This window comes from Dama dama, chromosome 17 (genome assembly GCF_033118175.1).
Source record: "Dama dama isolate Ldn47 chromosome 17, ASM3311817v1, whole genome shotgun sequence".
NCBI lineage: Eukaryota > Metazoa > Chordata > Mammalia > Artiodactyla > Cervidae > Dama > Dama dama.
Window position 1 is genome coordinate 27,889,701 of NC_083697.1, and position 121,896 is coordinate 28,011,596.

Below are 121,896 nucleotides of genomic sequence, written 5' to 3' on the forward strand. Positions count from 1 at the left end.
GTAGTACTAGCAGCAAAAACTAACACAACATTGTAAAGCAACTCTCCCCAGTTTTCTAAAAATATGATTACAACCATGAATTGATTATATTCTTAGGGGAAAGAATGGAGGTAAATTATTATTTTTAAAGAGATTTTTTCCTAAAGACTGTCCTAAGAATAACCAGTGTTTACATTTTATCATCAGTGTTAGAGACCAAATATGCTTATTAAAATGTACATTCCTTATATTTCCTGTGCTTATAAATAGACGCAGATGAACTTAAGTGCTAAAACTCCATCTTTGATGGAATAATTCAGCCCATTGATCCCATTATTAGTTGAGTACTCCTACTTCTCTGCATGAATGAGTGGTAGTATATCCATACACTATTCAGGCTATCTATATTTAAGGCGAGGACACCTGCTATCAAGCACATGACATTACTTAAAATTACATAAGCTAAATAATTTACATAAAATTAAAATTACATAAACTAGTATTAATTTGGTTGGATAACAAGTTTCTGACATATAAAAAGTATATCAGTAGTCTTTACAATTTAGATTCCATCTAAACAGACAGCAGTATTGGCATTAAGAGAATGGAATCCTCTGGATCTTGCTATCTATCCTCCATGTCTTTTGGGCTAATTCTACACTATAACAGGAAAGTGAAAGAAAAGCCACAGAAATCCATGAGAGAGAAACGGAACAGCTGTGTAGACAGCAACAAGTCGTTGAAAGAGAAAATGTGCCCAAACCTAAGATTCAATCTAGAACAGATTGTTCTTTTTTTTTTTTTTTTCTTTTGACACTTTCTCATCTCTTAACCCTATGTTAAGTCAGAACGTGCTCAGTCGCTTCAGTCATGACCGACTCTTTGTGACCCCATGGATTGTAGCCCACTAGGCTCTTCTGTCCATGGAATTCTCTAGGCAAGAATACTGAGCACGACACAACAAGTAAATAAGAATATCAAAATATAACTGATGAAGATTATATCAGACATTGCACATCTAAACTACTGTGGAAAAATTGCTTCTGCATTTGTCTTCTCAATAATTTTTTAATCTGTCCCCTACACACTGTCTCCAACATTCTCTATCTACTGATATTTCCTGAGTTCAGGGGCCATCACTTTCATCCAGATTTACAACAGCCTGTCATGACCTTCCTCACTCACTATAGTCTCCTTAAACTAAATATTCACATTTATAAATATGATAAAAATGCTTGTATAAAAATTTTTATTTTTGATCTATCAAATGTAATGTACATCAAAATTTATTTCATTAGAACAGTAATTATTTAAAGAATAAATTATAACTTTCAATTTTTTAAAAACTTAATGTTCAGATAGCTTGGTTACTAGCTCACGTATTCAAAAATCTAGTGAGTTCATATGGTGCAAAAGGGACCCCAAGCTAGTTGACTAATGATTATATTACTTACGTGAACATTTGTTCTATTAAAATCTCTATCTTTTTTCTGTCTTATGAATTACAGCTCTGTCTGAGGCTTCTTTTTGAAAGAAATAAGTGCAGTAGAAGATAATATCATTGTCATATTTCATTAGGCAATCTGGCAGTAATCATTCTCTGTGGATTTTTTTTTTTTTTTACTTTTGTTGAATATAGTTACTGTCATGGTTTATCAAGTCTCCAAAAAGTACAGAATGATCATTGACTATACCTCCCTCAATTCATGTAGCCCCCAAGGAATTAATTTTATGATACAGTAAATTGAAAATGGTCTGAATGTAAGAAATACTAAAAGAATATGTACATGTTAATAAAAGCATTAAACATTATGTAAATTTTCCTTTTTGTGAGCATTTGAGCATCAAGTGACAATGGCTGCCTGAATTAAATGTTACACTCTGATTACAAAATGATGATTTTTTTCTAATTGTATGACTCCTCATATGGGGGTTAGTGGCATTTTTCTGTAAAGTCTCATATCTTTCATAATTTTTTTAGTATTACACAGGACACATGATTTCCTTGTATTCAATATGCTATGTATTATTATACCATCATTATTATTTTCTGATGCTGATTTGACCCAGTTTGACCAATGGATGCCCATTAATCTGGCTCTCTGTCATTTTGATCTGATTGTATCAATCTTTAAATACCTCCTTGTTTTCACCAAAATACAACAGATCAGTTTTCTCTTGTACTTTCCCTGCCCCAGTTCTGAAAGCTGTTAATCCTCTAACAATGCTTGGTTTCTTTTAGTGGAGAACAGTATTTAGAACCAAGCTCTAACCTCTAGTTGCATGTGTTGATAGCGGGATATAATGGTTTCTAGGCTCCCTCAGTGAACAGAGCTAAGAATTTAAGTCATGAGTTTACACAGATACCACCAATGCAAATCCAACATTCTGAGTCTTCCCTAACTCTCTAGCATTCAATATCTGTACCACCCTTCTTAAATTATTGGAGAAGGAAATGGCAACCCACTCCAGTATTCTTGCCTGGAGAATCCCATGGATGGAGGAGCCTGGTAGGCTACAGTCCACGGGGTCACAAAGAGTCGGACATGACTGAGCGTCTTCACTTTCTTAAATTATAATAACCCTCACTCCAAATATATTTAACACTTGTTTTTCTACATCTGACAGTTATTTTAAAGTACAGTTCCATGTGTGCATCTGTGCATAATTACACACTAATACACTAACACCATACTACAACCAAATCTACTACACAAAATTCAAATTTTCTTTGCAGCTATTTTTGTCCTTATAGTTTATCTCACTAAGGGTTCATAGTTAGAGACAAATACTTTGAATCTTTATTGATATTGTTTCAAAGTTATTGGAGTTATGCAAGGAAAAAATCAAGAGTACATTAATAATTGCAGCAAAATCTGGAACATCTAGAGCAGCTCTGATATTGTTCATTTCTGACTTTCTTTCTCAAGCATTTCTATTAATGTTGTGAACAAACCAATATCATTCCAAAGAGTAAAACAAAACAACATCATTGCTTAAGCTAGCAAGAATTGATTTTGTTGCAACCAAGGAATCCGAGTTCATATTCTCGTGATACACATGCACTTTTTTGTTTTCCTACTCTCTCATGCTGTCCCCTCCCTCATAAATTTCTTTCTCCTAATATACAGAGAGTTAAACATTTGGCTGCTTTAGCCAGGCTGCTGAATTTGAATTCTTCCTCATCCATCTAAATAGCTATGAATTGTCCCTTAATCTTTTAGCCTGAATTTTCTCATCTATGAAATGATGATAATAAAAGTATCTAATTCATAAAACTGCATAATGATAATAACAAGTAAATATAAAACTTTAGACTAATACCCAACACATAGTAATACCCGACACATGTGAAATAAATACTTCATGAATGCCACAAAGTATATTTTAAGTAATAGAAATGTGACTTTCCACTGCTCTAATTTCTATTGTGACCTCTTTTGGTCTGCAATACATTTGGCCTTTTAATATTATATTTCCAAAAGCAATGCCACAAATATTATAGGTGCTCCAAAAATATATTTATTGCAGAAATGAATTAATTGTGCATTTATTGAGATGTTACCTAATTTCACTTCCTCTAAGGACATATGCAATATGCCTAATCATATTCAATAAAATTTCTTCAATTTAATTTATTTAATGAGAAACACAAAAGTGTTATATACTGCTCTGGTGTTAGTACTAAAACTTTGACCCCTTGTAAACAGGAAACAGTCTCATTTGACCAAAATCTGGCAGTAAATTGCTCACATCATTTACTTCATTGTGGGCCTAAAAATTTTTGTTCTAATAACCAGGTAATTTTCACCCAACTCAATATCTAAAAGACTCATTTTACAGAGAGGATTAAAAATAACAAAATATTTATTGAGAGTGACTGAACCAAATTCTAGCACTTGAGTTACATGTAGTTTCTTATGTGCCATATAAAATAATCATCAATATGTTCTTCTGTACTCTTTTTCTAACCTTGCAAAGACACAAATAATAATCCTTTACCAATATGTCCTTATTGCTTCTATGTGTAATCAATATACAGTTATTAATGAGATATTTTACTTTATTCTCTCATAGTAAGTGTTTGAAGTCAGTCTGATGTGTATTTTATACTTCATACCCACCTCCACTTAGACAGACCACATTTCCAGGGCTCACTAGCCACGTGTGACTAGTGGCCACTATGTTTGATAGCATAGACTTAAGTGTCTATCTGCTTATGTTCTTGCTCAAAACAAAGCCTTTAAGTATTGTTGTTTGTTTCCTTGTTCTGCCACTGATATCTACTGAAGTTTTGCTTTAGACTAAGAAACTCTCCAATTCAAGACAGTTAACTGCTTTGCAGTTAATGAAATCATTCTTGTTTGTTGAAAGCCCTCTGCCTTTCTATATCTGAGAGCTACATCTTATATTTGTGCTACTCATTAGTGGATGTGGCATTCTCTGTACTTTGGTTTTTTTTAGTCTACATAATTTGGAAATGAATGACTTAATTTTTAGTGGAAAAACTAATGACCAATGTTGTAATAATCCTATGAAACACTTCTAAATAACACTTTCAAACATCCTCCTGCAAGAAAGAGTTAATTGGTTTTATTTTGGAATCACTTCCCAGGAAGAATAAATTTGATCTAATTTGAGCTCATTTAACTCTTCAAAATGCAAATTAATAATTTAGCTTTCTAATATATTCAAAGCAATTAATGTGTACTTATGACCAGTAGGTTTTATACTTACTCAACTCAATCTGAACAGTCTCTTACTGGAATTGGTCACCATGACCTCTCTCATTTGAGATAACCAGGCCCTACTGAGCAGTGTTTTTAAACTTTTTAATGATGGATATTTTTTTCCTTTAAATAAAATCTTTAAATATAAAATCTAATTTTACTGAAGAGAGAAAACAGTACCTCAACCACTTTGTCATTTTTTCCCCCTCTGAGGCTTTAGAGAAATTCTCTATGGCATCCCTATGACGGCAAAAAACACAGTTATAAAACAGTTTAGAGCAATTAAGAATAATAAGAATTAATATAATTAAGAATATAGTCACACTCAAATTCTGAATTATTTTCTCTCCTACCTCTTCAACCTTAGAAATTCACACACACAAAGAGAAAATCTTTATCTTACTCCACATCCTGTAATAGCCATTGTAACTACCTACGCTATCCAAAGTCAGATCGTAGTTGATTAAATGTAGGTATAATCTGTAGAGCTATTTTTATGTTTCATTAGGTTATGCTTCCACATAAATTGATACTGAAAACCCTGATTATTTGTAGAAATAAAGTTCACACAGCATTATCACAGTTTCTTTCTTCTTGCTATCTTGCCTTTTGTAGTATAGTTCTTGACATATTGCTTTTCTATGGAAGGGGATATGTTTGGAGACCAGTTTAAAAGAGATACTACACTGCAAAGCTACAAATTCACTATCTGGAAATAAATTTATTCTAAGAGACCTGCAGGTGCCATTGGGAATAGAATAGTATTGGCAGCTTGACTATGCCTAGTTTCTCTGGCCCAGGAAGGCAATCAAAAGTCTGAAGGAGTTATTCTCTTGTTTCTGCTTCCTAAGATGGAAAAGAAGAAGGAAACAGGCTTTCTTCTAGTACCTCAGAAAGATCGAGTTGCCTAAGGAGAGAAAGATGAGTTAAACAGAAGGATATCCAGCAAAACAGAGTTGATGGAAGAGGCTCTTGAACTCAAGAGAAACTTGAACTGAAAAATGATGATGATGCAAATTAAGAAAACTGTGCTGTGGCATGAAAAAAATTTTTTAAGTCTAAAACAAAAAACAAACCAAAAAAACATGATTTACCAGCTTAAAAAGTCAATAGATTAATTGAATGAAACAGAAATAGTTGTAACATAAGATAATGGCTTGAAACACCAAGTTGAAGAAATATCTAAATCACAGAGCAAAACTGGAATAGATGTAATGAAAAGAAAGATGAGGAGACTGGAGGATATATTAATGAACATGAAGTATAAATAATAGTAGCTAATTGTTTTAAATGAAGGCATAGATGCAGAGAAATAAAAATTCAGCTATGAATAGGCAAAAAAGTCCTCAAGATGAAGAGAAACAAAGCTGGAAGACTGACAAAAATTCACAGCTGGTCATATCATTTCTGAATTTTAAAAAAATCTGAACTTTAGGAATGCAAAAATAACCACACAAGTTTACAAATGGAAGTCAAATGTTTATCTACAGAAATAAAAAAATAAAATTTATATTGGAATTCTTTATTTATAATTTGTTGTTGTTTGTCGCTTAGTCATGTCCAACTCTTGCAATCCCAAGGACTGTAGCCTATCAGGCTCCTCCGGCCATGGGATTTCCCAGGCAAGAACATTGGAGTGGGTTGCCATTTCCTTCTCTAGGAGATCTTCCAGGCCCAGGGTTCAAACTCATGTCTACTGCATTGGCAGGCAGATTCTCCCCTGCTGAGCCACTGAGGAAACCCATACTGGTACCTAAAAAATAGAATAGTATCTATAAACTACTATGAAAGTGGAATGCAATCCATGAAACTTCTTGAAGATGGAGAAAACAAAGAAAAAATTGCAAAAAATAAATTTTACAATATATATAAAATGAGATTTAAAAATATTCACCAAAAGACAAATAATGTGTATTAAAATTGAGAATTAGTTTAATTATCAATTAGCTCAACTGTGCAAAATCACATTTGGGCTCCTCAGGTGGCACAGTGGTAAAGAATCCACCTGACAAGCAGGGGAATGCAAGAGATGAAGTTTCAATCTCTGGGTCAGGAAGATCCCCTGGAGGAGGAAATGACAACCCACTCCAATATTCTTGCTTGGGAAATCCCATGGACAGAGGAGGCTGTCAGGCCACACTTGATGGGGTCACTAAGCATCAGACATGACCGAGCAGCTGAGCACATGGACACACATACTTCAAGGGATATTAAAATAAAATTAAAGATCAAAATTATGAAACTACCTGTCAAACAAAGAAATTGGAGCAATGCTGAAGAGGGATGAGAATAGAAGAAAGTGATGACAAAGAGACTGCAACATCTATCAACCTTGCTTGACAGCCTGCCAGCTGTCCCATAGCCTCCTAGATGATGGACAAATGATAGGAGATGCATGAATAAGCAAGTTTTCCCCTTCAACATTCATAATATTTTCTATAACAGCACTACTGACAGTCTTTTTATCTAAGGTTCATTTTTAATAAATATGTTGCTGATTCATTGACCATTGTCCTATAAATGTTAAATATTTATTCTATTAATATCTTATTATTGACCAGTCACGGTATAGATGCTTTCCAGATTAAGGGTCAACCCTCCTCTTTTGTGGCTCAGCTGGTAAAGAATCCGCCTGTAATGCAGGAGACCTGGGTTTGACCCCTGGGTTGGGAAGATCCCCTGGAGAAGGGAAAGGCTACCGACTCCAGTATTCTGGCCTGGAGAATTCCATGGACTGTATAGTCCATGGGGTCGCAAAGAGTCAGACATGACAGAGAGACTTTCAGTTTCACTTTCTCCTCTCTTGAGACTTCTGTAAACTGCATTGCATTCTTAGCGTCTTCAGGAAACTGATTATTGAGAAATTCCCATTTAGCCAGAATGTTAGATACTTCCTCAGGAAAATTTAGTGAGAGACCCAAAGAATAACAGTCACGTGTTCCCAGGTGGCACGAGTGGTAAAGAACCTACCTGCTAATACAGGAGATGTAAGAGATGCTTGTTCGATCCCTGGTGGGGAAGATCCCCCTGGAGAAGGAAATGGCAAACCACTCCAGTATTCTTGCCTAGAGAATCCCACAGACAGAGGAGCCTGCCAGGCTATAGTCCATGAGGTTGCAAAGAGTCAGACAGGACTGAAGTGACTTAGCACGCATGTTCATTGATTTGGTTGGTTGGTACCCACGGTGCTTGCCCCCATTGCATGTTCTTGCAGATACCATTTCCACTTTCTGGGGAAAGACTCCTTGCACTTCCCACTCTGTTGGGATGATGATCTGCTACAACACAAGCTGCAATAGGTACTGCGGGTCTCATAATAACTGCATTATTCAATAGAAGTTCTAATTAAACCCAAAGAATTAGTTCAATTCAGTTCAGTTGCTCAGTCCTGCATGACTCTCTGTGACCCCCTGGACTGCAGCACCCCAGGCTTCCCTGTCCATCACCAACACCCAGACCTCGCTCAAACTCATGTCCATCGAGTTGGTGATGCCATCCAACCATCTCATCCTCTGTCATCCCCTTCTCTTACTGCCTTCAATCTTTCCCAGCATCAGAGGCTTTTCAAATGAGTCGGCTCTTCACATCAGGTGGCCAAAGTATTGGAGTTTCAGCTTCAGCATCAGTCCTTCCAATGAATATTCAGGACAGGTTTCCTTTAGGATTGACAGGCTTGATCTCCTTGCAGTCCAAGGGACTCTCAAGAGTCTTCTCCAACACCACAGTTCAAAAGCATCAATTCTTCAGCACTCAGCTTTCTTTATAGCCCAACTCTCACATCCACACATAACTACTGGAAAAACCATAGCTTTGACTAGACGGACCTTTGTCGGCAAAGCAATGTCTCTGCTTTTTAATAGGCTGTCTAAGTTGGTCATAGTTTTTCTTCCAAGGAGCAAGTGTCTTTTAATTTCATGGCTGCAATCACCGTCTGCAGTGATTTTGGAGCCCAAGAAAATAAAGTCTGTCACTGTTTCCATTGTATCCCCATCTGTTCGCCATGAAGTGAAAGGACTGTATGCCATCATCTTCATTTTTTGAATGTTGAATTTTAAGCCAGTTTTTTCGCTCTTCTCTTTCACTTTCATCAAGAGGTCCTTTAGTTCCTCTTTGCTTTCTGCCAAATAAGGGTGGTGTCATCTGCATATCTGAGGTTATTGATGTTTCTCCCAGAAATTTTGATTCCAGCAATTGCTAACTAGGTATGACAGTACACTGAGCACCAGTGTCCAGCAATCTTAGTGAAGTCTCTGCACCACCACTAACTCATTTTATCTGTACAGACACAAATGACTTGTCAACTCCTGGTGACTCAATTGCTTCTTGTCTAAGAGATTTGGATTAAGTGATTACAACAGTCCCTCTAAAATAAGAGACTTCTGAATACTTTTGAGTTAATCTTTCTCTCCCTTGATTTTATTTATTCAGCCATCCAAGGAAATTATTTATGGAGATAACCAATCCGTTTCTTTTAAGCCCAGGGAGAACAATTGTCTGAAGAGTTATAAATGCCTGTCTGAAGAGACACTTCTATAAATAGTTGCATCTTTTAATAAGTTCACTCTCTAAGGTTTCAAAGACACAGTCTTATTTATAGCTCAGTGGATATTTTTTGTTGTCAAATAACAAATTGTAGCAACCAAAAAAATAAAGTGGTAATAATAACAAAAGGCTAAGATCACAATTTTCCCATTTTAAGAATAGTTTACTAAGACTTTTCCCTCTCACTACACTTGATCTATCCTAACATGTGTGTGTGCTCAGTCACTTCAGTCAGGTCTGACTCTTTGTGACCCCATGGACTATAGCCTGCCAGGCTCCTTTGCCCATGGTATTCTCAAGGCAAGAATACTGCAGTGGATTGTCATGTCCTCCTCCAGTGGCTCTTCCTGGCCCAGGGATCAAAGCCATATTTCCTGTGTTGCAAGTGGACTCTTTACCTGCTGAGCCATCGGGAAAACCCCTACCCTAACATAACAATAAACTAGGAACAGTCTCAATAAGTCTATTAGTCTAATATTCTTGGACAAACAATTTAAACTATCTGGATAAAGGATTAACACTTGAATAGAATGCAAAACATCAGGGTTGGATTAAACTTCTGTCAGGCAGAAGAGCAATTATGAGTATAAGCTCCTAAAGGTAAAAAAAAAGCTGTTATATAATCCAAATTTTCATAAATTGAAGAAAGTAGAGAAAACCACTAGACATTCAGGTATGACCTAAATCAAACGAGTTACGATTATACAGTGTAAGTGAGAAATAGATTCAAGGGATTACATCTGATAGACAGAGTGCCTGAAGAACTACGCACAGAGGTTGATGACATTGTACAGGAGGCGGGGATCGGCCATTCCCAAGAAAAAGAAGTGTAAAAAGGCAAAACAGTTGTCTGAGGAGACCTTACAAATAGCTGAGAAAAAAAGAGAGAAGTTAAAAAGAGACAAAGGAGAAAAGGAAAGATATACCCATCTGAATGCAGAGTTCCAAAGAATAGCCAGGAGAGATAAGAAAGCTTTCCTCAGTAATCAATGTAAAGAAATAGAGGGAAACAATAGAATGGGAAAGACTAGAGATCGCTTCAAGAAAATTAGAGATATCAAGGGAACATTTCATGCAAAGATGGGCTCAATAAAGGACAGAAATGGTATGGACCTAACAGAAGCAGAAGATATTAAGAAAAGGTGGCAAGAAAAAACAGAATTATACAAAAAAGATCTTCATGACCCAGATAATCATGATGGTGTGATCACTCACCTGGAGCCAGACATCCTGCAGTCTGAAGTCAAGTGGCCTTAGGAAGCATCACTACAAGCAAAGCTAGTGGAGGTGATGAAATTCCAGTTGAGCTATTTCAAATCCTGGAAGATGATGCTGTGAAAGTGCTGCACTCAATATGCCAGCAAATTAGGAAAACTCGGCAGTGGCCACAGGACTGGAAAAGGTCAGTTTTCATTCCAATCCCAAAGAAAGGCAATGCCAAAGAATGCTCAAACTACCGCACAATTGCACTCATCTCACATGCTAGTAAAGTAATGCTCAAAATTCTCCAAGCCAGGCTTCAACAGTACATGAACCGTGAACTTCCAGATGTTCAAACTGGATTTAGAAAAGGCAGAAGAACCAGAGATCAAATTGCCAACATCTGTTGGGTCATTGATAAAACAAGAGAGTTCCAGAAAAACATCTATTTCTGCTTTATTGACTATGCCAAAGTCTTTGGCTGTGTGGATCACAACAAACTGTGGAAAAGTCTTAAGGAGATAGGAATACCAGACCATCTGATCTGCCTCTTGATAAATCTGTATGCAGGTCAGGAAGCAACAGTTAGAACTGGACATGGAACAACAGACTGGTTCCACATAGGGAAAGAAGAAAGTCAAGGCTGTATATTATCATCCTGCTTATTTAACTTATATCCAGAGTACATTGTGAGAAACGCTGGACTGGATGAAGCACAAGCTGGAATCAAGATCACCAGGAGAAATATCAATAACCTCAGATATGCAGATGACACCACCCTTATGGCAGATAGTGAAAAAGAACTAAAGAGCCTCTTGATGAAAGTGAAAGAGGAGAGTGAAAAAGGCTTAAAGCTCAACATTCAGAAAACTAAGATCATGGCATCTCGTCCAATCACTTCATGGCACATAGATGGAGAAAGAGTTGAAACAGTGATAGATTTTATTGTCTTAGGCTCCAAAATCACAGCAGATGGTGACTGCAGCCATGAAATTAAAAAATGCTTGCTCCTTGGAAGAAAAGTTATGACCAACCTAGACAGCCTATTAAAAAGCAGAGACATTACTTTTCCAACAAAGATCTATCTAGTCAAGCCATGGTTTTTACAGTAGTCTTGTATGGATGCGAGAGTTGAGAAAGAAAAGAAAGCTGAGTGCTGAAGAATTGATGCTTTTGAACTGTGGTGTTGGAGAAGACTCTTGAGAGTCCCTTGGACTGCAAGGAGATCAAACCAGTCCATCCTAAAGGAAATGAGTCCTGAATATTCTTTTTAGGACTGATGCTGAAGCTGAAACTCCAATACTTTGGCCACCTGATGAGAAGAACTGATTCATTTGAAAAGACCCTGATGCTGGGAAAGATTGAAGGTGGGAGGAGAAGGGGACGACAGAGGAGGAGATGGTTGGATGGCATTACCAAGTCAATGGACATGAATTTGAGTAAACTCCAGGTGTAGGTGATGGACAGGGAGGCCTGGCGTGCTGCAGTCCATTGGGTCACAAAGAGCCGGACACAACTGAGTGACTGAACTGAACTGAATTGTCACACCACCACTGAGACTCAGGATGATGGCACAAACAAGAGGGTAGATGTGGTCTTCTGTTACTCCAGCATCCTCACAGTGCTGCTACATTAAACCAACAGAGATATCTGTCAGGGGCAGAAAGCAAGGCACCTTCTCTCTGGCTGGGGAATGAGGTGTCAGTGGGAGAAATTGAATAGGGAAAGGAAGGACAGCATAAAGATTTTTTATAACAGATCTCCACCAATTGAAACATTAATGCATGCAATGAACGCGCACACACACACACACACACACACACACAGTCGTCAATGTACAATTTATGTCTTTGTTCTACTTTACTAATACGTAAATTTTAAAACATACTAACGACATAAAACCTTTAAAGGACAAGATAAATTATAAAATAATAAAAGTTCAAATAGGTCTTCTCATTTCCTAATGAATCATCTCTAGCACTGCAGGTGGTATACATGTACCTCCCTTGTAGACCAATGATCAATGAGAGAGATTCTAGAGTTAGAACCATTCATATTCATTTAGATGGAATAGTGCCTCCCATTTCATCACTTTATGAATATTGTTATGCCTAGAGATTTTTAAATGTTAATCTTCTCAGCATTTTCAGATTTTCATACTGGTTTATTTCATATAAACTTAGTACATTTTTCAAAACCCTATGAGAATTTTGAATCTAGAGATTCAGCCACTCTGAGAATTTTGCTTTGCCATAGAAAACACAAAAATAATGAGACCATGAGAGTTGTTTCAAAATTAATGTAATTCTCCCATATTTAAGCATCAAATTAAGATCTGTTTACTTCACAGATGAGGAAGCATGTTTTTCTTAAAATCTACCTATAAAATTAAGATTGGTATTCCTGTTAAGAATAAAGAGAGAGAAAAAAATATTTTATGCCTTTGACCACAGAACTTTATAATTCCTAGCTTCTACCACCATTAGATATTTGGCCTGTTTCCTAGATATCCCTGATCTTTTTCTGTTAAGCAACTTGATTATATCAGGAATTTGACTTTTCAGATTAATAATGAAACTCTCAAGTAAAATATCCTCATAGGTGTTTTGTTTTTGTGGGAAATTGATAAGAACGTATTTCCATTAAAAGTATCTAACTGGTATGTGCCTGTGTGTGTCTATGTGCTCAGTCGCTCAGTCGTGTCTGACTCTTTGTGACCCCATGGACTGTAGCCCACCAGGCTCCTCTGTCCATAATTTTCCAGGCAAGAATACTGGAGTGGGTTGCCATTTCTCACCCAGGGATCAAACCTCCAAAGTGAAGTGAAGAGGTGTCGACAGTATTTCCCCCTGCCATTGTTTTTTAAAATGTAACTTTTAAGAATGCCATAATTGTTATTAACATCTCTATGAGTGGAGAAAGTGAGAGAGGTAATTTGAAACTGAACTAGCAGGACCAAAATTGAAATCCAGATGTTTCAACAGGAAAATCTATAGTCTTAATCACCTACTCTCTGGCCTCAGTTTAATTGGGAAGTCACTGGAAGAGGCTAATCTAGTTTTACATCACACAAAAGGTGGAAAATAAGGTGAGACAAAAAAAAAAAAAAAAAAAATGCACCGATATCTCTTAAAAGCTAACAGAATGAAAAAGAAAATAAAGGGGAACATATTTTAAAATTATTTACAATTAACTTGTACTTAATTTATATTCCCAAACCAATTAGGTGCGGCTTTCCAGGTGTTGCACAGGTAAAGAATCTGCCTGCCAATGCAGGAGATACAGGTTCATCCCGTCATCTGGGAATTACCACATGCAGAGCAGCTAAGCCTATGTGCCACAGCTATTGAGCCTGTGCTCTGGAGCCTGGGAACCAAAACCTCTGAACCCATGTACATCAACTATCGCAGCCCCTGCAATGAGGAGCCCACACACCACAACTGGAAAGTAGCCCCCGCTCTTCCGGAACTAGAGAAAGTCCACGAAGCAACGAAGACCCAGCACAACCAGAAATAAATAATTTTTTTAAAGAATATAATTTATATCTGAGAGAATGTTATATATGCATTTTTAATCTAAACCATCTAAACCATGTTTAGATTAAACCATGTCAAATGTTGATTTCTTTGTAGATTACATTCTTAGAAATCTTCTTAGACCACTAAGAACATTTTAGAATAAATGTGTATCCAGAAAATTTCATGCACTACTATGAGTAAATTTGACCTATTTTCTCTTTAATATACTTCCATTTTGTGGAGCTTATGCAGTGATCATAATTCAAATGAAAAATTATGCCAACCATATGTGAATAAAGATATCATCACCTCCTGTACCTAATGATTTGTGATTCTTCCTTTAAATGATAGTAAATGAATGCGTGGCACAGAAATTATATACCAATCACACAATCCTATAATTGTACTGATTAACTCTGATTCAATTACCAGATAGGAAGGAGCTCTCCAAGGAGCTCTCATTTTGAGGATTAAAAAGAAGCTGAGTTGTTCAATTGAAAGTGAAAGTGAAAGTCACTCAGTCACGTCCCACTCTTTGCGACCCCACGGACTATACAGTCCTTGGAATTCTCCAGGCCAGAATACTAGAGTGAGTAGCCTTTCCCTTCTCCAGGGGATCTTCCCAACCCAGGTCTCCCACATTGCAGGTGGATTCTTTACCAGCTGAGCTCAAGAGAAGTCCAAGAATACTGGAGTGGGGATCTTCCTGACCCAGGAATTGAACCAGGGTCTCCTGCGTTGCAGGTGGATTCTTTACTAACTGAGCTATCAGGGAAGCTCAACTAACTACTCCCCCTCAAATTCAGCAGTTCTTAAATTTAGAAAAATATGTACTTTAATGGTTTTGAAAGATTAATTTTTTTCTTAATTATGTCACCTGTATCTCTTGAATCAATACGGGAAATTTCAGCATCTGCAGATAATCAGCAGATGTCTAACTTATCACCCTATACTTACTTGATAGAACAATTTCTCTCCTTACACAAAAATAAACAAATTCCAATGTTACTACAATTGTTTTGTAATTCATTTGTATGAAAATGTTCTTTATTTCTTTGGGAAATTGTCTCCAAATTACTTGAGAGTAAAAATGCAGGTGGCAAAATTATCATCACTATATAATTCTATGGAATTATATTATATATGCATTTAATTTTCTAAAACTGTAATAGATATACTTGGAAAATAAAGAATATAAAAATGGGAATGAGAGGTAAGGAGAAAAGAAAGGAAGGAAAGAAATAATTTGCATTATTCATATAATACACTTCTCATTTCTTTCATTTAGCATAATCCCAGGGAGAAGAGGGACAGGAGACATGAATCTTTTATTCAGTCATTCTCAACTCTCTGTATAAAGATTTTGTACAAATGATTCTAGTGTTTAAATGTGTATTTTATACCATCTGGACTCTAAATACAATTTAACACTTTATCATGTGCTAAACTGAAGAAGCAGCAATATATTTCAGCCTGAAGACCATGTATATTAACCCTTAGGAAATATGGTATGTGTACATATTATACTATATAGGTGATATAGAAGATTCTCAAGGGTGACTTCAACAATATAACTTTCTTTTCAAACTGTGAGAGCTAATCCTCATGTAATCTGTGATTATGTTGTGCATGTGGATGGTTAAAAACATTGGTAATGAGGATATCAATCACTTCTGAGTCATCACTATGGCTCATATCCATATGCTCTTGTCCATGGCCCCAGTCTTTAAACCTTAGCTACTCCAAAAATGAGAGCTATGCTTCCAAAGTACTTTCCAATGTTGCAAAATCTCACTATTCTTTTTACCTAAGCTATATGGGTCATTGTTTTTTATATAAAAGTAGCAGAAAAAGAAGTAACTCTATGCATGATTCATTCATTATGTTCATATCATGTGGAAATTCACTCCACATAATATGAACATAGAACTGAATCATAATACAAAATGACAAAAATAAGCAAAAAAAGAAAGATTAAGTTTCTCTTTTATGAAAATAGTACATTTTCAAAGAAAGTTAACTATAATGTAAAATTAACATAGTTCTCTGATTCATGTATCATGAACTATTACTGTCTCTTCTCCATAAGTGATTCATTTGTAGATTCTGGGAAACCAACTGGACTTCCAAGTAACTTAATTTCTTACATTCCCAATCAGTATAGTGGAACCGTATACTTTTTCCTTATTGAGATTTTACAAAACTTTCTCAGTTGTCTCAATATGCAAAGCCAAAGTCTTCTCAAATTTATTCCTTGAAATGTAAACTATACATATCTGTATTGCATTTCTTTGACTGAAATTTGACAGGGTAAATATACATAAGAATTGGTGATGTTACCAGTAACAATGATAAATTGAATCAGTAATTTTAGTCACATATTATTTATTTTTATTAATATGCTATTAGAGGATATTTCCAGAGAAGGCAATGGCACCCCACTCCAGTACTCTTGCCTGGAAAATCCCATGGGTGGAGGAGCCTGGTGGGCTACCGTCAATAAGAGTTGGTCACTAAGAGTTGGACACTACTGAGTGACTTCACTTTCACTTTTCACTTTCATGCATTGGAGAAGGAAATGGCAACCCACTCCAGTGTTCTTGCCTGGAGAATCCCAGGGACGGCAGAGCCTGTTGGGCTGACATCTCTGGGGTCACACAGGGTCAGACATGACTGAAGTGACTTAGCAGCAGCAGCGGCAGACAATATTTCAGTATTTTATATATAATCAAATATTTCAATGTTTCTAGTGAACTTACTCAGAAGAAAATTCTCATTTTCAATATATTTTATATGAAAAGGGGACAAAAGCTACAATTTTGTGGATATGATATTTTGTTACAAGGAATGAATGTCGTATTTGAATACCGTGTGTGTGTGCATGTAAACTGAATGAATTCATAAAACTATGCCATTTGATTAAGCACACATGACTATATATCTTGAGACAATTATGAACTTATTATAAAAACAAAATCTAATAATATCTTCTATAAATATACTAATAATGGCAGACAGTATTAACCTCAAGGTCTCTGGGATAAGGGGAAAAGGCCAGTGTATCATTTCTTATGTAAAATGTCACAGTGTATCTTCCTGAATAAACAATTATTTCTTCCTAACATCATTTACTACACAAATTAACTTCTAAAATTACCAGTTTCAATACAAAATAAATTTCATCTTAACAAACCCAATAAAATAAAACTTTATTTCTGAAAGGTCACATTTTTAGAAGTCAAATGTGCTCTTAAATAATTCAATGTCCAATTTAGGGTTGTTACTTTCATATTATATATAGAAAGAACTGGCCTGTTCAGCATTGGTATTCCATTCACATATACTTGTTATAGGTTCTAAGCTAGCCTGCTGAATAAAGTTCATACTTGGCTCTTGAATGTCTCATAGTTTAGTTGGGAAGACATCCAGGTAAATCAGTAATTACAGGATACTGTGAAAAAAGGCAAGCTAATGACATAAACAAGGATAATATGGTAGACTGCCTCTATCATAGGCAGTCTTATTTTGAAGGAAGCCTCTTCAAAATAATCAAAATGAAATCTAAAGAATAGGTGACAAAGTACAGAAATGGAGGAAATATTTCAAGGGGAGAGACCAGGACTAGGAAAACATGATGTGTAAAAGAATAAGATACGTTGGAAGAATTGCCAGTACTTTTAGATAAAGAGAAGAACCGTGCAAGGGAGAAGTAAAAGGTGAAGGTGAAGAAGCAAACAGGATCCCAATAATAAAGAGTCTTGTTGCTTTCCACTGAAAGATTTTTGGCAGGGAAATGATTGATCTACTTTATGTTTAGAAAGATCTCTCTAAACCATTGTAAAAAATAGTTGACAGGAAGAGTGTTAACTAAAATCAGCAGTGATCCATTCACTAGAGTTATCCATTATGAGTCTGTCACAGAATCCACAGAAGAAATAATAAGATTGAAAGTAGGAATCCACCAGTGGATACATTCAGTCTTTCAATCTCTATTATTCCATGGATGTAAGAACTCCTAAGAATGCTGAATCTATTATACTGGAGTCAGTAAGTGATTGGATTTGTGGAATAAGGGGAGAAAGACAAATGCAAAGAAATCTAGAATAATTTCCTAGTTTGTACTTTGAAAAATTAAATTCAGCCAGATTCATTTCCTTATCAACATGGGAAAAATGGAAAGAACAGGTTTAAAGCCTTAAAGGTGAGTTCAATTTGGGTACTGAAGAGTCTGAAGTGATTGTAGAACATCTGAAAGGAAATGTCCAGTAGGTAGCTGAGTATACGAGCATGGAAAAGTAGATTTGGTAGACACCCTGACTAATGACAGCAAAGACTTGTATTTGCATAAGTTAGATATCTCAGGGAGAGTATACAGAGAAAGGATATACAAGCAAAGGATAAAACCAGTAATCTTTGAAAACACCAAAAATAAATGGTAGTCAGAGGAAGTAAAGCCTTTAAATATTGTTTGGATGTAGGGAGGAAGGAGAAAGCAGCAGATAGCTGTTCCACAGCCTCATAGAGGGAGAGGAAGTTAAGAATGAACTTATTAATGAGCAAATTAATAATAATGCTTTAGGTTACATTGTGAGAAAGTGGGGTGCAGCTGTAAAAAATATTTTTTACAATGTGAAATTTAAAATATTTTTTAAATATTTTATTTTTTTCCCAATTATTTTTATTAGTTGGAGGCTAATTACTTTACAATATTGTAGTGGTTTTTGCCATACATTGACATGAATCAGCCATGGATTTACATGTGTTCCCCATCCTGAAGTCCCCTCCCACCTCCCTCCCCATCCCATCCTCTGGGTCATCCCAATGCACCAGCCCCAAGCACTTGTCTCATGCATCCAACCTGGACTGGTGCTTTGAAATTGGGTGATAGATAGAGGCTGGAAGAATTTTGAGGGATGTGTGTGTGTGTGTTAGTCGTTCAGTCAGGTCTTCGACTCTATGAACTGTAGCCCGCCAGGCTCCTCTGTCCATGGAATTCTCTAGGCAAGAATACTGGAGTGGGCTGCCATTCCCTTCTTCAGGAAATGTTGAGGTATATGGTAGTAAAAACCTACATTGCTTTGAAGAGACTGCTAGAAATACGGTTGAAGAGACTTCCTTGAAGGTCCCGTAGTTACCACTTTACCTTCCAATATAGGGGGCATTTCAATCCCTGGTCTGGAAGCTAAGATCCCACATGCCTCTTGGCCAAAAAAACATAAACACAAAAATAGAAGCAATATTGTAACAAATTCAGTAAAGACTTTAAAAACGGTTAAAAAAAAAAAAGAAGAAGAAAAGAAATATGATTGCACAAGGTGATTCTGATGAGATCTCAGAAGAAAATAAGGAATAGGTTCCTGGAAACTGGAAGAAAGTTTCCAGTTTGTTATGTTTTTTATAAACTTGGCTGAATGGAGATTTGCTTTTGAGTGGAGAGTAGAACTTGTAACTGACAAACTTGGGTATTTATCGGAGGAGATTTCCAAGCAAAGCATGGAAGTTCAGGCTTGGTTTCTACTTGCTACCTGTAATAAAATGCAAGTGTGAACTTGGAGAAGGCACTGCTAATCAACAAGGAGCTAGGAAACTTGAGAAAGTTTATAAAATCCTCAGCCTGTCCATGTGGTAAAAGATGAGAATGCCGTGCTCTGGAGAAAACACCAAGAGCGCACTGGACAAACTTTTGGAAAGATTAGGCATGTGACGGATCCAAACAATCATCTTAGCAGAAACACTGCCATCTTGGACTGAAGCAGAGACAGACAGAATGAAATGAAGAAGGGCATTTGGACTTTTGGAATTCTGGTGGTAGAAAACAAGAAATAAACTAGTAGAGATACTAGACTGTAAGTGTGTGTTGTCTTTCCAGAAAAGGAAAGAAACATCAACTCAACCATCCTGCTGGTTGAGTGGTCAGCAGAATCACACCTCCTCATTTCTAGAGGATAGGGCTACCCCCTCCTTGGGCCAGCAGGATGGGACAACCTCAAGCTAAAATGGCAGGACTACCACTAAGAGCCCAAGGCAGGAACAAATAGGGTCTTGGTTGACCCAGAAGCAAGGACTGATGGAATCTGCAGACCCAGAGGACAGAGAATCAAGCAACAGAAAGTAATTTTCATGCCTTATATCTAATGGATTTTGCCTTGCTTGATTGTCAGTTTTCTTTAAAACTGTGATTCCTCAATTTCCTCCATTATCTCCCTTTTTGGAGGGGAACGCCTGTTGCATGCCTGCCATTGTGTTTTTTGAATAATTATTTATTTGGGACCGTACTGGTCTTCATTCTGCATGAGTTGTTTCTAACTGTGGTAACTAGGACTGCTCTGTAATGGTGGTGCACAGGCTTCTCGTTGCAGTGGCTTCTCTCTTGTTGCAGGGCACAGGCTCTAGGCACATGGGCTTCAGTAGTTGTGGCACGTGGGCTCAGTAGTTGCGACTCTTGGGCTCGACAGCACAGACTTAGTAGTTGTGGCACAGTGGCAACTGATTCCTAGCTTGTGGATTCTTCCCAGACCAGAGATCAAACCCATCTCATTGGCAGGCAGACTCTTGACCACTGAGCCACTATGGAAACCCCCACCACCATATCTTAAAAACAGATAACTTACTTTCTAGTTTCAAAGATCCATAAATGGAGAGGAATTTTGCTGCATGACAGACTATACGCAGAATCTTATGCATTTCTGATAATAATAAGATTTGGAGCTTTTTGAGTTAATATTTAATAAGATTTTGGACTTGACATTGGAATAGGTAAAACTTTGGGGCATGTTGGGTTAAAATGAATATATTTATACAGGTGAAGACATTGTTTAGAAATAGGGTCTTTGCAGATGTAAGCAAGTTAAGATGAGGTATGCTGGCTTGGGGTTGCCCTTAAGCCAATGAATAATGTCTTTATAAGAAAAGAATAATTTGGATACAGAACAACATATAGGGATGTGATGTAAAGACACACAAGTTTATCATGTGATGACAGGGAGATATTGGAGTAATACATCTACAAACCCAGAAACACTGAAGATTGACAGCAACCAACAGATACTAGGAGAGAGACATGGAACATATTCTCCCTCAGAGCTTCCAGAAGAAAAAAAAGACCTTGTTCACATCCTGATTGCAGATTTCTAACCTCCCCAACTGTGAGAAAATAAGTGCTGTCATAGGCCATTCTGCTTGTGGTAATGTGTTATGACAGCCCTAAGAAACTAACGCAAATGGCAAGTGCTAATGCTACAGAGAGATCAAGAAAGTTAAGGATGGAAAGTGAAAACTTGCTTAATGTGCAGGTAACTGATAGGACTAAACACCGACACAACAGTATTAAGTATTTTCATACCTAAAGATACTGTAAGTGGGGAAGTGGAAATATTAAATTTAGATATTTTGTTTAAAAATTTCATCTAGAAACAAAAGAAGAGAGAGAACAGTGGTAACCAAAATGGAATGTAGTCAGGAAAAGGGCTGTTTAATATAGATTTTTAGACATGCCTCAGTCTTAGAGAAAAGTAAGTGTTCGAGAGAAAGAGGATAGGAATTGTTGAAAGAACACACAGCATAGATGAAAGAAGATAAACCACTTTCACAGAGACAAGAAGAAATTCCTAAAAGATGGATGGAACACACAGAGATGTGAAATTCTTTTGTCAGATACTTTGGAAACAACATAATTTGTTAAACAAAAAGAGGAAGATGGAGAAGAAAGAGAATTGAAGAGTGGCTGGGAACTGATCACAGAGCTACATGGAAAGGGTGACTGGTAGACAGCAAATATTGCTGAGTAGCTGTCTACACAATTAACTGGAGATGATCTATTATTGATTAACTGGTGGGTTGCCAGCAATACTGAGCAGTCTGATTTTAGCAGCCCAAAACTCAGAGGGTGGAAATGACCAAGTGTAACTGCAAAGCAGGTACAATGAAATAATAATGGGAAACCAATAAAGTGGGAGTCAAAGAGTAGACTTATCAGGAAATGATGCTGGTGAAAAAGAATATCTCAACATAATGGGGAATAATGAACATATTGAAACTAAAAGTTCTGGAGAACTGTCAAACAGATTATTGTCAGAGACAGAAATCTGGAAATTTGACAACCTTTCCTTTCTGAAAATAACTCCTTCATTAGCAAGCAACAGTACCTGAAATTCTATCCTGAAAAGTTTATTTTGGGGAGGCCTGTTGAAAATAAAAATATAAGCATGAAATATGCCATATTTTTTCCTTGAGTTGTAAGAGAGGAAAAAAATAATACATGGCCAGGATCCATTCTATTAATATAAATTGTTAGCAAATTAATGGGGCACATCACCAGTATGTATTATAAGTAAAAATATGGAGAGTAAATAAAATTTGGAAAAATGTAATCTATTATGCACAGTAAAATAGGCAAACATTTCTTGGTTATTAGGAACAAATTATAAGCACTCACATAAATGATCATAATTTGTATTACATTTATTCCATCAAACCAAGATTTACACACTAAATCTAAAACCTATTAATGTCTCCTAGGGTACCAGGCTTGGCTTACTTGCCAGGATCCTCAGATATTTGCATAGGTGCATACTCAAACATACTTCCAGGTTCTAGCCGTGGGAGTATTGAATACCTCTCTAAGTCACCTTCTAGTGTGTTAGAAGGTGTATCTTGGCCTCTTTGCCTCTTTCCTTGGTAGTTCAAGGCTAAGACATTTGGAGTTCTTAAGGTAAGAGAAAGAGGATGAGGAAGAATTAGGAAATCAGCAGAGTGGGCTCAGATAAGAGCAGGATTTAGATTCTGGAGCTATGATGGCCATATTATTCAACAAACTCTCTTAGTCAGAAAACCTCCTCCTTAATTTTTCAAGGCATAAGCTTACGCTAAGTCTATCTTTATTTTAGCACTTCACTTTATCCTCACAAAGAAAAGTTTTAAGCGAAGTTAAAAGAATCCGATGGGTACAACATCCACCTACTTAGTAACATAGTTCCATTTTTCTCTGTGCCTTCCTATTCTATTACTCATAATTCTCACTGCAATGTCAAAAATACTGCTAGACTGCAGGTTCTGGGAAGACTGGGTTCGTATTTAGTTGTTTACTTCTATATCCCTAGTATTTGGTATAGCTTATGGAAAGAAGTACACTCAATACTCATTGAAGGAATGATTGAAGCAATGCATGAACAATAACTACTCTACTGGGACACAAAGTCTTTCTATGTAAGGCAGATCCAAAAGGAAAGCTATGACCTGGATCCCTCTCTTCTTCTGAAAGAAAACAACTTTTAGGATAAGGAAGCTGTGGTACATATACACCATGGAATATTACTCAGCCGTTAAAAAGAATTCATTTGAACCAGTTCTAATGAGATGGATGAAACTGGAGCCCATTATACAGAGTGAAGTAAGCCAGAAAGATAAAGAACATTACAGCATACTAACACATATATATGGAATTTAGAAAGATGGTAACGACAACCCTATATGCAAAACAGAAAAAGAGACACAGAAATACAGAACAGACTTTTGAACTCTGTGGGAGAAGGTGAGGGTGGGATGTTGCGAAAGAACAGCATGTATATTATCTATGGTGAAACAGGTCACCAGCCCAGGTGGGATGCATGAGACAAGTGCTCGGGCCTGGTGCACTGGGAAGACCCAGAGGAATCGGGTGGAGAGGGAGGTGGGAGGGGGGATCGGGATGGGGAATACGTGTAAATCTATTGCTGATTCATGTCAATGTATGACAAAACCCACTGAAAAAATAAATAAATAAATTTTTAAAAAATGCCTTTTATTGTATGTTCTCCTAATTCCACTGCCAATCATTTTCTATCACTTCTACTAATGTGTAAGTACAATGAGGACAAAATTACAGACTTATGATCTGTATGGATAAGTAACTGGAGAAGGAAATGGTAACCCAATCCAGTATTCTTGCCTGGGAAAGCCCATGGACAGAGAAGCCTGACAGGCTACAGTCCATGGGATCGCAAAGATTTGGACATGACTGAAGCAACTAACACTTATAGAAAAGTAAAACAGTAGTGCAAACTGAATAGATTTTTACACAAATAAGTAAATTTTTATGCATATTTTGATCAAATATTTAAAGTTATAATTACCAAACCACAACGTGGCCCATTTCATAATCTTGATAAATGGTGTGCGTCATACAAAAGAACTTAAAAAAAATTCTTCCTTAATTTCGTTAGAGAAGGAAGACTTTCATTTTAACTTAAGTAATTCCAAGATGGCAAATTGACAGAAAGAAGTAATTTGCCTTTCAAAACAAAACAATTTAATTTAGAATTAATTAGCAGGAAGTGTGGTATCTGTTAACTTATGATTTATCACATGTTTTTCAGGTCTTTCTGGGAAGAAATAGAAAATAATAACCTTTGATAATTATCTTTTTCAGCATGCATTTATTTTTAAGCAGGGTTGTGTCCATAGACTTATTATCAGGGTGCCTCACATTTATTTCTATGCACTAACTTTTTGTCATAAAAACTGTAAGAAAGAAAATATTATGCATCACCCTAAGTCCACATATGCAATAATTAGGGTTTTTAAGGAATAGGTACTTACACTAAAGAATAGTGTTCACAAATTACAAGCTATGTTCTCTTGAAGCAAATCAAACTTGCTCTCCAATACATCTTACCTGAAAATGTTTGGATGTAATGCATATTGTAACAAGAGAGACGGGCACTACCATTTATTTAGGTCTCTCTCCTGCTTGGTGTTATTGAAAGGCTGTTATCATCCCCATGTTCACCCTGAAATTTAGATTTAAAAAAAAAAAAATCTTCACTTTCAAGTGAGGAAATCAAGACACAAAGAGCTCAAGTAGGGGGAGGGGAAAGAGCTCAAGTTGGGGGGGAGGGAAGATTTCAAGTGTTTTGGGGAGATTGCTAAAATACGTGTAGCCCTAAATCTCTTCTACCAGAAGAGACTAATAAAAGAGACTAATAAAAGGCTCTGGAACATCCTGATAAATGGCTGGTGAGATCCACCTAAGCACAGACTCCAGCTCACCTGCTCTCAACCAAAGCTCAGGAGTCAGGCCTGCCCGTGATATTAAGGTTACTGTCTTATTTTCATTAGCATGTCAACATGATCAGGCCCTGAAAGCCAAGGCTCCAAATGTTCAAAACTCTATAGCCCTGTGTACTTACGTAGACTGTTCGTAGGCTACATTCATCCCAGAGAAATGACGAAAGTTAAGTCTTGCCCTTGTGTTTCAAGAAAACCTACATCTCGATATTTCTGATTTACCCTCGGCATGTTACGGCATTCCAACCTGAGAAGAACCCTCTGGGAAAGACCAAAGTCTCCTTCTGCCTGGGGGTTAGGAGAGAGGAGGGGACAAATTTCTGGTGATAGAGATTACAGGGAGAGAGGGAATGGGTAGATTTGGGAAGGCGGAAAAGCAACGGGATCTGAGAAGGGAGAACAGAAACACACAAGCAGAAATTCGAGTGAAATTCCAAAAACCAGTGGAACAAAGCGACCGGTTCTTGGGGCTCACATTCCTCAGCTAACTGCACCCACAGGCGATCTTGCCAGAAAATCTTCTGGGACCTTGACTATGCCTTAGGGGTGAATGGTTTAATTGGTTTAGAAAATAAGAGTCCACAATACAACTGAAAGCAGGGACCTCAGCAAAATATCTTGAAGTTAAAAGACGAAAGACAATCTTGTGGAGATTTTAATTACAGATGAGAAAGTGCAGCCCTTGCTTGAGCCTGTCAACCCGCCAAGCTCCAGCGAGTAGCGAATGAATGAAACCCAGAGGGCGGGGGTGGAGGAAAGGAGCGCAGTCGTCTTCCTAGAAGGAAGGGGTTGTCAGCTCCGCGGCCCCCACAACGTCACCGAAGCAGAGCCCTGTAAGAGACTATAAAGCTCGCAGCGGCTCCTGAGCCTCAGCGCTTCAGCTGGTGCCCGGGAAACTCCCGCAGGAGTGATTCCCGGAGGGTCTCCGCTGGCGCCAGTCCCTAACATCACTTTTTTCAGACTGTCTCATCCTTCCTGCTCGATAGATGCTCAAAGTCGCTTCTGGAGAAAGCGCCTGCTTTCTCCCCATCATCTGCAGGGTCAAAGCATCCCTTAACCAGCAAGGGCTGTGGTACCTTCTCCGTCTCGATTCGGGGCGGGGCTGAGGTCCGCTCAGCAGCGAAGCGACAGGGAGGCAGAGAAGAACTTCGCGGGAGACGGGCCGGGCTGACGGTGGGTGAGCGAGGGGACTCGGGTCGCACACCCATCGCTATGGCCTCGCTCCCCGTAGCCGCGAACTGGACGGACCGGGGAATGGCCGGCGCGGACACCGGGAACCTGAGTGCCGCGCTCGAGACTGGGGCAGCCGCGGGAGAAGCTGAGACTGAGTGGCTGCAACTGCTCGTCCGAGCCGGCAACCTTTCCGCGTCCTTCTCCCCGCTGGGTCTGGCGGCGGCCTCCCCCGCGCCTTCGCAGCCCCGGTCTAACATCACCAACCAGTTCGTGCAGCCGTCCTGGCGCATCGCGCTCTGGTCCCTAGCCTACGGCGTGGTGGTGGCCGTGGCCGTCTTCGGGAATCTCATCGTCATCTGGATCATCCTGGCCCACAAGCGCATGAGGACCGTCACCAACTGCTTCCTCGTGAACCTGGCTTTCTCCGACGCCTCCACGGCCGCCTTCAACACCTTGGTCAACTTCATCTATGCGCTGCACAGCGAGTGGTACTTCGGCGCCAACTACTGTCGCTTCCAGAACTTCTTTCCTATCACAGCGGTGTTCGCCAGCATCTACTCTATGACAGCCATTTCGGTGGACAGGTGAGGAGAATACCGGGAGGAAGGGGGAGGAGGAGGCAAACAGAGCAGCCGGGCAGTGGGATAAGGTTAAAAGGAAATGGTGACAAAAGGGATCTGATGAAACGAAAGGGACTAGGTGAAAGTTCTTAAAGGAGGTCACTAACCTGGGTGGCTCAGAAAATAAATAATCTGCCTGCAATGCAGGAGACCCAGGTTCGATTCCGGGGTTGGGAAGATCCCCAGGAGAAGGAAATGGCAACCCATTCCCATATTCTTGCCTGGAAAATTCCATTGACAGAGGAGCCTGGAGGGCTACAGTCCATGGGGTCACAGAGTCAGACACGATTGAGTGACTAACACTGATGATGATGAACCCATTTACAAATGGGTCCATCAGTGGCTGAACTTGTTCTGTTCTTAGGGCCTCCCCACTCCCACCCTAAACCCCTAATCCCCTTTGAGGTCATCTAGAGGGAACGAAGAAGGTGAATGAAAGAGATGGGGAAACCTGTCATTCCAAGTAGGACAAACTCAACTAAAGACACTTAACGCTAGTACATTTTCTCAAATGGCTTCAAACAATTGCCACAAAAATTGTTACCTTTAAATTGTACTTTTGGGGCTTCGTCCTCTCTGTCAGTCACTATTCCGTCGGAAAAATGAATGCTACCCACCTCCTCTCTCTGGTTTGCTGATTCTCATGCCATCCATTCTATACCCGATCCTTGCCCCAGGGCCAACACTGCTTTGGTCTCCCAGTTAATGGAGGATCCATCAGAGGCAACAAGCTCCCTCAAAATGATTGCTATCAGCCAGCAGTTTCTCCAGTTCTTCAGGTTATCTTTCACTTCCAATAATCTGTGGAGACCATGAGCTAGGTAAACTCTGTGCCTGGAAGATGGTACCTGATTCATTCAGATGATAGGCAAGAAAAAGCCCAAAGACTAAGTGGTTAGGAAATGAGGCATGACACTTAATAACTGTTTAAAGATAATCTTTTAGAATGTTCCCCCATCTACTCTGGGAATCCCGGGACTCTTAAGCAATTATAAGAAGCTGGAGAGACATCCAATATTTGTTCTTATAATCCATTTTATGAAATTTCAGTGTGTGTTTGCTTCCCCATATGGAATATTATGGACAATGCAGACTGTGTTAAGACAATGGTAAATATCTACCTGTTACTAATGAAAGCAAAAGTGAAAGTCACTTAATCAGGTCCAACTCTTAAAGACCCCATGGGCTACACAGTCTATGGAATTCTCCAGGCCAGAACACTGGAGTGGGTAGCCTTTCCCTTCTCTAGGGGTCTTCCCAACCCAGGGATTGAACCCAGGTCTTCTGCATTGCAAGCAGATTCTTTACCAGCTGAGCCACAAGGGAAGCCCAAGAATACTGGAGTGGGTAGCGTATCCCTTCTCCAGCAGATCTTCCCCACCCAGGAACTGAACCAGGGTCTCCTGCTTTGCAGGCAGATTCTCTACCAACCGAGCTATCAGGGAAGCCCTGTTATTGATGGTTACACTTTAATTCAATATTATGCTAAAAATGAACCACAACAGTCAGTTTTAGTCTCCATTTTGTGATTGGCAGTTTCCATGGGGTTGATGGGGATGGGGGAGGTGAAGTGATTTTAATTTCAAGTATCAATGTTCTCATCCATGAAAAGGAAAGAATACTTTTTTCTATATTAACAAACGTGTTTGAAAATAACATGGAGCTTAATATTAATTCTTACTACATTAAGTCACCATTATGAGAAAAAATAAGAAAAAAGAATTGCTTTTTTCCATCAGTCCATCATCTGTGTTTATTGTTTTGAAATTGAAGGTATTGAAGGCATAAAGCTTTAGAAACAATTTTCAAATGCCAGGCCCATGGGGTTAAATTGAAGGAGCAGTGGTTAGTTACCACTGACTAGAATATGTAAGCACAAAACCACATTTTTTAAAGCCTCTGAAACTGCCAGTCTTCTCTTCCCCTCTATCTCTAGTTTTCGAATATCTCACTCCTTCATTTTTGTAGGCACAAAAGTGAGTACAAAGAAGAAACAAAGTCAGTTCCAAGTTGGAAAACAAGTGGAACCACCTCTAATCTTGCTCCATTGAGATAGAAAGGAATGTTTCTTTGGTTTGGGCATCTGTCTTTAGTTTTGTATGGTTTGATTTATTCTTTGCTCTAATCTGGAGGAGAGGCATTAGCATATCAGGTTATAAGATTCTCACAATGTTCTTAAAATGTTAATGATACGTTATGAAATTTGATGAAAATTTAGTGTGTAAAGTCTGTGAGGGGAAAAAAATTTAGTGTTTCAAGTATGTGAGGGGAGAAAAAGGTCATTTTCCGAGTTACTTTCTACCAATATTTATGCAAAATCTGAAATAACATTGGAGTTATTCTAATTGATAATGTAATGCTATTTCATCACATTCACTGGTTTGAAATCAATGAATGCTTTACTACTTATACTTTACTCTTTCCTTACTAGAAAACATTATTCAATTACCAAAACTACTCAAAATTTAGGATCATACAATTTGCAACAAAATCTGAGGCATATTCAGTTCAGATATTGAAAATCTTTTCAGAATCGTTAAGTTAAAAATTGCTTTCATTTGAGCACATAGTTGGATAAAAAAAATTACAGAGATAATTTTTACAAACCTGAGGGTATACAAATATAACATTTATTAGAATTCTCAATAGTTTACCAGTCAACAGAATCTATCTGCATTGGTGTCTTACCAAACATGAACTGAGTATACTAGTCCTGTGGCATTTGCATTTTATTGATTGAAGTTGGCAAGCTCAACCCCTCCTAGAAAGTTCAGGCAAGTCATGTGTCTTTGGTTATGGCTGTATGGACTCCCTGTCCCATATAGAAAAGTGAACAGTATATGCTTGAAGAAATTTTAGTTCCCAATATAATTACTGCTTTATTGAAATAACCATAAAATTACAAAAGCCCTAATTAGGTCTTAATTGATAAAGGATTACATCATTTAGATTGTGATAGCAACACTTGGCTTATTGAATTGTGAGTGTTTTCTATTCCCATTTTTATCTTAGGTTACATTCCATTATAGGTTATTACAAGATATTGAGTATAATTTCCCATGTACTGTGTTGTGCTAATTTGCTTCAGTCCTGTCTGACTCTTTGTGACTCCATGGACTGTAGCCCACCAGGCTCCTCAGTCCATGGGATTCTCCAGGCAAGAAAACTGGAGTGGGTTGCCATGCTCTCCTCCAGGGGATCTTTCCAACCCAGGGATCGAACCCATGTCTCTTATGTCTCCTGCATGGGCAGGTGTGTTCTTTACCACTACTGCTACCTGGGAAGCCCCTCTATTCCCATTTAATATAAACTGAATTGTGCCCTCCCAGCCTAAATGAAAAGTGTATTGAACTCACTGTGTCCCTCTCCATGTGTGTGTGCTCAGTCGTGTCTGACACTTTGTGACCCCATGGACTGTAGCCTGAACGCTCCTCTGTCCATGGGATTTTCCAGTCAAGAATACTGGAGTGGGCTTCCGTTTCCTACTCCAGGGGATCTTCCCAATCTGGGGATCCAACCTGCATCTCTGTGTCTCTGCATTGGCAGATGGATTCTTTACCACTAGTGTCACCTGGGAAGCCCTTGTGTCCCTCGGCCTAAAATCAAAAAGATCTTCTGAGGTTTAAAACTACTTCAGCTTTGACCCAGGCATTTATGGCTTTGCTTCAGCTGTAGCAAAATGCTTAGAACCTCCTCTGACCTCAGAAATCTTAGACCTGAAAAGGATTGCAGATCCTCCCTAATGAACATTTGTATTTTACACATGGAAAACCTCAAACCAACAGTCACATATTTTGAATAAAAACACTGTGTTTTCCTTTACATGTTTTGCACTCATTCTGCACTGGAAGAATTGCTTGATTTCTAACTTCACATTTTTAATGTAATTAATAATTCTACTAAAGATTTGAATGTGAGCTCACAGGTTCTGATCTTATCCTGAAACATCCTATTCATTTGCTTTGTTAGAAATTCTTGCAAATCTTATATATGTTCTATAGACCAAAACATCATCTTTAAGTTCTACACAGTTCCTTCTTGTCTATAAGGCTACTTCACCATCTTTACACACACACACATACACACACACACACACACACACACACACACACACAGTGGAATTAGTGCCAACGAAGAGTCACTGTTTCTCTCCACTATCCTTCCCAAGTTTGCCATTTTGAAATGTAACATTTGAACACAACATTTATCTGAAAGATGTTCAGCTCTCACAGGATCACGCAGTAGCGCTTCAAACCACTGCAGTCCACTCCAGGACCCCTACTGTTCTTAACCTCTACACTTTCTTATGACTCCTAAGTAGTTGTGATAACTGCAGGTTAATATTAAAACTTAGCACTTCTCTATGCTATCTATCAGGGAAGGCAACGGCAACCCACTCCAGTGCTCTTGCCTGGAAAATCCCATGGACGGAGGAGCCTGGTAGGCTGCAGTCCATGGGGTCGCTGGGAGTTGGACACGACTGAGCGACTTCACTTCCGCTTTGCACTTTCATGCACGGGAGAAGGACATGGCAACCCACTCCAGTGTCCTTGCCTGGAGAATCCCAGGGACGGGAGCCTGGTGGGCTGCCATCTGTGGGGTCGTACAGAGTCGGACACGACTGACGTGACTTAGCAGCAGCAGCAGCATGCTATATATGTTATATGTATATATAAAACATCTCACATATATTTACCTATGTTTTAATTGAGAATGCAGATGTTAGAGAATTATTAATAGAACAGTTAATATAATAGAAATATTATCTCTTTAATTATATGGTATATACCACTTGATATATAGGGACATTAGAAAATATTTTCTTCCATTTTCTAAGCACATTTTTAAGTTAAGTTAGAAACTCTAGGGAGGCTTATTAATATATGTGGTTTAGTCGCTAAGTCATGTCCGACTCTTATGACCCCATGGACTTTAGCCTGCTAGGCTCCTCTGTCCATGGGATTCTCCAGGCAAGAATACTGAAGTGGGTTGCCATTTCCTTCTCCAGGGGATCTTCCTGACCCAGGGATTGAAACTGGGTCTCCTACTTTGCAGGCAGATTCTTTACCAACTGAGCTGTGAGGGAAGCCCTTATTAATATACAGTAAAGGAAAATTTCAGAGCATAGAGTCCAGTATTAATTAAAATATTTAAAGATTTTTTTCTTTAGGTAGATATACTCCTAAGTATTTTATTCTTTTTGTTGCAATGGTGAATGGTATTGTTTCCTTAATTTCTCTTTCTGTTTTCTCATTGTTAGTGTATAGGAATACAAGGGATTTCTGTGGTTAATTTTATATCCTGCAACTTTACTATATTCATTGATTAGCTCTAGTAATTTTCTGGAAGAGTCTTTAGGGTTTTCTATGTAGAGGATCACGTCATCTGCAAACAGTGAGAGTTTCACTTCTTCTTTTCCTATCTGGATTCCTTTTACTTCTTTTTCTGCTCTGATTGCTGTGGTCACAACTTCCAAAACTATGTTAAATAGTAGTGGTGAGAGTGGGCACCCTTGTCTTGTTCCTGATTTCAGGGGAAATGCTTTCAATTTTTCACCATTGAGGGTAATGCTTGCTGTGGGTTTGTCATATATAGCTTTTATCATGTTGAGATATGTTCCTTCTATTCCTGCTTTCTGGAGAGTTTTAATCATAAATGGATGTTGAATTTTGTCAAAGGCTTTCTCTGCATCTATTGAGATAATCATATGGTTTTTATCTTTCAATTTGTTAATGTGGTGTATTACATTGATTGATTTGCGGATATTAAAGAATCCTTGCATTCCTGGGATAAAGCCCACTTGGTCATGATGTATGATTTTTTTAATATGTTGTTGGAGTCTGTTTGCTAGAATTTTGTTAAGGATTTTTGCATCTATGTTCATCAGTGATATTGGCCTGTAGTTTTCTTTTTTTGTGGCATCTTTGTCCGGTTTTGGAATTAGGGTGATGGTGGCCTCATAGAATGAGTTTGGAAGTTTACCTTCTTCTGCAATTTTCTGGAAGAGTTTGAGTAAGATAGGTGTTAGCTCTTCTCTAAAGTTTTGGTAGAATTCAGCTGTGAAGCCATCTGGTCCTGGGCTTTTGTTTGCTGGAAGATTTATGATTACAGTTTCGATTTCCTTGCTTGTGCTGGGTCTGTTAAGATCTTCTATTTCTTCCTGGTTCAGTTTTGGAAAGTTATACTTTTCTAAGAATTTGTCCATTTCTTCCAAGTTGTCCATTTTATTGGCATAGAGCTGCTGGTAGTAGTCTCTTATGATCCTTTGTATTTCAGTGTTGTCTGTCCTGATCTCTCCATTTTCATTTCTAATTTTGTTAATTTGGTTCTTCTCCCTTTGTTTCTTAATGAGTCTTGCTAATGGTTTGTCAATTTTGTTTATTTTTCAAAAAACCAGCTTTTAGCTTTGTTGATTTTTGCTATGGTCTCTTTAGTTTCTTTTGCATTTATTTCTGCCCTAATTTCTAAGATTTCTTTCCTTCTACTAACCCTGGGGTTCTTCATTTCTTCCTTCTCTAGTTGCTTTAGGTGTAGAGTTAGGTTATTTATTTGGCTTCTTTCTTGTTTCTTGAGGTAAGCCTGTAATGCTATGAACCTTCCCCTTAGCACTGCTTTTACAGTGTCCCATAGGTTTTGGGTTGTTGTGTTTACAGTTTCATTCATTTCTATACATATTTTGATTTCTTTTTTTATTTTTTCTATGATTTGTTGGTTATTCAGAAGCATGTTATTTAACTTCCATATGTTTGAATTTTTAATAATTTTTTTCCTGTAATTGAGATCTAATCTTACTGCACTGTGGTCAGAAAAGATGACTGGAATGATTTCAATTTTTTTGAATTTACCAAGGCTAGATTTATGGCCCAGGATGTGATCTATTCTGGAGAAGGTTCCATGTGCACTTGAGAAAAAGGTGAAATTGATTGTTTTGGGGTGAAATGTCCTACAGATATCAATTAGGTCTAGCTGGTCCATTGTGTCATTTAAAGTTTGTGTTTCCTTGTTAATTTTCTGTTTAGTTGATGTATCCATAGTTGTGAGCGGGGTATTAAAGTCTCCCACTATTACTGTGTTACTGTTAATTTCCTCTTTCATACTCGTTAGCGTTTGCCTTACATATTGCGGTGCTCCTATGTTGGCTGCATATATGTTTATAATTGTTATATCTTCGTCTTGGATTGATCTGTTGATCATTATGTAGTGTCCTTCTTTGTCTTTTTTCACAGCCTTTATTTTAAAGTCTATTTTATCTGATATGAATATTGCAACTCCTGCTTTCTTTTGCTCTCTGTTTGCGTGAAATATTTTTTCCAGCCCTTCACTTTCAGTCTGTATGTGTCCCTTGTTTTGAGGTGGGTCTCTTGTAGACAGCATATATAGGGGTCTTGCTTTTCTATCCATTCAGCCAGTCTTTGTCTTTTGGTTGGGACATTCAACCCATTTACATTTAAGGTAATTATTGATAGGTATGGTCCCGTTGACATTTACTTTGTTGTTTTGGGTTCGCGTTTATACAGCCTTTCTGTGTTTCCTGTCTAGAGAAGATCCCTTAGCATTTGTTGAAGAGCTGGTTTCGTGGTGCTGAATTCCCTCAGCTTTTGCTTGCCTGTGAAGCTTTTGAATTCTCCTTCATATCTGAATGAGATCCTTGCTGGGTACAGTAATCTAGGTTGTAGGTTATTCTCTTTCATTACTTAAGTATACTTAAGTATGTCCTGCCATTCCCTTCTGGCTTGTAAGACCAGAAACTATAAAACTCCTAGAGGAGAACATAGGCAAAACACTCTCCGACATAAATCACAGCAGGATCCTCTATGACCCACCTCCCAGCATATTGGAAATAAAAGCAAAAATAAACAAATGGGACCTAATGAAACTTAAAAGCTTTTGCATAACAAAGGAAACTATAAGCAAGGTGAAAAGACAGTCCTCAGAATGAGAGAAAATAATAGAAAACAAAGCAACAAAGGATTAATCTCAAAAATATACAAGCAACTCCTGAAGCTCAATTCCAGAAAAATAAATGACCCAATCAAAAAATGGGCCAAAGAACTAAACAGACATTTCTTCAAAGAAGACATACAGATGGCTAACAAACACATGAAAAGATGCTCAACATCACTCATTATTAGAGAAATGCAAACCAAAACCACAATGAGGTACCATTACACGCCAGTCAGGATGGCTGCTATCCAAAAGTGTACAAGCAATAAATGCTGGAGAGGGTGTGGAGAAAAGGGAGCCCTCTTACACTGTTGGTGGGGATGCAAACTAGTACAGCCACTATGGAGAACAGTGTGGAGATTCCTTAATAAACTGGAATTAGAACTGCCATATGACCCAGCAATCCCACTTCTGGGCATACACACCGAGGAAACCAGATCTGAAAGAGACACGTGCACCCCAATGTTCATCACAGCACTGTTTATAATAGCCAGGACATGGAAGCAACCTAGATGCCCATCAGCAGACGAATGGATAAGGAAGCTGTGGTACAGGTACACAATGGAATATTACTCAGCCATTAAAAAGAATTCATTTGAATCAGTTCTAATGAGATGGATGAAACTGGAGCCCATTATACAGAGTGAAGTAAGCCAGAGAGATAAAGACCAATACAGTATACTAATGCATATATATGGAATTTAGAAAGATGGTAACGATAACCCTATATGAAAAACGAGACACAGAAAAAGAGACACAGATATACAGAACAGACTTTTGGACTCTGTGGGAGAAGGCAAAGGTGGGATGTTCTGAGAGAACAGCATCGAAACATGTATATTATCAAGGGTGAAACAGATCACCAGCCCAGGTTGGATGCATGAGACAAGTGCTCGGGGCTGGTGCACTATGAAGACCCAGAGGGATCAGATGGAGAGGGAGGTGGGAGGGGGGATCAGGATGGGAAATAATGCAAATCCATGGCTGATTCATGTCAATGTATGGCAAAAACCACTATAATATTGTAAAGTAAAAAGCCTCCAACTAATAAAAATAAATGGGAAAAAAAACAATAACACTACATAACAAAAAAATATATATTTAAAGGTTTTTTAAGTGACAGTCATTGTTTTTTACCTGGAAACTTTAAGGAAGTAATTTAATATGTTTTATTTAATAGTCCAAAAGCCTTAACAAACCCATACAGCGTTAATACATTTATTTATTCTGTGCTGAGCTGACTGTGGCTCAGATCATGAACTCCTTATTGCCAAATTCAGACTTAAACTGAAGAAAATAGACCATTCAGGTATAACCTAAATCAAATCCCTTATGATTATACAGTGGAAGTGAGAAATAGATTTAAGGGACTAGATCTGATAGACACAGTACCTGATGAACTATGGATGGAGGTTCGTAACTTTGTACAGGAGACAGGGATCAAGACCATCCCCACGGAAAAGAAATGCAAAAGGCAAAATGGCTATCTGAGGAGGCCTTACAAATAGCTGTGAGAAGAGAAGTGAAAAGCAAAGGAGAAAAGGAAAGATATTCCCATTTGAATGCAGAGTTCCAAAGAATAGCAAGGAGAGATAAGAAAGCCTTCCTCAGCGATCAATGCAAAGAAATAGAGGAAAACAACAGAATGGGAAAGACTAGCGATCTCTTCAAGAAAATTAGAGATACCAAGGGAACATTTCATGCAAAGATGGGTTTGATAAAGGACAAAAATTGTATGGACCTAACAGAAGCAGAAGATATTAAGAAAAGGTGGCAAGAATACACAGAAGAACTGTACAAAAAGATCTTCATGACCCAGATAATCACGATGGTGTGATCACTCACCTAGAGCCAGACATTCTGGAATGTGAAGTCAAGTGGGCCTTAGGAAGCATCACTATGAACAAAGCTAGTGGAGGTGATGGAATTCCAGTTGAGCTATTTCAAATCCTGAAAGATGATGCTGTGAAAGTGCTGCACTCAATATGCCAGCAAATTTGGAAAACTCAGCAGTGGCCACAGGACTGGGAAAGGTCAGTTTTCATTCCAATCCCAAAGAAAGGAAATGCCAAAGAATGCTCAAACTACCGCACAATTGCAGTCATCTCACACGCTCGTAAAGTTATGCTCAAAATTCTCCAAGCCAGAGTTTAGCAATATGTGATCCATGAACTTCCAGATGTTCAAGCTGGTTTTAGAAAAGGCAGAGGAACCAGAGATCAAATTGCCAGCATCCACCAGATCATCGAAAAAGCAAGAGACTTCCAGAAAAACATCTATTTCTGCTTTATTGACTATGCCAAAGCCTTTGACTATGTGGATCACAATAAACTGTGGAAAATTCTGAAAGAGATGGGAATACCAGACCACCTGACCTGCCTCTTGAGAAACCTATATGCAGGTCAGGAAGCAACAGTTAGAACTGGACATGGAACAACAGACTGGTTCCAAATAGGAAAAGGAGTACATCAAGGCTGTATATTGTCACCCTGCTTATTTAACTTATATCCAGAGTACATTGTGAGAAACACTGGGCTGGAAGAAGCACAAGCTGGAATCAAGATCACCAGGAGAAATATCAATAACCTCAGATATGCAGATGACACCACCCTTTTGGCAGAAAGTGAAGAGGAACTAAAAAGCCTCTTGATGAAAGTAAAAGAGGAGAGTGAAAAAGTTGGCTTAAAGCTCAACAATCAGGAAACTAAGATCATGGCGTCTAGTCCCATCACTTTATGGGAAATAGATGGGGAAACAGTGGAAACAGAGCCAGACTTTATTTTGTGGGCTCCAAAATCACTGCAGATGGTGATTGCAGCCATGAAATTAAAAGATGCTTACTCCTTGGAAAGAAAGTTATGAGCAACCTAGATAGCATATTAAAAAGCAGAGACATTACTTTGCCAACAAAGGTCCATCTGGTCAAGGCTATGGTTTTTCCAGTGGTCATGTATGGATGTGAGAGTTGGACTGTGAAGAAAGCTGAGCACTGAAAAATTGATGCTTTTGAACTGTGGTGTTGGAGAAGACTCTTGAGAGTCCCTTGGACTGCAAGGAGATCCAACCAGTCCATCCTGAAGGAGATCAGTCCTGGGTGTTCATTGGAAGGACTGATGCTGAAGCTGAAACTCCAATACTTTGGCCACCCCATGGGAAAAGTTGACTCATTGGAAAAGACCCTGATGCTGGGAGGGATTGGTGGCAGGAGGAGAAGGGGACGACAGAGGATGAGATGGCTGGATGGCATCACTGACTCAATGGACATGAGTTTGGGTAATCTCCGGAAGTTGGTGATAGACAGGGAGGCCTGACCTGGTGTGATTCATGGTGTCGCAAAGAGTCGGAAATGACTGAACATTGAACTGAACTAGCCCTATTGTATCCTTATGTATATCATAATAGCTGGCACATGGTAAGCTCACAATCCAGACTACTGAATAAAATAATCATAAAAGTAATCAAATAAAAATAAAGTGATGAGATACAACCTTTTTCCATTAAAATTTACAGATATTGCTATCTTGTAGTAAATATGACATTTTTACACATGCTTTTAGATTGAACCATATGTAACTGCCAATTATTATTGCTTAAAATGTCATTATTTTATATGATTTAATCTAGTAGTTAGATATGTATTGTCAACAGTCTCTCAGGGGTGCAATTTTCCAACAGGTTCAAAAATATTTTTCAAATCAAAATTCAAAGAACTGAAAACAGCTAAACCCCCCAACAAAAAGAAGTGAGCAAATAAATGTTGAAGCATTTAAAAATCAAATTTTACCTAGAAAACTAGAAATTACATTTGAATATAACATCAATTCTATCAAGTCTCTATGCACATATATAAAAATGTGCTAACATTAACATATCCAACACTTTTTAGCCCATAACCTTTACTTATAAACCATTTTTTGCTAGTTATTTCAAGGACAACTAGTCTCCAGTTATTTCAAAGAATCCCTAGAAAGGTCTGATAACAGTTTATCAGTAGTCTTTAACATTTCCATCCTCCCTACTCTGCCCTGGCCAGAGAGAGAGAGAGAGAGAAACAACAAAGAAAAAGCAATGTCAACACTTTAGTACAGAGCATAATAGCGTGTCTGGAATAAGCCATGCCCTTTCCCAGTGGCTGTTTTCGAAACCTGCAAAAGTCTTAAGTTACAAACTGCCCTCTGCCTGATATTTTTGTGATGTCTATTTGTGTTCCATATAGAATTCAGAGAAATTATCTTTTCCCTAAGCTTCGCTCCATTAACAATTTCTTAATGACCAGTGTTCCTTCATCTTCTACCTGCAACTGTCTCTTCCTGGGGCTCAGCTCTAAACTATGTGTCCAGGACGAGGGATTGTCCTACTTCCCTATGCTTCATTGCTCTGGGAATAAACCATTCTAATTAAGGCTTGCTCACTGGTACATTAAATAGATGCTGTAAAACATACATCTGGGATTTGCAGCCCCACCACTTCATCATACAGTCAGAATCTGAAAGCCATTTTAGACTTAGCAGGATCTGAGGAATTATTAGACAATGGATTTAACAGTCTAATTTAATTCTATAGTACAATAAGGTAGATGTAGATTTGATTTGCTCTGAATGGTGAGACTTTGGGTAATTTTATTTTCTTTCCTACTTTTCCTTTTCTAATTATCTACAGTAAAATGTGCTCCTTTTACATGAAACAAAATACAGTGTTAATTAAAGTTCTGAAGATGTATGTTGCTGATGGTTGCACAACAATGTGAATGTGTTATTGAACTGTACACCTAGATTTAGTTATCTAGTAAATTTTATGTTTGGTATATTTGATCACAATAAAATTTTTTAAATATTAAATAAGTAAATAATGTTTAAAAACCTAATACTGACTCTGAAAGAGTCAAGCCAAAGAGTTTGGACTCAAGAAGAAAATGACTTGATTAAACTTTGTATAGATATTTTATTGATAAATGTTTTATGGCAACATTTTTAACATACTTTTTGGCTAACTTAGAAATCATGAAGACACTCTGGCAAGAGAGTACTGTTAATATTACAATGGATTAATTTGTAAATTGAATTTTTTTTCTCAGGAATTATGCAAAGATATCACATTTGTGTGGAGTAATTTAGAAGACTGCCTAAAGGTACAGGGATAAATTAGCTCAGTATTTCTATTATTCAGTCTGGTATATGACAAAGGTTTTTAAATATTTGCTCAAGTCCTTGATTTTGAGCTCATATGTATTATCATCTACAAATTTCTTTACCTTCAAATCTGCCCAAGTGTCAAGATTATGTATATTTTTCCATACCTGTAAGTAAGGAAAATATGTATCTGATTATATCACTAAGCAACAAAGGGCTCAGTTTTGTTCTGGAGCTGCTTTATTACTTGTTCGAGGGAATCAACTGTGCATATTTCTTCTCAACTCTGCTGTCAGTGATGTACTTTGGTAGCCTGAAATCATAGTAGGAATACTTGCACCAAAGAAATCTGCAAATGCTAGAAATCATGAATTTTGTTTTGCTCTGTTTATTTTTTCTTTAGAGAGCCTGTGGTTAAACATTTACCAGCACACAAATCACTAAACTTGTAGTCACTCACTCAGAAGTTATTTCTTAAGTACCTTGTAAGTATTAACACTGTATAGAAAGAAGGCACACTGGAATAAACAAGATGGACATGTCCCCTATTCTAATGAAACTATAATTAATATCTCCACTGAACTCCTTGGCTGTATTCCATAGTCCTAAATCCAGCAATCTATTGGCCTTCATCATTTGAATGTTTAATAATCATCTCAGAATTTACATGCTCCAAACTGAGCTCCCCATATTCCTCCAAAACTTACTCGTCCTACAATCTTTTGAGGTCACAATCTAAACCTCAGGTCAGAACTCTTGGAAGTATTCTCAGCTCATCTCTTCTTTCATACTCTGTGTCTAATCAATTAGGAAATCTATTCACTTTTACTTTCAAAATATACATGGAATCTAATCACTCCTTAAGATGTCTGCGGTTGCCTCCCTAGTCCAAATCAATATGGTTTCACCTAAGAGTTTTCTCAGAGGATGATGGTTGGATGGCATCGCTAACTTGATGGACATGAGTTTGAGCAAGCTCTGGGAATTGGTGATGAACAGGGAAGCCTGGCGTGCTGCAGTCCATGGGGTTGCAAAGAGTTGGACACAACTGAGCGACTGAGCTGAACTGGACAGTTTTCTCTGTCCCTGCTCTTGTTTGCCTTTCTCAGTGCAACTATCAAAGTGACCCTGTAATGAGCCATATCATTTATCCCCTCTGCAAGTCCTCCAGTGGCTCCTCGGTTCTCTCAGGGTAGAAATCAAAGTTCTTACAATGGTCTGTAAGATTTTATAATAACCGGTCCTTTGTTACTCTCTGATCTCATCTCCAACTACTCACCATGTCACAGCTCTGCTCCACCATCTCTAGAGTCCTCTGTTACATCAATATACTAAGCATGTTTCTGCCTCAGGATCTTACACTCTGTGTGAAACACTCTTCCTCCAGACAACCACATTGTTCATTACCTGTACTACTCTGGACCTTGGGCACTGTGTTGTTTTCATTGCTTTAAATTTTTCTTTGCCACATGTATCTGTATCACCTTCTAAAATACTATATAATCAGCTCATCTGTATGGAGTAAACAAATAATAGAGAGAGTCTATGGTAACTATGAGAACACATAGCAGGGGAAAGCATTTTTATAGTGTTAGAGCAGAAGAATACAGAAATGTAGAAGCATTTTTTTTCACATGGTGATCACCTTTATTTGTGAAACACTGGTATTTTTTTTAATTGGGGTATAGTTGCTTTACAAAGTTGTACAACACAGTGAATTAGCTATATGTATACATACATCAGCTACTTCTTTTTCCTCCCTTCCACCCCAACCCCATCCTGGCCATCATCAAAAAATCTACGAACAATAAATGCTGGAGAGGATGTGGAGAAAATGAAACCCTCTTGCACTGTTGGTGGGAATGTAAATTGATACTGTCACTATGGAGAACAGTATGGAGGTTCCTTAAAAAAATAAAAAATAGAACTATCATATGGCCCAGCAATCCCACTACTGGGAGTATATCTAGAAACATTTTTAAAGTTATTTTACAAAAGTATAGAAAATTTCTCCTAGTAAATTTGTTATGAGTAGTTACTATTTAAATAAAAATGAAACATTTAAATAACTATACAGCTTTATATGTAACTATCATATTAAACTGAATTATCTATAAAGAAAAAGATTAGATTTTCAAATGAGCAAAGGGAACAATTCTGAAGAAATTAAAATACAAATGGCGTGTTTATGTTGCATAAGTACTCTTAATCACAATTCAGAATTCTTAGATGAATAAACTAAACTGAATTTAAAAGATGTCACAGTACCATCGTGTACCACAGTACTTTCAAACTAAATGGATATATAAGGGCTATTTTCTCCATTAAGTTAACTACATGGTATAAAATAAATTCAAAACTCTTAAACTTCCTTCTTATTTCATTACCTTAAAATGTTTTACTCCAAAAATAAAAATATTTTCAATATCTCTTCAACAAAAATTAACATAATATAAATTTCATGTTGAGGGTTCTGATATTTCAGAAACAAAACTATATAATAATATTTTTAAAATAGATTACAAAGTTTTTCTATATAAGAAATTACTGACAATCCCCATTGACTAGTCACAAAACCATTGTGGAGACTATCTTTAATGAAAATGAATGAAACAGGTCTCCTTAGAAACATATAAAAGGATACCATTTTAAAGATCTAGCAGCTCAAAAATAGAACACATATGCCAAAGAACACACACATACACAACAAATTCTATGCATGCACAATTCTATATGTGAACTCTTTGCTTTGCACAAATTTCAATTAATCAAGATTAGTTATATATTTATACATTTATTTGTAATATAGTAATATAACATACATAATAGTTATATATGTGTGTATATATATATATATATATATATATAAAATAATACCAGTTCCCTGAAGAGCAAGCTCAAGTTTTTGTTACCATGTCATATTAACTGTGAGTATTTGCATAATGTAAAGCCGTTACCTGTTCAGTCCATGAATTATTCCACAAATAACATATGCACTTCATAACCAGTGGTCAATCATATTCCTATTTTTCAAAATCGGTTACTGACTGGTCACTGATTATCTGTTAGTTGGTTCATGCACACACAGCAAAGCACATAGTTGCATTGCCTCATTGTCTTTCAGTGATAAACTCAAATGACATCTTAGAAAAATGGCTAATCAAAAGAAAGACTTGCCAACAAAGAAGAAGGGGTAGGGAAGAAATAAAAAGTATTAACACCGAAAGTGAAATTCAAATCCAATATAGGTGAAGATAAAGAACAGCTGCATATGTGAATGTTGACAGTCACTTAACAAGAGACTCAAAGTATGCAGCCAGGGGAAATTAGTAAAGGTGAATTTATCAACATAAATGAGGAAAATGATACTGACAAATGAGGAAGATTTCTGAGAGGAAGAGACACTGGCAAAAATCGTTACATTAAAAAACAAAACAAAACCTCTCAGAGATATTTTAACACTTTCCAAGTTCAAGAATAAAATGTTGAAGTCAATTCAAACTCACAAAGGTATAAAAAAATATGCTGGCTCTGTATATGTTATATGAAAGAATAAAGTAAATACTCAAATTCAGGACCTTTTTTTTTTCCTAAGAGTTTATTTTAGAGAAAGTTTTAGTTAACAGCAACATTGAAGAGGAGGTACAGAGATTTCCTATATATCCTCTGCCCATCCCCCTTATGCACAGCCTCCCTATTATCAACATCTCCCACTAGACTGGTACATTTGTTACCAGTGATGAACCTATATTGATTCATCATAATCACCCAAAGTCCATCATTTACATTAGGCTTCACTTTTGGTATTATACATTCAATGTATTTAGGCAAATGTATAATGACATGTATCTACCATTATGGTCTCCTCCAGAGTATTTTCTTTTCTTTTTTTTTTCTTTTTTTTTTTTATTAGTTGGAGGCTAATTACTTCACAACATTTCAGTGGGTTTTGTCATACATTGATATGAATCAGCCATAGATTTACCAGAGTATTTTCATGGCCCTGAAGATTCTCTGTGCTTTGCCTATTCAATCCTATTCCCCTGAATCCCTAGCAAATATTGATCTTCTTACTGTGTCCATAGTTTCATCTTTTGCATAATCCTATAGTTGGAATCAATGCGTAGCCTCTTTCAGATTGCATCTTTCACTTATTAATTATGGATTTAATGTTGTTAATGTTTTTTCATGGCTTGATATCAAATTCTTTTTAGCAGTGAACAATATTTCATTATCTGATGCACCATAGTTTATTTATTCTTTCATCTAATGAAGGACGTCTTTGGTACTTCTAAGTTTTTGGCAATTATGAATGAAACTGTGATAAACATCCATGTGCAGGGTTTTTTGTGGGGGCAGGGATTGCTGTGGGGAGGCTGTAGGGGGGCATAAGTCTTCAACTCCATTTGGTAAATATCAAGGAGCACAATTGCTGGATTTTATGGTAAGAGTATGTTTGGATTTTTTAAGAAGCAGCCAAACTATCTTCCAAGATGGCTGTACCATTTTGCATTCCCACTAGAATGTATGAGAGTTTCTGTTGCTTCACGTCCTTTCCAGCATCTGGTGGTGTAGGTTTTCGCCATTTTAACTGATGTGTATTGGTATCTCATTGTTGTTCTAACTTGTATTACCTGATGATGTATGATGCAGAGCATATTTTTGTATGCTTATTTGCCATCTGCATATCTTCTTTGGTGAGGTGTCTGTTAAGGTGTTCGAAACCTTATATATAAGTTAGCGCAGAGATTCTTTCTTCAGTCATGCTCAACCTACTAATTTTGTTTCTTTCTTTCTTAGGATTTCTGTCTCTCCACTTGCATTGCCCAGCAATTCTTACATGTTATCTACTTTATTATTAGAGCCCTTAGGATATTAATCCAGTTGTTTTAAATTCCCAGTATGATAATTCCAACATCCCTTCTATGACTGGTTCTAAAGATTGCTTGATCTCTTCAATTTTTCTGTATGTCTTTTGGCATGCCTTGTAAATGTTCTTGATAGCTAGTGTCCTCCCACTATTTATTGAAAAAAATACTATTTACCCCACTAAATTGCCTTGGATGTATATGTGCCAAAAGTCAATTGAACACAAATGTGTTTATTTCTAGACTCTTGATATTTTTGATTTATTGATCTACATGATTATTTTTATGCCAGTACTACACTATTTTGATTACTGTAGCCCTGTAGTAACTTTTGAAGTACAGAAAGTATAAGTACTTCAGCTTTTTATTTTTCAAAAATTTTTTACTATTCTAAAAGAACTGCACTTCCAAATTACTTTTAGGGTAAGTTTTTAAAATTCTGGAATTAGAGTAAGAATTTTTATAAGGATTGTCTTAAGCTTTTCAATTAATTTGGAAAGCATTGCCAGTTCAACAATATTGAGTTTTCCAATCCATGGACAGTGACTTCCATTTATTGAGGTCTTCTTTAATTTCTTTCAACAATGATTTATAGTTTTCAATGTACAAGTATCAATTATTTTTTACAATTCTTTCTGTATTTCTTAAATTTTTACTAAATGTTACTTCTTGTGCTATTGAATAAAATTTTTTGAGGTTCATTTTCAGACTGTTCATAACAAGTCAGTTCAGTTCAGTCGCCCAATCATGTCTGACTTTGTGACCCAATGGGCTGTACCACACCAGGCTTCCCTTTCCATCACCAGCTCCTGGAGCTTGCTCTAACACATGTCAATCAAGTCAGTGATGACATCCAACCATCTCATCTTCTGTCATCCCCTTCTCCTCCCGCCTTCAGTCTTTCCCAGCATCAGGGTCTTTTCCAATGAGTCAGTTCTTCACTATCAGGTGGCCCAAGTATTGGAGCTTCAGCTTCAGCACCAGTATTTCCAGTGAATATTCAGGACTGATTTCCTTTAGGATTGACTGGTTAGATCTCCTTGCAGTCCAAGGGACTCTCAAGAGTCTTCTCCAACACCACACTTCAAAAACATCAATTCTTCAGCATTCAGCTTTCTTTATAGTCCAACTCTCACATCCATTAATGACCACTGGAAATATCATGGCTTTGATTAGACAAAGTAATGTCTCTGCTTTTTAATATGCTGTCTAGGTTGGTCATAGCTTTTCTTCCAAGCAGCAAGCATCTTTTCATTTCATGGCTGAAGTCACCATCTGCAGTGATTTTGGAGCCCAAAAAGATAAAGACTGTCACTGTTTCCATTGTTTCCCCATCTTATACCATGAAGAGATGGGACCAGATGCCATGATCTTCGTTTTTTGCATGTTGAGTTTTAAGCCAGCTTTTTCACTCTCCTCTTTCACTTTTATCAAGAAGCTCTTTAGTTCCTCTTCAGTTTCTGCTATAAGGATGGTGTCATCTGCATATCTGAGGTTACTGATATTTCTCCCAGCAATCTTGATTCCAGCCTGTGCTTCATCCAGCCCATCATTTCGCATGATGTACTCTGCATAGAAGTTAAATAAGCAGGGTGACAATATATAGCCCTGACGTACTCCTTTCCCAATTTGGAACCAGTCCGTTTTTCCATATCCGGTTCTAACCATTGCTTCTTGACCTGCATACAGATTTATCAGGAGGCAAGGAAGGTGGTTTGGTATTCCCATCTCTTGAAGAATTTTCCAGTTTGTTGTGATCTACATAGTCAAAGGCTTTGGCATAGTCAATAAAGCAGAAATAGATGTTTTTCTGGAACTTTCTTGCTTTATTTTTTTTTTTACACACATATTCTTTTTTTTTTTATTTATTTTTTTATTAGTTGGAGGCTAATTACTTCACAACATTTCAGTGGGTTTTGTCATACATTGATATGAATCAGCCATAGAGTTACACGTATACCCTTTTTTGATGATCCAACGGATGTTGGCAATTTGATCTCTTGTTTTGCTGCCTTTTCTAAATCCAGCCTGAACATCTGGAAGTTCTCAGTTCACGTACTGTTGAAGCCTGGCTTGGAGAATTCTGAGCATTACTTTCCTAGCATGTGAGATGACTGCAATTGTGTGGTAGTTTGAGCATTCTTTGGCATTGTCTTTCTTTGGAACTGGAATGAAAACTGACCTTTTCCAGTCCTGTGGCCACTGCTGAGTTTTCCAAATTTGCTGACATATTGAGAGCAGCAGTTTCACTGCATCATCTTTTAGGATTTGAAATAGCTCAGCTGGAATTCCATCACCTCCACTAGCTTTGCTTGTAGTGATGCTTTCTAAGGCCCACTTGACTTCACATGCCAGAATGTCTGGCTCTAGGGAGTGATCACAACCATCATGGTTATCTGGATCATTAAGTTGTTGGGTTTTGTTTTTTTTTTTGTATAGTTCTTCTGTGTATTCTTGCTACCTTTTCTTAATATCTTCTGCTTCTGTTAGGTCCATACCATTTCTGTCCTTTATTGTGCCCATCTTTGCATGAAATATTTCCTTGGTATCCCTAATTTTCTTGAAGAGATCTTTAGTCTTTCCCATTCTATTGTTTTCCTCTATTTCTTTGCATTGATTGCTGAGGAAGGCTTTCTTACCTCTCCTTGCTCCTCTTTGGAACTCTGCATTCAGATGAGTATGTCTTTCCTTTTCTCCTTTGTCTCTTTTTAGCTTCTCTTCTTTTCTCAACTATTTGTAAGGCTCCTCAGACAACCATTTTGCCTTTTTGCATTTCTTTTTCTTGGGATGGTCTTGATCACTGCCTCCTGTACAGTGTCATGAACCTCTCTCCTAAGTTCTTCAGGCACCGGTCTATCAGATCTAATCCCTTGAATCTATTTCTCACTTCCACTGTATAATTGTAAGGGATTTGATTTAAGTCATACCTGAATGGGCCTGTGGCTTTCAGTTCACTCTTCAATTTAAGTCTGCATTTGGCAATAAGGAGTTCATGATCTGAGCCACAGTCAGCTCCTGGTCTTGTTTTTGCTAACTGTATAGAGCTTCTCCATCTTTCGCTGTAAAGAAGCGAATCAATCTGATTTCAGTATTGACCATCTGGTAATATCCATTTGTAGAGTCGTCTCTTGTGTTGTTGGAAGGGGGTGTTTGCTATGACCAGTGCATTCTTTTGCAAAACTCTATTAGTCTTTGCCCCATTTCATTTTGTACTCCAAGGCTAAACTTGCCTGTTACTCCAGGTTATCTCCTGACTTCCTACTTTTGCATTCTAGTCCCCTAAGATGGAAAGGACATCTTTGTTTGGTGTTAGTTCTAGGAGGTTTGTAGGTCATCAAAGAACCATTCAACTTCAGTTTCTTCAGCATAGTGGTTGGGGCACAGACTTGGGTTACTGTGATACTGAATGGCTTGCCTTGGAAATAAACACAGATCATTCTGTCATTTTTGAGATTACACCCAAGTATTGCATTTAGGACTTGTTGACTGTGAGGGCTACTCCATTTCTTCTATGGGATTCTTGCCCACAGTAATAGATGTTACGTCTTACTAGTCGTACTAGTAATGTCTTGCCCATATCTACTACTTGTGTGGGCAAGACATAACTAGCATATAGAAATACAGTTGATTGAACCTGTATCCTGTGATCATGCTGAATTTATTTACTAATTCTAAGGGGTTTTGAGTTTTGCAGATTCCTTAGGATTTTCAGTTAGAGTAGGCAGTGGAAATATGGAAGACCATTTCATCTGCTAAGAAAAGCAGTATTACTTCTGCCATTATTACTCCCGTCAGTAATAAAGACAGTATTCCTGTTGAATCTGGGTGCCTTTTCTTTCTTTCTTTCTTTGTAGCTGTTTTTGTTGCTATTGTTTGCTATTATTTTCATAGCTGATTTTTCTTTTTAAGTATATATCCATGATATCTTATTAAGTTAATTTGAGTACAAATTTTTCAATGATAGGAAATGATAGAAAAACAATTTTTTAAATTGCCTCCATTCATGCATTAATTTAGTCATACAATAAATAGGTTGTTTAATCACGAAGTTGTGTTGGACTCTTGTGACCCAAAGGACTGTGGCCCACTAGGCTTCTTCTGACCATGGAATTTCCAAGGCAAGAATACTGGAGTGGGTTTCCATTTCCTGCTCCAGGATCTTCCCAATCCAGGTATCAAATATACATATTCTGCATTATCAGGTGAGTGCTTGACCACTGAGCCACCAGTGAAGCCCCAATAAATATGTTATGGGTGCCAAATATATGCAGTATTATCCCAGATGTTATTAATATATTTATTATCTAAGTATATATCCAAGAATGGGCTTCTCCAGTGGCTCAGAGATAAAGAATCTGCCTGCAATGCAGTCAACACAGGAGACTTGGGTTCGACCTCTGGGTAAGGAAGATCCCCTGGAGGAGGAAGTGGGAACCCACTCCAGTAATCCTGCCTGGAGCATCCTATGGACAGAGGAGCCTGGTGGGCTATAGTCCATAGGGTTGCAAGGAGTCAGACATGACTGAAGTGACTGAGCATGAGCGTGATAGCCAAGACTATATTATTATTCTAGTTTAGATGTTATCTATACCTCTTTTCTTCCATTTGCACAGTTAAGTAAGCATTTACATCATCACAACTTAAATATCTGAAGATGTAGAACTCCTTATGCTTGATTGACAGCACCATCTCCCTGATTTTAAAGATAACAGAGTGGAATTGCCACAGGCCACTTCAAAAAGGAGTTTAAGATGGTATAGATCCATATTAAACAAAATTGAGGGAAATTAATTTCCATTGCACCCAAAGATCTTACAGAGTCTCCAACTGTAACACTGAACATTTCTATTTAATCACTGAACCACTGAGCACCAGTTGTGCTAAGGGTGCAAAGACCTTACTACTCTCCGTACAGGAAACTGTCTAAAAGGAGAGATTTGAAAGAGAAATAACCTATAATGCACCACCCTGATGAAATAGTTTTGTTGAAGAGCTGGAATAATATCAAAAGAAATTTTTTTAATCCTTAGGTCAGAATTTTGGCATGAACTTATTTATTTTTCTTTCCACTCTATTCACAACTAGCTAAGAACCACATTAGATGAGTTATCTTTGCTTGGTTTTGCCTCAAGCTTACCACAGCAGCTTGGTTTTTCAGTTTCAAGTGTTAATTTAGTTGTATTCAACATAGTTTTAGAGTGATTTGAGGGTCTACTGTGCCTAATATTATCTAAGTCTCTTTGTATACACTACATTATTTAATGTCATTTTTACCACATAATTATACTCTACATTATGTTTATTGTTCCCGCTTAGCAAAGTTAAGAAACCTAAGCAACTTAATGACTGAACAACAACAAAGAAAGCTATTCCTTTTTAATTTAGGTTTGTTTTATTTGTTTAATGTTAATCCATGCTGTGTTTCAGTAAGAACAATACCGATTCTGTATCTGTGACTCGTCAGATATCCAGCAGTACAAATTAGCTTCAAGTTACACACACTGAACAAAAGACAGACGTTGAGCGAACCAGGAGGGGAGGGGCGGGGCCCAGAGGGAGAGGGAGGGAAAAGAAACAAAGAATGGAACATGCATGCAGGCTTTTCCATACCACCTTCAATGCTAACCTGCTTCAGAGGGAGAGTAAAAGTAGGCAAGAATGAGTGGCCATGGATTGTTGAACGTTACCAGGACCATGCTTTTCAGCATTTCAGCAGAGTTTGAAACACTTACAGCAAACCATGACAACAAACTCCCCAAACAACCTTTTACCACCTCAAGTTAACATCCAGTTAATTTTAAACACTGGTATAAAAGTCAATTTAAACAATTAGAAAAAGGGGAAATGATAACACATTCACCTCAATAGTATGATTAACCTTTCTCTTAGATGCTTGCATCACGGAAAATTCTAATGGTTTTTGAATGAATGTAATTTCCATTCTAATGGTGTTCTTGCCACATCTGGCAGGAGACAATACAGTAATGCTGAAAAAGCCTCTATGCAGCCCCGTTAGTGTTCTTAAAGAACCTAAAAGCTGGGACCAGTAAAATCCACAGAGATTCACGCTTGCCTTTAAGAACTTTTGAAAACTGTTAAAAAAACAACAACAACAACAGGGCAGGAACCTAAATTCTGAGACCAAATGTAAAGGTCAGATTTGGTGGTTCTCAGTGACAATGGGGGAATTTCCAAGAGGGGTGGGATGGAAAGGTCTAGGGTGGTCAGAGATGGTTTCTCTTGTTGACTTTTATGTCTCACTGATTTTCATCTTCCACATCCTGCAGCACTTCCTTATTCTGAAGTCCATAGTGTCAGATTATCACGTAATAACTGCATGATAAGTGTAGAGTCCTTATAGCTTTCTTCACATCAGCATGTCCAGTTCTGCAATTGCATCATCAAAAGCTGCTTTTGCCAACCTACAGGCACAGTCAGGGGAATTAAGAATTGCATAGTAGAATACAGAAAAATTGAGAGCAAGACCTCAGCAAATGGGATGTTTTGGTGGAAGTTCTGTCATTGCAATATCACTAGCAGCTTTATAAGCCACTAGGCTGCTCTCTGCAGCCTCCTTCCTGTCATTTCCTGTGGCAAATTCAGCCAGACACCTGTGGTAGCCTCCTTTCATTTTATAATAGAAAACCTTGGACTTAGCAGTGTTAGCTGCTGGAATGAGGTGTTTGTCCAGTACATCCAGAATGTCACAACAGATTAACTTTAGCTCAGTCTCAACCATTTGCTGATATTCCCAAATCATTTTTAGTTTGTCTTCTCCTCCCTTTTTCTCTTCTTTCTTCCTTTTTAAAATTGTGTACACTCTGAAGTTTTCATTTATAAACAATTATTCACTTATCTATCTGTCCAAATATTCAACAACTGTTTGCAGTCACTATTCAACAATCAAGCTGACTACTATGGATAATTTGTTAGGTGCTAGAGAACACTGAAGAATAAATCATATCTCCAATAAACTAAAATCAAAGTACGAGCATAATTCTGTTGCAGCAATGAAGACATAAAAACAAACTCTAGATAGAGAGAGGAAAAGAATCTACAGTGTCGTTCTGTAATGTGAGTGGAAATTAAAGGATGGATAGAAGTTTTCCAACCATTGAACTTTAGAATAATGTATGAGCAAGAGAAAATCACTTCAGCAAGGAAACCAGCATGTGAAAAACACCTGAAATTACTATCTGAGCTGGATAATTTCCATTTTTCAATTCAGATCTACTCACTATCTATTCCACTCTTTTTTCTGACCCTGCCTACCAGGCTGATTACTTCTATAGACTGACTATATCAATACCATTCCTTGTTCTCTGGCCTCTTCTTGGCTTTACCTAATGTAGACCCCTGGAGGGCATGGCAGGAAGAAGATAACTTCTGAGATATATGTACCACTCTTGCCTTTCAGTTTTGCTACAAATTGGCTAAGGCTCCAGCTGTACACATATTTCTTACCAAGTACTTCTTCCTAAGGCTTCATCTCTTCACTTCAGATTAGAGGGTCCTGAATTTACATACTAAAACAGTGTCTACTCTGGCCAGAAGCAAAGTGGAAAATAGTAAAATCTGTATTATTTCAGGTAAATAATACTTAATATAAGCAAGCAAACATTTGAAGGCTGCACTGTCTTTATAACCAAAATTTTAAGTGTGGATAAGCATATAAAGATCCAGAAACAGAGCTTATAAAAAGGCTAACGAAAGGAAGAATTACCCCATATACCAAGAACAATTACAAAACGGAAAAGCTTACTTACTGAGAATAAGCAGTTATGTCAAAGAATTCTATTTTGCAAAAGACATCTTTCTGATGAAAAAGACCCCTTGAATCATATCAGAAAAAGAAGTCAATGATAAAGGAAAGTGATCTAGTATTGCAGTGAAAAGGAAAACTAATAAAAGATGGCGTTAAATGTGAGCTTCTAATGGATATAGGGACTTCCCTAGTGGTCCAATGATTAAGACTTTGCCTTCCAACACAGGGGGTGCGGGTTTAATCCCTGGTCAGGGAGTTAAATTCCCACATGACTTGCAGCCAAAAAAACCCAAAGCATAAAACAGAAGCAATATTGTAACAAATTCAATAAATACTTTAAAAGTCATTCACATCAAAAAAAAAAAAATCTTTTAAAAAAGTGACTTTAAAACTTCCTTAGGTGATATGCTAAGCAGAAGGGTGAAGAATCCAACCATAACTATTTTTTGGGAAACAAGTCATACTAAGGGGTCTCTAATATATTTGATAATCTGTTTGGTGAGGGGAGAATGGTAGTGAGCTCAAACAAGCACCTAGAAAAGTTGAATGTGATCATATCAAAGATATCTATTTATTTAAAGGAATAATAAAGTACTGACAATCATTTGAGTAAAATTATATCCTGGGTTTGATCATTTCTCCTCAAGGTCCAAAGGGTCTTTATCTGCAGACCCTGAGGATCCATTTTCTTCATGTTACTGTTGAACAAATTATTATTCCTAGAGAGAGTTGCAGAATAGGAAATATTGATGCCACAGTGAATTCCTGATCACCAATTTCTTCAGCAGTACCTGGCAGTTCCACCTATTTCTTTAGCCAACTGGCTCTCCCTTTCTACAATATTTCAACCTTTCTTTATCCTCCTCAGTCATTAATATAATTCAGTCTCCAGTGGTAATACTCTATCCCAAGCAGCAATCATCTCTCACCCAAACAAAAACAGTAATGAGGTAACTTACTTCCCTGCTTCCATTCTTTCCCTCTTTCAATCCATTCTCCAGGATAAAATCTTATTACTTTCCCTTCCTGATTGAATCACTTCAATTACTTTCGAGAGGACAAAATTCCATGACCTACACTACAACTTCATTTCAAACCACTTTCCCCCTTCACTTTCAGCATTTCAATTACTTTAGCCTTCAGTTCCTCAACTGCACATGGTTCTCCCACCCTTACCTATCAAATTGTAACAAACCAGAACAAACTGGGTGACTTAACAGAAATTTCTCACATTTCTGGAAGCTAGAAGTCTGAAATCAAGGTGTTGGCAAGGGTCATGCTCCTCTGAAGCCTATGAGGAAATTCTGCCTGCCCTTCCTAGATTATTGTGGGTTGCTGGTGTCTTTGGCATTCGTTGGATTTTAGACATATCATTCAATCCTCCATATTCATGTGGCATTCTTTCTGTGTTTCTGTTTCCAGAATTCTCCTTTATACCTTATATTGAATTAGGGTCCATCCTGATGACCTTATTTTAATTTGATTACCTATATAAAACTGTTTCCTCACAAGGTCACCTCCTATGATACTGGGTATTAGGACTTGAATGTATCTTTAATTAGGGGGACATAATTCAACCCATAAAATCACTGCAGATGGTGACTGCAGCCATGAAATTAAAAGACGCTTACTCCTTGGAAGGAAAGTTGTGACCAACCTAGATAGCATATTAAAAAGCAGAGACATTACTTTGCCAACAAATGTCCATCTAGTCAAGGCTATGGTTTTTCCAGTGGTCATGTATGGATGTGAGAGTTGAGAAAGAAAAGAAAGAAAGCTGAGCACCGAAGAACTGATGAACTGTGGGGTTGGAGAAGACTCTTGAGAGTCCCTTGGACTGCAAGGAGATCCAACCAGTCCATCCTAAAGGAGTTCAGTCCTGGGTGTTCATTGGAAGGACTGATGCTGAAGCTGAAACTCCAATACTTTGGCCACCTGATGTGAAGAGCTGACTCATTTGAAAAGACCCTGATGCTGGGAAAGATTGAGGGCAGGAGGAGAAGGGGACGACAGAGCATGGATGGTTGGATGGCATCACTGACTCAATGGACATGAGTTTGGGTAAACTCTGGGAGTTGGTGATGGATAGGGAGGCCTGGCATGCTGCGGTCTATGGGGTTGCAAAGTTGGACACGACTGAGCAACTGAGCTGAACTTAAAAACCCACCATTTGCACAGGAATTTTCCATGTGTTGCTTGTTTCCCCAGAAATCTTTTTTAACCCTCACCTTTCTGCTACCTTGCATAGTCACCTTTTCAGGTTTCAACCCAGAACTCTTTTCTTAGGGCGAACTGATTGATCATCTAAATGTTTTCTCCAGTAAATGCACTAAAACAGCCACAAGCATTGCCTTTGTAACACTTATTATATTTGTAATTTTAAACTTAATGGTGAGATTATTTGATTAGTATCTACCTACTTCACTCGACTGTGAGTTCTGCAAAGGTCATTTTTTCTCACTGTTGTATTACTACAGTGTCTGGAATGTTACAGCAGGCATCCAATAAATATTTGGTTGAATGAATGAATAATAGATCAAGTTAAAAATGACAAAAATGTCAGCTTGAAGTTTCAAAATTTCTACTTTCACTGAAGTGTTGGTGAGAACATAAATTGATTGCTTCCATACAGTTTAAGTGAAACAGTATTCTACCTGTAGGAAATAATTTCTCTAACACTAAACTAATAGACAAAGAAAAAAGATGAGGAGTTTGCAGTTTATTTTGAATTGTCCTTGCTGAAGTGGCTGTACAGGACTTTAAACCTACTCATGTCACTCAACTTCTCATTTTATCTCAAAATAGCAACTGTCTAAACATTCAAATAGGATTCATACATTTCCAGGACAAGCAAAAAAGCAAAGATTATGATAGGATTGAGGAATATTCGGTTCAGTACAACATTTATTGATAAGTTCTGTGTCTGACTCTGTAAACACCATGAAGCAACACTTCAATATAATGAGAAAAATGGCATGGTGAGCTACGGTCCATGGCAAGGGGAACAGAAATAACCAACCAAAATTATTGCCTTTATATATCTGACTTCTGTCTTTAATGTTACACATAAATGTATGAATTTACAGACAAAATGTGACTTTTGATTCTTTGGAAGACATCTACCTTATATACTTCTCTTTCTTTTCCATAATTCCTTAAATGAATAGTTATATTCAAAGCCATAATCTGCACCTATATAGACTTCAAGGATTGGCAGAGCTGGCTTAGAATTCCAATTCTTACCATCTGGGACATTTTGAAACAAGGTACTTAAACTTTAAGCCTCAGATTTTCTTTTCTGTAAAATAGAGATAGTATTATTTGATTTATTGAACTTTTCTGGATGTAAAATATATATATATGTATATACATTTATACATATATATATAATGTGTGTGTGTATGTATGTGTAATAAGCTGCCTGGTTATGCTTAGCAATCAATATACATTGCTAGAATTAATTTTTACCAACATAAGCATGAGAGGTGAATTTTAAACAGTTTTCAGATTCAAACGTATGCATTTTATTTTCTTTCTTTAGGCAGTGTATTTGCCTAAACCAAGGTACTCTTTTATGGTTACTTTTGTCATATCTAACATTCACTTTTGCCAGTAGCTGTCATTGGAGAAGGAAATGGCAACCCACTCCAGTATTCTTGCCTGGAGAATCCCATGGAGAGAGGAGCCTGGCAGGCTACAGTCCGTAGGGTCACAAAGAGTCAGACACATTAGCTGTCATATATAATAAATTAAGAATATTTCCTTTAAGTAAATTATAACTAAAGCTAATATTATAGCTAAATAAATAAATAATATTACAACTAAAGCTAAATTACAACTAAAGCTAACATAAAAGTACCAATATATCTACTGAAGATCTAGTTCTACCTAATAGTTGCAAAAGCAAAGAGCAATAAGCAAATTAATGAATTACTCTTATTTTGAAATGCTTATTCATAAGATGAAATGTTTTTGGTTTAAGTAATATTCATTCTTTGGTAAAACTGTTACCTTTGAGAAACACAAAATGGCCAACAGTAAAAGTAGTATGATTAAATAATATGCTTTATTGGGAGGAATGCCAAGATACAATTAATTTAACATACATTATTTTCTACTCTGATTATTGGCCATATGTTGGCAATGAGCCATATTATCCTATTTAAAACTAGAATTTGATTCTCCCAGACACAGTCTTACTATTTTACCAAGTGAATAAAGCTTGACTTTTGTTACCATATTCAAAGAGTTTCTAATTTCCCAAAAAGTTGCACTCTAAAAATAATATGTGCTTATGTTTCTTAGAGCCTTAAATATATTTTCCTATAACAATAATGTTATATATAGTTACATAGACACTATGAAGATTTAAATGATGTAGTATGAACTCAAGTTTTGGAGGTAACATCATAGCCTCAGTCAAACTTGATTTATTCATCCTTATCTTTTTTTCTTTTTTATTTATTTTAATTGGAGTATTTATCCTTATCTAAATCCTGACCTTTGTCTCTGGATGCTTTTCAATGGATATGTTGACAATATCTTTTCTAGGGATTCCTCATCTTTGTCAATCATGTAGACATTATCCGTATTAGTTCTCTAGAATTTTCTTTTTGTAAAGTTAAACATACACAAGAAAAATGGAGGTCTTGGGATATAGAACTCACATTTTTAAGCACTTAATGAATACCTTTCCAATTCCGTTCAGCAGAGTTCTGATAATATGCCAGGCACAGCATCAAATAATTGATACCTTTCACTTATATTATTTCTGTTGATCTAGACTTCACCACTAAGAGGGGGTGTTCTTATTTCTATTTTAAAAATAATAAAGTTGATGTTCAAAACGTTAAATAAGGGACAGAATAGGATTTGAACCTTGATCTGCCTGCTTGATAAGACTATGCCATAATTACTCTATGCTATCTCTATGCAAGCAAAATTTTTATCAATTCGTTTACCAGAAAAGAGGTAACCACGACCCTTGAAACTCCTTTGAAACTCACTTTAAACTCCGCTAACAAGAGACCCAACAAAATGGTTTTGTTTGTTTTTATACAGGTATATGGCCATTATTGACCCCCTGAAGCCCAGACTGTCTGCCACCGCAACCAAGATTGTCATTGGAGGCATTTGGATTCTAGCATTTCTACTTGCATTCCCTCAGTGTCTTTATTCCAAAACCAAAGTCATGCCGGGCCGTACTCTTTGCTACGTGCAATGGCCAGAAGGCCCCAAACAACACTTCACGTAAGTTAATTATCTATTATAATCTTCAACTAAATGCGTTGAATGCTGAAGGAACTATAGGTTGGGAGCAACAGGTAAGCAGAAAAGACATAGACAGTTCCCTCAAGGGCTCAAACATTACTTGGGAAAAAAGACACATAAAATACTATACTATTTGTATATAGTACAGTATGATATGATCAATCAGTTTGTATAAAGTTATAATGATTTCTAATTGGAAAAACGTGATGATCTCTATATGGGGTAGCTCTGGAGAGTTTCCCAAGAAGATGATAAGATAATGGGAGATGGAAGCACAGTGGAAAACCAGGTTGTTATGGATTAAGGAATGAGTGAGAGGGGTGGAACTGAAACCCAAAGGCGTGGGTTGCTCTTGTAAGAAGCCTGGCTGAAAGGAAAGGCAGTCTTGGCATGTTCCTGGTTGTGTTCCTTTGTTTTAGCATCAAAAACTTAAAACACTTAGGTCAGAAGGGAAACAGGAATGCTATATGTTAGAATTTGGTATTTCATATTTTGGACACACCTTAAAAAAAGCAAATTAGCAAAACAATTGTCCAATTGTTTGCATTTTGTTTTTTATTCTGACCATTTAAATTTTATTTCAAATGAAATTCTTATTTAGTGATCTATTTTTTTCCTTTAAAAACTAAAAAATTATGCAAATACAATGATCATCTTTTAAAGCAGATATTTTATCAAACTCTGCTCTACTCAGAGTCCAGATTTTTAAAGAAAAAGATTGAGGAGTATTTATTAAAGGAAAAGCAGGCAGCCGTTATTAAACTGAGGACTGCATTCTTTCCATTATGTAATACTAATATATCTTATTTGTATGATAGCCAAACAAAATTATTCATAATAATAAAATTAAATTATTTGTTGACTGAATCAATTCACCACTGACTTTAACACTTAATAAGCTATCAGGAAGACAGCTTTACCAAATAAACACAGATATTGAGATTAGTATACCAAAATCTTTAATTACTTTAAAGCCTTCCTAAGACAGTGGAAGTCACTCAAAAGTTTATACAAATTCTAATCTGGCTATTATATTATTGGCTGCCATCTTAGTCTGCCGTAGTAATATTTTTATAATTTTTATGGAAAGCTATGAAATCCCAAAATTTAGTTTGATAATTTATAGTATTACGACTTTGACGTGACTAATACCTCCATATGTTATTTACCAAATTTAATGATGCAATCAAATGTGCCATGACTTTGAAAAAACTCTAATATGACTCAGAACATCTAGTTACATTTTTTTCCTTTGGATGAAAAATGATTTATTTCAAATATGACTGATGTTGCAAAACCTATGTAATAGCTTTACACAGAAGAAAATGTATCAGTAGATCAGTTTACTCTATGCCATCTCTTTTCCTCTGATTATCTATTTAATTAGGTTAGCTTAGTGATTAGCAAGCAAAGGAAAAGTACTCATCCTGAAGCCTCTAGGCAAGGGGAAATTTGCAGTTTAAATGAGCTCTGTATGAATGCTTTGGTTTTCATACGTGAAGTAAAAATTGACAAAGTTAAACTGGTAGTATGTGGATGATTGTAGATGACAATAGCTGGGACTTCCCTGCTGGCTCAGTGGTAAAGAATCCACCTGCAGTGTGGGAGATGCAGAAGCCATGAGTTCAATCCCTAGGTCGGGAAGATCCCTGGAGGAGGGCATGGCAACCCACTCCGGAACTCTTGCCTGGAGAATCCCATGGACAGAGGAGCCTGGCGGACTGCAGTCCACGGGGTCACAAAGAGTCAGACAGGACTGAAGCACAGGACACAGTACAGGTGCCAGGAGCTAGGTATTTTGGTGAAACTGTGAAATGAGGACTTAAGAGAAAATGTGGGGTAATCATTGGCGTTTTCAATTATGACTTAAAGTGGAATGAATTCAAAGTCTTATTATTTTACTCCAATATGCTCTTCAGCATGTATTTTTCTTATTTCTTGCAGTTACCATATTATTGTTATTATACTGGTGTACTGTTTCCCATTGCTTGTCATGGGTATCACATACACCATCGTTGGAATCACCCTCTGGGGAGGAGAGATCCCAGGGGACACCTGTGACAAGTATCATGAGCAGCTAAAGGCTAAAAGAAAGGTACTGTTCCATATAACTTTCCCAGCATTTGCGTAAATTGTGCACCAGAGAAGGAAAAAAAAATCTAGTTATGGCATTTTAATAGATAATTTGATGTTTTACTCCTACTTTTATTTTCCCCCTTCTTTCTTTTTTTTAAATTTTGTTTTCTTTTTATCTTCTATAAGCCACTAGTCATGTACAATAGCAGTTTATGATAAGAGTAGGCACTTCCTTACAGAAAGACTATTTATTACCTTTTGCACAATATTCTTAATTATACCACCAGAAACTTCTGAAATTTCACTGTAGGAATCACAGTTGGTTGTATTTCTGCAGCTCTAGTTGTCTTAGTCTTTTATTAAACAAAATGCCTCTGATGTTCTATATAATCTTTCAGAAGTTTTATTTATCCCAGGAAAGGCATCTCTCCTAGTATATGCTATAATTCTGTAATATCCATTTATGTATCCCATTCTTCCTTCCTTTCCCACACCTCCCCACATTCCACCCCTATCTTTATTCTGGTTTCTACACAGCCATCTGATTAACAGATGAAGTTACATTAATACTGTTGTACAACTTACTGGGTGACATGATAAAAATTATTTCTGAACAATTCACATTAAGCAAGAAAACCTATAAAAATTATCATAGTGACATTTTAGTAGGATTATTTTTTCATTGTTTCCTTTTCTGACTACTATTATGTGACTCAGTGAGTGAGATTTTTTTAATAATAAATTTGCATAGTAAAAGGAATCTTAGAATCATCCATTCCATCTTCCTCTCTCCAAGTGGTAAGTACCTAGTACAAATCACAGAGGTTTTTCCAAGGATAAGTGAGACACACTGAGTATGTCAATTATTATTATTCCATTTATGATTCATTTATTTATGTAGAACTATTATTTACTGACACTCACTTAACAACAATCAATCAGGTTTTAAAAACCTAGTATAGAAAATAGATTCTATTTTAACATTAATAGATTTTTTCTCTGTTGACAAACAGACAAGACTTTATGTTTAGTTAACATTTTATCATTAGGTTCAGTACTTGAAAGCAAATATTTTTTCACATTAATTTAGTTATTTCAGCCTATAATATATATAATTTCATTTTATTTCTCTTTGGAAAAAAAAAAAAAAACCTAAAAATGAAGTACATGATCCCACTGCTGGGCATATATACAGAGAAAACTACAATTCAAAAAGAAACATGCACCCTAGTGTTCCCTGCAACACTGTTTACAGTAGCCAAGACACAGAGACAACTTAATTTTCCACATACAGACAAATGGATAAAGAGGATGGGGTACATATATATAATGGAATACTACTAAGTCATAAAGAGAAAGTAATAATGCCATTTGCAGTAATATGGATGGACCTAGAAATGATCATACTAAGTGAAGTAAGTCAGAGAGAGAAAGACAAATACCATATGACACCATTTGTAGGTAGACTCTAAAATATGACACAAATGAACTTATCTCAGGAGGGCATGGCAACCCTCCCCAGTATTCCTGCCTGGAGAATCTTATGGACAGAGGAGACTGATGGGCTACAGTCCACAGGGTTGCAAAGAGTGGGACATGACTGAAGTGACCTAGAATGCTCGCAACCACACACAAAACAGAAACGGACTCACAGGCATAGAGAACAGATTGTGGTTCCCAAGGAAAAGTAGGGGAGGGAGAGAGGATTGCCTGGAGGTTTGGGGTTAGTAGATGCAAACTTTTCCATTTAGAATGGATAAACAACAAGGTCCTACTGTATAGCACAGCGAACTGTATTCAATAGCCTGTGATAAAACCTAATGGAAAAGAATGTCTATATGTATAACTGAATCACTTTGTTGTACAGTAGAAATTAACAAAACTTGTAAATCAACTATACTTCAATAAAATTTAAAAATAAAGTGCACAACCAACCAAACTATGTCTTTACCACATTAAAAAAAAAAAAGAATCGTAGAACTAGCAGAACTTCAGTAACAATCATCTTAAGTGAACAGTTTCTCCTTCTCCTTTATTTTGATCCTCACTTTCCAACATCTTGATCATGCTGCAAGATGCTCTTTGCAGGGGGCATATTTTCTAACAGCTGTGTTTTAGGCATAATCACATTAAATAACTGATGTGATCGTCTACATTGTTGCTGTTGTTCAGTTGCAAAGTCATGTCTGACTCTTTTCGACCCCAGGGACTGTAGCCCACCAGGCTCCTCTGTCCATGGGGTTTCCCAGGCAAGAATCCTGGGGTGGGCTGCCATTTTCTTCTCCAGGTGATCTTCCCGACCCAGGGATCGAACCCATGGCTCCTGCATCTACTGCATTGGCAGGAGAATTCTTTACCACTGAGCCACCAGGAAAGCCTAATATTCTACATACTATATTTCAGAATCACTTGTCTTTGTACTTCCTGCTTACTTTCTTGTCTTTTATTTATTTCCTACTAGTTTAAGCATTTTTAAAACACTTTTCCCCTGTTCAGTTCTACACAACTTAAAATAAGTAATGACAGATTATAGTTCCTTTTCCTTAGTATTGGCATAATATTTTTCTAGGAAGAGATAAAAATTTAATCTGAGTGTTCCTTTTTATTTTTGAGTTGAATCCCAGAGGGAAACAAAAGAAAGAGGGAATATTTTTGCATTTGCCCCTCTATAGCAGATGAGAATATGGCATACACATTTCATTTTTACTGCATTACTCTGCAATTTCAAAGTATAAATATCAATTCAAACTGAGAGATTGACTCTTCTAGAATACTTCAAAAATTAAGATATATAAAAGTTCTAATCCATATTTCTATTTCTCAGGTTGTGATCTTGGCTGAAATAGTATAAAATTACATCTATGACATGGGCTTCTCATAATAAATCACCTTGTCCTTAGGTTTATTTCACAGTCACTTACTGATATGACCATCGGTACTGTGAAAGTAACCCTCATTTTGCCCAAAAATTTAAAATTTCAAAATAAAAATAGCTCTTCTCTTAATTTTTTTAATTTAAATTTAAATACTGTCTAGTATAGTTTGGAATACAGTTATTTCTAGTAATTATGCTCTTTTATCAGTATGACTGTTTAGGTGAAAGATGTGAATTTTACCCTGGATGGGCCATTTAATCATATGTTGTCTCCTAGCGATTACATCTTTGATATTACAGATTGGACTTGAAAAATAAGAGAGTATTGGTTACAAGAGAGCAAATTCATCATGACTGCTGGGAAAAAACAACTCCATAAACAACTCTTGAGTCAATGTACTATTAATAAAAGAACAGCAGTTACTGATTGAGCTCCCCCAGACACATGAATAAGAATAAAGAAAAGTTTAAGAAATTTTAGTCAAAACACTGAAAAGATCTTTGCAACTACTAAGAAGCATTGCTTCCATTTCTCTTTTTCTTAAGGTCTTCAGGCACTGTATTCAGTTTTGAGTCCTGTAGATTAAATGCTATGAAGAACAGCCAGTGGAAATAAATTCCATGTCTAATTTATATAGAACCTAACACATCTAAAAGTTAAACTAACATGAAGTCAGAAAATTGAGGATTAACCACCCCCACTCAACCTTTACATTTGTCCTGCCTAACAATATGCATACTTTGAAAATAATACCAGTGGCACTTCAAAAATTTCCTGGCACATAGAACTGTTCTCAGTAAATGGTACCTGTTACTTAAGGCACTTTGTATATATATGCACTTTATTATATAGGCACTTTACTTTGAATATATAAAGCACTTTATTATGAAGATCAGAAAGCATGATGTGGTAGAAAAGTGAAGAGGTATAAAATTGGTCATTTATCTATTTAAACGTATTATTGACCTACATTTTACCATAAGTCAGTTTGTAAATAACTTTCACATGAATATTATTTAATTCTCACATTATCTATGTGAATTATTCTTATTTTACAGAAAAATGAAATTGAGCCCCAAATTCACAAAATTTATAAGTGGCAAAACTTGGACTTGAATCCTAAACAAAATCTTTAGAGTTGAGTTCTTTTAGAGAGCTCTCTCAAAGGAATAGGTTTCAGAATGATACTTTATGTCTGAGTATTACTTATATTATATGAAGCACATTCTCATACATAGACTGTACTAATCATCACAGTAGTCCCAAGAGGTAGGCCTAAGTAAGTAAGTAAGTAAGTTCAGTCCCTCAGTCGTGTCCGACTCTTTGTGACCCCATGGACTGCAGCACACCAGGCTTCCCTGTCCATCACCAACTCCTGAGGCTTGCTCAAACTCATGTCCATTAAGTCGGTGATGCCATCCAACCATCTCATCCTCTGTCACCCCCTTCTCTTCCCACCTTCAATCTTTCCCAGCATCAGGGCCTTTACCAGTGAGTCAGTTCTTCGCATCAGGTGGCCAAAGTATTGGAGCTTCAGCTTCAGCATCAGTCCTTCCAATGAATATTAAGGACTGATTTCCTTTAGGATTGACTGGTTGGATCTCCTTGCAGTCCAAGGGACTCTCAAGAGTCTTCTCCAACACCACAGTTCAAAAGCATCACTTCTTCGGCACTCAGCTTTCTTTATGGTCCAACTCTCACATCCATTCATGAATGTTGGAAAACCCATAGCCTTGACTAGACGGACCTATGTCGGCAAAGTCATGTCTCTGCTTTTTAATATGCTGTCTAGGTTGGTCATAGCTTTTCTTCCAAGGAGCAAGCATCTTTTAATTTCATGGCTGCAGTCACCATCTGCAGTCATTTTGGAGCCCAAGAAAATAAAGTCTGTCACTGTTTCCATTGTTTCATCATCTATTTTCCATGAAGTGATGGGACCAAATGCCATGATCTTCATTTTTAGAATGTTGAGTTTTAAGCCAGCTTTTTCACTCTCCTCTTTCACTTTGATCAAGAGGCTCTTTAGTTCCTCTTCACTTTCTGCCATAAGGGTAGTGTCATCTGCATGAGGTTATTGATATTTCTCCTAGCAATCTTGATTCCAGCCTGTGCTTCATCCAGCCTGGCATTTAGCATGATGTACTCTGCATAGAAGTTAAATAAGCAGGGTGACAATATATTGCCCTGACATACTCCTTTCCCAATTTGGAATCAGTCTGTTGTTCCATGTCCAGTTCTAACCATTGCTTCCTGACCTGCATACAGATGTCTCAGGTGGCAGGGAAGGTGGTCCAATATTCCCATATCTTGAAGAATTTTCCACAGTTTGTTGTGATCCACACAGTCAAAGGCTTTGGCATAGTCAATAAAGCAGAAGTAGATGTTTTTCTGGAACTCTCTTGCTTTTTCTATGATCCAACAGATCAATAGGAGGTAGGCATAGTGGAAATTATTTTCCTCCATTTTTAACAAATCAGGAAATTGAAGGAAGGGGAAGGTGAATGGTACCCAAATTCATACAGCTGGTAAGAGTATACGTAAGCCCTTTCAATACTGTGGAATGCATTCTTTCCGTTACACTGAACAGCAAAGAGCTGGCAGCTACCTTGAGCCAGTCTCCTGTCCATTTTCTCATTCACAGTATATGAAAGTATTGTTCCTTTTCTTGAAAGTTTTTGATGAGGGCTAATCAAGATAATGCATGTATTAATGTGTCTGGTACTTAATGTCATAAACATGCAATTCCAATCTGCATGTAGCTTCATCTATTTATGAGACAAAAATAAACCTAATTATTATCACTAATATAAAGTACAATGCTTGTGATAGCTCTATATAAGCAACAAGCATTTACTGTGCTTGTTATGTGCCAGACACTTGATTTAGGTGCTTTAAATAGTTTAGCCAATTGAATTCTGACAACCACATAAGGGAGGCATTATTGTTATTTTCAGTTGACAGATGAAGAAACAGTCATTAGCTGGGTTAAGTAACTGCCTAGTCTATTGAATGACAGAGACAGGATATAAACCCAGAAAGTCTAAGTCTAGAGAATGTGATCATAATTTCTATATTTTAATGATCATTTCTGTACTTTGCTGGGGGTGGTGATAAATAAGATGCAGTAATTATTTTCTTATCTTTCTGCTTGTTTAACTACCAGAAGTACAATTGAATAAATTACTGTATTATTTATTGATACATTCTGAGTTTAAAAGCTCTTATAGGTTAAACTGACCAAAATACATAATGTTGTTTTTAAGAAAAAAATTATCTTCCAGTACCACCAGTCAACTTAACACTTATTTCCAGTACCAGCAATCAACTTAAAAATCACATCTTAAAAAACAGTTTATCTGTACACTGGAACTGCATACAATTAACAAAGTGAGGAGGCATCTATTTTACCTGCACAGATATACACTAAAAATCTGGTTTTGATCGTTAAAAATTATAAATCAGCTCAACTTAGTACTTTTTTCATTTTTAGTTCAAATGAGTTTTTTAAACACTTTAAAGCTCCTCTAACATACACTGAATAAAAACAATACACAACCTCCCTTAACAAATTCTCCTCAGTTAATATAACACCCTAACACATAATGATATTAATGGTTTTGTTGCAACTAAAAACATTCCACAATAATTAAATCACCACTGCCAAATATCAATTGACAGTTATAAATGTAATTGTTTTTCATATCTGGAGAAAATTCTGATTTCTAAAGCCAAATGAGCACAATGTCTTGTATGTGCCTGAGAGAGAGAGAGAGACATAATAGGAAAGAGAGTGATAGATATGATACAAAACAAAAGAGATACAAGAGAAACTACTGTAGAAGAACTGGGACTCTGGACAGTTGAGTTCCAGACATGGTATTTTATTTCAGACTTATTTTGTTTGAGTCATCACTTTTTTCTGGGCTTATTGTCATATTTGTAAAATGAGGAGATTGAAGCAGATCACTTCCAAGTTCTCGTCCAGCTATATATATCCATGATTGAGATCATCAAATATTTATTTAACATCTAATGAGGACCAGGCATTGTGCACGGTGATTTTATTTAAACTTTGTAAAATCCTATAAAAGAGGATATATTTCAGGTCATAAATATTAGTGAGAAAAGCTTATAGAAAATTTTCTAATGGGTTCTGTGTAGTTGATTTTAATTGGAGGCAAGATTTTCCTTCACACCTTTGACTCAATGTAAGTAACCAGTCACTCATATTATACTGTTGTTTGAAAGGATACTGTGCAGAGATTGGGATGCGAAGATCAACCCTTAAAGTCGGTCAGTTCAGCATTAGGCATCCCCCACTCGAAAATAAAATTTGCTCTTCTTTTACTTTGTAGGATTTTGGTTCCTAAACTTTTTCTCTCCAGTCTCAGCCACCCCTCCACATCCTTCTTCTCCTACCTCTAGCCCTATCTAGTTTGAGGAAAGAAAAAAATACATGCTTTGACCTACGCTTAGGTAGGTGTTTCATAGGCACAGTAGTGGGACAGAAACAGAAAGGAAAATCACAGGAATTATTAATACATAGCGCATCAATTTATAGTGCAATGTCCTCTTGTTTACATATAGTAGTTCTCTATCCATTATGTTTATAAATATGTATATATGAATGCATGTAAAACACACATAATAAATATATGTGCCCTAGATGGCAAGGCAAGAGAGCAATCATGGAGTCCAAAACTAGCTCAGAATCTGTGAGGAAAAATTTTTCCAATTTGTTTTTCCTTTTTTTTCCAATTATATTTTTATAGAATGCAATCTATACACATTTTTTTAATTTTACCTCATAATAATACTCTGGAATAGATGGAAAATGTTTTATTTTAAAGACAGATAAGCAGAAATGTTGAAGCTAGAGAACGTAATGGCAAAATAGAAGGGATCAGTCTGGAAAACCCTGAATATTCATTGGAAGGACTGATGCTGAAGCTGAATCTCCAATACTTTGGCCACCTGATGTGAAGAGCCCACTCATTGGAAGACCCTGATGCTGGGAAAGACTGAAAGCAAAAGGGGAAGGAGGTGGCAGAGGATGACATGGTTGGATAGCATCACCAACTCAGTGGACATGAATTTGAGCAAACTCCGGGAAATAATGGACGGGGAAGCCTGGCATGCTGCAGTCCATGGGGTGTCAGAGTAGGACACAACTTAGCAACTGAACAACTAAGTGAAAAAAGTTTTAAAATAATCATCAGTTTGATCAGAAGACTGAGGGAGAGGAAATTGACAAATTCTATTTAAAATTAGGACATTATTGACAAGAATTATGAAGGCTGTGAGAATATATAGCTGTTTTGGATAAAGAAGATAAATTTACTTGAGGGGAATCTAGCAAGGTGGAAAGAGGCAGGTTCTTGACCACTAGCACCACCTGGGAAGCCCAGTTGTTAGATTTTGTACTTAAGGCTAAAATGCTCTTCCACCTTTCTAATGGCGCCTCTTATATGGAAATAGATTGGTCTTTGTCCTTTAATGTATGGTTTTCTTTGTTCACGTCCTTTCATCCAGCTTTTAGTGCAGGTTTTTCAGTTGACAAGATTCTTGACTTAGGTCACATATCTTACACTGATCACCAATCTCATTGCCCACTGCTGCAGTCTGTACATTGCCCAGATGTAGGATGGCTGCCAGGACCTTAAAAAGTCCATCTGAAAATCTTCCTTGAAACCCAGCAGTGTGAAGGTCTTCTGAGTCTCTTCTTGACAAAATGTATTTCAATGTTTTCACTTCTAATCTGATACAGGTAAATCTCTTGGAACATGCTGTCTTTTCCCTGCTCCTAAAACTAATGCCCATTGCTAAGTGTTAATTATATTCTCCTATTTTACCTTGCTTGAGTAGTTCTTAAAGTAAGTTTAAATAGTCTTAACTAGATTATGTGTGAATGATTGAAATTCACTATGTCAACAATAATATATCTTGTAATAACCATTGACACTTCTTCAGTTTATAATTAAACCTTATTTTCAAGTAAGTTCAAGTACTGTTACAGTATACAAAAAATAGAGGAGGAAAGAACAAGCTACTTTAAAATTAGGTTAAATTAAAATGTTACTTGGTAATACCCCTAAGAAATGTGGGACATTTTATCACAGGTAAATTCTCAAATCTGTTGTAGACTACTGAACAAGAGATGTGCTGTACTCACCACTGTCTCCTCGGTGCCTAGCATAATGCTTTCTGGATGGATGGATGGATGGAGAATTAATAAATAATTGAAAGAATGAAGTTTTGTGAATCAGCTACTTTCTCATTTTATACACGAGAAAATGGAGGCATGTGATGTGATTTGCTGAAAGGTCAAAAATTATTAGGAGGAGAACTAACTCTCCTGAGTTCCAGCCTGATGCTCTACCCCTAGACCCAGCACACAGAGGAAAGATTTTGCTCTGAATCTTCAGGACAAAATGCATGCCTTCAGGATTATATTAATAGCCTCAGAACTAAAAATGAGGTTTACTCATCTACTGCTGAATAAATTAAACTGTTCTTGAAAGTTTACTATATTTCATTAAATAAAAACATTTCTTAGGCCTGCCACAAGTAAAACAATATATAGGATCTCTCCCATTGTATACGATTTTTGATATAGTATTCCAGTAAACTGAAAATTTAAGTTAGTAAAAATAATTTATACCATGCATATACTTCTCATTGTAAAATTCCAAATTCCCTTATCATCAAACTACATTGGGAAAAAAAAATTGCCTCTTTCTTTCTTAGAGGGAAAAAACACTTCAATGTTCTGTAAGACTAACTTTATCAACATCAAATATAAATTGCCTACTCAAGAAAATAATTGAGAGGTTCAGTTAATAGAATGATGGATCTCAGGGGTTATACTCGTGGGCTTAAGTGGTGAGTAACTCCAAAACAGTTTTAGTAGCCTAGCAAATATTTCCACGAGCCTCCCATTCCACTCCAGCCCCTCAGCTGATAACATCAGGTATAATTAATTTTCCTGAAAACAAAACTCCTTTCTAAAATGTAAAGAATACATGAGTACATTTCTTTCTTAGTGTCTCCCTGGTTGACAGCGAGGACACAGGGGTAGATAGAGTCAAGTGTTTCTGGGCACCGAGGAGGACTTCTCTGCTATGAAGGTTCAAGATCCTTGGCCTGTGGAAGTGCTCTTTAATGAGAGACCAGTGATTCACTCCTCTCCACTTCATTCTAACAGCATATTCTTAAGCAGAAAGAAAACTGACGAAACTGCTTTCCTGTGTGTTGACTTGAATGTTTTACTCCTTTATCTCATTCCCAGTGGGCAGTTTACTTTTGAGAGTGCTTCTATTTCCCCTTTCTCCTCTACCCCTCTTTCTTCATTCCTGCCTTAGAAGACAGTTCTTTTTGAAATTATTTTGCCTTTCCATCTTTACTTATTTTTTGCATCAGGGGACAGTGCAGTCTTTAGAAAAGCCTAGAATCACACCTGTCTGCCTCCACGTAGTGCTCTATAAGTGATTCTTACCCTGATTTTGTATGAGAGCTAGTTCCCAATAACCTACTATTTTCATTTACCCTTATTTATACAACCCAAATTTTAACTAACTTCATGTCTATCACTTTTTTTTTTCATTTTCATGTAACCTGAATGAGAAATGTAAATTTTACTGAGGATTTTGTACGTTAGTCCAAAGAATTTGCCTCTCAGAACACAAAACTCCTCTGGCATTTCTTCTCTAGTCAGCTCCTGGGCGACTGTATTAATATGTATATGTGTCTCTTTCCCCCTTCTTCTCCTTCCCACTTTCCTTCTCCCTCTTTATGCTTCCTTCTTGTAGTCTCCCCTTGATCTATTTTTATTTCTCTGCCTCAGAAAGACCATTCACCCATAATTTTTCCAAACAAATCCAGCACAGTTCCTACAATTCAAACTGTAGCACGGATCCTATGATTCAAAGGATTCCAAATTTACAATCCCCATCTACATCCACTGCCCTTCTCAGCAAACAAAATAATGTCCATAGACCCACTTTCACTCTCCTTCAAGTCAGGAGAGGACTTTAAATAGAAAACTAATGCTGCCGTCACTGTCGTTGTTACTGTGAACCCTTTATGGATGTAATTCTAATTACTTGCTCCAAGTCTTTCCATAGGTTTTTCTTCTACTGTTTTGATTTTCATTTCACTTATGAAAAGATTTCATAGAGACATTCTTCTACTACTGTGCTTAAGCAGTAGATCCCAAAAGGACTATGATTCTCTGTACTTCTATATGCTTCATTCAGTGTATTTTCAAACTTACAGGTTTTCAGATTTGTACTTCCCCCAAACTTTTCTTTAATCTGTTTCTACTTGGAAATATTTAGAACCGGTGAAATAATGTATTATGGATACTTCTTAACTTTGGATTCTCAAGTATTACCCTCATTATTTCATCATCCTCCAACTTGATCTGAAATATAAATCATACAAATTATATAAGTCTCTGAAATAGGGATTTCTAAAGCCTTTTTGCCATAGCCATCCAAACCCAGATGAAAACAAGGATTTTCATTGATACCTTAAAGGAATATGTTTCACATACTAAATTTGTAAAGGAAAACAGCATCTAAAAGAACTGAAAACAATGGACAGAACAGTAGTTGCATATCAAAGGGAAGAGGAACCCCAGTATTCATTAGAATAAACATCCTTCAAATGTCACCCATGCTGATTAAAAAGCAGAAAATCAAGTGATAATAATTCCCTACAGACACAGTGCATCATTTGGAAATTGAAAACTAATGATCAGTGACCATAAGTTTGTATGCCACAGTTAATCGAGCTTGAACAAGGGAGAGTATTTTATTTTAGACAAGGCTTTATGGAGAACTAGAAGATCCTTTACTTGATTGAGAATACAAACCAGATCTCCATCATTACAATACTTGGAACATTACAGTCTATCTTCTAGACATAAGATTTCATGAGGCATCTCCTGGAACATCTCATTACCAGACCACATATTTTCACTAGGAAGTATTGAGTACAATGAGCACAAACTCCGGTGCTTTGAGTTAATAAATATATAAAAGAGAACTTACATTTGCTTAAGGATCACCTATAATACAATGAATGAGAAACCCTATACCTTACAATTCCATTTCTTTTGCTTTCTTATCTGTTCCCTATATCTGAGAATTTAGGCAGCTTTGAGCAAATGAGTCAAAGGGAAAGGTGTTTACCTATACCTTCTTCAAGTCTCATAGCCTGAGATGAGAAGCATAGTTTAGAAGAGTTTTGCTACATGATTTCATTTCTGAGTACATATAAGGTATAGCAATGGCTGCTCTATTATGTTATGTGACAATAAAGCAAAAAAATTGTCATACACAAAAGGAACTATTTTCCACACATGAATTTGTTAATGGCATTTTAAAGTTTTAGAGGAAACTCACAGAGTCTGTGTCTTTGGGTGATTTAACAGCACTTATCAGATTCTCACTTCTCTGAAATGGATTGCTTCACACACAATCATTTTTTTCATCCAAACTAAAGTACCAGGTTATATTAGTTAAGTGAGAAAAAGCTTATATTAATAGCTTTATTTATATTAGCTTTAAGTATTAGGAAAGAGAATTAATTCTATTCATTTTGAATCCCTTATCCTGAGAGTTGTAGGTATTTGTTTGAGAGCAGGTAGACATCCAGCCAGAGAAGGCAATGGCAGCCCACTCCAGTACTCTTGCCTGGAAAATCCCATGGATGGAGGAGCCTGGTAGGCTGCAGTCCATTGGGTCACTAGGAGTCGGACACGACTAAGCAACTTCACTCTCACTTTTCACTTTCATGCATTGGAGAAGGAAATGGCAACCCACTCCAGTGTTCTTGCCTGGAGAATCCCAGGGACGGGGGAGCCTGGTGGGCTGCCGTCTATGGGGTCACACAGAGTCGGACACGACTGAAGAGACTTAGCTGTAGCAGCAGCAGATATAGCAAATGAATTCACAACATTCCCATTGATCATTTTTCCTTACAATTCATTTTGGTTAAAACCATGTGCTTCATTTTATTTTTGCAAGTGTGATTCCTTACAGCTAATGAATACCCTTACCTGGTCACCTTGACACTGGTCTCTTCTGGGTCTGATTGCTCCTTGCAACTAAGCTCCACGTCTTCACAGCAACATAGCTCTTTTGCAGTATTATATTTGGATTCCTTTCAGTGTGGGGATGGGGGTTCAAGTGGCCATGGACTGCTGACGAGGCTCACTATCTACACACCTTGTCAAGTGGCTGCCTTCTTCCTCTGTCACTGTCTTCTTATGTTCTTCATCCATGCATTACCTGTGTTCTAGATCCTTAGCACCTCCTTCTCAAGAGCAGTCATCCCCCAATTACACCATTTTTCTTCTGAAGCATGACCTCTTTCATTTCACTATGTTTCCCTTTCAAAGCACAGCTCTTCCACCTTGTTTTGCTCACATTTGCTCTCTCCTGTTTACCAACCTTTTACTCCTCTGGTTAATGCTTTGTGACAACATACCATTCTGCTGAAACCAGTCTTGCCAAAGTTACCTTTGCCTTCTTTGTTGCTAACTTCATTGGATATATTCAGTCCCTGACCAGACTGACACAATAGAAACCTTTTGATCACTCTCCACTTCAGAAGTCTCGCCTCCCACATTATTTACCTCCTTTCTCTCCTCAGGCCATTCCTCTTTAGTATCCTTGACTCACTTTCCTTCCTCTACCACATAAATGCTGTTCTTTACCACAGAAGCCAATTCTTCACATTTTTATAGCTTTCAAATACAGTCTTATTTGGATAAATTCATCCACTCCCAGGACATTAACACCTTTGGAAAATTACTTCCAAATTGATATTAACATTCTGTTCATATCTAGACTTCTAAGATTCAGGCTCTGAGCTCCAGATTTAAATCCTATTAACCATCTCACACCACAGCTATGTGTAACAGACACTTCAAAATAAGCTTGTCAAAATGAAATAATCATTTTCGTCAATTCTTTGAAACTTCACATTTCACAGATGCCAGCCAAAGACAAAAGAAACTGGAAATGTTCTAAAACATCTCTCTTTCCTCAGCTGAAATCCAGTTAATTATGAAGTCCTTTAAATTAACTCTAAAAGCACTCAAATATATATTTTTCTTTCCTAAGCTCCTGCTTCACTTATGTTTAGACCTACATAGTTTCTTGCCTAGTAAAGTGGCCTTCCCAGGTGGTGCTAGTGGTAAAGAATCTGCCTGTCAATGGAAGAGACATAAGAGATATGGGTTCAATTCCTAGATCCCTTGGAGTAGGAAATGATAACCCACGACAGTATTCTCACCTGACAAATTCCATAGACAGAGGAGCCTGGTGGGCTACAGTCCATAGAGTTGCAAAGAGTCAGACACAACTGTGTACACACCCAGTTTCTTGCCTAGATTAATATGTTTGCCAACTAAAGATCTTCCCGCATCCATTAGATCTGATTGAAATAAAATTGATTCTACACTGCCTTCAAAGTAATCTTTCTGAAATCTGAATTTATTAATGTGTGTGTGTGTTTAGTTGCTCAGTCGTGTCACTCTTTGCGACCCCATGGATTGTAGAATACCAGGCTCCTCTGTCCCTTGGATTCTCCAAGCAAGAATACTGGAGTGGGTTGCCATTCCCTTCTCTAGGGGATCTTCTCAACCCAGGGATCAAACTGGGATCTCCTTCATTGCAGGTGGATTCTTTACCATCTAAGCTACCAGGAAGCCCCAAATTTATTAATACTCTCCTTAAAAGCCCTATAGTGGCTTCTCTAGCTCTCCCTAATCTGACTTCCATCTGTCTCTCTCACTTTCTCCATCAGCATATCTCATAATAATATTATGCACTAAATCACCGTCAAACTGTTTGTAGTTCTACAGGGAGGTCTGAGCTTGGCATATTTTATTTCGGTGACTAGGGCACTCTTCTCCCCTCTCTCCCACTCCTTTTCTGCTTCTCTCACCTGGCTCTTTCCTATTTGTCTTTAAAACGGTATCACAGTCACTTCTTCTTTTAGAAAGCCTCTTTCAAACTTCCACCCCCAATCTGCATTCAGTGTTTGTCCATGTGCTCCTATTATATCACATGGCAAACTCTAGCATGCAACTTACAACATTACACAGGAAACATCAATTTGCTTAACCAGCTCTTCCAACAAATTTTACAAAGCGTAAGGGCTCAAGTGAATCATTACTTTAAAAAGAATTATTATTGCATGTGAAAGGTCACACTTATTATGAAGGATGGAATATTTCAAAATGAATGAAAGTTTTCTATGTTTCTTTGCTTATTTGTCTTAAACCACAACTCAAATGATTCACGATCTTCTAACATCTATGACTCAAAATATTAAAAGATCATGATTCATTTTGACTCTCCAAATCTGGTTTTCGTTTTTGTTGTTGTTGTTGTTCAGTTGCCAAGTCGTGTCCAACTCTTTGCAACCCCATGGACTGTGGCACGCCAGGCTTTCCTGTCCTTCACCATCTCCCAGAGTTTGCCCAAGTTCATGTCCATTAAATAAGTGATGCTATCCAACCGTCATCCCCTTCTGCTCCTGGCCTTCAATCTTTCCCAGCATCAGGGTCTTTTCCAATGAGTCTGCTCTTTGTATCAGGTGGTCAAAATATTGGAGCTTCAGCTTCAGTATCAGTCCTTCCAATGAGTATTCAGGGTTGATTTCCTTTAAGATTGACTGGTTTGATCTACTTGCAGTCCAAGGGACTCTCAAGAGTCTTCTCCAGCACCACAGTTCAAAAGCATCAATTCCTTGGCACTCTACCTTAGTGTCCAAGGCCATGAAATGCACCTGCAGGCATGATTCTACTGCAGCCACGATCATCTGAGTTTTGTTCCCACCCAACTGGGCAGTCACTCTGCACTTCTCCAAATGGGAGCAATCCAACTGTAGGTACTGGAAATACCATAGCCTTCACTATACAGACCTTTGTTAGCAAAGTGATGTCTTTGCTTTTCAATACCCTGTCTAGGTTTGTCATAGCTTTCCTGTGAAGAAGCAATCATTTTTTTATTAATGTACCAAGTTTTGTGACTTGCTAGCAAGAATAGACTCTGGCCAGAAAGAGCATCAGTTAATGTGAACTTAGCACTTCAATGGTCCTTAAAAAAGTATTTTTCTCTTCTAGTAGTAATGGAAACAAAAGAAATGTCTTTTTCTGGGAGTACAATCTTGGAAAGTGATAAGAGATACTGACAAAATGAATCAAGCATTATCTAGTATATATTATCTGATATTTTCATAGTCAGAATTGAAATGAAACATCTAGGACTTTATTAGATGACTTCAGATATTGTTCTAAGATTTCCAAATGAATTTTTTAGTCTTACAGTTTTCATTTATCTCCTGAAATTCTCCACCTTTTAATTCACTATAACCATCTGTTTCTGTAAATACTTCACTTAACATATTTACCATAGTTATTGAAAGGTTTTACCTATTAATTGCAAAACCTACTGACTCGTTTTTTCTTGATTATGGTCACATTTTTAATTCTTTTGCATGTATGCCCATCCAAGGTGGTATACTGAATACTATGAGACATGCTAAGACACAGGCTGCTGTTAATCTGAAAAATGCAGTGCTTTCTCTTAGCTGGCAATTAAATTTCCAGTTCATCATTCAAATTTGCAGAGGTTTGGTACTTTTTTAGGATGAATCAATTTTACTTTTGCCCTTGGTGTTAAGGTTAATCTCTTATTCCTTGGCACAGTATTTGTTCTTAAGGCCCAGAACTTCTGGGAAAACCCAAGTTGTTTCCTGAGACTCTAGTCTGATGAGACTCAAACTCTAAATGCTGTCTCCCTTATGAGGGACAGCTGCTAAAATCCCTCCACTCTTAAAAGGTTTCAACTGTTTTTCACCTAATTAACTGCTCATAGTTTTGTCCTGTACATTGCAGGAGCAGTCAAGGAATAAGAAGCTAATTTTCTGGAGCATCCCCAATTTTCCTGTCATATAATGAGGACTTAAATTTGATGTTTTAAAATATATTTCTGGAATTGTTAGAATAGAGGACATTTATCTTTTCTGGAAATTATTCATGTGTCTAAAAGAATAAATATATAGACATTAATTTTTATTTTTGTCAGATAAACTTTGCAAACAAATTGAAATCTTAACTACCAATAAAAAGATACTGAGATAATATGCCTTGGGTTAATTTTATGCTGTAAATATTATAGATAATAAATAAATGGCCAGGTGAGGCTAAGTATTTTTAACTTTTAAAAATATTTATGACATATAAATCCATGGCTGATTCATGTCAATGTATGACAAAAACCACTACAATATTGTAAAGTAATTAGCCTCCAACTAATAAAAATAAATGGGAAAAAAATAAATAACATAGTAATACTCTAAAAAAAATTTTAAAAATAAAGTGCAAAAAAAATTTATGGTCTTTTCATTGTTAAATTAATATTTTATTAAATAAATTTCCATTTGCTAATTATCTAGTATAAAACTAAGATATATATCAAGAAGAGAATATTTATTTTTCTTTTTTCCCCCTCTTACAAAAATCTTAATCATTTTTCTTATAGAAAAGCTTTTCAAGGAATATCAGTTATCTTGCTCTTTTATAGAAATATGCTGTATTGAAGAAGTGACAAGGCCATTGTAACTATAAAATGACTGGGCTTGTTATGTCTTAAGCTATAATGAAAAACATGGATTTGATGCCATCTCTATATATCTCTACTCTAGCCACAATCATATAAACACAGAGAGCAGGAATTATGATTCTTAAAAAGAGCTTTTTAAAAACTCCTACTGTCTGTATACCTTCTATCACAAAGTTAAACAGAAAACCTGGGTTCTTCAGTACCCAATCTTCACTTTACCTCTTGTCCCCCAGCCTACCACCTTTGCCTTTATAAAATTCATAATCAGTTTAAGCCATAGCACCAATAACTTTAAAATATGCTTATAAGTTAGTCAGTTCTTGGGAATGAAGTAAAAATGAATACCTCAGCATGGCCTGAGTATTTTATGAGGCTGGAAGTCTCATTTCCACTTAATCCTCACAATCTCCTGTGTGATGAGTGTTCTTATCTCTTCTTTACTAACAAGATTATTGATGTTCAGAAAGATTTAAGTCATTTACCCAATTTTACATAGCTATTTACAATCAGGGCCTAGATTTAAATCAAAGTATTTGAGTCCAATGCTCTTGACCCTGCTGTACACGACTGTGCAATGCAGACTTCAAAGTCTGCTTCAGATTGAAGCGAAAGTTCACGCTTTCAGTAAAATCTAATTTGGTGGTTATTGCATTTGTCCAGGAGAAAGATAATGATTTTTGTCAAAGGTTATAGTAATAGAGCTAAAACAAAAAGGCTGAGATATTTTGGTGACATGGCCTATAGGATTTGCCTAGATATTGAAAGGGGCAGTGAAAATGAGCAGATGCAAAGGAACAAGCTTGACTTCTAAGTGTCTAGATGGGTGTGGTGCCGCTTATTAAGATAGGGAAGTTACAGAAACGGCTTTGGAGGTGGGGTGGAGGGGGAGTGGAGAATGAAGGGAGCTTTTTTAATACATAAAATTTGAGATATTCCAACAGATTATCTGTTGGGGAAGATGGTGGCCTGAACTCTACCTTCTCATCTGCCACTTGCTAAATCTCCTGAGTGAAATAGAAACTGTGATAGGACAGTGGGCCGAGCTCAGAGGAGTGTGTTAAGCCAAGTGGGTGCTGCAATCAAGGGGAGAAAACTAGAGGGTTTTACACAACACCCTCATTATTCCTGAGACTGTGAAAGGGCTAATGCACCCACTAGGGACACATAGGGCAGATTGCTCCATCCTCTGAGGACACATAGCTGTCCAACAGGGGAGAAGCCTGTGCTCCTTCTATGATGTCCAGATTTACTGTCCTGAAAAGAACACTTTCAGTTTATCTTTACAGGCAAAGAGTGATAGAGCCTGGACTTACAAAACGGAAACAAAACAAACCTTGAGGAATCTACCTACTAGAAACAAGACAAAGAACCAGAGCACCTAGATTAAGTTTACTTCATGGACTAAAACAGAAAAGATAAGATCTCTTAATTATGGCATGAAAATAAGGGGATTACATGTATCATTTTTTAATTGAAAACTCCAGTTGTTGAAAGATGTTACCATGGAAAAGTGAAGAACTACATCAAAACACAAACGGATTTCCAAAACATCTAAGGATCACAAGGCAAAAAATAACAGGTTAGAAGAGAGGTCTAGCTTAGCAATGTGGAGTCACTCACTTGAATAGAATTTCATGTACAGAAAAATGTTCTATTTACCTTTACCTCCGGAATCAGCCTCTGCAACTCCTTGACAACACTCCCTATTAGAAAATAAATTTGTACCTACTAGACATTTCACTTTAATTAAAACACGGCTAGCTATATACCAATAACATTAATTAAAATGAGTATATAATGCATACAATGCAAGCAGAGTACCTTGCACATAAAGGGACCTCAACAAATTTTAGTTTCCCTTCTACTTCAGGAAGCAACTGTTTGTCCCTTACTTTTACTTTTTGAGGTTTTATTTATCATTTATTTATTTATCTATCTATCATCATCTTTCTTAAACAGTCTTATAAAAATAAATGTACCTACATATTGTTATTCTTTTCTGAGTCACTCCTTTCCATAAAAAGCAAGTTCTAATTTTTTGAGGAATTTCCATAATCTTCTCTGTAAGGGCTATATCAGTTTACATTCCCACCAACAGTGCATCGGGGTTCCCATTTCTCCACATCCTCTCCAGCATCTATTGTTTGTAGATTTTTTGATGATGGCCATTCTGACTGCTGTGAGCTGATACCTCACTGAAGTTTTGATTTGCAATCAGAAACCAACACAACATTGCAAAACTTTAAAAATACAAAAGCAAGTTCTTTCTTTTTTACCATTGCTTCTATTAAGGGAAGAAAGTACAAGCTTCTAGAATGTGTATTTTTGACTTATATTTACCTTACGGTAAAAATAAATCTGCACTGACAACAATCACATGTTATAAAAGTAAGTTTCTGTATGGAAATAGTTTCTCTAGCCACCATTGAAATAGAATGCAATGAGCAATGCAGACAAATATCTATCTTACAGCCACAGGACTGGAAAAGGTCAGTTTTCATTCCAGTCCCAAAGAAAGACAGTGCCAAAGAATGTTCAAACTACCACACAATTGCACTCATCTCACACGCTAGCAAAGTAATACTCAAAATTCTGCAAGCCAGGCTTCAACAGTACGTGAACTGTGACCTTGCAGATATTCAAGCTGGATTTAGAAAAGGCAGAAGAACCAGAGATCAAATTGCCAACATCCACTGGATCATTGAAAAAGCAAGAGAGTTCCAGAAAAACATCTACTTCTGCTTTATTGACTATGCCAAAGCCTTTGACTGTGTGAATCAAAACAAACTATGGAAAATCCTTAAAAAGATGGGAATACCAGACCACCTGACCTGCCTCCTGAGAAATCTGTATGCAGGTCAAGGAGCAACAGTTAGAACTGGACATGGAACAACAGACTGGTTCCAAATCGGGAAAGGAGTACGTCAAAGCTGTATACTGTCACCCTGCTTCTTTAACTTATATGCAGAGTACATCATGTGAAATCCCAGGCTGAATGAAGCACAAGGTGGAATCAAGATTGCCAGGAGAAATATCAATAACTTCAGTTATGCAGATGACACCACTCTTATGCAGAAAGTGAAGAAGGACTAAAGAGCCTTTTGATAAAAAGTGAGAGAGGAGAGTGAAAAAGTTGGCTTAAAACTCAACATTCAGAAAACTAAGATCATGACATCCAGTCCCATCACTTCATGGCAAATAGATGCAGAAACAGTGAAAACAGTGGCAGACTTTATTTTTGGGGGGCTCCAAAATCACTGAAGATGGTGGCTGCAGCCATGAAATTAAAAGACGCTTGCTCCTTGGAAGAAAAGCTATGACCAACCTAGACAGCATATTAAAAAGCAGAGACATTACTTTGTCAACAAAGGTCTGTCTAGTCAAAGCTATGGTTTTTCCAGTAGTCATGTATGGATGTGAGAGTTGGACTACAAAGAAAGCTGAGCACCGAAGAATTGATGCTTTTGAAATGTGGTGTTGAAGAAGACTCTTGAGGGTCCCTTGGACTGCAAGGAGGTCCAACCAGTCCATCCTAAAGGAAATCAGTTCTGAATATTCATTGGAAGGACTGATGCTGAAGCTGAAGCTCCAATACTTTGGCCACCTGATATGAAGAACTGACTAATTGGGAAAGACCCTGATACTGGGAAAGATCAAAGATGGGAGGACAAGGTGATGACAGAAGATGAGATGGTTGGATGGCATCACCGATGTGATGGACATGAGTTTGAGTAAGCTCTGGGAATTGGTGATGGACAGGGAAGCCTGGCATGCTGCAGTCCATGGGGTCACAAAGAGTTAGACAAGACTGAGCAACTGAACTGAACTGATTAGTAATATACTAAAATTCAATTCAATAGCATAAGAAAGCCTATGCTATTGTAATGGTTAATTTTATGTGTCAGTTTGACTGGGACACTGGGTACCCAGAGAGTCGGTTAAATATTATTTCTAGGTGTGTCTATGAGGATATTTCCAGAAGAGATTAGCATTTGAATTGGTAGACTAAGTAAAGCAGATGGTCCTCCCCATCTGATAGGTGGACATCATGTTGAGCCTGAATACAACTAAAAAGCAGAAGAAGGTTGAATTTGCTCTCTGTCTGACTACTTGAGTTGCTATATCAATATTCCCCACCAGCCTTCTTGGGTCTCCACCTTGCAGATGGCAAGTTGTGGAACTTCTCAGGCTTCCTAATTGTTTGAGCCAATACCATACACACACATATATATATACATATATATATATATATATATATATATATATATATATAATGCTCAATAAACATTTACAGAATCAATGGATTAACAAAGTATGAAGCAATGCCATAATGCCAGTAACTAAACAGCATTAGCTACTGATGCGGAATAGAATAGATGATCAGAAAAAAATGTATTCTCCCCTAGATCAAATATATTTTTATATAAAAATGAAAGTGCTCAGAAATTGGACTACTTCTAGAACTGCCAAAAATATTGAATATATAATAGGGAATTGTGAAGTATATTAAAGCTATATTAGAGTTTTCCATAGAAAAAGAACCAATTATATAGAATATATTCATTACTCTATTTCTATATTCATTCCTATACTCATTCATTTCCATGACACTAAATATCATCTGTAGATCACTGACTCTGATGTGTCTATTCCAAGTCAGTTCTTCCTCCATTAGCTCTAAGTTTATACAATAATCAGCTGTGTAATTGATGCCCTTGCTTTTGTTATTTCTGAGGCGTTTTTAAATTATAATATACAAAACTGATCTTTGAGTTTGTCTTCATATCTGGCATAATGGAGAGTCTTCCTGCAGTAATCCAAGTATTAGTACTTGTTACTTCCATTCACCCAGATGTTAAATTCTGAAAAGAGTGATTCTTGAAACTTCCTTTTCCCTCTCACTGTCACCTAACGCATCACTAAATCCTATTGATCCTCCTCCCTAAAAATATCTCCCATCTCTGTGCTTCTCTCTACTTCCACTGAAATAACTCTCCAAGATACTATCACTACAAAGCCACTAGGTCCACTACAACAGCCTCTCCAACTCATTTCCCCAGATCTACACCTGTTCTCTTCAGATTTATTCTCTATTCAGCATCCAAGAATTTTTATTGAGATCTAATTCATAATATAACATTATATTAGTTTCAGGCATACAACATAAAGATTTGATATTTGTATATATTACTATATGATACCACAATAAGTCCATTGGTACATATAATTTTTTCTTATTATGGGAACCTCAAAGATCCTGCTCTCCTAGCAACTTTTAAATATACAATACAGTATTATTAACACTAGTCATCATGCTGTAAAAAAATGATGTTTTTTCATTCTAAATTAACTCTTGCAATCTGCTTAGCTTTATAGTGGTTCTCCAATATATTTAAGAAAATAGATTTTAAAAATTGCAAACTCCAAAATTGCAAACTCTAAGGTGTCCTGCAAAATTTTGCAAATCTTACCATTTCTTTTTTTATTAGTTGGAGGCTAATTACTTCACAACATTTCAGTGGGTTTTGTCATACATTGATATGAATCAGCCACAGAGTTACACGCATTCCCCATCCTGATCCCCCCTCCCACCTCCCTCTCCACCCGATTCCTCTGGGTCTTCCCAGTACACCAGGCCCGAGCACTTGTCTCATGCATCCCACCTGGGCTGGTGATCTGTTTCACCATAGATAATATACATGCTGTTCTTTCGAAACATCCCACCCTCCCCTTCTCCCACAGAGTTCAAAAGTCTGTTCTGTACTTCTGTGTCTCTTTTTCTGTTTTGCATATAGGGTTATCGTTACCATCTTTCTAAATTCCATATATATGTGTTAGTATGCTGTAATGTTCTTTATCTTTCTGGCTTACTTCACTCTGTATAATGGGCTCCAGTTTCATCCATCTCATTAGGACTGATTCAAATGAATTCTTTTTAATGGCTGAGTAATATTCCATGGTGTATATGTACCACAGCTTCCTTATCCATTCATCTGCTGATGGGCATCTAGGTTGCTTCCATGTCCTGGCTATTATAAACAGTGCTACGATGAACATTTATTGTCATCCTAATTCTATGCAACTGAACTATTCCCATACTATGTTCCAACGATGCTTGCTTTCAGCTGCCCTTTCCTCCATGTCTCAGTCTCCATTCACACTGTTATCAGGACATAGACTGACGTGTCTTTGATTCTTCTCTCTGTACATCTGGATTCCAGCTGACATATTACTTCCTCAAATAGAGTTTCCATTGTATTCTATAACCTAGACATTCTTTTTCTCTATAGAATTCATCATAATTTGTAGTTTTATACATATTTGTCTATTTATTATTTAATGACTACCTCTTTAGTGTAATGTAAGTGTTGTGAAAACATAAAATATATTTTCTTTTTAATTTAGCACTGTATCTCTAGAGCTAGGGCCTTGGTTTCTCTAGAAAAGTGGCATTATTGTAGAACAATTGTAATTTCAGGATATAATTGATTAAGTAAACAAAGACAACTGAACTTCTTTCTTAAGGTTATACCTTTACATGGTTCATATAACTGTTCTTTCCAAACATCCAGCTAAATATAAAGACCAAGGGCAATAATAATGATTTTAATTAGGTTTAAAACATTTGGAATAATTTTTGCTTTTGTTTACTTAAATATTATTTTTGAATTCTTATTATGTGCACGATAGGGCAAAACACTGGTAAGAAAAAGATAAATGATATTTCTTGCAATCAAAATTTTCATAACATGGACAATAAAGTTAAGATATCCTCAATCAATAGGTATTTATTGAATGCCAAGAACTATGTTAAGTTTTGGAGACACAAAGATTAATAATGCACATGCCCATATCCAGAGAGAAGGAAGTAGAAACAGGCTTGACTATAATATGTATCTGTGTTATAAGATATAATATGCTAGGATTAACTGTGTGTATGTGTGCTAAGTCACTTCAGTCATGTCCAACTCTTTGCAACCCTATGGACTGTAGCCCACCAGGCTCCTCTGTCCATGGGATTCTCCAGATAAGAATATTGGAGTGGGTTGCCACGTCCTCCTCAAGGGATCTTCCTGACCCAAGGATCGAACCTGCCTCTCTTACACCTCCTGCATTGGCAGATGGGTTTTGTACCACTAGTGCCACCTCGGAAGCCCACTATGTCTAATTAGGAAGTATCTAAACCCTACCTGCATGAAGAAATATGAGGGGAGCTACTCCAAGAGTGAGCTTGAGGTACTCTCCCAAAGGTTCGGTAGAAATTTTTACAGGGAAAGAAACTGGATTGGGACTTTCCAGGGGTAAGCATATGCAAATCATGCAGATTTATTTCAAGGTAACTACAAACAAGGACAGCATCATTTACAAATCATGCTTTTTAGTGGGTCATACTGTAGAGAAAACATTAATTTTCGATGACTGATCTTATTTTCTACAGAAATATAGAAAAGAGTAATCTCAAATATTCCAGATTTACACTGTTTCAAAAAAAAGCAAAGTATGCACACCTTCAAGATAAAAAGCTAACTGCAAAAGACACTGGCTGGCTCAACATTTTGGACCACAATATACTAATAATAACATATTAATAATATTTTTTAACACCCCCCCCAAGCTATGTCAACACATAACAAGACATGAAATCTGTTATTTTGGCAAATGATGTCAGCCTAGTCCTTTTTCTGGCCAGGCCCATTCTCAAGAAAACAGATCTCTCCTTGCAACTTCTACAACAAAGAAAGATGAGGTGACCTGGCAGTTAATTTCAGCTCTTTCCTCTCTTAAACCCTCTTCCATAGAAGGGTAATTGAGGCAGAAATTTTCTTGACTCTCTCCCCTTCTGTATGTCAAAAGATCCTAAACCTTAACTGGAACTGGAAATGGCAACCCTCTGCAGTATTCTTGCCTGGGAAATTCTATGGACAGAAAAAGCATGGCATGGGACCTCAAAGAGTTGGACACGACCGAGCACGCACACACTTTTAATTTCATTACATTTTTGTGTTATTTGCTAGATGTATGCCTTTAAAGTAAACCACATTTTAAACCATATTTTAACATTCTTCCCTATTCTACCATAAAAGAAACCTCAAAAATATGACTTGGCCACAATATTCATAATATGTGACAACTTGTTTTTTGTTATTCCCTGTTGAAATTGGTCTTGTTTAATTGAATAGCTAAAATATTGGCAAATAGATCTACTTCTATTGTTTCATAAACCACAGAATTTTTTATGGCTATTTTCTATTTTAATTATTTTCCTCTAAATACTAACAAGCCAGATCTGCTCCTTCACAAGAGAATATCTAAGTATAATAACAAAGAAGCCTTTTGCCTTAAACAAAGGAACCACTCTTCAGTCTAAACTCAAGTGATAGATTCAGTTGGATTTTTGATTTATATAACAACCACGAAGAATCTATCACCCTGCCCAGCAAGTAAGTCTTCTGTGTGCTTGTCATTTCTGTTGCAAAGGATTTATCATGGAAAACAGCCCTTGTGAGGAAGGCCATATATAACCTAAGAGATGCTCAGCTGATGGAAATGAAGATCCTAGTCTGTCCTTTACTTCCCTGAAAGCAATTCTCAGGCAATCAGAATCTCTCTGGAAATCTCTATTTTCACTGGGAAAATGTATAGTATTTTGCCTCCTACTTTGCTGGAATGAAGCCATACATATTAAACTGTCCTCGGCATTTCAAACATGGTATTCATCTGCTCAGGTTGCCATACAAAATAACATAGACTGCTATTTTAAACAATAGAAATATTTTCTCACAATTCAGGGGGCTAGAAGTATAAGTTCAAGTATCATCAAGAGTGGTTTTTCTAAGAGGTGTCAGCCATGCTTGCAGATGGCTGTAACCTTCTGTCTTCACAGAGGTCTTCCTTCTGTGTGTCTGTGTTCTAATTGCCTTTTCCTTTTAGAACACGAGTTATATTGGTTTAGGTCCCACCCTCATGACCTTATTTTACCTTAATTATCTCTTTAAAGACCTGTCTCCACATACAGTCACACGCTGAGGTACTGAGGATTAGGACTTCAACAAATGAATTCGGGGGAATGACATCTGCAAGATGGCCAAATAAGATGTCCCTCATCATACCCACCTCAACAACAACAATTTGAAATCTATCCATAAACAATAGTGCCTTTCTGGTATCTGGAGGATCCAGGTAGGAGACAAACCACAGTGCAGTGGAAAAATGAGGAGAATCACTTTAAGATAGACCTGCACCCTGGAGGATGCCTTACCTACCATGGTCTCAGCTATGGATGCAGAAACAAGTCCACACCTCAGAGGACTTGGCCACATCCCCATCTGGCTTTGGTTATGTCACCAGCACCATACCTGGGAAGAGTCTTGCCCACTGGAGTCAGATAATAAACATACAGACCTTGAACCCTGTTCACTCCATGAACCCTGGAGTGGCCCTTAGCTGTGCACCTGGAGTCCCTTGAAAAAACTGATTTAGATGGTCACCCATGGATCAGAGAACCTTTGTGGAAGTCCAGGATTCCAATAGAGAAGTTGCAGTACAAAAAAAAAAATCTGAGATTGGATGCCCTGGAAAGAGTGAGAGGAACAAACTGACTTCGTATACATCACGTCCTCCCCATGGTGACACAACTTGGTACCAAGAGGGTCTTCTCAGCTGTGATTTCTCCCTCAGGGATGGGGTGGTGGTGACAAAAGGATGTGAGGGATGAGTTCCCAGCTTCCTCAGATGTGTGGAGCCCTGCCAAAGAGCCCATCTCTGTCTCCCTCTATCCAGAGGACTGTGGAGATCTGCACAACTAGGGGATGGATAAAGCTGGGAGAGCAGTAGGCAGGGCTCCAAACTGAACATGTCAAAGGGATTCAGATCCTACTAACCCATCATGGATCCCATCAGGAAGCCAGTTCACAAGCCACTGGGGATGCCTCATAGGTGTTATACCAGAGTAGATATTAAATGTTCTCAACAAGCACGCATATACACACACACACACAAGTAACTGTGTGAGGTGGTGATGGTGTTAATAATCATCTCACAATAGGTACATGTATCAAATCATCATGCTGTACACTTTAACTTGCATAATGTTATGAGCCTAATTATGAGCATAATTATATCTCAATAAATCTAGAAAAAAATTTTAATAAATTAAAGGATAAGTAAACTTTAAAAATGTGGGGGTGGGAACATAATTCAGTCCATAGTAAGCCTCTATAAGTTTTATCTCTAGCCATGATCCCGTAACATCAGTCTTTATTCCTCTTGCCTTAATGTACTTTCTTTTCTAATGTCTTCTTGCCTTCCTTTATGTGACATCCCTTTTGTTTTGGCTTCAGATCATCATAAACCTGAAATTAATAATACTGTAAAAGGCTGTTTCCATTGGAAAAGTAAAATTACATTAAAAGTGAAACAACCAATGAAATGTAAAGAAGTGGAATCTAAACACAATACCACACATACACACAAACATACACACACACACAGAAGCATTCTACACATTTGCATGCATATATATATATGGTTTTCTGTTTGTTTGGCCCCAACATAATTCCATATAGGCATTGCTCTAAGCTAATGTTAACTGGATAGTCACATTACCTGGATTTGGCAACAATGTCAAATTTCTTGGATGACACTAACACAATATTCTCATTTAATTCTGAAATTATTGGGAAAATTCAACTCAACTTTTTGAGTTGAAAATACCCTCAACTTTTTTCACAAGTGTTACTACTTAGTTTTATTTTTGCACTTGGTACTGACATTTTTATTTATTTATTTATTTTTTTATTAGTTGGAGGCTAATTACTTCACATTTCAGTGGGTTTTGTCATACATCGATATGAATCAGCCACAGATTTACACGTATTCCCCATCCCGATCCCCCCTCCCACCTCCCTCTCCACCCGATTCCTCTGGGTCTTCCCAGTGCACCAGGCCCGAGCACTTGTCTCATGCATCCAACCTGGGCTGGTGATCTGTTTCACCATAGATAATATACATGCTGTTCTTTCGAAACATCCCACCCTCACCTTCTCCCACAGAGTTCAAAAGTCTGTTCTGTATTTCTGTGTCTCTTTTTCTGTTTTGCATATAGGGTTATCGTTACCATCTTTCTAAATTCCATATATATGTGTTAGTATGCTGTAATGTTCTTTATCTTTCTGGCTTACTTCACTCTGTATAAGGGGCTCCAGTTTCATCCATCTCATTAGAACTGATTCAAATGAATTCTTTTTAATGGCTGAGTAATATTCCATGGTGTATATGTACCACAGCTTCCTTATCCATTCATCTGCTGATGGGCATCTAGGTTGCTTCCATGTCCTGGCTATTATAAACAGTGCTGCGATGAACATTGGGGTGCACGTGTCTCTTTCAGATCTGGTTTCCTTTTTAAATGTGTTCTTTGAAACTGAAGCAACAAAAAAGCCCACGTAAATAATCCAAGACACAGTACTTTATATTTTGATGTTTGTGATTAATTTTTTCCATATATTATTCTTGAGAATATTATTTTAATTTGCTCATATGAAGCTAGAATAAGCAAGTGTATAATTTTGACCTAAAGAGATATATTTGTCATTTAAGGACATTTGTGCAGACAAAAGTTACAGAGAACTAGTAGGGTATAGTCCATGGGATGGTTCTTTAAAACATGCCCTGAGATTTTAATCAAAATAGGATGTTTCTTCTCACTACAAGTTGACCATTTCCAATGCAGACATTTACAAAGAATAAATTCTTCCTTGAAGAGTATAATTCCCAGATTTTTTTGAGGTTGGCAATATTTCATTTAATCTCCTAGACTGATCCATTTTTCTTTTACAACTAAAAACCTCAAAATCATCCATCCTGCATTAATTTAATATGATAGATAAGAACAGCTGCAGGCATTCCACTCTAGCCTGCACAAGATATGAAAATCAAAGAATATTTTTCCCTTAGATACATGAATAAAAGGTGCCCAAAGCTTATTCTCACTAACTTTTGATATGCATTCAATCCTGCCTATGTGAGTAAAGTGGATTCTAAACTATTAAAGACGGGCAGTGTTGTTACAAGAGCTACTTCACTTGTCCCACCTCCCTTCTTCTTCTGCTAGTAAGTGCCTTCTTGCAGCACAGGGTGGCCGCAAGTGTCCATGTTGCCATGGAAAATAAATCCCATTGCCTCAGAAGCTGGATGTGTCTTTCAGCTTCAAGAAATATCCAACACCAACCCATCTTTGATTCAAGTCACAATAAAATTTGTTAAGACATGGTGAGAGATTTGAATAATCTCCATCCCAGTCTCTTATCTTGCCTAAAACATACCAAGTCTACCAACTTTCCTGAATAGCATTTAGAGCCTATCTGAGCTAGTGCCATTATCCAGCCATGAGACATGGGGGGATCTGAGCAGTTACACATCTATCATTGCTCAAGGTTTGTGCTTCAAAGTGCTCTTTCCCTCACCTTTTTATGAGGAAGATGGTTACAATTTCATATTTTCAGTATTTCATAAAGCAAAATAATTCTGTCCACCAGAGGGACTACTTTTGCATTTATATCAAACCTGGGAGCCTGAAAGTTTGATATCTGAAATAATTTCACAAAATTTTATGAGCAGAGACCCATGGTAATGATTAAAACATTGCATAGCAGTAAATAAAATACAGCAGTTGTTTCACTGTAAAAGATCCATTCTCTTGGATTCTTTTAGATTTTTCCTAAAAATTAGTGAATGTTGACATTCCAGGAATCAGCAAACTAAAATGGACTGGAATGCGTGATTTTAACTCAGATGACCATTATATCTACTACTGTGGGCAGGAATCCCTTAGAAGAAATGGAGTAGCCATCATGGTCAACAAAAGAGTCCAAAATGCAGTACTTGGACGCAATCTCAAAAACGACAGAATGATCTCCGTTTGTTTCCAAGGCAAATCATTCAATATCACGGTAATCCAAGCCTATGCCCCAACCAGTAACACTGAAGAAGCTGAACGGCTCTATGAAGACCTACAAGACCTTTTAGAACTAACACCCAAAAAAGATGTCCTTTTCATTATAGGGAACTGGAATGTAAAAGTAGAAAGTCAAGAAAAACCTGGAGTAACAGGGAAATTTGGCCTTGGAGTACAGAATGAAGCAGGGCAAAGACTCACAGAGTTTTGCCAACAGAATGCACTGGTCATAGCAAACACCCTCTTCCAACAACACAAGAGAAGACTCTACACATGGACATCATCAGATGGTCAACACCGAAATCAGATTGATTATATTCTTTGCAGCGAAAGATGGAGAAGCTCTATACAGTCAGCAAAAACAAGACCAGGAGCTGATTGTTGTTCAGACTGTGAACTCTTTATTGCCAAATTCAGACTTAAACTGAAGAAAGTAGGGAAAACCACTAGACCATTCAGGTATGACCTAAATCAAATCCCTTATGATTATACAGTGAAAGTGAGAAATAGATTTAAGGGACTAGATCTGATAGACAGAGAACCTGATGAACTATGGATGGAGGTTCATGAGACTGTATAGGAGACAGGGTTCAAGACCATCCCCATGGAAAAGAAATGCAAAAAGGCAAATTGGTTGTCTGAGGAGGCCTTACAAATAGCTGTGAAAAGAAGAGAAGTGAAAAGCAAAGGAGAAAAGGAAATATATTCCTATTTAAATGCAGAGTTCCAAAGAATAGCAAGGAGAGATAAGAAAGCCTTCCTCAGCGATCAATGCAAAGAAATAGAGGAAAACAACAGAATGGGAAAGACTAGAGATCTCTTCAAGAAAATCAGAGATATCAAGGGAACATTTCATGCAAAGATGGGTTCAATAAAGGACAGAACTGGTATGGACCTGACAGAAGCAGAATATATTAAGAAGTAGCAAGAATACACAGAAGAACTGTACAAAAAGATCTTCACAACCCAGATAATCACCATGGTGTGATCACTCACCTAGAGCCAGACATTCTGGAATGTGAAGTCAAGTGGGCCTTAGAAATCACCACTACGAACAAAGCTAATGGAGGTGATGGAATTCCAGTTGAGCTATTTCAAATTCTGAAAGATGATGCTGTGAAAGTGCTGCACTCAATATGCCAGCAAATTTGGAAAACTCAGCAGTGGCCACAGGACTGGAAAAGGTCAGTTTTCATTCCAATCCCAAAGAAAGGCAATGCCAAAGAATGCTCAGACTACCGCACAATTGTACTCATCTCACACGCTAGTAAAGTGATGCTTAAAATTCTTTAAGCCAGGCTTCAGCAATACATGAACCATGAACTTCCAGATGTTCAAGCTGGATTTAGAAAAGGCAGAGGAACCAGAGATCAAGTTGCCAACATCCCCTGGATCATCAAAAAAGCAAGAGAGTTCCAGAAAAACATCTATTTCTGCTTTATTGACTATGCCAAAGCCTTTGACTGTATGGATCACAATAAACTGTGGAAAATTCTGAAAGAGATGGGAATACCAGACCACCTGACCTGCCTCTTGAGAAACCTATATGCAGGTCAGGAAGCAAGAGTTAGAACTAGACATGGAACAACAGACTGGTTCCAAATAGGAAAAGAAGTATGTCAAGGCTGTATATTGTCACCCTGCTTATTTAACTTATATGCAGAGTACATCATGAGAAACGATGGGCTGGAAGAAGCACAAGCTGGAATCAAGATTGCTGGGAGAAATATCAATAACCTCAGTTATGTAGATGACACCACCCTTATGGCAGAAAGTGAAGAGGAACTAAAGAGCCTCTTGATGAACGTGAAAGAGGAGAGTGAAAAAGTTGACTTAAAGCTCAACATTCAGAAAACTAAGATCATGGCATTTGGTCCCATCACTTCATGGGAAATAGATGGGGAAACAGTGTCAGACTTTATTTTTTGGGCTCCAAAATCACTGCAGATGGTGACTGCAGCCATGAAATTAAAAGACGCTTACTCCTTAAAAGGAAAGTTATGACCAACCTAGATAGCATATTAGAAAGCAGAGACATTATTTTGCCAACAAAGGTCTGTCTGGTCAGGGCTATGGTTTTTCCAGTGGTCATGTATGGATGTGAGAGTTGGACTGTGAAGAAAGCTGAGCACCAAAGAATTGATGCTTTTGAACTGTGGTGTTGGAGAAGACTCTTGAGAGTCTCTTGGACTGCACAGAGATCAACCAGTCCATCCTGAAGGAGATCAGTCCTGGGTGTTCATTGGAAGGGCTGATGCTGAATCTGAAACTCCAATACTTTGGCCACCTCATGTGAAGAGTTGACTCATTGGAAAAGACCCTGATGCTGGGAGGGATTGGGGGCAGAAGAAGGGGATGACAGAGGATGAAATGGTAGGATGACATCACCAACTTGATGAACTTGAGTATGAGTAAACTCCAGGAATTGGTGATGGACAGGGAGGCCTGGCATGCTGCGATTCATGGGGTCGCAAAGAGTCAGACACGACTGAGTGACTGAACTGAACTGAACTGAAAAACCTTCAAAGAAGCTTCTGAATGTCTTGCAACAGAATCCTTAAGGCCATGTGTGTGTGAATTATAATTTATCTGATACTGTTTCTACACATGCACTTTAATTTTCCTTCTTTCTGTACTTCTTCCGCACTGATGGTTGGCAATTACGTTAAAAGATTCTGATAGCCTTTGTAGCTCTTCCGCTATTGTTGGAAAACAATTTCATGCAAAGGGAGTTTTCCGTTACACTGTATAAAAGCAATGTTATGTATATCTGCTGATACTGTATTCAACATAGTAGCTTGAACCATGTTCACACTGTCAATGTTTTTTATTGCTCTTAACATTTATTCAGAATGAAATGCAGTGCATTCATGCATCCAAAATAATATATTGATAATATTGCTTTGCAGTCATACACATTACTTGAATTTGTTGGCCTAGAAAAGGAAATAACTCATTGTATATTATATATGCTTAAAGTTGGAGGACAAATGATACGAGTATTTCATGATGGAGTAAAATCATGAGCATCACCTAACCAACTACTTGTCTTTTAGTTTCTTTCTTTTTTTATTCAGTTTAATTAACTTATTTTTCAAAACTCTGAACACCAATTTTGTGTGAAATCTAGTCTACATGACTGAAATATGTAAGTAAATAAGACAAGCAGAAAATTCTTGCTTTTTTTTTGTTTTAGTATTCTAGCATAAGGAGACACAAAGTAAAGAATACACATGACACATAAACTGAAAATAAAGAACAGGCTAAGGGGTTTAGGGAGTGCTGGAAGGACAGATTGCAACTTTGAATAGGCTGGTCATAGAAAAAGCGATAATTGTGCAAAGATAGCTCAGTTCGTAAAGAATCTGCTTGCAATGCAGGAGACCCCAGTTCAATTCCTGGGTCAGGAAGATCTGCTGAAGAAGGGATAGGCTACCCACTGCAATATTCTTGGGCTTCCCTTGTGGCTCAGCTGATAAAGAATCTGCCTGCAATATGGGAGACCTGGGTTCAATCCCTGGATTGAATATCCCCTGGAGAAGAGAAAGGCTACCCACTCCAGTATTTTGGTCTGAAGAATTCCATGGACTGTATAGTTCATGGGGTTGCAAAGAGTCCGACACGACTGAGTGACTTTCACTTTCAAAGTCTCATAAATATTATTTTTTACTTTATTTACACGTGTTTATATTCAGATTTCTATGTACTTTAATTTACATTTCAATATTTTTCATTATATCATAATATTCTTCAGGATAAGGAATTGGTTCTCTACCCATTATCTTTCTCTATTATGTTTTTTTAGACCCAATAGGCATTCAGTAAGTGTTATTAACTGTAAGCATTTAAAAAAACAGACTTAAGAGTCTGGGTTTTAAAAAATCTAACTTAGATTTCATGAATCACAGTGGTCAAGTCTCTTGGTCTTTGCCTTAACTTCCTAAAGTCCAACTGAAAACCAATTAGTAAGTTGCTAGATGTGTGAAGCATTGTATAAATATAAATTATGTTTAAATATTCCCCTTACTTGTATCCTACAAATATATAAATAAAAATAAGAGAAATAAAATGCAGAATTCTGAACACAGTTATTCAGAAAAAAAAATGCAATTGAAAAAACATGGGAAAAAATCAAAACATTTTCCATTATGTGGCCAATGATGACATTTTATGAGCTACTGATCTGGATTTTCAGCTCTGATGGCCAATTTTTATCACCTAATACCAGATACCTGGATGTTACCATGATTAGACCCTTGGGAAAGCTTTGCTTTCCACACTGATCCATTTCATGCTTTGTCTGTTTCTAGAATCATGTCTCTCATGATTTTTAACCTTGTCAACTTTCATCTGAATCCCCACTTGCAATCAAATGATGAACCCAGTAGTTAAATAATGTATTTTCATAGTTTCAAGATGCTACATAGGTCATTTACATCAGGAATTTCTCTGATTTGTGTTCTAATATGACTATGGGTAAACCTCAAAATGATTTTGTTTAATATGCATTATTTTAAACTTTTTACAAATTCCCAAAAGAAGTATGAACAAATTTACTCAACAGATTGGTTGAGTAAATGAGGAATATTAAATGAGGTTATTCTAAAATGTTGTTACTAATTTTTCCCTTTCACTTGGCTTTCTATGCACTTTAATCACTGTATTGATCACTGTGATCACAGTAATCACCGTGTTGATTACTTTGGGTCTAGCAAATTTTATCCTATTTTATCCTATTTAGAGACATACAAAACATCCTCTCACTCAACTTCCTATTACAAATTGTACAGTCATTCCTTACTCATTCATCTTATATCTAATTATCTATCTCTAGCCATATACTAGACACCGTGCTAGATGCTGGGGATATTAAGATAATTAAGACATTCTCTATGCCTTTTAGGAATTTAAAGACTAGTGGAGGAAAGATTGCATTCTACTTTGACAGGAGCTTTCAAACATATTGTAGTAAGTGTGGAAAGAGAGGAAATAATCCATGCTTAACAAAATCACAGAAGTCGATATATAGACCAGGTGTATAAGCCAACTGCCTACTTACAAATGTAAAGTTAGTGATATTTCCTCAGACTAATGTGAATATCCTTTATCACTATCAAGAGAAACCTTTCCCAATATCAGATTACAAAAGAAACCAAATTAACATTCTGAAGGTTTCCCACTGAGCATGGTATTAGAGTAAAGAAATCTGAATAGTCATGAGCTATACTCAGGCAATAATAAGTACTGAGGAACTTGCTCAACCCCTACCGTCTGACATACCCGCACTGTCCCTCAACAGCCAGTTTCTCTAGACATGATGTCTTCACTCTCTTATAGTGTGGGCTAGCACAGCCAAATCCTAGCTCTTTCTCCTTTCTGCTCCCAGGCTCTTTGTTGTTTCATAAACACTTATTTTCTTCAAGTCAATTAAAATACATTTCTATTTGAGTGAGTGCCACCCATTCACTAGGTGACACAAGAATGCTTTCTTGAAACTTAGGTAACTATCCTGATATTACCTTGCCATTTTTTAACTTTTTGACTATTTCTTAGGCAAGCCATATATTTAACTGTATAGGCAGCAAAATATGATTTGTGGTAAGCTATTAGAACTAATATAATGACTTCCATATTTGCTAAAAGTGACCTCTTTCTTTTTTTCCAGGTTGTAAAAATGATGATTATTGTTGTGGTGACATTTGCCATCTGCTGGCTGCCTTACCATATTTATTTCATCCTCACTGCAATCTATCAACAACTAAACAGGTGGAAGTATATTCAGCAGGTCTATCTGGCTAGCTTTTGGCTGGCAATGAGCTCAACCATGTACAACCCCATCATCTACTGCTGTCTGAATAAGAGGTAAAAATAAGATTACCAAATGCAAGTTCTTTGTCACTTCTGGCTTCACTGAAAGCATATAATATTGTTTAAGCTTCTTGGTACACAGTTAAAATTCAAAAGGAATGGAAAATTGAAAAATTCACTGAGAGGAACACAGAGCTAGGTATTTTTCTAGTAAAAAAGTGAAAGTGGAAATCACTCAGTCGTATCTGACTCTTTGTGACCCCATGGACTATACAGTCCATGGAATTCTCCAAGTCAGAATACTGGAGTGGGTAGCCATTCCCTTCTCCAGGGGATCTTCCCAACCCAGGGATCGAACCCAGGTCTCCTGCATTGCTGGTGGATTCTTTACCAGCGGAGACACCAAGGAAACCCAACTCCTTCCTATTTAACGAATTATCTCACCTTAACAGTTACCCCCTCAAAACAATGCTCTTGGGGGTTCTAAACAGCTGGTTTCTATATAGGCCAAATTCTCTCTCCAAATCCTTCAGAATTTTACTTGTCAAAGAAAAAGAAATGTCCTATTGTTAAAGGAGGTGAGGTGGTGTGCTCAAGTCCTCAAAGAAATGAAGACACTTTGTAAAAATGCACAGATGGAGAGATGACGGCATCTGTGATCTTTTAAGAAGGAAGTTTTGTAAATATACTTCAAAATAGAAGGTGTCATAAGAGTAACAGAAGCAACACTAAGGAGAAGAATCCCAAACCTCCCTCTAGTATGATGAGGTCAGTGAGTAAGACAGGGTGCCACCTCTGGAAGAGGGGAAGCTAGTTTTAAAGTGAAGTTGGAAAGAGAAGGAGAAATATTCACAATTAAATTTAAGACTGGGAAAAAAAGGTAAACGGTGGTTTCCAGATTAAAAACACCTTAGTTGTAAGGTCAGCACGTGGAGGGGGAAGCGTTACATTTCATAAGGTGAATAATTTCCTTAATAAACCAATATGGTAGCCAGATAGAAATGGGACTTCGTGTAGGTAGCTACTCAACCTAAATTCTCAGCTCTATTTTCAGTTAGACATCTACCACATCATTCCTTAAGTTTCTTAAAAGTATTATTTAATTCTTACTTTTTTTCAGTAATTGCACAAGCCATATATCAATTCCAATAACCCCAAAAGCAGAACATATGTTTTTAATCAACTTCATTTAATGGCTAACAAAGCCAAGGATTTTACACTTTCATACACAATTAGATAAAAACATCCAGCTGAGCAATTAATTTTGATATTAAATGAGATTAATTTATAAATGTGTAATTATTACTGTAAGAATCTATTTCAAAATATGTCATTTTTCAGAGCCATATCCAGAAAGCTTAATTCACTTATGCAAATGTATAAAATTATTGAAGAAACCTACACTGCTTCTTTGACATATTGATTACTGACACTGCACTTTTACTCTTTGATGACTTGCTTTTGATCAATGGGAAATTAAGATTCAATTCAAACAAAAAGGACTTAGAAAACTAGTACCAATACTGTGGCATAAATTCTAAAAGTTAGACTAGAAAATTAAATTCAAAAAATGAGTTGGCTTAATTGCATTAAGCAGAGCTTTCTGTAGAAGTTGAAGGAAATTTCCACTTGAAAATATGACCTTTTCTTCTTGTGGCCTGCTTCTCCTCAGATTTCGAGCAGGCTTCAAGAGAGCATTCCGCTGGTGTCCTTTCATTGAAGTTTCTAGCTATGATGAGCTGGAGCTCAAGACTACCAGGTTTCACCCAACTCGGCAAAGCAGCCTGTACACCGTGACCAGGATGGAATCCATGACGGTGGTGTTTGACCCTAGTGATGCAGATAACACCAAACCCAGCCAGAAGAAGAGAGTGCCTCCAGGAGACCCAAGCTTCAATGGTTGCTCCCGCCAGAATTCCAAATCTGGCTCCACCACTTCAAGTTTCATAAGCCCACCCTATACTTCTGTGGATGAATACTCTTAAATCCATTTCCTGAGTGGAAAGAGTAGAGTGAGGCTATCATGGACACCATAGCGTCCACACTCTCCTGATTGTCAGCCCTGTCCTACATAGTCTCTGTAAAAAAGAAGGGCAATTTTTAGGCAACTGTGTTTCAACTGAGAAAGGTAGCATTTGAGTTCAACAAAGACACTATTAAGGTATTTGCCCCCTCAAAAATAAAATAGGCTTTAAATTTATTCTTTGAAAAATTTAATAATTGTATGTAACAGAAAAATATTTCTGAAAAGTATTTATAGAGAGTTTCATTTTTCTCACTGAAAAATTGCAATATATATTTGTGACACTAAAGTAACATATGATTTCCCCAAAAGATTAAAGAACCATTAAAATATAATGATGTGAGTGAATAAAAATAAAATCTATAGAAAATGAAAATTTTCATCTATAGCTATTAAAGAAAAAAAGTTATATGACTTATTTTACGACTAAAATTATGGGAAATTTACCTCTAAGAGTAAAAATTAATGAAAATCTTTGCTAAAGAGAATTAACTTTGTAGGATAAAAATTTTTTGAGATTTAAAGATATTCACCATGAAATATAATTGAAAAAGAAACCTGATCAAATTATTAGGCAGCTGCACATATTTTTCTCTTTATTTTTCTGGGAAAGTGGCTTCAAAAGAAAAACATAATCATTTAGTTTTTGACTATTATATATTTTAAAGAGCCAAACTACGAAACAGTCAAAGATAGAACTTTAAAATGACAAAGCAAATCCCTATGATCCTCCTTATTTTATTTTTCAAAAATATTTGTAGGTTTAAGAAAAAAATAGATTACATAATAGTAAAGAGGCTTTCTAATGAAGAAGGGAAGAATCTCATTTATCTCTGAAACTGACTACCAATTTTTAGGCAAGAATTAAAGATACTAATTCATAGTTATTATAGCAGACAAGAGCATCTATTAGCTCCAAAGGAAAATGTATTTTTCCTCTATAACCCAAGGAAAAAGCTTAAGGTGAGTATTAACAACTGTATAGTGCCTTATTCTCTCCCTTTCCCCCCACAGTGGGGGAGAAAAAAAAGAGTAAGGACTAGGAGAAGGTATCAGAAAATATATTTAAATGCAAAGCCTTAGGACAAAAGTTTATGTACTACTTATATGTGCTTGTTTGAGTGCATGCTAAGTTGTTTCAGTCATGTCCGAACCTTTGCGATCCTAAGGACTGTAGCCTGCCATGCCCCTCTGTCCATGGGATTCTTCAGGCAAGAATATTGGAGTGGGGTGCCATGCCCTCCTCCATGGGATATACTAGTATACCTATAGGTAAATCAAGTAAGATGTAGAAAACGGAATCAACTGTTAGAATAAAAAGCTGGACAAAATGTGGATACACGTGAACTAATACCGGGCAACAGGAGTATAATATACATATTTCTACAGAAAGAGCCTTCCTTTATCTGCTTAGATAACTCAGAAATTCCCCCAGAAAGAAATGAGCTAATGGTCCTAAAGAAGAATCTGTTTTACTATAAGAAAAAAATATACTGACACATTTCTGAGAGCTATAACAAATCAAGGTACACCATTAAGTGTGGAATTTATCTTCCAGACCTCAGTGCTCAAAAGTCATCTTTTCTTGAATTAGAGATACCATCAATCTAGCTCAAGAAAGCAGTAACCTTCTGAGAATGTGGCTGTGTAGTACAAACTTCTCCTTCCAAATATTCAGATAGATTTTTAAAGCTATCCAACTATAATTACCTGTGACACTTGACTGGATTGTTATGCCTCCATCAATATAGGACCATTTTTCCTAAGAACAAGATAAAAAACAATTATTTCAAGAGAATACATGGTGTTTACTGCCAAAACATTAAATTTTCCAATCTTCCTCCCCTGTTTTGGATCCAGCATCAGAAGTATCTAATTGTTACAAAGTGTTAAATGTCTAAACACTCCTATCATAAGTGTTTAAGCTAAATTTATTTTAATTACACTAATAAACAAACAGATACACATATATACATAAACATGCAAGTGTGCAGACACATACAATAGGTTTAATGTATGCAAAAACTTCAAAGAATTAAATTCAAAATTGAATGCTGAAATAGTAAGTGGCCCTTACAGTGTTGCCACAAACAGCTCAATAAAGTATGTGAAGCTTGTGTGCATGTAAGCTTGTAAGCAAGTGTATTATTATGTATTATTATTTAGTCCCTAGTCATTGAATATAGTGTTTAAGTGTTCATTCCAAAACATGTAAATGCTTATCATACAACGTGAAAATATCAAGAAAAAGCCTAACATTTTAAAGCAGACATTTCTTCTTCTTAAACTTATGAATGATTGTGAGACCAGCATTAATGAATGTTCTACATGCGTGGGACCATATTCAGCTATAGATTAGAATGTGAAATCTGGCCCTCAAATTCAATGTAATCAGCCATTACCAAAGCACATGAATACATCTGAAAAACATAAATCCTGCCTTCATGCATTACAGAAACTCAATGTAATTTCGTAGAACATCTAAGGGAAAATATTGCTCCAATCAGCTGTTTTGTATGTTTTCTTGTTGTTGTTGCTTCGCTTTGCTTGCCAAGGATCATCCTTTTGGCATGGTGGAAATACCTGAGGTCCAGACCGTATCCTTAATACTTTTTACAGAAAACTGACATCATTAACTCAATGCTCATGACTCTTAAACCGAGACCTTATAAAGCAGAATATTTTAAGTTCAAAAATTTGAAAAGTAATAATAACAAAATAAATGAGTACAATATGAAAGAATGAAAGAGATAAGATTTTAGTCCTTTTGTCTGAATCTTCACGCTGAGAACTGTAGAATAACACATGGAAACCCGCTTTAGTAGGTGTCATTTTAAGTAAAGCTATGCCAGTGTTTTCATATTTGTCAGGGTTTGGAAGAATTAGCCTCCAATGTTCACACTACTCTCTGATATTCAAGTTCACTGTGAATTTTTTGATTGTTTGTAGGCAAACACTGGCTGGAAATACCAGCAGATGGTCAAAACAGTCCAGATTTTTTTGTACCTAGATCAGCAGCAGCAGAATACAAACTATTTTGAGAGCACTCTAAAATTTATCAAAAAAAGATTCAATTAAAATATTCTTCTTAAAGACAAAAAATAACTAACATTGTATTTTCATTATTTTGCATCTGGACAAAATGTTTTTTAAATTACCTGCATGGGAAAAAAATTAAAGCAAATGCAATTACTACAGAATACAAGCTAACAGCTTTCATTTTTTTAGCAAGCTCAGTATGCCGCTGCATTATTCTGTCTTCCAAATTCATGATGATGACATTTATGACCCAGCAGCCAAATTCATATTCTTTTCCAGATCTGGCCAATCTCTTATAAACAGAGATCCTAGGTACTTCAAAGTGAGCTCCATCCTTACAAAGCACACAGAAGAATGCCAAGAAGCTTGTATCAAACCTCAGAAGCACAAAATACATGTGAAAAATCAATGCTAGCTAGCTCAGAATTTGAATTTGATTTTTGTCAATGCAGAGTTCCATCAGAAAACTTCTGATTAGTGTCTGGCAAATTATTCCATCAAATATAAAGGCAGGAGAATTATAGCGATTTCTCACACTTTTACCAGTAACAATCTGAGATACTACTTATTGCTGACACTTCGGGCCAACCATGAATGGAGAATAATGTCCAATAGTAACTGTTGTAAATAGCTTGGCAAAAATTCTGTGCACATAAGAAATAAATGTATATAAGGTTTGTAGCTAGTGAATAAAGTATTTTCAAGTTGTGATAATTATACTGAGCATTAATAGATTTAATACATTCATTATCCTTTGTATGTGTGGTATATGTAACAGATTTAATTTATTTTTATTTTCCTTTAAAATCATTAAAAATAAAAGCAGTCAATATTTTCCTACTGGTTAGCAAAACATATGTTATAGAAAGTTCTATCTTATCTAAACATACCTAACCATCCCTCAACACTATCTTGTGCTTCCTCCCTTATTTTTCCTCATAAAATGTCTAGTGCTACTGCTAAGTTGCTTCACTCATGTCCGATTCTGTGTGAGCACATGGGCTGTAGGCCACCAGGTTCCTTTGTCCATGAAATTTTTTAGGCAAGAATACTGAAGTGGGTTGCCATTTCCTCCTTCATGGGATCTTCCCAACCCAGGGACTGAACCCACGTCTCCTGTGTCTCCTGCATTGGCAGGCAAGTCCTTTATCACTAGTGCCAGTTAGGAAACCCCATAAAGGTCTAGTTTTCCTAAATTACTTTGGTTCAGAAAAAGTGTCTATGGGGAGCAAAGATATTAAACTGTAGAATAATATTCTGAGTAGAAAGCAGGAGCAGATTAACTGGAACATAGACTCAAAAGCGCATATAGCTAGAGGGCGGGGATAGACAATGGACTTGTAGACACAGTGGGGAAAGAGAAGGGGCACGACCTGAGAGAGAGCATTGACATAAATACACCACCGTGTGTAAAGCAGATAGCTAGTGGGAAGCTGTTACACCGCACAGGGGGCTCAGCCTGGTGCTCTGTGATGACCTCTGGGGTGCGATGCGAGGGTGGGGGTAGGAGAGCTCAGGAGGGAGGGGATATATGCATACATAAGGGTGATTCATGATGTTGTACGGCAGAAGCTAACCCAACGTTGTAAAGCAATTATTCTCCAATAAAACAAATGCATGAGGCTGAGTATGGACCACAGCGTCTTAGAGCCACGGCATCAGAGCCATAACAAGTGACAGACTCGAGTTTATACCTAAGCCCCACCAGCTGCTAGCGAGGGGACCTGGGGCAAGTGATTGTCTGTTCTGAGCCTCACTTAACTCATCAGTGAAAAAAGAAAATAGTAATTTCTTCAAAGTGCAAATGTGAGGGTTGAATGAGCTAGTGCATGAATAAGACAGAGTCAAACATTAAATAAATGTTCAAAAACATCATTGGTGTCATTGTGTTTAAGGGGGGATTAAAGAAACCCTTGTTGCCTGTATCATTCTGCCCTTGTCCAAAGATCCTTGAGGGGCATAAGTAGCCTATAGCTTCCTATCTCTGAGCTCTGGGCTGTTTCCAGAGTCTGCACAAAATTCAGAGATTACCTGAGTGTTCTGGAAATTAGCCATCTGACTGTGGGCCCTGAGTATGGAAAGCTATATAGGTGAAGGGTTAGAAATGGCCAATTAGTAGGAGTAGCTTTGGACACATGGAACTAAACTCACTTCTTAGCAATGGCGCAACCCTTTTAGGTTGAATAATAAAAATGTTAAACTTCAGAAGGTAAGAGATGAGGGAGGAAAAGCAGAAATTTTTCTTTTCCAGTTTCCTTGGCAGCATTACTGACTGCTCCAAGGAAAAATGCTTTGGGACAATTTCAGCTCAGGGGGCAGCAATGACCCACACTGACTCTCCATTTCCACCAGCTGCAAGGACATCTTATTTGATCCAGTCTCTCAACCTCACTTAGATACAAGCAATTGCTACCTCTCCCAACAAATTATCATGAAGAGGGAAGGAGAGAAAAAAGCAAGATATCTTCACCAGCCACCACATATCCAAAGCATCAGGAAATCTTCTAAGCTCTTAAAAGATATCCAGTGTTCTACAGATTCACACTACATCAACCACTACAAACCTGATCCATGTCGCCATTACCTCCTGTCAGGATTATCGCAAGTCTCCATCCCATGCTCTCCTTAAAGTTTATTCTCAAGAAAGCGACCAGAGTGATTCTTTTAAAACTGCATCACATCATCTCACATCTCACATCTCTGCTTAAAATCCTCTCATGTCTTCCCATTCCACTCATAATAAAAGCCAAAATCCTTACAATAGCCTAGAAGGCCCTTCTTAGTTTTTCTGCTTTACCCTCCCATATTCCATGGGATCCACAGAGCCATCTACATCAACTTCTTTCCTAGAATATGTCAAGCATGCTACAACCACAGGACTCTGGAACTGGCTTTTGAGTCTATGTTCCAGTTGATCTGCTCCTGCTTTCTACTCAGAATATTCTTTTGTCCAGTGTGTTTTCCACCAAGATAACCACGTGACAAACTCCATAGTTTTCTTTAAATCTTTGCCCAATGAGGTTAATCCCAATCACCTCATTTAAAACAACAAGTCCTCACCCCTACCCCAATTCCTCCCAATTCTCCACCTTGTTCTTTATTTTTTCACAGAAGTGAAGTGAAAGTCACTCAGTCATGTCTGACTCTTTGCAACCCTATTGACTATATAGTGCATGGAATTCTCCAGGCCAGAATATTAGAGTGAGTAGCCATTCCCTTCTCCAGTGGATCTTCCCGACTCAGAAATTGTACCAGGGTTTCCTGCATTGCAGGTGGATTCTTTACCAGCTGAGCTAACAATAGCCTGCACTAATCATTTTTTAGAATACCATATAATTTACTTATTCATTATATTTATTACCTACCCCCAAATAGATCAATATAAACTCTACTAGGGGATGGACTCACTAAATAATTATTAAATTAATGAGTGAAAATAAAAGCTTTGATACAAAGTATAGTGGAGACTGAAGCCATCATTTCTTCATATAGCCATCATTTCTCAAATAAGAGAATGTCAGATGACATTTTCCAGCTGTCTCTCACCACCAAGCCTCCTCTTCTGTATACTCTTCACTGTGAAACCAAGACTAATATTTTGTAAAATTATACATTCTCTTATTGCCTGAATTTGTTAGGTTCTGTAATGGGAGTCAGTAGAAGGAACTCAGAATGTAGAAGGGGAAAGATTATGGTTAGCAGCATTCTAGAGGCAGCAAACAGTTTACACCCATTGCTACCATCTTTCAACAACTCCAGCACAAGCTTTCCATGCAGCCAAGAGATAACAGTAAAGATCGTGCTGCACCCCTTTAACAATCAGATACCAACCACACCACGTTCCCTCACCTGAAGACACAGTTTACAATTTTTCTTTTTTCTGTGTTAATAATATTTTCCTTAATAAGCATATGCAGCACAAGTAATAAAAGTTTTAAGAGTATTATTCTGAGGAGAAGAGTAAAACAATTTAATTGGAATTCACAGGAAATCTCTCCATTTTTTCAAGGTTACCATGCCTTGCAAACTTGAAAAACAATTGCTACAGGTTTTTAAAGGTCAGAATATTTGGCTATTGATAGGCAGATGATATCACAATTAGGGGAAATTAACACAATTACACTCTAAATATAATGTCACACTCATAAAGGAATGGTGTAAATTAGAAAGAAACTCCCTTGACTCTGACAAGCCAAACAAGCAGTGATGAATAGTCCAATCTCCTCCTAAAGAACTTGAACCTCTGCCTGGGCTGAGATTTCAGGAGGACGAGATGAAGACCTCTTTTAATTAACTTTACATTTTTTTTAGCAATGAAACATTCTTTTCAGTTTATAACAAGACGCCCACAGCCCATTCTAAAATGTATTGGAAAGAATGTAGAAAAGGATTCTAGTGTATGAATCAAAAAGGCATCATACAGAGTGAAGTAATTCAGAAAGAGGAAAACAAATTATTGTATATTAAGCCATGTATGTGGAATCTAGAAAAATGCTACAGATGAACCTACTTGCAGGGCAGGAATAGAGATACAGATGTAGAGAAGAGATGTATGGATGCATGAGGCAGGGGGAAGGAAGAGTGGGATGAGCTGGGAGATTGGAATTGACATGTATACACAATCATGTGCAAAACAGATAGCTAGTGTGAACCTGCTGCATAGCCCAGCTCGCGGTGCCCTTGGATGACCTAGAGGGGTGGGATGGGCGTGGGAGGGGTGGGAGCGAAGTCCAGTAAGAAAGGGATGTATGAATACAAATAGCTGAATGACTTCATTTTACAGCAGAAACTAGCATAACATTGTAAAGCAACTAACTCCAATGTTTTTAAAGGCATCAGAATTTTGTCCTACATTCTAAATCAGAATCATTATCTATACCAGAGGTTTCAATTGTTAGAGTCCATCTTCCTCCAGCCTCCAAATACCCTGAGTCAATCTGGGTGGGAAGTCCTAGTTAGCCTGAGAGGATAAATGAATTTTAAATGAATTTAACTGTTGAGCATATGTTTATGCACTAGACTAAAGAAGCACTAAGACATGTAAAGCCTCAGCTTTGTGTTCCTAAAATTTAGGCAGACCCTCAAAGTATAAGACTCTTCATTTGGCAAAGCACCATTAACACTTAAATACTTAAGTGTAGTGGGTAGTTTGCAAGATGCATGGATGAATGAACTGAGGGTTTTAAGTAAGAGAAACAGGCTCAAAAATGTTGGGTAAAAAAAAAAAAAAAAAAATGTTGGGTATTAGGGAAGGAATGGGTTTCCCTGGTGGCTCAGATGGTAAAGAATCTGCCTGAAATGGAGGAGACGAGGGTTTGATCCCTGGGTCAGGAACATCCCCTGGAGAAAGGAATGTCAACCCATTTCAGTATTCTTGCTTGGAGAATCCTATGGACAGAGGAGCCTGGCAGGCTACAGTCCATGAGGTCACAAAGAGTCAAACATGACTAAGCGAATAACACACACAAAGGTAAGGAATACAGGCATCTCAAAGACAATGTTGCATGCTTAAAAATAGTTTATATATTCAAAGAATTAATGCTAAAATGCAAATCTTGACAAATACATCTAATTACTAAAGAATGAAGGGATCTGACTGAAATTAAACTTTTTCTGCATACACAATAAAGGTATAAAAAGAAGAACATAAATTCCTGGCCAACATTCTTTACCTTTTTATTCCAAACCCTTGCAAGTACAGGTACAGAATCACAGTTTATTTACTAAAAAATAGTCATCCAGGCTAAAATGCTCAAAAAACTTGTGAAATTTACCTCCCAACTCACCAAAGCAGACCCTGCTGCTACACAAGAATTCCATTTCATCTTACCTCATCTTTTTATGTTGCATCTCCTCAACCCAGCCATCCTGTACCACCACTGGCCAAGTCAGTGCTCTGCTTTTATCCTCCCTTTACACTATCCCAAGGTTGGGTCTGCAATACTAATAGTGGAAGTGGCAAAGAGATAGCTGTCTGCAAACTCAAAAACTTTAGAAAGAATGTTAGTCCTCTAAAATGTAAAGAACAAGGTGATGATATGGAAAACACAGACCTGTGATGCATTAATTAAAGTTGGTAGCTTAACTACCTCAAATTAAAAATAAACAATAGTTTCAGAAATCAGATGTGCATTCCTTGAGAGACAAAAACTAAAAATAGTCCTCACAAACATAGCCAATTTAAAGTCATGAAATATTGTATTTATTTGAAGAATTTGACTTCTAAATATCAAACACATATTTGCATTAGTACAAGTAATGATCAATTAAATGCGTGAAAAAAATGTATATTATAAAATAATCCTTAAATATATTAAACAGTTTATTTTTCACACAAAGTTCAAAGATAGAATTTCTGTCTTTGAGAAGGAAGATGTGGTTCTCCTCCAAGCTGAGTGAATAAACTGAGCTCTTTTCCTCTGCAGCATCAGTATTTTCAAAACCCAGCTTCCCTAAGTGAATCAAAGCATGAGGAAAATGAGTCAGAGGGAAATCTGACCACTAAATGTCTATGAGCACCATTTGTGCTCAAAACAGAATAGACTCCCCACACACCCCATTGTAGACATCACGAAGTGACTCCCAGTTATTTCATCCAATACAAAGCTTAGGATATCCAGGTGGTGTGCAGCCCTCTCCATTTACCTGACTGGAGTTACTCCTTGCACGGCAATCCACAGTCTAAAAGACAAGCATCTGCCCCACCCCATATCCAATGTACAGTGGTGGGAAAGGAACAGAACAAATATAACTACAAACTTAAATTCAAAAAAGGGAAAAAACAGAAGTAAACAGCAGGCACTGGTTTTAGCAATGATCAAATTCTAGAGGAAAAGTATTGTGTCTACTTAGCAGGGGAGAATTTTAGTAGCTGATTTTAACAACTGTCATATCTAAAAACACACGCTTCACAAATACATGTATAGAATCAAATGTAAAAATGAGATGTTATCAGCTCCCTTTACTATTGACTATGATTGTTAGGACACAAAATAAGTAAAAATACTTCTTAAGATTATAAGCATACAAAATAACTAATTATAGTTATTTTTCATCAACTACGCAGACTTTTACCTTTAACATTCTGCATGGCAATTCAACTGCTTATGTTAACATACTGAAAGGTACTGTATCTTCTTAGGTTATTAACATATATTTTAACATTCTGCCTAAGTGTTGAAAATAAAACTTTTAATATAGAAGATTTAAATATTTCAGAAAATTGTGTTTTCAGGTTTTATAAGTATGAATATAGGAAAGAAATTTTTAGGCAGTTTTCCTTTTTGTTCCTGGATTATTGGAAACCTTCTTTCAGACTTGGAAATCCAAATTCATAGTAAACCAAAATTAAGCAACTGCTTTGAAAGTTCTTTTGACCCTGATATGACAATTACAGTACTTATGCTAGCTCTTCTCCTCAAGCTGAAAAACCTATCACCCCATCTATCTCAAGTTCAAAGAGATGACTGTTTCCTCCCAATGGCTTAACTTCTCTTAGATTTCACCTCCTAATTTCTCTCAGGAATCAAAGGAACTCCAGCAAACATGAATCAATCATTTCCTTTTTTTCCCATCAGAGTCCATGAAGATCAGGATCAAGTTTAAAATGTAGTTTACTTACCTCACATAGTAACAAAAGAGCAGACTATTAAGGATAGCCATGTATAGATAAAGGTGAAAGCAGCTAAAACTTATCTAAACATTATATAATTGCTTTGGTACTAATACTCCTCAATGATCATACAAAAATTCATAGTTCAGCACAGGGTTGAGACAACTGTAATTTTTAAATTTATCATTATGCTAACCCTCAGACACTGTGAGTATATACAGACTATGAGGGTACAGAACATTCACAATAATCCATAATATTATGCCAAGGACATAAGGGTTTCCTTGCTATGTAGACGTAGAGATTGCTCCGTTTATTTTGTCTGTTTTCAACAAAAAACACTTATGTGAAGGCAAGAGAAAATCATGCCCAATTTAGTAAAATATTTTTAAAGTTCACATAATTATTTCAACAAATAAAATTCATCATCTTCAATCAGCTTCACCCTCTTTATTACCAATTGAAGCATTTAGACTATATTTTTAAATCATGCATAGCTTATTAATTTTTATACAGCCTTATAAGGTGAAATATTATAACTATTTATTTACTAATTTAGTAAATAAATGAAAACACAAACATTTTAAGCATCTTGCCCAAATTGTGCAGCTTGCTTTTGGTGAAAATAAAGCTCTGAATCCAGAGTATTTGATTCCAGAAGCTATATCTATACCTTTGACTAGTAATTTGTGAGATCCAGCTACATAAAATGAAATAAAGGTTATGTATGTCTGTCTCTGACTCTGCTAATAAGCTTAGGAAGCAAAGAATCCTGACACATTCTGATACTGTAATCTTTAAAGTATGGATAGTATATATTGCATTTGGTGGTTTTGAAGTAGATGAACTACTACCATCAAACATTTCAAAACATGTAGAATTTTCAGAGAAGATCCTGACCAGTTAAATGCTGAAACATCTTATGAGGTCTGGTTACCCCAATAAATAAATGTCAGTCCTGGTTCTTAGTCTAAGCCTGCAGCATCCCAGAGTTAACTCCAAATTCAATAGTTGAGTAATATTAGCAAATCTCACAAGCAACTGGAGAAGATATCAGAATACTACCTAACTAGCATATTAGCTTCCTACATGGAAAAATAATTATTCAGGAAATTTATTGAGAATGGAATGAGAACAAGAGTTACAGTCATTTTCTTTTATTAGTTTTCTCTGTTTTTCCTTGGACAATTCTTTAACTATGACTAAGACACTATTGACGACTATAACATCTGTTCTTTTGAATCGCTCTTGTTGAATCCTCAAAATGCTATGCCCCAGTTTCATTTGTCAACAAATAATTTCACTATAATATAGCAAAGGATTAAAGAATATATTTATCAGGTGCCTTGGAAAGAGCACCTCTGTCTGCATGGGAAAATTTAGAAGAAAAAAAGGAGATGTATAGAGAAAAATTTTCACAGAAGAGGTGATGCTTGAGCTGAATCCTCAAGGATAAATCTCTTCTCCAAGGAGAAGAAAAAGTGAAGCACAGAGAACAGAGTGTACAGGGCCAAGGAGGCCTAAATAATCTACATTTTCCCAACTAACTTTTAAATTACTCTTAAAGTTAAAAGTAAACAAAGCTAACAGTACATCATTAGGCAACCCTAAAATTATCTTGAGGCTTGACTATGTCAAATAATAAATCACTTCCACTAGGCAGAGCCAGTTACTTTTTATAACATCAATTTAGATTCACACAAAGTGCCCTCCTCACATTCTCCTTAGGTTCTTCAAACCATGCATCAATGTCATAAGAATGGATGCTAATCTGATTACAAATGATCAAGGCCTTTCTCCTCTGTAACATTTCAGATCAAACTCAGAGTCCAGTGTGTTTCCTAAGTCAGTAAAGGCAATTAAAAAAATTTTTTTTTTAGAGATTCTAATTTTTACTTGAAAAATAAAAATAAAAAACTATATATTGGGAATTGAACTACTATATTTTTTCTTTCACCCATGGTTTCTGGCCAGTAATGTTCTATCAAACACTGTAATAAGACAATGTACTGAATCTAAGCAGATGACCAGTAAAGCTGTTTGCTATCTCCTACTCCTGCTAAGCTAGACCATGGAACACTATTTTGGTATGATTATTTTGACAGCCAAGCAGGAAGCACAGAGCCCCTACCCCAAACCTAAGGAGCTGATTTACATAGAAAGGGTTTTAAGCAAACCTGCACAAACAGGAACATGGTCTAAGAAAAGGAGATCTTTTAGACTACTTCCAGCATACATTCATTGGCACCCAGTGAAATGGACCATCAAGGTAGAAAGCATTTTAGCTTTCACAACACTAACAGCTAAAAAGCACTCAGCATATAATACTTTGATCTTGAAGTGGGTAATCACGGAAGTTTCAAGACTATATCCACTAGGTTGGCCTGAGTATTCACCTACAAAAATATTTTTTTCAAAACATGTGAACTAGGGTTATAGAAACAATGGGACAACATCTGGACCTCTAGAAGACAGTGACACAAAGACAGAACATCTAAGACTAGGAATTCATTTTCACATTAGCTTTTAGGTAAAGGAAATCTCTGTAAGTTGATTCCTACTAGCTGTGATGGTAGGATTTTCAAAAATCTTGAGATGGGCAGCTAGCTTGAGTTAACCCCTAGGTAATTACTCCCGGTCAAAACGCCCACTGAGGCTGCAGGACTGTGATCCATATAAAGAGCTGAAAAGCCTGATGGGATATGCAAGGCCGGTTGGGCCAAGAAAGTTGGTGATGATGGATTTTCCCAACACAGACACCCTGACATGAATGCTGGGGACAGGAATCCCAGGTGGAATGCTGGACTTGGGTTTGCTGCAGGAGCCAGACTCCGAAGTCTGAGAGAGGTGTCTACTCGGGGAGGAGTACTAGGGTTACCAAAAACAAGAACGCCTTGTCCCAGGAAGGTCAGGTAATTTTCTTCTGACCCATCAATACTTAACATTAATGAGTTGCAGAACAGAGTCAGGACGTATTCTTCTGACATCATTAGCCAAAGCCTCTCCCACTCTATTGAGTTGGTGACGTCCAGGAAGAGCCCACGGCCTGGAGGTGGGGCCTAGGGCCGCAGACTGTTCTGGGAGGCTGGCATGGAAGATGATTTGCACAGTGAAGTCACCACTAAAACGCTGTTCAAGTCCAGTCCGCGGCCCTCTTTTTCTGCTCAATAGTCCAGAAACATTTCTTTAAAAGCCAGGAAATCCGTAAATGTGAGCAGCATGTCGGAAATGTCACCAGCCACTTCATCTTTATGGTGCTGTAAAGTTGTAGTGAAAGCCGCCATGTTAAATCCAGGAATCCGCTCCAACTGCTGTTCTTCTATATGCTTTTCTACCAAAGAAATGTCTTTATTAAAAATAGGCGTGTAGGTTAGCTTATTCTCTTCTGTGTCTTCAAACTCCCGGTAGTACTTATCCATGAAATTCCTCTGTAATAACTGGAACTCATCATCCATAATGTCCTCTAAATATCCAACCATAGCATCAAACACTGCATCCGAGGCGTAAGAGAAGGATAGCGCGAAGCTCTCTTCCTCTAGGGCATCCATCGCCACCGCCGCACCCACTGCGCGTGGGACGGCGGACTCGCTGGCCTTCCACCCCTGCCTGTGACCAGACCGCAGCCTCTGCTTCCCTCTGCAGAGCTCCCACTGGCCTCCGGGAGGCCCCGCTGCCAAGGCCACGGCCGGCTCACGGCCCAGCCGGGTAGCGCCTGCGCCCCACGCCCCAGCCTCAGTCTCCCCGGCTGCGGACACACGCCGGCCGGGCCTCGCAGTCGTGCAAGGCCTCACTAAGCTCCAAAAAAAATTTTTTTTAATTATTTTACACTATTTGTACAAGCTATTGGAGCTACTGGATACATAACATTTTATTTTAACCCAGCAACATTAATGAAATCATTTTTGCTTCAGGAAGACTTTAATGTAAAACAGATGAACTTACTGCATGTCTGAGACTAATTTCTTAAGATTAGGGATGATAAGGAAAAGACGAGTCAGGTAGGAGTAAAGAGATCAAGGACTTGAGGTGGAGGGGGTAAGAAAGATATGGAGATCAAGAAAGTAATAACATCAAGTTCACAATGAGGTGAAGATCATGTATGAAGTAAAGGTAATGAATCCATGTCAGAGTGCCCTTCCTCAGAACCTTTTCTACTGCTCCTGAGTAGATTACTAATACTTATGTCCATGAGATAACAAAAAAAAATAATTCCAAGGCACTATTCCAACACCAACAAAATTTTCCCATATTTGCCATTTATTAATATTTAACAGATATATGCAATATAAAAATAGCTACAAAGATAGATAAAATAACTTTGCTAAATAACTATATTAACTAGGGTAGTCTTCCTTGGAATTACTATTTTTTAATTCAATATTACAGTTAAAACTTTGAATAGATTTTTAAAGGATGAAGTTCAGCACAGAAATTCCATACCACATTCTAATATTTTCAATAAAATTATTCTAATAAGCTATCCTAAAATTAGGAGTTTGGAATTAACATATACACACTACTATATATAAAAAAGATAAACAACAAGGACCTTCTGTATGGCACACAGAACTATATTCAATATCTTGTAATAACTTAGAATCTGAAAAGAACAGATATATATGTATAACTGAATTGCTTTGCTGTATACTTTAAACTAACACAACACTGTTAACTAACTATACTTCAATTTTTTAAAAAGCTATCCTAGACATAAGATTAAAAAAAAAAGAATGGGTTCTGTCCTTATCCTTCCTATTGAATGAAGCTCTTCCATTTTCGCTTATGACTGGGAAGACAATAATCAAAATATTTATTGTTCAGTCTCATTATACCAGCACTTGTGTCAAGCACATGAAATACCATTAAGAACAAAATAGAGTCTGAGACATCATAGAACTTATAGTCAAGTGAAGGAGACAATACTCAAATAATTACATGGATATGCATTTAATGATTACCATGGAAGAGTTGGGAAGGAAATATTCACAGTGAGAATGCAATTGGAGAAACATAACCTCATTTGAGAACACGGGGAGGATTCCTGAAAAAGAGACATTTAAACAGAAACCTAAGCTGATCCTGATTTAGATTATCCTTAAGAATATGGGAGATTCCTTTTTCAGGCAGAGAAGAAAAGTGTATACAAATGCTCTGAAGCAGGAACTTGTCTTGCTTGTGAAACTAAAAGAAGGTTATCAAGGCTCCAGAGGTAAATACTGAGGGAGTATGACATGAGAGGAAGGCAGCACCATGAGCTGGCTGCTCTACCTCTGCCTTTTGTGACTTCTCAAGTGATAAGTACTTACCCCATAAAACCCAACTCACAAATTCTTACATCAGTCTCTGAAAGAGAGATGAACTCTAAATGAGGATCAACAAAGAATCTCCAATATCCTCTCCATTTCCCACAGCTCCACAGAGACTCTCGTTGTGGTTAACATGTTTTAATTCTAAAGACTACTTATCTTACAAGACAACTCAGGAGCATTTGTCATATATGATCCCTTCCTTCTTGGGATGCTTCTTTTGGATCAAGAAACTTCAGCCATTTGGTTTTCTTCCAATCTCACCATCTATACATCCTAGTCTGCTTGACGCTCCTTCTCTCAGTATACATTTGGATACCTTTGAAAATGTATCCAAAGCTAAGTCCTAGGCCCCTTTCTCTTCCCTATCAATATATTCTCCCATCCAGATTCATCATTTTAAATATTCCTATCTCCTAAATCATTGCTTCCAGCTTTGACCTCTCATAGTTCTAGATGTGTATATACAGTTTGACAGCTCTACTTGGATGGAATCTTCACACAAGCATCTCAAATATAATATGACCAAAGAGAACTTGATTTTCCTGCTGTATTATAAGATCTAATATTTCAAGTGCTGTCATGACATCTTTGAGCGTCACAGGATCCCAAAATTCTAGCTGTGAGTTCCCTGCTCTTGCCAGAAATGCTCCTACCCAATAGAAAATGTCTCCCATCTTACTAGTTCCCTATCAGCTGAACCAGCTGCCCCTACCTGGTCCTCAAGCTGACAAAATCACCTGCCTAGCAACTTATGAAATCATTTAACCAAGCTAATCATATCCTACTGCAGGAACCAGAGGGCAGGAACCAGGGGGCAAGTCACCCTCTTGTTACTACAAGACCTACTTCCACAGCCCCTTCTGGTTGACTGTGGCCCGGAGTGCAGCACCTGTTAGACCTGGCATGGCATGTGGTACCCTCTTCCCCTGGGCTGTGAGAATACATGACTAATAAGTCATCGATGTCATCTGTCTAGTGTCAGGTGTTGTTATTTGACCATCTTCTATGATTTGGGACATAGGAGCCCTCCTTCAGCCATGGAATGAATAGGACACGGTCATAACATCCCCAAAATGAATTCCTTCTGATCCACATTTTAATATATAGTGCTACCATCCAACAAGTTGCTTAAGTCAATAAGCTATCTTCTACAATTTTCTTTCCCTCTTACATTTAATCAGTTTGCAAGTCCTATCAACTTTGCCTCAAAAATGTAACCCAAAACTGTTTCTTTCCACCTGCATTGCCTCTCATATTTAGCTAGCATTATCCCTCTCCTAGGGCTTCCCTGGTGGCTCAAATGGTAAAGAATCTACCTGCAATGAAGGAAACCTGGGTTCAATCCCTGAGTTAGGAAGATCCCCTGCAGGAGGGCCTGGCAATCCACTCCAGTATTCTTACTGGGAGAATCCCTGTGGACAGAGGAGCCTGGCGGGCTACAGTCCATGGAGTCACAAAGAGCCAGACATGACTGAGCGACTAAGCACAGCACAGCATCTCTCACCTGTATCAACCCAGTGACCCCCTATCTGGACTCTTAGCCTTAACTCTTACTATGAAAAATTCATTATTCACGCAATAGCCAGTTTAAAAATTCCAGTAGTTTTCTATCATACGTAAAACAAAATATAAATTCTTCTCCTGACTTACAAAGTCTTACATGATTTGATTCTGCTTACTTCCTTGATTAATCTGGCCTTATGCTTCACATCATCCACTCTGTTTCAGCAACGGAACTAAATTCTTCTCTCCCTAGAATTCTTGCCTTTGGGTTTTTAAATTAGTTTCTTTCTGCCAAGCAATACCTTCCTTCTGATCTTATCATGGCTGGTTAATTATTGTCAATCAGATCTCAGTTAAAATATTTCTTCTTAGATATATTTCCTGATCTCTCAGTCCCCACCTTATCACCTCATACATTTTTTGATCTGATACCTTGCTTGTTGATTTATTTACTCATTTACTTGATAACTGTCTCCCATATCAGACTGGGAGCTGTACCTTGACTGGCTTATGTACCAAGGGAATCTCAGTACCCAGGGCCATGTCTGACATATAAGGAAAATTAATACAAAATGGCTCAAAGAATAAATGAATGAAGCAAAGGAACGCAGCTGTTAAAGTATAAAGTTTGGATAAATACAGGCCATTGTTCCAATCCTGCTAGCTTTGTGATCTTTCTGAATCTTAATTTTCTTCTGTAGAATGGGGAAAATAACTGTTTCACAGGGGTTTCCTGTGAAACTCATATTATGAGTCTCATGTTTCTAAACAATTCCTAAAATGCAGTACCTACATAATAATAAAAACCACTATTAAACAGACACGGTCAACTGCAGTCAGCCTCTAATAACTTTTGAGACAGCACACAGAAGGAAGTAAAATTGGAATTAGGAAATTCTAATTTACTCAGATTACTTGACTCTTAGACAGTTTTTTAAACAGGATTGAATAGAACTCATATAACTTCCTGGGAGCATCTAGTCAAAATCCATTTTTAAAATTATAACAAAATAAATAAACTGTAAATAAGAAGCATGTACAAGAGACAGGTTGCCCTTTATACTTTATTAGACTGAGTTCTAATCTTGTTTATTTTTAAATCATATCTCCCAAACTCTGCTTAAGCCTCAGTACAATTGTATAGAAATATACAAAAGTTATGGTGCTGTAGCACCACACTGAAAATTTTAGAAGATCCTTGTGATCACAAGAGTGAAACAAATTAAATATGCAGTTTTAAAAAGCTGAAACACAGTTTAACTTGCCTCACTCTTTTGAACTACGAATGCTATGTATTTCACATTATTGAGAAATGATTCAGAGTATGTATTTAACAAAATTTGTTAACAAGAAGAAATTAATTTTATCATGAAACATGATTTTCTTTATAGATTTATGTGTAGTACTTAACACTGAACATTTGTCAGAAAAAGATGTTGAGCATTTTCCCCCAAATTATTCTGCTTCACACCATCACCAACATAAAACATATAATGTACTACTTGATGATAGGAAGTCTTCTATTTTAGGTTACAGGGCTATGTCAAGTCCAATAAGTCACCACCAAAAATAAAATCCAACAGTGAACTCAAGATTTAAGTAACATTTGAAAGCAACTACTGACATTCCTTGCATGGGATTTGAAATCTGTTAATGCTGTATAGTACTCCCTTGTTCTATGGTTGAACATCAGATATTTCCAGTGTTTGGACATTACAAAGAATGATGCTATATAATATTCTTGTATTTGTCTCTAGGTGCCTTCATCATAGAGTTTTAGGGCATATGTTAGTTCAGCTTTAGTAGGTACTGTCAAAAGTGGTTGCAATAATTGACACTCTCATGGGCAGTCTACAAATATCCCATTTACTGCGTGTCCTCAACCACTTTGAGACTGTTTTTCACATTAGCTGTCCTGTCCTTTATTGTTTTAATTTGTGTTTCAGTGATGTACAAAAAAGATCTTCACAACCCAGATAATCATGATGGTGTGATCACTCACCTAGAGCCAGACATCCTGGAATGTGAAGTCAGGTGGGCCTTAGGAAGCAGCACTACAAACAAAGCTAGTGGAGGTGATGGAATTCCAGTTGAGCTATTTCAAATCCTGGAAGATGATGCTGTGAAAGTGCTGCACTCAATATGCCAGCAAATTTGGGAAACTCAGCAGTGGCCACAGGACTAAAAAAGGTCAGTTTTCATTCCAATCCCAAAGAAAGGCAATGCCAAAGAATGCTCAAACTACCGCACGATTGCACTCATCTCACATACTAGTAAAGCAATGCTCAAAAATCTCCAAGCCAGGCTTCAGCAATACATGAACTGTGAACATCCAGATGTTCAAGCTGGTTTTAGAAAAGGCAGAAGAACAAGAGATCAAGTTGCCAACATCTGCTGGATCATCGAAAAAGCAAGAGAGTTCCAGAAAAACATCTATTTCTGCTTTATTGACTATGCCAAAGCCTTTGACTGTGTGGATCACAATAAACTGTGGAAAATTCTGAAAGAGATGGGAATACCAGACCACCTGACCTGCCTCTTGAGAAACCTGTATTCAGGTCAGGAAGCAACAGTTAGAACTGGACATGGAACAACAGACTGGTCCCAAATCAGGAAAGGAGTACATCAAGGCTATATATTGTCACCCTGCTTATTTAACTTATATGCAGAGTACATCATGAGAAACGCTGGGCTGGATGAAGCACAAGCTGGAATCAAGACTGCCGGGAGAAATATCAATAACCTCAAATATGCAGATGAACCCACCCTTATGGCAGAAAGTGAAGAAGAACTGAAGAGTCTCTTGATGAAAGTGAAAGAGGAGAGTGAAAAACTTGGCTTAAAGCTCAACATTCAGAAAACTAAGATCATGGCACCTGGTCCCATCACTTCACGGCAAATAATTGGGGAAACAGTGGAAACAGTGGCTGACTATATTTTTCTGGGCTCTAAAATCACTGCAGATGGTGATTGCAGCCATGAAATTAAAAGAAGCTTGCTCCTTGGAAGGAAAGTTATGACCAACCTAGAAAGCATATTAAAAAGCAGAGACATTACTTTGCCAACAAAGGTCCATCTAGTCAAGGCTGTGGTTTTTCCAGTGGTCATGTATGGATGTGAGAGTTGGACTGTGAAGAAAGCTAAGTGCTTGAAGAATTGATGCTTTTGAACTGTGGTGTTGGAGGAGACTCTTGAGAGTCCCTTGGACTTCAAGGAGATCCAATCAGTCCATCCTAAAGGAGATCAGTCCTGGGTGTTCATTGGTAGGACTGATGTTGAAGCTGAAACTCCAGTACTTTGGCCACCTCATGGGAAGAGCTGACTCATTTGAAAGGACCCTGACGCTGGGAAAGATTGAGGGCAGGAGGAGAAGGGGACGACAGAGGATGAGATGGTTGGATGGCATCACCAACTCAATGGACATGGGTTTGGGTGGACTTCAGGAGTTGGTGATGGACAGGGAGGCCTGGTGTGCTGTAGTTCATGGGGTCGCAAAGAGTCGGACATGACTGAGCACTGAACTGAACTGAACTGAACTGAACTGAACTGATGACCAGTGAAACTGAGTCCCCTTTTAAAAACATATTGGTTGTATAGATCTATTCTTGGAAGTGCTGCCTTGAGTGTTTTGCTTGAAATCTATTGAGGAAAACACAGGCAGGACACACATAAATCACTGCTATTTTTTTTTTTTTTTTTTTTGCAACTGTCTCCTAAGACAGAGGGACTTCCCTTGTAGCTCAATCAGTAAAGAATCCACCTGCAATGCAAGAGATCCAGGTTTGATCCTTGGGTTTGAAAGATCCCCTGGAGAAGTAAATGGCTACCAACTGCAGTATTCCTGCCTGGTAAATCCCATGGACAGAGGAGTCTGACAGGTTACAGTCCATGGAGTCACAAGAGTTGGACAGAACTTAGCAACCAAAACACCACCACCTAAGGCAGATCTTGGTCCCATTACTTAATGGCAAATAGAAGCGGAGAAAGTGGAAGCAGTAACACATTTTATTTTCTTGGGTTCCAGAATCACTGCTGATGGTGACTACAGCCATGAAATTAAAAGATGCTTGCTTCTTGGAAGAAAAACTATGACAAACCTAGACAGTGTATTAAAAAGCAGAGCCATCACTGCTGACAAAGGTCCATATAGTCAAAGTTATGGTTTTTCCAATAGTCATGTACAGATGTTAGAGGTGAACAATAAAGAAGGCTGAGAGCTGAATAATTGATGCTTTTGCATTGTGGTGCTGGAGAAGACTCCTGAGAGTCTGTTGGAAAGTAAGAAAATCAAACCAGTCAATCCTAAAGGAAATCAACCCTGAATATTCATTGGAAGGACTGATGCTGAAGCTGAAGCTCCAATACTTTGGCCACCTGATGCCAAGATACGAATCACCGGAAAAGACCCTGATGCTGGGAAAGATTGAAGACAGAAGAAGGGGGTGACAGAGGATGAGATGGTTGGATGGCATCACCGACTCAATGGACATGAATTTGAGCAAACTCCAGGAGATAGTCGAGGACAGGAAACCTGGCATGCTGCAGTCCATGGGGTTGCAAAGAGTCAGACACGACTTAGCAAGTGAACAATAACTTAAGACAAAGGAAACGAAAGCAAAACTAAACAAGTGAAACATAATTAAACTTAAAAGTTTGCATAGCAAAGGAAACCATGGACAAAATGAAAAGAAAAAAGAATGGAGAAAATCTAGCAAATAATATGACTGATAAGGAGTTAATATCCAAAATATGTAAAAAAACCTCAAACATCTCAATATCAAAAAACAAATTATTTTAAAAATGGTCAGAAGACCTGAATAGACATTTTTTGAAGAAGACTTACAGGTGGCCAACAGGCACATGAAAAGATGCTCAACATCACTGATCATCAGAGAAATGCAAATCAAAATCACAGTGAGACTGTGATTACCTGTTAGAATGGCTATCATCAAGAAAAACACAAATAAAAAATGTCAGGGAGGATGTAGAGAAAAGGGAACCCTGCTACACTGTTGGTGCAGATATAAAGTGGCACAGCTGTTACAGAAAATAGTATGGAGGCTCTTCAAAAACTAAAAATAGAACTACATATGATCCAGTAATTCTACTGCTGGGAATATATCCAAAGAAAAATAAAACACTGATTCAGAAAGATACATGTATCCAAATATTCACGGCAGCATTATTTACAGTAGCCAAGACATGGAAGCAACCTAAATGCCTATCAGCAGACAAGTATATAAAGAAAATGTGGTATATATGCATACAATAATTTATTAGTCCTTAAAAAAGAATGAAATTCTGCTTTTTGCAACAATGTGGATGGACCTAGAGGATATCATGCATGTGTGCTAAGTCACTTCAGTTGTGTCCGACTCTTTGCAACCCCATGGACTGTAGCCCACCAGGCTCCTCTGTCAAAGGAATTCTCCAGACAGGTACTGGAGTGAGTTGCCATGTCCTCCTCCAGGTGATCTTCCCAACCCAGGGACTGAACCCGTGTCTCTTATGTCTCCTGCATCGAAAGGTGGTTTCTTTACCACTAGCGCCATGTGAGAAGCCCGGTGGGTATTATGTTTAGAAATAATAAGTCTGCTGAGAAAGACAAATACACCTGTGAACCAACCTCAGGACCATCTGTGTACGAGCTTCTCATTAAACAGACTTAAAGTGGTCCTTATGCCAAATTCATCATAACTGACCTACATACAAACCATGACTGGTTTTCCTTTCTGAGAGATTTGGGCATTAAATTTTGAAAATTCTGATAGATATCTATCAGGAAAAATGATAATATCAATCTCAGTTTCAGTGCAGGGGAACCATTTTATTGGAGAAAATAATATTCAAAGGTCATAAACATATCAATTAATTTATCCTCCAGAAAAACATCTAAAATAAAAGAGTAAGTAGCTTCAGAAAAAATAGATATTTCAAAAATCACAAAATTATAGGCATGTAAAATTCAAAGCATTAAATTCCAGAGCTCCTAACCCCAATGAACTGATACTAATTAAACAGTCATCTAATTGAGGATGCCCCCAAACTGAATTAAGGCTTTATAGTCTTTGTAGACTAATTTATTGCATTTCTCTATGATCAGGATTATACTAAAGCTATACTAAAGCAATATCTATCAAAAAGAATTATATGACAGCCTTTTAAGCACATCTGGTCAATAATAGTTTCACTACATGGAGACTAAAATTAAAATTTTAGTAACTGTAGACACAACTATTTCTTTTCAGTTAACCAACTTTTCTCAATAATT

General features: G+C 37.2%; 1 protein-coding gene and 1 pseudogene across 1 annotated transcript; one reads left to right on the top strand and one right to left on the bottom strand.

Annotated features, from left to right (window-relative positions):
• The first annotated feature begins 25,867 nt into the window (after positions 1-25,867).
• TACR3 (tachykinin receptor 3) lies at positions 25,868-99,875 on the top strand. Its single transcript, XM_061164289.1, has 5 exons — positions 25,868-26,769; positions 57,573-57,761; positions 59,727-59,877; positions 95,997-96,193; positions 97,812-99,875. Exons 1-5 carry the CDS (start codon positions 26,225-26,227, stop codon positions 98,122-98,124), a joined length of 1,395 nt encoding a protein of 464 aa, XP_061020272.1. The 5' UTR covers positions 25,868-26,224; the 3' UTR covers positions 98,125-99,875.
• Positions 99,876-111,872: 11,997 nt separating this feature from the next.
• On the bottom strand, positions 111,873-112,361 carry LOC133071890 (ADP-ribosylation factor-like protein 2-binding protein; annotated as a pseudogene).
• Positions 112,362-121,896: the final 9,535 nt, after the last annotated feature.

What these genes read in the sequence shown, in the direction of transcription:
- TACR3 (XM_061164289.1), top strand. Translation starts at nt 26,225, where the DNA reads ATGGCCTCGCTCCCCGTAGCCGCGAACTGGACGGACCGGGGAATGGCC. An exon ending in GGCCCCAAACAACACTTCAC is followed by an intron (nt 57,762 to 59,726) that starts GTAAGTTAATTA and finishes TATTTCTTGCAG; the next exon opens with TTACCATATTATTGTTATTA. An exon ending in AGCTAAAGGCTAAAAGAAAG is followed by an intron (nt 59,878 to 95,996) that starts GTACTGTTCCAT and finishes CTTTTTTTCCAG; the next exon opens with GTTGTAAAAATGATGATTAT.